Below are 144179 nucleotides of genomic sequence, written 5' to 3'. Positions count from 1 at the left end.
AGTGAGAGGCCCGCATACCGCAAAAAAAAAAAAAAAAGTAAGAGAGAGTAAAACCCTCCTGTGGCCATTCATAGAAGTCCTTATTTAGAGAACAAATGATTATGCTACCTTTGCACGGTCAGGATACCTCGGTTGTTTAACAGTCGTCACTGGGCTGGCATTGCCTCTAATACTAATGATGCTAGAGGTGATGTTTTTGGTAAACAGGCGGGGTTTGTGTTTGCCAAATTCCTTTTACTCTTTTTAATCTTTCCTTGGGTGCACACCTGTGTTGGATTAACAGTATGTTTAATAGATAGTCTAGTGTTGAGCTATATTTATTTACTGTTAATTATCAGTATATTATTAGTTGCTGATGTAAACTTGTGCAAAGAGAAATATTTCTTGCTACTCATATTAACAGTGTTGCATCTGTAATTTTATAGATTATTCCAGTAATAAGACTAGGAGTTAATTTAATATTGCTATTAAGATATATTTATTGTTGAGCTTGAACACTTTCTTAATTGGTGGCTGCTTTTAAGCCAACTATGGTGTTGTTTGTTTTTACTCTCTAGTTAAGGTTGTACCCATCTCTAAAAAGCTGTACCTTTTTAGACTAACATTTAAATATACATTGAAACTTATAAGCGGTTCTTAGTATTGTACAACGTTGAACTGAAATTCTTTTTCTGGGCAATTAGCTATCACCAGCCTTGTTAGGCTTGTCACCACTACTTATAAATCTTCTCACTATTTTGCCACATAGATGATTTCGTTCTAGTAACTGTTTATAAGTAGCTCGTCTGGTTTCGAGTGGTTTAACTTAAGTTCTCTTTGTTAAAATTTTGCTAGTTAAATCATCATGCAAATGGTACAGGGGTAAGCTTTGCTTTTTGTTACTTTTAATGTTTCATCATTCCCTTACAGTACTTTCTCTATAGCGCCATTAGTATTTAAATATCTATCCTCTATATTTTAAATGTTAGGTGAATGTTTTATTTGATTGGCTTGTGCTAGTATGATGGGAGGGGTGTGGGCTAGATTTAGTTCAAGGCATTCATAGGCTATGAAATCTAGGTGTAAACTAGGTGCTTTATTTAAGCTATGCTTTGGTTTATCCAAGCACACCTTCCAATATACTTACCTTGTTATGACTTATCTCCTCTTATACGATCGACTAGTATCTGTCAATAAGTTGTGGTTTTTGTCATAATACTCGAGGAGGGTGACAGGCAGTGTGTTCGATTTCTCTCACCGCCTACCCTTATTTCCTTCAATCCTTCTCTCATATGTTGCTCCCAAGAACCCTCCTTAATAAAATTCCTCCATGCAAATCTCCATTGCAGAGTTTATTCCTGAGGAATCCCAATGACAGCACTTTGTTCTCTCTGGTATTTTTTTTTAAAGCTTTTCTATAACACCTCACTCTTATTTCTACTTAATCATAGCTAATAATAGTTCATTATTTTACTTTACAATATGTATCCTCACTGCAAAGTAAGCATGGAGAATACGTGTTCTTCTATAATTTATATACTTTACTCCATTGTATATTTTTGATTCAGTACTTCCTCTTAGTTCACTGACTAATCCTATGGGAAATGTTTTATCTGATTTGTGCTTTTCTGAAGAACCCCAGTTTATTATAGTACCATTATATTATCTATTAAGATTATCTATCATTTTCTAATAAATGTAAGGTTCAAGTTTCTTCCATTTATCCTATGAAGCAAATTTTTAAAATTCATGCAGAGATATTACTCTTCTGCTTCAGTGCAGGTTTCATTAAAGACATAAATCAAAAATGTCTTTTTGCAGGATAGAGCAAATCAGGATTCAAGTAAGTAACTAAAATATTGCTTTTGGGAAAGCTGAAAAGTTTCCTATCCATTTTCTTGATCAATTTCAACATACCAGAATGATCTCTTCCAATTTCCAGTTTTACGCACTACCTTTTTTATGTGTCTTTCTATCTATGCAATTAAGATTCATTGAACATCTATCTTGTTGCACAAAATGCATGATTACCCAGGCCCCCCAAACACATGATGCTGGTAACAGCAAAGTTTGTTATAACATACAAAGAGAGAATAAAATATAGAATCTCTCATAGCTGTTCCCCAAGGGCATGTCTGTGCCAGCAGCCTCAAGAAAGCACCCTAAGAGGGAGAATATCACTCCCAATCTGAGCTCCATTTTTGTGCATTGATTTGAAAGGGGTGTATTAGTTTGCTGGGACTGTCCTAACAACCAAGTATCATGGAATGTGTAGCTTATCCAGGTAGCTTAAACAACAGAAATGTATTTTCTTACTATTCTGGAGGTTAGCAGTCCGAGATTATGGTGTCATCAGGGTTGGTTTCTTCTGAGGCCTCTCTCCCTGGTTTTCATATGACAGTCTTCCTCTGGTGTCTTCACATGGTCTTACCTCTGTTCATGTTTATGTCCTAGTCTCCTCTTCTTAGAATGACACCAGTCAACACAATACTGATGCAGAAGAACAAAATTGGAGGAATGACGCTACCCAAAGTCAAGACATACTATAAAACTACTGTACTCAAGACAGTGTGGTATTGTAAAAAGGATAGAAAAATAGATAAATGGAAGAGAAAAGAGACCCCAGAATAGACCCTTATAAATATAGTCAACTCATCTTTGACAAAGAAGCAATGCAATGCAATGGAACAAAAATAAAAATAGACTTTTCAACAAATTGTGCTATAACAATTGGATATCCACATGCAAAAAGAAAAATCTAGACAGAGACCTTACACCCATCACAAAAATTATTTAAAATAGATCATAGACCTAAATATAAAATGCAAAACTATAAAAATCCTAGAAGATGACATAGGAGAGAGCCTACATGACCTTGGGTATAACAATGACTTTTTAGATTTAATACCAAAGGCATTATCCTTGAAAGAAATAATTGATAAGCTGGATTCATTAAAATGAAAAACTTCTGCTCTGTAAAAGACATTTCAAGAGAGTAAGAAGACAAGCTACAGACAGAAAATATTTGCAAAAGACTCATTTGGTAAAGGACTGGTATGCAAAATATACAAGGAACACTTAAAATTCAACAATCAGAAAACACTCAACCTTGTTAAAAAATGGGCCAAAGACCTTAATGGACACCTCACCAAAAAAAAAAAAGATATACGGTTGGTAGAAAAGCATATGAAAAGATGCTTAACATCATAGGTCATTAGGGAAATGCAAATTAAAATTAGATGCCACTATACATTTATTAGAATGGCCAAAATCCAGAACACTGAAAATGCGAATTGCTGACGGGAATGTGGAGCAACAGGAACTCTCATTATTGCTGGTGGGAATGCAAAATGATACAGCCATGTTGAACTATGGAGACAGTAAATGTACCAGTGATCACCAGGGGTTGGGGGGAAGGAAGACATAAATAGGTGGCACACAGAAGAATCTTAGGGCAGTGAAAATGCTTTGTATGGTACCACAACAATGGATATATGCCATTATACATTGGTCCAACCAATAGATGTACCACACCAAGAGTGAACCCTAATGTAAACTATGGACTTTGGATGATTATGATGTGTCACTGTAGATTTAGTAATTGTACAAAAGTGCCCCTCCAGTGGGGGATGTTGACAATGGGGGAGGTTATTCATGTGTGGGAACAGGGGTAAATGGGAAACCTTCCTCTCAATTTTCCTGGGAATCTAAAAGTGCTCCAAAAAAAAAGTTCTCAAATATAAGCCCTCTCTTACTGTTCCTCCCTGCCCCCCTCCCCACCAGGTGAAAATAGAAAAAAATAAGTTAAATCCAGCAGAAAAGTTAGAATAAAATATATATAAAATGTATACCATACAAAATGTGTGTATTTCTTAGAGGTGTGCTGCGTGTTTATTTCTGAGTTTCATAACAACCAATGGAAACAGTACTAGGCCATCTATTGTATAATACATAATATTCACAATTATAACTATAATTTTGATATTCCTAATAAATATCTGAGTATAATTATTCTGCACTGAAAATTGAGGAGCAAAAGAAGTTAAATGCAACTCTTTGGATTTTAATCATCATTTTTTTTTTTTCCAATAGAGGTTTTGATAACTCTCTGGGAAAAAAATTCTACTTTACAAACTACCCTTTTATTCTTTCATCTTCTTTGCTCCACATTCCTTTTCTTGCCTTTCCTTATTTCCCTCCATTTCTACTCACTAGTAAAGGACCAAAAAGATTAGCGAGGCAAGGTCAGTATTGGAAAATATTTGGTCAGGATTAATTGGGGAGAATAATCTTAATTACAATTTTTGTCTTCTCCAAAATATATTTGGATACACGACATTTCATGCCATTCATCAGCTAAAAATGCCTCAGTAGCTAATGAACTTCCCTATCAGATATAATAATTAGGATTCACATATCATTTATTAATCAGTGCATGCAAACACCAAGAGAAGTTTTTGTATCATAAACAGCAATTATTTACTAGAAAATTTATAAATGTATCATTAGCATATTTTCAAAAAAATATTTGAATATGTACTAACATGTCTCACTCTGTTTTGTTGGCTTCCCAAAGGCTAAGCACCAAATTTTACCTCCAAAAACTTAATGGATTTTAGTTTCAATAGTCAGTTCTTTATTGCAAATCATTTATAAAAAAATGTATGTTTACCAAATGCCAATACCAGACAACCAGACAGGAGAAGGGTGGCCAGAGTGGTAGTTGCTAGAACATGAAGACAAATTAGCAGTTACAGTGTCAATAATATAAATTGCTCTTGGCCATGTTGAAGTTCCTCTTCTAGTCTATCAGTGTGGGACAGTGAGGTGCTAATGATACCCCGAGAAGCTGCGAGGAGGCAGCTGGTCACAAAAATTGGACATGTGCTAATTCAATATATATTTTAGTGACCTGGAAGATTCTCAGAGATCCACTGTGGAGTGATGAGTTAAATAGGAAATTGGATACTAAAGCACATAAATTAAACAGTACAAAAATGTCCCTTCTCTTTCTGAGACATATATTAAAGCAGGTAATTATTTTTAATGGTCTGTAAAAACAGTGAAAAGAAGTCTTTGGTTGAGCAGCTGAAAGGAGTTGCTTCACTCATTAACACTTTCTAGGTCTAGTTCTATTGATGACTCCTTCCCTCTTTTTCTCCCTCTTCCCCTTTCTTTCCTATTAAGGTTGCAGTTTTAGGGTAGGCACCCAGGGGACATGTTATGTTACAGAGTAGTTGATAAAGAGTTTCAGGAAGGGTTCACTCCATGCTCTCCTGTCACCAAGGATGCAGGGAAATGTTGAGATGTTACAATAAAAAGCTGGTGGTTTGAAGAGAGTCACCCTAAGAGAATGGACCTTGGCCAGATTTCCACACACACTCATTCACTATTAGGTGTGGATCAGTGGGCTAACTTGAATTCTTGATGTGTTAGTGAAAAAAATGGGTTCACTCGCCTGATGAGCAGCAAAGCCAATCTACTGACACTGGGTTGACACCGGGGAAAGTACAACGTTATTTTTCAGGGCCAAGCAGGGAGAATTGACAGCTGATGTTCAAAAGACCCGAACTCCCTGACGACTTGCAGGAAAGAATTTTTAAAGGCAAAGTGAGGGAGATGGTCGCGAGGTGTGTGATCACCTTTGGGACATCCTTCTTACTGGTTGGTGGTGAAGTAACAGGGTGGTGTTTCCGTAATCTCAATTATAAACCTCTGATTCCAGCCAGTTTGGGGTCTATGTGCTGGTGGGCAGCATGCACTTAACTTCTTCTACTTGGTTGGGGTTTTAGTATCTGCAAAACGATTCAAGGATATGTCTCAGGATATTATCTACACACCTTGAGGAGCAACTAAATGTCCTTGACTTTGTTTAATGGCTAAACTATTACAATTTTGTCCTACCTGGCTATTTTTGTTTGTTTGTTTGTTTCCTTGTTTCTGCATATTTTTACTTCTATGATTAAATTCGCTCTTTGGAACTTGGATAAGTCCTAGGAGACTAAAGATTTTCTACAAACAAGAGGCAGGTGACACAGAGTGGTCTGTCCCCAGGAAGGCCCCAAAGGGTCCTGCTTGGTTCTAGATGAAGGAAAAAAAGAGATGTGGAGAGAAGAGAGCAAAGGAGGGAGAAGAAAAAGGAGAATAGTGAGTAGGCTCTAAGATGGACCCCAGTGATCCCTTATTCCTGGTATTTATGACTTTATGTAATCCCCTCCTCTTGAGGGTGGTCTGCACTTATAGTCATGATTCTAATCAAGAGACTACAGCAAAAGTGTTTGAGAGTAGTTTCCAAGATTAGGTTATAAGAGAATGTGACTTCTGTCTTGCGTGTCCTTTCTTCCTCTCTCTCTCTCCCAGTGCCCTCGCTCTGGAAGAAGCAAGCTGCCATGTTGCAAGTAGTCCAATGGAGAGCCCCATATAGCAAGAAACTGATGTCTTTGGCCAATGGATAGTGAGTACCTAAGCCTTGCCAAAAGCCATGTGAGTGTTGCTTGGAAGAGAATCCTCCCCAGTCAGCCTGGAGATAACACCAGTCCCTGCTGACCCCTTGATGGCAGCCTTGTGGGAGACCTTGAGCCAGAGGCTTAACTCTGTATACACATGTACACATACACATATATAGATTTATTGTAGGAATAGGTTCCATGGTTATGGAGGCTGAGAAGTCCCAGGATTTGCAGTCTGCAAGCTAGAGATGTAAAGCCTGTGGTGCCATTCAGTCCAAGTATGAAGGCTTGAGAATCATGGGGGCTGATGGTGTTAAGTCCTGATCTGAGTCTGAAAGCTTTAGAAACAGGAGCTCCAGCATCCAAGGGAAGGAGGAGATAGATGCGTCAGCTCAAGTAGGAAGAGCAAATTTGCCCTTCCTCTGCGTTGTTGCCCTTTTCTTCTATTGTTTTATCTACAAAACTATGTATTATACTTTAAGGTTTTTAAAAACAACTGTCTTTGTAGTTCAGGGCTTGTTTGCATGCTGCTTCTTTGGAGCCCAGGTCTTCTAGCCATACCAAACATTCCTTACTTCTTTGTCATATATCACTCAAAAGTCTCCATTATGATTCAATCTTTTGAGGGCCCTTGATCTGGACTTATGAAATTTATAATACATTTCATTGTCACTCCTTAAGCTTGTCTGTGTGTGGATGTGTCTGTGTGTGGATGTGTCTGTGTGTGACTATTTTTAAATTTATTATTTATTTATATTTATTTTTGGCTGTGTTGGGTCTTCTTTGCTGCACGCAGGCTTTCTCTAGCTGCGGCGAGCGGGGGCTATTCTTCGTTGCGGTGCACAGACCTCTCATTGTGGTGACTTCTCTTTGTTGTGGAGCATGGGCTGTAGGCGCATGGGATTCGGTAGTTGTGGCATTTGGGCTCAGTAGTTGTGGCTCGCGGGATCAGTAGTTGTGGCACAGGGACTTAGTTGCTCCGTGGCATGTGGGATCTTCCTGGACCAGGGCTCGAACCCGTGTCCCCTGCATTGGCAGGTAGATTCTTAACCACTGCACCACCAGGGAAGTCCCTGTGTGTAATTTTAATATACTCTCACACATTGGCCACTGGCTCACTCAGTATTCATTTAAGTTTTTCTCCTCTCTATATTAAATATATTAAATGAATAATGCACTAGTTAATGTAATATGGAGCACTCTCTACGTTAGTTTTTATTATTATTCCATCTCTCACAACTGGCATTATAGTCATCCCTTGGGATCTGCAGATAGAGAAGGAAATTGCACTTTTAGGAGATGACGCCAAGCCTCTATTAAGTCACATCTTCCTTTGTCCTTTCCTTGTTCCATTAAGAAGATATCTGCAATGATTTACTTTTCTCTGTCAGTTCAAAACCTAGCCGTATATGGTAGGAAGGTTCTCAGTTTTAGAAAAGAAACAAGGACTTGGTATGTTTCTTACATTTTTTGGACCATACATTTTATCATTATGCTTCAGAATCCTGGGATAGGCTTCTTTCAGTGTGTTGGACCATGAAAAGAGGAAACAAGAATAGATTTTCACATACTTTTAAATGAAATAATAGTCAAATAACTATATGATTCACTGTTTTTGATTATTTTCTCAGATAAAAGTAGGCTTTTTATGACAAACCAATTCCTCTATTCTGCTCTTCATGGTGAGGTCACTGTTTCTGTAAGAGGAAGGATTTCTTAAAATGTTAAAAGTTATGGCATGCTGTGGATCTAGAGTCTTCTCAATCTTTTCAGTGCACCTGCAGCTTAAACAATCCATCTAGTTCTGAAATAATACAAGAAGAGATCTGGCAAATAATTAAGTGAAAGATAATTTAATTCTGACCATCAAAGTATCTGGGCATTAGATATGGAGTTATGTTGTGGCTGTAAATTACACAGTGCTAACACTGAGTTTAATGTCAACAACTGGGTAAAAATTGATTAATCAGAATTTAAATCAGAATTTAAATATTTCAATATTAGGATTTTCTCTTAGGTTTTTATTTTCCCCTGCCTGCTGTGGCAACTACATTTTCTTTCATGCAGTTTTAGAGTTTGTATGACACTGGTTTCGTAAGACAAGGTATGTCAATTAAAGGGAATAAATTGGTTGCTGTGTCTTTGATTTTTTTTTTTGATGTGGACCAGTTTTTTAAAAGTCTTTATTGAGTTTGTTACAATATTGCCTCTGTTTTATGTTTTGGTTTTTTGGCCGCAAGGCATGTAGTGTCTTAACCTCCCTGACCAGAGATCTAACCCGCACCCCCTGCATTGGAAGGCAAAGTCTTAACCACTGAATGGCCAGGGAAGTCCACGTTGTTGTTGTTGTTTTCCTGAAACAAAGTTTTTTGACAGCATTAAATGTAACATCTTCCAGCATCTTCAAGAAAGCATCTGGACTATGGTTATAGGTGAACATTTCTCATTTCATTGTCTGCGCACAAAGCCATTTATAGGGCAACTTATATAAACACCCCTTAGCATCTTATAACAGAAATCAATAATAGCAAAAAAGAAGACACAATTTAACCATATGCTACACCAAAAAGAAAATAAAAGATACCCTGTGAATTTCTTAAAAATTTAGGGTATGCTATAATCACCTTGCATTGATGTCTGATACATACATTTAATTTTCATTAGTTTTTGGCAAAAGGAGAGTGAAATGTTTGTTTTAATAGGAATATTAGAAAAAATAACCATTTTTGGATTCATGAAACATTTTCAGATTTCTTACTGTTTTTAAGTGCACTGTCACTCATAGATGTATGAAGAAATGCTCTTGAGACATGAAAGAAAGTGAGAAAGGGGACATTTATCAAGAAGTAGAAGTTAGGAAGAAGCAGGAAACTATTGTCTTTTCTGAAGTGTGGGCCAAGTAAGGAGATATATGGACAGGTGGGGCAAGCTGTCCCCAGAAAGAAAGATATGGAAGTAGGACAGAGGTCACAAGGAGCTGGGGATATTAATATAGCTGATACTCTGGACTAGATTAAGACCCCCAAACTGGAAAGAGAGTGGCCCTGCCCCAGCCCAGTCACAGCAGTGCCACATGCCTGCTGGTGGCTGAGGCAAAGATGGCAGCCGTGACCCCAGAACATCAACAGTGACCCCAAGAGGCAGCCATCATCTAGAAAAGAAGTGTCTAATTGGCAAGGAAAGTAACATGCTTGGCCTTGGTGGGAGGAATTCAGAGCAGCCGAATTTGGAGAAGACACAGAGAGACCTCATAGGACCTTATCCAAGGATGCCAGGACAGAGAGACAGGGTGGAGGGAGCTGGGATCCCCAGGATTGATTTATGGTAATGGGAGCACCACAGAGACTGGTGGTTTTCTGCTAATTATCCCTCAAGGAATCTGCAGGTCTTTATTTTGTCTAGGTACCGTGAGGGCAAGGTGATGCTGTCTAGTAGCCATGCTAAGCCCTCATAAATGACTCCAAAGTCACTGCTTTTGCAGAAGTTCCCAGTTTGAAGAAGGTAAGCACCTGATTTGTGTTTTACTGTGAAGACAAAGCCCACTCAAACATCTCACCATCTCTCGCAATAATAAGTGACCGATATTCTCATTTCTGTTTTACAGCTTTTTCTTTTACCCCAAATATCCCTTCCCTTACTTCCTTCAATTCCTTTTATTATGTAGTGTCAGAATCTCACATTCACAGGAAGTAAAGTTGTTTTTGTTTGTTTGTTTTCGTTTAGTACATTTTGGTACATTTAGTAATTCACACTTACCTTTGTGATTTTGTTAAAACAAAAAGAAGAAAACTTTTAACATATTATTTTAAATTTATAAAATAAAAAGTCATAATCTCATTAGTCTATTGTAATTTTGCACTACACTTCCAAATGTTAGAGCGGGTGATTTTTTCCTTTCCTTTAGCTCTTTTGAAATGACCATGTTCTTTCTGGTTAAAGTATTGAGAAGTAAGGACCTTTCTGCTTTACTTCTCCTTTTTTTATTTTGTAACTTTATTGATATATAATTCATAAACCTAAAATTGACCCTTTTAAAACGCACATGCTATTTCCGTGGATTTAGTATATCACAAAGTTGTGCAACTATCACCACTATCTAATTTTAGAGCATTTAATCAAAATAAACCTTATACCCATTAGGAGCTGCTCTCCATTCCTCTCTTCCCTAGCCCCTAACAACCACCAATCCACTTTCTGTTTCTCTAGATTTGCCCATTCTTGAGACTTCATGTAATGGGACCATATAGTATGTCATCTTCTGTTTGATGTCTGGCTTTTTTCATTTAACACAATTTTCCCATGTTTCAGCATATGTCAGTATCTCATTCATTTTTATATCTGAATAATATTCCATTGGATTGATATACAATATTGTTTATCCATTCTTCAGTTGATAGATAATTGTGCTGTTTCTGGATTTTTCGGTTGTTTCTGCCTTTTGGCTATTATGAATAATGATGCTTTGAAATTCATGAACACATTTTTGTGTGGACGTATGTTTTCATTTATCTTGGATATATACTCTATTAGTTTGCTAGGGATGCCATAACAAAATACCATAGACTGGGTGGCTTAAACACCAGAAATGTATTTTCTCACAGTTCTGGAGGCTAGAAGTTCAAGATCAAGGTGTGGGCAGCTTCAGTTTCTTCTGAGACCTCTCTCCTTGTCTTGCAGATTATACCTTCTTACTGTGTCCTCACATGGTCATCCCTCACTCTGTGTGTTATCTGTGTCCCAATCTCCTATTCTTATAAGGACACCAGTCATATTAGATTAGAGCCTGCCATAAAGACCTCATTTTGACTTAATTACCTCTATAAAGACCTTATCTCCAAAGTGATTACATCCTGAGATACTGAGAGTTAAGACATCAACATATGAATTTTGAGGGGACATAATTCAGCCCATAACATATATTTAGAAGGAAAATTGTTGGGTTACATAGTAACTGTTTAACTTTCTGAGGAACTCTCAAATAGCTTTCAAAGAAGCTGCCCATTTTACATTCCCACTGGCAATCTAGAAGGTTTCCAATTTTTCCACATTATCACCAACACTTGTTATTATCTGTCTTTTTGCTTATAGCCATTCACAGGAAGTAAAGTTTTGAAGTATATCTTCTTGCAAATTTTCCATTGCTCCATAGTTTTTTCTCCTCCCCCATTGTCCTTCTTGACTGTGGTACTAATATCATTTCTATGTGCACCCTTGGCTTATTCTAAGGGCTTAAGTTTGATCATAAGGCTGGTGACATTAATAATTAAAATAGGTGAGGGGTACTGTAATGTCTGATGAATTGTGTAGTTTATTATCAATAAAAAAGACTATACAGATACCATAAAAACATATTATTACTGAGAAAATAGACAATTTGGATGAGTGGTTTGAGTTTATTTACATATTATTCAGCCTAAAGTTGAAAACAGCCCATATTGTTGATATATATATATATATATATATATATATATATATATAAATATATATAGCTAGCTAGCTATAGATATATAGGTATAGATTTAGATACAGGTATACATTTAGATACATAAAACCAGTAAAGCATTTACCACTATGTCCTTTCAGTAACACCTCTGTTTATTGAAAAACATTGCACATACCATGAAGGTACTGCACCAGCTCAATGCATTTTGAGAAGTATATGCTCCATTGTAATCATTCCTCTTCCAGAAAGGAATTTATTGGGGAACAAATTGTTTACATGAATTGGAAGTCCCTAATGTATACCTATTTACATTCCAATGAAGAATTTCTGAATTTAGTTTTTAACTTAATTTATAGCTTTTCTGGAAGACTGTAATATATTGACCTAATTGCATTCAAGAATATTCATTTTTTGCAATAGTAAGTATCAAAACCATTACAGCTCAAACAGAAGTATTCTATGAAGAGCTATAAGTGGGAATGATCTTTTTTTTTTTTTGCCAGGTGTCTGGGAAAGGAGTTTACATTTTGCCTGAGGCCAATGCTTTAATGTCTTCTTAATATCTTTGAAAATTACATCAAGGTAAAAATAAACTGATAATGTTATTCTAAACACCAAGGTCTCATACCCAGATAGACTTTTTTTTTTTTTTCTTTAATGGTAAATTTATTCAGTCTGAACTTCTTGCTTGGGTGTATCTTGTTGCTGGTCACATCCGGAAATTCAGCCCAAATGTCATCTCTTTGAAGCTTTTGTGGATGCTCTCAGCGGAATCCCTTCTCTCCTCTGTGTTCTGCTTTATATTCTATTGTAGCATCGTCATTATCAGCTACAATAATTCTGCATGTGTCCAACTCTTCATTTGAGTCAGGTGTTCTCAAGGGTGACATACATCAGTATCACCTGAACAGCTTTTCAAATGTCTGCTTCATTCTGGGCCCCTGACACAGGTAGAACTAAGTTGTGTCCAAACTGAACAGACTCCTTCCATTTCTGAGGTGTTGGATCTTGGGGTAGTTTATCAGAATCTGGGAAGGGGCAGAAAGCCACTCTCTACCAGGTTTTTAAGATGGACCAACGTTTTTTCTCTCTTATCCCCTCCTTTGCCTTTGTTGTGGTCTGATTCTGCCAAAGCAGATAGTGGATGTTTGTAAATAGAGAACTTAATTGTGCATTTCATAGACACATCTAAGGAGGCGAGTCTAGGATAGGCTTTTCAAGAAGTCTTAGCTGAAAAGACACCTTACATGTAAAACTGAATAAAGAATGGAGGTGTTTTAACTATATATTTTTAAATTGAACATGTGTGTTATGTGCTAGTTTGTTAAATATTTTATAATAATATAATTCTCCCTGCAACTCCATGAAGCATGTATGATCATGCTGACTTGAAAGATGAAGAAATATCCTCAGAGAAGTTAAATAGATTGCTTGAGATCATACACTAGTAAGTAGTAGGGCTGGAATGAGGCAGACATCTTTTGCCTCACACAATCTTTTTTTTTTTAAGGTTATTTTTAAATGTTTATTTTTTATGTTATTTTTGTTATGTTGTTATTCATATTATTATGGTATAGTTATTATTTATATTATTTATTATTTATGTTAATATTAACAAATATTGTAGCTGCAGAAGCATTTGGGATTATTGCCCATAACTGTATAGAACCACAGTCAGTATTCTTAGCAATTTGAAGACATGAGAAGAATGGTGGGTTGCTTCTGAGGAGAAAAACTGTGGCTGGTGACAAGGAGCAGAGGAAATGGTGCTGCTCAGGCAGAAAATTGGGGGAAATAATACAAATGTTTAACAAGGATTCTATAAAATTTTGTTCTTTTCTCATTTTCCTACAATATCATCTTTCTCTTTAATGCTTTTTGGAGTTTGATTTATTTTTAGAATTTTTCAAGTGCCCATTTCTGGAAAGACTCTCTTCAAATTGGGGGATGAAAGGTATTGATAGAGAGCAGAGGCTATTCAAATAGAGAAAGTAAATGTGTATTTACTTGATCTGAGTATTTAATTTCATCAGCATAAAAATCAGCATCAGCAATTTGTGTTTTCTCTTTTGGATGACTGCGTTCTTTGACTTTCATTCAACATAAAATTCACCTCTTCGGTGTTTTGACACTTCGATCACTATGAGGAAAGGTGTTTCTAATACCTTCCTCCCTCTGATACTTTTCTGTTTGTGGAATGTGTATTGGAGAGATTGCTGCACTTCTACTTTTCAGGATTTTGTGTCAAAAGTAAATGTTTGCAGGATGAGTAGATTGAGTGCACTGAATGCGGATTAAGTTTTGGTGCAGAAAATATTCAGGTTGAGGCTGCAGGTCTAGTTATTAAGCTAAACATTTGATCTCCAGTGTGATGCTATGATAGCTCCAAAGCTTGCTCTACAGCCAAGCATTTGATTGCTAAGCAAATTCTCTCCCTTGATCCTCAGGCAGGGTGCACATAGAGTATGTAGGATTTTCCACCTCTCACTTCTTCCAGCCCAGTAATTTTAACATCTGTGTGTACTTTGTAAGACAAGCCTGGAAACAAGATAAGGAAAAATTAGAAACTGCAACACTTCTTTTTTTCAGGGGATAGGCATATTTCTTGGCAATCAGTGCCCATGAATTGCAACTTTTTGGTTGGTGCTGTGAAGCTACATGAAAGACTAAAATCCCCATGCTCTAAGTAAGTTTCATTTAATTAATCATGGAGGAAACGAAAGAGAAACCATAAAACTCTCTAAAATTTGGTGAATTGTCAAAATTTAGACTGTCAGTTGAAAATTAATCCTTTTTTGATGAAAAGTATCATGCAGTCACTTAAAAATATTTATTCCATTTTTATTGGAAGCACCCAGAGAATCCTGACCCTTGAACAGAGATGGCAGTTTTACATTTGCAAGTCAATATTTGGTAGCCCTGAGCACAACTAGGTGTAGCCTGTGACCTGGAAGGCAGGGTAAGTAGATTTCTGAATGCTCATAACTGGGACTCACAATAGATGCTCCAAAAAGGGCCAGCAAGAAATTAGAGAGAGCGGAGACAGAAGTAGGGAGAGGAAGCCTTTGTGGAGAATTCACTGTGCTGAATTTGAGACACTGTGGTGAATCCAGCATGCTGAATACTGCCCTGGAACACTTCTCATCCACCAAGAGTAATAGAAAAAGGGCTATTAGTCTTCAAATATCTCCTTAGCTGTTGGCTGTTACTGTATTTCATTCAATCTGAGCTGCCATGAATTGTAAGAGTGAGTTTGTTTTATTTTCACTTAGAAAAAAAAAAAAACTTCCAAATAAACTATGACACAATCATACCTTCTCATCAAGACATTTATGCTTTTTGTAAGAGTTTTTTAACACTTAATTGTTACCTGTTTACACCAGCCTCTCATTAGTTTGAAATCTCTTTTGATCCTTTCTAGGGATATAACCTGACATTTATCTTGCCTTCAGTTGCACTGCTTGGAGTGTGCTGGGCAGTCCTTATGTACAAAAACAAAGCTTTTTCTTTCTATGGATTCTGTCCTCCCTTAGATTCAATAAAGCTCTTTTTTTTTTCTTTTTTTGCAAGACAATATCTATAAGCATATATCCCAATGAAAAAACTCACTATCCTGAAAAGATATTTTTACCCCCATGTTCATTGAAGCATTATTTACAATAACCAAGACATGGGAACAACCTAAGGGTTCAATGATGGATGAATAGATAAAGAAGTTGTGATCTATATAGATATATTTGATGCAATACTATTCAGCTTTTTAAAATAAGAAAATCTTGCCAATTGTGACAATGTTGGTGGATCTTGAGGGCATTATGCTAACTGAAATAAGTCAGACAGAGAAAGATAAATACTGCATGATTTAAATTATATGTGTGATATCTAAGAAGACCGAATTCATAGAAACAGAGATGAGATCTCTGTTTACCAAAGGCAAGGGATGGAGGGGTGGGCGAAACAGGTGAAGGTGGTCAAAAGGCACAAACTTCATAAGATGAATAAGTCCTGGGGATGTAATGTACAGCATGATGACTATAGCTAATAATATTGTTTCATATATTTGAAAGTTGCTAAGAGAGTAGATCTTTTTTCCTTTTTAGGTTATATGTATTTTTATTGGAGTATAGTTGCTTTACCATGTTGTGTTAGTTTCTGCTGTACAACAAAGTGAATCAGCTATATGTATACATGTATCCCCTCCCTCATGGACCTCCCTCCCACCCCCCCATCCCACCAATCTAGGTCATCACAGAGCACCGAGCTGAGCTGCCAGTGCTGTACTGCAGGTTCCCACTAGCCATCTACTTTACACATGGCATATCTGTGGAATCTAGAAAAATGGTACTGATGAACCTATTTGCAGGGCAGGAATAGAGATGCAGATGTAGAGAACGGATGTGTGGACACGGGGAGACGGAGAGGGTGAGATGCATTGGGAGATTAGGTGTGAAATAAGAGAGTAAATCTTAAAAGTTCTCATCACAAGGAAAAAATATTATGTGAGTTGATGGAGGTTAACTAAGCTTATTGTAATAATTTTGTAATGTATACATATATGAAGTCATTGTGTTGTATATTTTAAGCTTATAGAATTTTATATTTTAATTATATCTCAATAAAACTGAAAAAATAAACTTACAAAAAGAAAATATGGAATTGTGGTCATTCCTCCAATGATCAGTTTCATTTTCACAGAATGTATGCCCTACTATTCTGCTTCTGTGCCTTTCAGCTTAAGTAGTAAACTCATGATTCAATGTTGAATCACAATGTAATTTTTTAGAGTGCATTTGAAATGAATGTAAAAATCATACAGGTATTACCAAAAATGAACAGTACTGAATTAAGTTGACAACTGAACCACTCTGACCAAGTTTAAGCATTTACAGACAACGTCAGCTGTTGCATAGCCAGTAGCAACTGGAAGAAACTGACCATAAGACACATCCAGCTGTCAAAGGAGTTAGAATATTAAAAAAGCATATTTTACAATTGATGAAAATAATTGAGTGACATCATTGAGACCATAATATGTCTATGGTGAATACCTAAAATAGGCATAACTAGCTCTAACTGTATTTTAAGGAACTATTCAAATATACACTATATAACTTAAGGATGTGAATATCAAACGATATGAGTTCAGGTGAGAACTGCATCAAGAGGATGGCCAACATAGTTCATTGTGCTATATCTTCTCAGATTTCCCAGTTCCTTATGAAAAATAAGCTTTATTCAAAATGGCATTTTTGCTTTGCTTCTGCTCACTTGTATGCAACTTTATTTATTTATTTATTTATTTATTTATTTATTTATTTATTTATTTATTGGCTGCGTTGGGTCTTTGTTGCCGTACGCGGGCTTTCTCTGTTTGCATCGAGCAGGGTCTACTCTTCGTTGCGGTGCACGGGCTCCTCATTGCAGTGGCTTCTCTTGTTGCGGAGCACAGGCTCTAGGCTCATGGGCTTCAGTAGTTGTGGCACACAGGTTCAGTAGTTGTGGCTTGTGGGCTCTAGAGTGCAGGCTCAGTAGTTGTGGCGCATGGGCTTAGTTGCTCTGCAGCATGTGGGATCTTCCCGGACCAGGACTCGAACCCGTGTCTCCTGCATTGGCAGGCAGATTCTTAACCACTGCACCACCAGGGAAGTCCTGTATGCAACTTTAAAGAGCAATTTTTGTTATTGCATTCTTATAATGAGAAAAAGTATATTTCTACAAAGTTTAGAAATTTAGGAAAGCAGAAAAAAATGAAATAAAAATAATCTTAATGCTACTATCCAATGATAAAGATAGCCTCTACCATCTAACACTTAAAGAGTGTTCAGCACGCAAGTTGCATGACACTTGTTTTTTGTCCCATGAATTTTGCAATGAATGATACTTTATTCTGCCTCCAGTGCAAGTAGTTTTGTTGGGAAAATAAAATTACTCAAATAACTAAAACATTAGATAATTTGTGCTGAGTGTTATGAGAGGTTCTGATTACCAAGGACTTTGCAGAAGGGAAGTTAACATAAGATTGGAGACAGTTCAACGAGAAATTCTGTGGGGGAGATAATACTTGACAGGTATCTTCATGGGTAGGTTTTGAGGTTTGTATGGAGAAAGCAGGCATTTCAAAGGAGGGAAATGTTTAATCAACAACCAAGCAAGAAATTCAATTAGGCTGATGGAAAAGTCATTAATTCTGATTATAAATGCTCCAGCTTTTCCTGCACATGTAGGATTCTGCACCCTGCAGAAGGTGGGTATGCTCATGTGATGGACAAGTGAAACTTTAAGGGCAATTGCATGATTCTCCACATTCTTTCTTAATGATGTTTGCCATGGTGACTGCTCTGTTGACCTGGTTTCCTGATTGATTATGATCAGCAGACTCTCTTAACAAATCCACAGGGGACATGAAGTGAGAAAAATAAATAAAGTTTATTTGATTTAATCCACTGAGATTTTGGGGGGAGGAGATATGTTTGTTACTGCAACATAACCTAACGTGGCCTGACCATTACAACAGGATATAGAACTGAATAGAGCTGGAGATAGATATGAGGACAAAGAAAAAGATAAGGTCAAAAGTTAGTTGGTGTTGCATCACTCAAATGCTTTAATATCATAAAGGAATGTGGACATCTACACTTTATATTATAAGCAATACAGAGCCATGAGTGTTTTTATCATTTTATTTTGCTTTTATTAGGAAAAAGGCATTACCGGGTTTAAATATTAAGAGGATTTGTGTTGCAGTATTTTGTAGAGTGAGTTGGAGGAAATACAATGATCAAGGAAGAACATTAAATAAGACACTACTGTAGTAACCAGTGTGAGAGCTTGAGTTTTCACTAAGATTGTAACAGTAGGAAGAGAGACTAGGAGACAACACTATGCTCTCATTGTGTAGAAACAATGCAAAGTGCAAGTTGAAGAGCTTTGTAGACAAAGTGCTTATCACATGCAACTATTATTAAGCATTGAATTGTGTACCTCCAAAATAGATATGTTTGAGTCCTAACCCTCAGTACCTCTGAATGTGACCTTATCTGGAAATAGAGTCTTTACAGAGGAGCTCAAGTTAAAATGATATCATTAGGGTGGATCTTCATTCTATATGATTGGTGCCCTTATAAAAAAGGGAAATTTCACACAGAGACAGGCATGCACAGAGGGAAGATGTGGTGAAGAGTAACAGATGGAAGATGGCTATCTACAAGCCAAAGAGTGAAGACTTGACAGATACCTCCCTCACAGTGCTCAGAAAGAAACAGCCCTAGAACACCTTGATCTCAGCCTTCTGGCCTCCAGAAATACAAGACAATATATTTCTGTTGTTTAAGCCACCTAGTTTGTGATGTTCTGTTAGCTGTAGTGAACTAATGTAACTATTGATATATAACTAATATAACTCACTTTCCCATTTCCTTTGCAGCTGGAGCTTAGCACATGACATTGGCTCCATCATTTAGAAGCATCTGACCAAAATTTTGTTTCAGCAGAAAGTGAGCTGAAGAAGGAGGAACCCATGTGATGGGGATATCTATCTTTTCAAGGCAGCAACTGGAGAGGTCCTGCTAGAGAAATCCCCTGCTCAGTATTAGCAATGCTAGTTCAAGTGCCTATTTTTAAATGTTAGACTCTTTGATCTTTAAAGATTCCAGGTCTTCTCCTTCCCCTTTATATGCTTCTATTTTTGTCTAAATTAAATCAGAAGCACAGGAATAACTTTCTGTTCCTCAGTGTATAAACTGAGCCAACTGACTTTTGTTCAGATTTGCATTTTATCCTTTACCTGTTGCTTCCCTTCTCATATTAGAAAAGTAGTAAAGCTTAACAAGGTTTGCAAACACAAGACTTACCTTGAAAGATGGAATAAGAGTACTCTTAAAAAAATCCAGCCAGTCTTGAATTCTGCTTAATTGTAAAAAGCCCTTTGGTGTGATGAATGCAGTCATTAATTTAATATCTAGCTCCATTGAAATCTCTTATAATCAGCTTTTGAGTTAAAGGCATCAAGGTGAAATCCTGCCAAGGCTTCAAAGATTTCCGTCTAATAGGAACGGGTTGCACTCTGAAGATGTTTACTTATTCTCTAAATTCTGCAGAAAGTAGAGGTGATGGCAGAAATTCATTATAGGAATACAGGGCTTCAGGACAGTGATGTTTCTAAACTTTTATACATCAAAGTTTAATACCCAACAGTTGATATATCATTGCTTTATGAAATAATGTTATTTAAACACATTTTGAGAGCCCTACATTAGGAACATATCAGTAATTTTCTTTACAATCTTAATTTGGTCCTGGGAAATTCAATCTCTTTTATTTTGCAATATGACTATTGAATCAGACTGGAATGGGAAAGTTGACCCAGTAAACTCTCCAATTAAGATTTATCCAAGCCTTGCATCTCTAACTCATTTTTTCTTTCATTCATGATATGGATACAAAACCGCAGTTTTCAAATGCCTATATGGTTTTCCACGATAAGAGTTTTGGATAGGTACTAGCTTTATTCAAAAAATGAACTGAAAGACAGTCTTAAGAGAATTAAAATTTACATAATCAACTATATTTTAATTTCTTAACCAATGCTATTGGCAAGGTTTAAAAATGAACCCCAAATTAAAGTACCCCTGAAAATTAGGTATACTGAAATCCTGTTCTAACACCTCTTGACATATGAGTTAGTAAAAATAAGATGTTTTCAAACTCACATTCACAAAATATTTAATATTTTAATATTTATGTAGTTATATGGCCAGAGTCTTATTTTGAAGGTGTTTCACATGTAAGATGGATGTAAGGATTGAATCATTCAGTCATCAAACATTTAATGAGGTTCTATGGATAAAACAAATTTGAATTATTTTGGAATTTAAAGATGAATAAGGCAATGCTGCTGAAACATTGTTGAAAGGGGCATATGTGTAAATAAATCATGGAGATGTAATGTAATACACACACATTTAGTAAACCATTGTTATGCCTAGGTCTGGCGTGTTGGAATATATTTAGGGTTATACTTGACTTACCTTTGAAGAACTAGTAGATTATTTTCAATCAGAAAATCTGGAAGGATATTCTAGAGAGTCATAAGCCAGGGTTCGCAAGCCTACAAGCGTGTGGACAATTTGGGGTCCACAAACCAAACTTGGTTAGAGAAAGAACTGGTTGCGCAAGAGGCAAATGGTGTAGCTAAAAACAAGTTGAGCAGGATTTCATCTAAGTAATAGGGAATTCAGGGATTATAGAGCTGATGAAAATGGAAATAGAATCCAGTTTAACTGAGCAGGAACCTATGGGGCCTTCCGAGGACAGGCCTTCCCCCATATCCTCTGCTTTAGCTCCTCTCTGAAGTACCTACATAACAGTACCTGATGCACATTTCCTGAGGTGTTTTACAGATGTGAAAATCCCCCACCAAATGGAAGACATGAACTATTTGATGACCATGAGCACACAGCCCCAGGCCTCCTGGATCCCAAGGATTGATAATGTTAACCCTTGTGACACCACCCTGTTACCTCACCAACAGCCAATCAGAGAATTGTGCATGAGCTGATCACATACCCTGAGACCATCTCCCTCCCTCACCTGGCTTTTAAAAATGCTTTGCTGAAACTCTTGGGGAGCTCAGAGGGTACTTTAGAGCATGAGCCACACGTCTCCTTGCGTGGCCCTGCAATAAACCTTTCTCTGCTCCAAACTCCAACATATCAGTTTGGCCTCACTATGTATCGGGCACACAAATTTGCACTAACACCAGTAGTCAGACTGATTCAGCAAGCACACGGGAAAAGCAAATGTGAAGGTCACGTTCAGCAGCATAATTGCATCATCCCAGTTCTAGTTTTGTAACTGATTATTTGGGTCATCTTTGCTAATGTATTCAGTCTCCACACATGTATCAAATGAAGTAACTGATTCAGAGGGTCTCTAAGTCTAGCTACAGTTTTAAAAGATAAGCTGGAGTTCTGAGATGACCATTTTGGTTGTCACTAGATGTTAGAAATTTTGCACACATTATCAAATATAGGCATAGGGCATCATCAGAGAAACCAACTAGAGAGCAACGATATACACAGATAGTTGATTCACATTTTAATATTTTGTGAAAGCGTTTATAGGGTCTTGCAGTATTTATTTAAGCCTTTCTTACTTTAGCGGACATTTAGCATATGTTTTTAGATGCGTAGCACTACTTGAATGTCTCTCCTATGTGAAAATTTTCCAGCTTATGGGTTCCATGTCTTCAAGATAGGAGCTAGGAACTCACTTTCCCATTTCCTTTGCAGTTGGGGCTTAGCACATGACATTGGCTCCATCATTTAGAAGCATCTGACCAAAATTTTATTTCAGCAGAAAGTGAGCTGAAGAAGGAGGAACCCATGTGGTGGAGATATCTACCTTTTCAAGGCAGCAACTGGAGAGGTCCTGCTAGAAGAATCCCCTGCTCAGTATTAGCAATGCTAGTTCAAGTACCTATGATATTGACGACAACCAGTCAGTCAGTGTGACTTGGGCATTTAAGTAGCTGTATAAGCCTCCAGATGTGTTTCTTGACCCTGCTGGAAAGTCTTGCGTGCTACCAACATTGTTCAGTAACTTTCTTTCTGCTTAAACTAATGTGAGGGGATCCTAGTATTTACATCGAAGAATCCTTTCTGATCCAGCAACCTGACCTCCTTTTCCTTTGATCTCTCATTTCGCCGAGCTCCGTGTGTGATAGATAGGTAGAGCTTTCCATCATGAGTCATTGCCAGAGTACTATTCCTCTTGGAATAAATCAAAATGTAACCTTTTCTGGCGATCTTTCAATGATGACAAAAGTGCCTACTCTCCAAATAAAGCATCTTAGGACTGAGCAGTGAGTCACTATGGTGTTATTAGGGGTTCTCTTCTCTCTGTCATTTAACTCCAAAATTTGATGTAGGAAATTGCTCTAAGGGAATATCTGCTAAAACTTAAGATTCCTTGAGAGAGATTGACTGATAGAAAAGGTAAGGAAGAGAGGAATCAGAAAGAATAGGGAGACAGTGGATCTGTGATGAGAACAAAAAACCAGAAACAGTTGAAAGAGAAGATAACAGAAAGTATAATGGGGGGTGGTAATTGTCTGCCTGGAACTTCGGAACTGGAAGGATTCTCTATGCTTAAATATGTCCCAGGTGCCCCTGCGCCTTAAATTGTAGCATTCAGTTACAATTTACTTTGATTAATTACTGCTCTCTCCCCTTGTCTCCTATACAATGGATGTGTCAAACATAGGTAACCCACTAAGTCATTAACAACTCCATGAGACAATGAGCCAGTTTTGAGATTCTCATTGCTTGGTTTGCATCCTTCCCCTGCAATCCTCACCTTTTTAATTGCACTCTACTTTCTTTCCCAGCCCTGCCACTCTCTTTTTCCTGAAAAATTGCTCTACCTATAATCTGTCATCCCGCTTACATAGGCTTTCACAAAGGTATTTCTAAAGATTCACTTTCTCCATGTAACTGTAACGGAGTTTTGCTTCCCCAAGGATGTAAAATCCCTGGATGAGGCAGACTTGATCTTTACTTTGATCTTTTCTTTCCCGTCTTCTGATTCTACCCCACCTCTGCAAGTTCTAAGGAGAGATATCTTCAGTTTTGCTTTAACCTAGTATCTCACAGTGCATGGCTTCATAGCATAATATAAGCTTAATGGAGCCTTACACAAATAGGCTCATGTGCTGTCTTTGTTGTTCATTCATTTCAGGCTGTTCAGCCTGACTTTGGCTCACCTTATGATCCCCTCTTTTTACTCTACATTTCTCTCTCCTTATATATCTTAATTCTCTCTTCCCATGGCCCCGTCCCCATACCCAAAACTGAATATAAAACATTTTGGTGGGTTATTGGGAGATGCATATGATTATCTGGATGCAATATATGTTTGTACAGAGGCTGACATAGCCAGGTAATGTGTGTAGAGGTCTACATACCTTCATTCTATGGGGTTATACAACAGAAAAACTAAGAAGTCTCTGGGGACCCCAGGGCATACGTCCTCCAAGATAGAAATTCTCAGTATTTTTCTCCATGGTGTGGCCATGACAGATGCACTTCCAAGGGAGAATCTCTTGCTGGCAATTCTGAGTAAGTTCACTATTTCTTCTCTTAAAGACAGTGATACCAAATGTACTTTCTATCAAAGATAATAGAGGGAGTCAGAGGAGTCTACTTTAAATGTAAACGTCAGTCATTCAAAATGTCACTCCTGGTGGTAACACATGCTTATGACAGACCTCACTGCTGATCAGAACACAGCAGAAGGAAGTGGCACCTCAGCCTAAGGTTCTGTGACTGTATTTCTTGTCTACTTCTCAGTTGCCTCCCATACTTGCTGTTCTAACTATGCCTGTCGACCTCCTTTGTCTTCTTGCTTTACCCTCTTGTAAATGCTTCCTCTTTCGGCATATATTTCACAATAGTGTAAAAGATACTCTTAGTAGTGATGCCTTTTCAAAATTATAAAACCCAGTCCGCTCTTCTCTGCTAGGAAGGAATGAGACATCCAAACTTTGTCTATTCACTCTTATCTAGATTCACTCACCCACCCAGGACTTAACCTGATAGCTTTTCTGGAAACATATGAATAAGACACTGGCTGAAATCTTTACCTGACTCTTCATTTCAGGAAAGCCAAAATGCTTTAGCAGGTAGTAAGCATCTTCACTTTGTAGGATCAAAAGAGGACTCAGCTAAGCACATCTCACTAGAGTAGCACAGGTGAGCTAGAATGCTCACTGCGACAAATCAATGTAACTATGTTTCCCTCCTCTGTTCTGTGAGTTCCTCAGCTGCACACCTTGAGGCCTGCTGATAATAATTAGAAACATGCGTAGGGTGAGGATTCTCCATTGCTTCTTCACCAAATCAGGGAAAATCAGATATATTCATGAGGAACACACCCGAGCTTTGTATTTTCAAAAAGACAGAGCCATACTGCATTTCAGTTTTTATGTAAAACTTACATTTAATGAAATGTACACACTTATAGTAGTGGGGACATGAAGACTCAGAGGGTTGTGGTGATCTTAAGTTTTGTTATAATTATTTTTGTAATTTATAGAAAGTATATTAACTGAAGACATAGTTTAACCTAAATGAATTCTTCTAGAATCCTCTCAACATGATACAAAGTCTTACACAGTGCTTGTAGGTAAATTTCAGTTTAGAATATATGTATATGTGTATATAAAATTACCTCCCTAGCATTTTAGTTTTTAATAAATTAAATTTTAATGAGAAGTGTAAAATAAATGTACTTGCTTTAAATGGTTGTTACATTACTTTTTAAGAACATATTTAAAAGTATTGATATTCTCATTCATTTTGAAAATATTTTCAGTGACATTAGCTTCAAATAGAATTTATTCATTTGTTTCTATAGTTTTAATATTGTGCAGTTTTTCTTTCTGAAATTGTCATAAATAAGAATGAGCTTTGGTTTCAGCTGCTGTCGTTTTATATGACTGAAAGAGGTTAGTTACTGCGGAGTCTAAGTGGAAAGATGGTAAATTGATACTCATCTGAAAGGCCCATTTAGTATTTCTGAGTCTAATTAAATATAATAAATCCACTTCAAGAGGCTTTGCTCAAGTGATGTGCAATGCTGTCCTCACTCCATAATTGAACCACATGCCCTTTATCACCATGTTTATGTAGAATGGAATAAAAAAGCTGTGCAGTCCCTTCTGAGGACATGGTCCAGGTTCTTTCTGGGGATAACAATGGATGGGGGGCTCTTCGGGGTGGTCTTTAGTATTGCTATATCGTGATACCTGGTCTGCACTAAGGTGCAGGTATCATGATTTGGGTCTCTTTTCACCGAGTATTAATCTTGGCGTATGAATTTGCCTGGAGTACAGTTTGAGTTTCACGAGCCTTTAACAACTGGTTTCTGTGCAAGCCTTTGGCTTCCCTCCATGGCTGAGGCTGTGGGTTGCTGCCACTCCCTCACTCAAGGGTGGCTCCTTCTGCATCTTCTTTGCTAGGACCAGACCTCTCATGTATATGTTTATGCTGAGGAGAACACAATTTGTACAGCTTCACAATGTTCACAAGGTGACATCATTACCATCAACAAGGTGACACTCATCTAGAAGCTACCATTAATCACTCTGGGCCCCATACGTGCTGATAACATGCACACATATATATGTGTATATATACCTATATATGTACATATATGTATATCTATATATACAACATTGCATAATACATAGTGAAAATGAATTTATTTTCTATAATTAGTAACACTTAAAGTGTTTACATGTAAAAAAGAGTTGTAAATTAGAAACCAATGTTTTCACATAATAATATCCCGAAGGCATGTCTCTATTGTTGTAGAAAAAAAAGACAAGCAACCAAAACAAAAAAAACAATTAAAAAAATGTGCGTGTGTGTGTTTGTGTATTTTGGAGGACGTCATCGAGCAGATGTGATTGCCCGTTGACCCAAGAGCTGAATTTGGGCAATCAAGGCTTCTCACCCCCTACCCCGTCCTTAGAATATATGTTCTGCCCATGGTTCTTACAGTGGGAGACATTTTCAAGGCTGCAGCCTTGAGAGACCATCTGGATAGTCTATGTGTCTGAACCCAGTGAAGGTCTCTATATAAACTTTTAAGATTCTGGTGGCAGGTGTGGAGATTGACTCTTCTTGCAGCAACCCAAGACAAACCTCCTATGTAAGTTACCTTTCTCGTTAAACCTGTCACTAACAGGCTGGAGCAACTTGCCTTTTTCTTCAGTCTCTCCTTGCCCTCCATGTATGGGCGCCAGTTTGTAAAGAGAGAGGGGCTTAAGATGTGATTGTGGTAGTAGATATGGCTCCTTAGAGCCACAGGTCTTCAGCTATAATGAAAAGATGATTCCCCACTAAAGACAAAGAAAAGCAAAACCCCAAACCTCCTTTGTTCTTAGGCTTCTACCCTGCCTTGAAAACATTACGCTAAGTGAAATTAGCCATACAAAGAAGGACAAATATTATAGGATTCCATTTATAGCCTTATATGAGGTACCTAGAATAGGCAAAATTTCCTTCCTTCTAATGGTTGAATAAGACTCGGAGAGGGGGAAGGGTAATCTGGGATGAAGTGAGAGAGTGGCATGGACTTATATATACTACAAAATGTAAAATAGATAGCTAGTGGGAAGCAGCCTCATTGCACAGGGAGATCAGCTCAGTGCTTTGTGACCACCTAGAGGGGTGGAATAGGGAAGGTGGGTGGGAGGGAAATGCAAAAGGGAGGAGATATGGGGATATATGTATGTGTATAGCTGATTCACCTTGTTTTAAAGCAGAAACTAACACACCATTGTAAAGCAATTATACTCCAATAAAGATGTTAAAAAAAAGACTCATATATATATAATTTCATTATACATATAATTAAATTTATCATAAATTTAAATAAATACATATATAATTAAATAATTAAATAAAATGTGGGATATATATATATATATATATATATATATATATATATATATATAGTCTATCCATATTTTGTTTATCAAATGGTCTGTTGATGGACACTTGGTTGTTTCCACCCTTTGACTTCTATGAATAATGTCACTATGAACATTGACCAAGACCCTGCTTTCAATTATTTTGGATATACCTAGGAGTGGAAATTTCTGGGTCATATAGTAGTTCTACATTTAACTTGCTGAGGAACCACCAAACTTTTTCCCACAGAAGCTGCACCATTTTATATTCCCACCAGCAAGGCACATGTTCTAATTTCTCCACGTCCTCACAGTTTTTAAAATAGTACAGCCATGCCAGGGGATGTGAAGTTGTAACTCATTATAATTTTGCTTTACATTTCTCTAATAAATAATGACATTGAGCATCTTTTTATGTGTTTATTGACTATTTGTCTATCTTTGGAGAAATGTCTTTGTAAGTCCCCTGTACATTATATAATCAGGTTTGTTTTTTGTTGTTGAATTTTAGGAGTTGTTTATATATTCTGGATATTAATCCCTTATGAGATATATGATTTGCAAATATTTTCTCCCATTCCATGGGTTGCTTTTGCACTCTGTTGATTGTGTTCCTTGATGTGCAAAAATTTTTAACTTTGATGTAATTCAATTTACCTAGTTTTGTTGCTGTTGTTGTTGCCTGTGCTTTTGGTGTCATATCCATGAAATTGCTGCAAATCTAAAGTCACAAGGATTTCCCCCTAAAGTCTTCTTCTAAGAGTTTTATAGTTTTAGCTTTTAAGTTAAGGTTTTTTGATTCATTTTAGTTAATTTTTTGTATATGGTGTAAGATAAAGGTTCAACTTCATTCTTTTGCATATGGATATCCAGTTTTCCCAGCACCATTTGTTTCCAAGGTAATATGTCATTTTACAGAGCCTCATTAAAATCTTATTTATTCTAATAACTTGTCTACAGACAAATTAATCTGTAGATTGGTTTGGGTTTGTTATGAAGACACATATCAGTGGCCAATAAGTGTTTTCCAATCCTTTTCCTCCTTCCTTCCTTCCTCTCTTCCTCTCTCTCTCTTTCCCTCCCTTCCTTCCTTCTTTCACTTCCTTTTCTTTCCCTATGTCCCTTCATAAACAATATTTAAGTCACTATAGATCACCATAAACCCTGTCATGAACAGTGAATACTTATGATCAATTACCTATGAATTTGTTCTGTATTGTTATTTCCAACCAGCTCATTAATATTTTAAAAATATATATTTATATTTTAAGTTTTACCCAGCATTTTCAGTTGTGCTCTCCCTAGGGTGGTTTCTATGAACATTGCTTTCCTACCTGAAACAATCAGATTGTGGGACTTCCCTGGTGGTCCAGTGGTTAAGACTCTACGCTTCCACTGCAGGGGGCACGGGGAACTAAGATCCCACATGCCTCTCGGGCCAAAGAGAACAAAACAAAACAAAAACCAGTCAGATTGATTTCTTTTGTTTGCAACCAAGAGCCTTAATGAAACCTGTCTCAGAGAAAATAGGGAAGATCTGAGGACAAGATTACTCTGTTAACACAGTGCCAGTTAAATGATAGTCATTCAGCAAATTTTAATTATTATTAATTTATTATTCTTATTTTCATTTATCTTATGATTGTGTCATACAACCTCAGGAATATTTTGTGTTACAAAGGGTACTCCCTAGAGGACTCTACTTGATCAAAGAGATAGATTAGTTTTGGGAGATATCAAGCATGGATGAAGTAGCTGCTGGGGAGGAAGTGAGAAGGGTCCTGTCACTTCATACATTATGAGTAGGAAGAGAGTACAAACATTTTTTTTTCTAGATATGCTACCTACCCTTCTGAAGGTTTTACTTTAAAGTAAAAAATATTCCAACTGATATCAGGACATTGGTTCCTGTGTGTGTTTTGAATTGTAGAACAAGATCATAATGAGAGAGAGGGTTTTACTTTCAGGATCTTGATAAATGTCAACACTGAGCACAAATTCATTAGCCAGCCTGTACGCCTTCAGGGTGGAAGTTGGTAAATGAGCAAGTATTTGTTTAATTTCAAATCTTCTCAACTTCTCTTCAAACCATGAAGCTTCTATGACAACATGTTATACATACGTACAAAGAATGATTAGCAGTGTCAAATTTAAATTTCGTGTGCTTATGGTCTGAATTAGACTTCCAGTCCTTGGTATTTTAATATCATTTGCAATTTCCTTTTTATTTTCAAAATTAAAGTTTCCCCGTAAATATAGACTTTCACATGTTATATACTTCATGCTTCTTTCTAGAAACCTCAGTCTTTGCCGATAGGTTTAATGCTGTAATATGTACTATCATTCAGTTGGACTATGCTAATTTTAGAGTACTTTAAAAGTTTTTCTTCTGTATTGGGAGACCCTCACTCAAACTCTACCTTTCAAAGTAGAGTCTTACTGTCTCCCTGAAAACTCAACACTCAGTAAAGTGTTTTAAATTTTTTCCTCAAAAAAGGATAGGAATAAGCTTTGACAAGCTATTGTTCTCAGAGAAGTCACACTCAAACTTACTGTTACTTTCTTAAGAAAAATGACTGTCACTTTAGTGCAACTTATAAAACTGCGATTATTAAAACTTTGCAAAGTTCCTTTGCAAAAACATTTTCAAAAAATTATGGTAACTTGATACTCCATATTCCTATAGGGAGAGAGCAATCAGCTGGTTGAATCCACTAGGAAATGAAATTATGACTTGACTTCATCTCTATAAATCACTTCTATCCAAAGATAATTATAAAGGGATCCAGGCTTCCTTGTACTGTTTTTTGAAACAGTTTATTCATTTTAGATAAAACTCTTTGTGTTTGCTTCTCCCTAGAACTGGGATATCAAAACTACTTAAACTTTTAAAATAATTAATCACACACATAAAAAGATACGGTGGGCAATGAACCCTCCCCCAAAGATGTTCACATTTGAATCCCCAGAACCTATGAATATATTAGATTACAATACATAGGGAAATTAAGATTGCAGATAGAATTGTTTGCTAATCAGCTGACCTTAAAATAGGGATATTATCCTGGATTATTTGTGTTAGTCCGATGTGATCACGGAGGTCCTTGAAAGGGGAAGAGAGAGGAAATGAACTAGAGACACATAGACTTGAGAGGGACTCAACCCACTATTACTGGCTTTGAAAATGGAGAGGGGTCATGAGCCAAGGGATGTGATAGAAAAGGCAAGGAAAAAGATTCCTCCAGAACTTCTAGAAAGGATACACCCTATCAATGCCTTGATGTTAGCCCAGTGAGACCTGTTTCAGACTTCTGATTTGCAGAACTGTAAAAAAAAAATTAAAAAATCTGTGTTGTTTTAAACCACAAAGTTTGTGATAATTTGTTAGAGCAGCAATGGAAATCTAAAACAAGAGGTAAGATCAGTGTGGTAATAAATGGACTTGCATATACTCTTTTGAGTAGAGAATAACAGAACTATAGACTACCATTCCAACTGGCTTCTAGCTATCTTAGTCTAATCTGGAGACATTGACAGTGTCTAATACGGCTCAGCAAAAATGAGTGGGTGCCTTGCAGTGGTCTAGATGAGTATATTGAAGGAAAACAATAGGTGTAATTTACTGTAAATCAAGCAAGACTTGCAGACTATTTCAGGCCACTGTGTTCAGGTCGGGTCAGGCTGAAAGGACAGTTATGGATAATCACTGTTTTAATTTCGTCATGGCAGGACAACACAGCTCACCTATCACTTACTTAATTCTTTGAAGGCACTGAATGGAAAATGGTACCTTGAATCTCACCATTAAACTTTAGAACAAAATTCTTATTTAAAGGAAAGCAGGCATAAACTACAGATTGACACAAAGAGATACATAATAATTGATGTGTAATTGGTCACAGAAAAGATACAGAATAAAACCCCTGCTTTGACTGCCGAAGGATAATCTTTAAACCAAGTCCCTGCTCCTAGTGAGAGAGGGTGACTCTGAAAGAGGTGGAACGCCATGAAGCAAAGGTTACATGAGTAATGTGCTAATACTTCCCAGGTTCAAAGTTATCCTTTTTCATGTCTAAAGCCAGCAAAAAAACGTAGTAGATATTTTTTTCTAGGAGTTTTTATAGTAGGCTTTGTTAACAACAAATCCACAGCCTGAATGCACATTGATGGAAAGTGATGCCCCACGCATCACTTTATGATGTCACAGTATGACAGTGCTGCCCATACACACGAAAGAGAAAACAGAGAATTATCTAGAGCCAGAGAAAGACTCCAAAGATGTGTGTGCAGGATAAGCTCAGGGGACCTCTGATTCCCTGCAGTTAGTGTGCAATTGCTCATTTTTGAAGTGACTGATTCTGCGTTAAGTAGGGTGACTCACATAGACGTTTTAATGTTGGCTATGGTAATGAGTCAGAGGACGATGCAGAAACCAACATCAGAGGGACAGAGCCTCTACCTCTCCTTTCATGATCAAGGACTTTCTAATAAAATAATTGGAAAGTATTGCTAATTAGTTTCAGAACCACTCTGCATCATCATGTGCCCATTAGCTATAGTTCCTGTGATCCTGTGTGTTGTATGTACATGTGTCTACCTACATGTCTCTGTTTAAATCAATTGCATAGATGGTTAGATCCTTATATATATTGAATTCTATAGAATGAGTTCATTTTAGACTAATACCTTCCTGTCTTTATAAGCCCTACAATAGAATAATTGCTCTGTGTCTTATTTATGAGACGATCTGAACTGGGTGAAATCATTGTCTTTTGAACCAGTAAGCTGAAACCAAGGGTAAACAAAATTCTTTATAAAATGGTGCCTAACAAGACCTAATTCCAATTGAGTGCCATCTTCACATCAATATTATTAAAAAAGGGGTATAACAAAAATAATAATACAATAATGATAATATTTAATATTATTGCACACATATTTACAAGGACTTAAGAGTATTATGTAATTTAATATTAAAAAGATATTTACTATGAAGCATGCATGGACTATTATCATCCTCATGATGAGGAACTTGCAGCTGAGAGATGCTGGTAACTTGTCCAAAATCAGTAACAGAATAACAGAGTCAGGATTTGAACACAGGTCTGCCTGATCCTAAGGGGCCTGGCTTTAACAAATATGCTATCATAGGCAATCCAGGTATTGGGTCATAATCAGAAAAGTATCTGAAATTTTTTTAAATAAAAAATTTATAAATTTTTAACAAAAATTTTATAAATTTATTTATTTTTGGCTGTGTTGAGTTGTCATTGCTGCGTGGTTTTCTCTAGTTGTGGCAAGTGGGGGCTAATCTTTGTTGAGGTGTGCAGGCTTCTCATTGTGGTGGCTTCTCTTGCTGTGGAGCACGGGCTCTAGGAACGCGGGCTTCAGTAGTTGCACCATGCTGGCTCAGTAGTGGTGGCTCATGGGCTTAGTTGTTCTGTGGCAGGTGGGATCTTCCCAGACCAGGGGTTGAACCCGTGTCCCCAGCATTGGCAGGTGGATTCTCAATCACTGTGCCACCAGGGAAGCCCAGTACATGCATTTTTTATTTTGACCCTCTCCCATTCTCTAAATGCTGAAAGCCTCCAACATTTGACTGGCTGGGATCTCAGTCCAACATCTCTACATCTCTAATTTTGTAGACATGTAGCTTGAGGCACAGAAAAGCAAAGATGTGTGTGTATGTTGCTATTGAACATCGGTGTATTCTCGTCCCAGCCTTTTACTCATTCTCCTTATTTCCTGAGCTTCAGCTTTCTGACCTTCCTTATGTGCCTCACTGTTGTTTATAGACTTAAATGGAGGAGTTTGCCTCAAGTCTGACATGTTCCTTCTCAGCCTTGATCTTGAGTATATCAATAAACACTGACTCATGCACCAAAGAATCAGATTGAGTTGGACACAAAGTTGTGTATTTCCAGTTATCAAGAAATTTGGTGAAATGCCTCAAACCTGGCAAATGCCTGGGCCACCGCATAATGATTGATTCAATGGCATTCAAGATATAATATTTGGGAGAGACCTTCAAGATGGCAGAGGTGTAAGAAGTGGAGATCACCTTCCTCCCCACAAATACATCAGAAATACATCTACACATGGAACAGCTCCTACAGAACACCTACTGAACGCTGGCAGACCTCAGACCTCCCAAAAGGCAAGAAACCTCCCACGTACCTGGCTAGGGTAAAAGAAAAAAGAGACAAAAGAATAGGGACAGGACCTGCACCTCTGGGAGGGAGCTGTGAGGGAGGAAAAGTTTCCACACACTAGGAAGCCCCTTACTGGCGGGGATGGTGGGTGGGCAGGGGGGAAGCCTCAGAGCCACGGAGGAGAGCACAGCAACAGGGGTGCAGAAGGCAAAGCTGGGAGATTCCTGCACAAAGGGTCCCTGCCGACCAGGACTCACCAGCCCGAGAGGCTTGTCTGCTCACCCGCCGGGGCAGCTGGGGGCTGGGGGCTGGTAGCTGAGGCTCAGGCTTCGGAGGTCAGACCCCAGGGAGAGGACTGGGATTGGCTGCGTGAACACAGCCTGAAGGGGCTAGTGTGCCACAGCTAGCCGGGAGGGAGGCCAGGAAAATGTCTGGACCTGCCTAAGAGGCAAGAGGCCATTGTTTCTGAGTGTGCGAGGAGAGAGGATTCAGAGCACTGCCTAAAAGAGCTCCAGAGATGGGCGCGAGCCGTGGCTATCAGCGCGGACCCCAGGACGGGCATGAGACGCTAAGGCTGCTGCTGCAGCCACCAAGAAGCCTGTGTGCTAGCACAGGTCACTGTCCACACCTCCCCTCCCGGGAGCCTGTACAGCCCGCCACTGCCAGGCTCCCATGATCCAGGGACAACTTCCCAGGGAGAACACATGGTGTGCCTCAGGCTGGTGCAACGTCATGCTGCCCTCTGCCACCTCAGGCTCGCCCCGCATTCCGTACCCCTCCCTCCCCAAGGCCTGAGTGAGCCAAACCCTTGAATCAGCCGCTCCTTTAACCCCATCCTGTCTGAGCAAAGAACAGATGGCTTCAGGCAACCTACACACAGAGGCAGGACCAAATCCAAAGCTGAGTCCCAGGAGCTGTGTGAACAAAAAAGAGAAAGGGAAATCTTTCCCAGCAGCCTCAGGAGCAGCAGATTAAATCTCCACAATCAACTTGATGTACCCTGCATCTGTGGAATACCTGAATAGACAATGAATCATCCCAAATTGAGGCAGTGGACTTTGGGAGCAACTGTAGACTTGGGGTTTGCTCTCTGCATCTAATTTGTTTCTGGTCTTAAGTTTATCTTAGTTTAGTATTTAGAGTTTATTATCATTGGAAGATTTGTTTAGTGATTTGGTTGCTGTCTTCCTTCTATATATATATATATATATATTTTTTCTCTTTATTTCTTTTTGTGAGTGTGCATGTGTAAGCTTCTTTGTGTGATTTTGACTATATAGCTTTGCTTTTACCATTTGTCCTAGGGTTCTGTTTGTCCTGTTTTTTGCTTTTGTACAGTTTTTAATGCTTGTTATCATTGGTAGATATGTTTTTTGGTTTGGTTGCTCTCTTCTTTCTTTCTTATTCTTATTACTTTTTAATTATTTTATTTTTAATAATTTATTTTTTTATTTTAGTAACTTTATTTATTTTACTTATTTTTATTTTTTCTTTCTTTCTTTCTTTTTTCCTCCCTTTTCTTCTGAGCTGTGTGGCTGACAGGGTCTTGGTGCTCTGGCCAGGTGTCAGGACTGTGCCTCTGAGGTGGGAGAGCTGAGTTCAGGATATTGGTCCACCAGAGACGTCTCAGCTCCATGTAGTATCAAACGGCAAAAGCTCTCCCAGAGATCTCCATCTCAATGCTAAGACCCAGCTACACTCAACAGCCAGCAAGCTACAGTGCTGTACAATCTATGCCAAACAACTAGCAAGACAGGAACACAACCCCACCTATTAGCAGAGAGGCTACCTAAAATCGTAATAAGGTCACAGACATCCCAAAACACACCACCAGACTGAGTCCAGATGACCAGAAACACAAGATCCAGCCTCATCCACCAGAACACAGGCACCAGACCCCTCCACCAGGAATCCTACACAACACACTGAAGCAACCATAGCCACTGGGGACAGACACCAAAAACAACAGGAACTACAAACCTGCAGCTTGCGAGAAGGAGACCCCAAACACAGTAAGTTTAGCAAAATGAGAAGACAGAGAAACACACAGCAGATGAAGGAGCAAGGTAAAAACCCACCAGACCAAACAAATGAGGAGAAAATAGGCAGTCTAACTGAAAAAAAATTCAGAGTAATTATAGTAAAGATGATCCAAACTCTTGGAAACAGAATGGAGAAAATACAAGAAACATTTAACAAGTATCTAGAAGAATTAAAGAGCAAACAATGATGAACAACACAATAAATGAAATTAAAAATTCTCTAGAAGGAATCAATAGCGGAATAACTGAGGCAGAAGAATGGATAAGTGACCTGGAAGGTAAAATAGTGGAAATAACTACTGCAGAGCAGAATAAAGAATAAAGAATGAAAAGAATTGAGGACTGTGTCAGAGACCACTGGGAAAACATTAAATGTACCAACATTCAAATTATAGGGGTCCCAGAAGAAAAAGAGAAAAAGAAAGGGACTGAGAAAATATTTGAAGGGATTATATTTGAAAACTTCCCTAATATGGGAAAGGAAATAGTCAACCATGTCCAGGAAGTGCAGAGAGTCCCATACAGAATAAATCTGAGGAGAAACATGCCAAGACACATAGTAATCAAACTATCAAAAATTAAATACAAAGAAAAAATATTAAAAGCAACAAGGGAAAAACAAGAAATAACATACAAGGGAATCCCCATAAGGTTAACAGGTGGTCTTTCAGCAGAAAACTGCAAGGCAGAAGGGAATGGCAAGACATACTTAAAGGGATGAAAGGGAAAAATCTACAATGAAGATTACTTTACCCAGGAAGGATCCCATTCAGATTCAATGGAGAAATTAAAATGTTTACAGAAAAGCAAAAGCTAAGAGAATTCAGCACTACCAAAACAGCTTTACTACAAATGCTGAAGGAACTTCTCTAGGCAGGAAACACAAGAGAAGGAAAAGACCTACAATAACAAACCAAAAACAATTAAGAAAATGGGAATAGGAACATACATATCGATAACTACCTAAAATGTAAGTGAATTAAATGCCCCAACCAAAAGACATAGACTGGCTGAATGTATACAAAAACAAGACGCGTATATATGCTGTCTACAAGAGACCCACTTCAGACCTAGGGACACATAAAGACTAAAAGTGAGGGGATGGAAAAAGATATTCCATGCAAATGGAAATCAAAAGAAAGCTGGAGTAGCAATTCTCATACCAGACAAAACAGGCTTTAAAATCAAGGCTATCACGAGACAAAGAAGGTGACGACATAATGATCAAGGGATCAATCCAAGAAAAAGATATAACATTTGTAAGTATTTATGCATCCAACATAGGAGCACTTCAATACAAAAGGCAAATGCTAACAGCCATAAAATGGGAAATTGACAATAACACAATCGTAGTAGGGGAGTTTAACACCCCACTTTCACCAAATGAAAGATCATCATGACAGAAAATTAAGAAGGAAACACAAGCTTTCAATGATATATTAAACAAGATGGACTTAATTGATGTTTATAGGATATTCCATCCAAAAACAACAGAATACACTTTCTTCTCAAGTGCTCATGGAACATTCTCCAGGATATATCATATCTTGGGTCACAAATCAAGCCTTGGTAAATTTAAGAAAATTCTAAATGTCAGATCAGAAATAAATGAAAAAGAAATGAAGGAAATGACAGCAAAGATCAATAAAACTAAAAGTGTTTCTTTGAGAAGATAAACAAAACTGATAAACCGTTAGTCAGACTCATCAAGAAAAAAAGGGAGAAGACTCAAATCAATTGAATTAGAAATGAAAAAGGAGAAGTAACAACTGACACTGCCAAAATACAAAGGATCATGAGAGATTACTACAAGCAACTATATGCCAATAACATGGACAACCTGGAAGAAATGGACAAATTCTTAGAAAAGCACAACCTTCTGAGACTGAACCAGGAAGAAATAGAAAATATAAACAGACCAATCACAAGCACTGAAATTGAAACTGTGATTAAAAATCTTCCAACAAACAAAGGCCAGGACCAGATGGCTTCACAGGCGATTTCTATCAAACATTTAGAGAAGAGCTAACACCTATCCTTCTCAAACTCTTCCAGTATATAGCAGAAGGAGAAACACTCCCAAACTCATTCTACAAGGCCACCATCACCCTGACACCAAAATCAGACAAAGATGTCACAAAGAAAGAAAACTACAGGCCAATAACACTGATGAACATAGATGCAAAAATCCTCAACAAAATACTAGCAAACAGAATTCAACAGCACATTAGAAAGATCATAACCATGATCAAGTGGGGTTTATCCCAGGAATGCAAGGATTCTTCAACATATGCAAATCAATCAATGTGATAAAACATATTAACAAACTGAAGAGGAAAAACCACATGATCATCTCAATAGATGCAGAAAAAGCTTTTGACAAAATTCAACACCCATATATGATAACCCTCCAGAAAGTAGGCAAGAGGGAACTTATGTCAACATAATAAAGGCCATATATGACAAACCCATAGCCAACATCATTCTCAATGGTGAAAAACTGAAATCATTTCCACTAAGGTCAGGAACAAGATGAGTTTGCCCACTCTCACCACTATTATTCAACATAGTTTTGGAAGTTTTAGCCACAGAAATTAAAGAAGAAAAATAAATAAAAGGAATCCAAATGGGAAAAGAAGAAGTAAAGCTGTCACTGTTTGCAGATGACATGATACTTTACATAGAGAATCCTAAACTTGCTGCCAGAAAACTACTAGAGCTAATCAATGAATTTGGTAGAGTAGCAGGATACAAAATTAATGCACAGAAATCTCTTGCATTCCTATACACTAAGGATGAAAAATCTGAAAGAGAAATTGAGGAAACACTCCCATTTACCATGTCAACAAAAAGAAAAAATACCTAGGAATAAACCTACCTGAGGAGACAAAAGACCTGTATGCAGAAAACTGTAAGACACTGATGAAAGAAATTAAAGATGATACACACAGATGGAGAGATATACCATGTTCTTGGCTTGGAAGAATCAACATTGTGAAAATGACTACACCACAGAAAGCAATCTACAGATTCAATGCAATCCCTATCAAACTACTGAAGGCATTTTTCACAGAACTAGAACAAAAAAATCTCACAATTGGTAGGGAAACACAAAGACCCTGAATAGCCAAAGCAATCTTGAGAAAGAAAAATGGAGCTGGAGGAATCAGGCTCCTGGACTTCAGACTATACTACAATGCTACAGTAATCAAGACAGTATGGTACTGGCACAAAAACAGAAACATGGATCAATGGAATAGGATAGAAAGCCCAGAGATAAACCCATGCACATATGGTCACCTTATTTTTGATAAAGGAGGCAAAAATATGCAATAGAGGAAAGGCAGCCTCTTCAATAAGTGGTGCTGCAAAAACTGGACAGCTACATGTGAAAGAATGAAATTAGAACTCTCCCTAACACCATACCCCAAAATAAACTCAAAATGAATTAGAGACCTAAATGTAAGGCCAGACACTATAAAACTCTTAGAGGAAAACATAGGAAGAACACACTATGACATAAATCACAGCAAGATCCTTTTTGACACACCTCCTAGAGAAATGTAAATAAAAACTGAAATAAACAAATGGGACCTAATGAAACTTAAAAGCTCTTGCCTAGCCAAGGAAAACATAAACAAGACAAAAGACAACCCTCAGAATGGTAGAAATTATTTGCAAATGAAGCAACTGACAAAGGATTAATCTCCAAAATTTACAAGCAGCTCATGCAGCTCAATATCAAAAAAAACAAACAGCCCAATAAAAAAATGGGCAGAAAACCTAAATAGACATTTCTCCAAAGAAGATATACAGATTTGCCAACAAACACATGAAAGAATTACTAATCATTAGAGAAATGCAAATGAAATCTACAATGAGGTATCACCTCACACCAGTCAGAATGGCCATCATCAAAAGATCTACAAACAAATGCTGGAGTGGGTGTGGAGAAAAGGGAACCCTCTTGTACTGTGGTGGGAATGTAAATTGATAGAGCCACTATGGAGAACAGTATGGAGGTTCCTTAAGAAACTAAAAATAGAACTACTGTATGACCCATCAATCCCACTACTGGCATATAACCTGAGAAAACCATGATTTAAAAAGAGTCATGTACCACAATCTTCATTGCAGCTCTATTTACAATAGCCAGGACATAGAAGCAACCTAAGTGTTCATTGACAGATGAATGGATAAAGAAGATGTAGCACATATATATAATGGAATATTACTCAGCAATAAAAAAACAAATTGAGTTATTCGTAGTGATGTGGATGGACCTAGAGTGTGTGATACATAGTGAAGCAAGTCAGAAAGAGAAAAACAAATACCGTATGCTAACACATATATATGGAATCAAAAAAAAATGGTTATGAAGAACTTAGGAGCAGGACAGGAATAAAGACTCAGATGTAGAGAATGGACTTGAGGACATGGCGAGGGGGAAGGGTAAGCTGGGACGAAGTGAGAGAGTGGCATGGACTTATATACACTACCAAATGTAAAATAGATAGCTAGTGGGAAGCAGCAGCATAGCACAGGGAGACCAGCTAGGTGCTCTGTGACCACCTAGAAGGGTGGGATAGGGAGGATGGGAGGGAGATGCAAGAGGGAGGAGATATGGGAATATATGTATATCTATATAGGGATATATGTATATCTATAGCTGATTCACTGTGTTATAAAGCCACCATTGTAAAGCAATTATACTCTAATAAATAAATTATACTCTAATAAAGATGTTAAAAAATATATATATATAATATTTGTACTATCAGTATTTCAAAGTGATGGCAAGACAAAAGCACAGTGTAGGCTGGCTGAAAGCGTGGATTATTTTTTAGTGAGCTAGCAGATGGCAAATCAGTTCAGTAAAGGAACACAAAGGGAACTGATCACAAATATTATATGCTAATTATATGACACTTGGATTGGAAAAAATATTTTTTATGGCTCTTGTGTAAAAATGATGAAAACCATTAGCTTAATGCATAACTAGTAAGCTCCATTTTTAATATTCACTGTAATATATGCATGCATATATTTAAATGGATAAAGCATTATTTTACATATCTAATGTAGTCTGTGAACTCTTATGCTAGGCCATATTCAGCAGAGTTGTTATATGGCTCTAAACATAAGAGATTGAAAATTTCTTTAGGAGAGTTTTACCATTCTGGCATATTCAAGTTGGAATATAAGAGACAACATTCTAAAGCAGAGCTCTTGGGAAGGATCACTTAGGCATTACCATTAGAATAGAAAGCTGTTTATGTTTTTTTTAGGTGAAAAATTCCCCAAATAAGACTAATATACACTTAAATTGAATCTGTATAGTTTGCTAGGGCTGCTTAAAACTGAATTCCATGGACCAGGTGGCTTAAACAGGCAGTTTGAATAACAGAAATTTGTTTCTTCCCAGTTCTGGAGACTAGAAGTCCGAGATTGAGGTGTCAGCTAGGTTGATTTCTTCCAAGACCTCTCTCTTCGGTTTGCAGACAATCACCTTCTCCTTCCGTGGTCACATGGTCTTCCTTCAGTGTGTATATATGTGTCCTAGTCTCCTCCTCTTTAGAGAACACAAGCCATTTTGGATTAGTGCCATGCTAATGACCTTATTTTTAACTCAGTGGCCCCTTAAAATTCCTGTCTCCAAATATAGTTACATTCTGAAGTCCTTAGGACTTTAAATAACATGAAATTTGAGGGGTATAAAATTTAACCCATAGCACTGTCTTATAAATAAAATAGTGGAAATAAACTTTTCCACTGTACTCCAGTCTTCTTACTATTGAATAAATATTGAGATGTATTATATGAGAGATATAGTTATGTTGAAGTTCACAATTACAATTGTCCAGAGTTTGGAGTCTAAATACATCATCAAATAATATTCTCATTTCCATAACCATAGGCTAGATTCTAGGTGCTTCATCCGTTTTCCTCCTCAGAGGAAGAAATTATTGCTTCTTGCAGGCTCAGACTCACTTTCCAGTTCCCAGATGCATTAATTAATTAACTAGTTCATCAAACATTTATTGGATATTCTAGAGTTTATCATTGCTTCATTGTCTGTCTGCTTCAACACTGATGATTGGATTGGATTACAAGCTACTAATGATGTGATTAAAAATAATATAAATAGTTGGGTGTTTACTATGGGCTCAGGATATCACAAAGTTGAAATCAAGGTGTCATCTTGGCTGAATTCTCATCCTAAGGCTCTGGCAAAAAATTTGCTTCTAAGCTCATTCAGGTTGTTGGCAGAGTCCAGTTCTTTGTGGTTCCAAGACTGAAGTTCCTGCTTCCTTGTTGGCTGTCAGCCAGGGGATGACTTTCATCTCCTAGAGACCACACTGCATTTCTTACCACCTGGCTCCCTCCATCTTCAAGCCAGCAACAGAGTATCAGATCCTTCTCATGTTTCAAATCTCTGACTTCTGCCATTCTCTTACTTCTAGATCCAGATTTAAAGGGCTCATATGATTAGGTTAATCCTACCCACATAACTCCCCTTTCTTAAAGACAACTGTACCATATAATATAATCTAACCGTAGAAATAAAATTAATCATATTCAGAGTCTGGAAGTAAGCAGTGCACGTATACGAGGGTGTGAGAAATCTTAGAAGCCATCTTAAAATTTTGCCGAGTACAATCGGTTAACTGTGACCCTGATGAAGCTGTACAACACACCTTACATGTGTTTGTCTCACTCTTCTGAGTCTTGGTGGAATGGGTGGTCAGTTGATCTAATGTATACCTTAGCTGGGGCAGCTTTGCTACATGTGTCTCTTGCCCTCTCCCTTGGATCAACAGGCTAGCTGGCTATGATGATGGCCAAACAAGAGGACAAAAAGAAAGATGCAAGGCTCTTATGCTCTAGGCTCAGAATGGACACTTCTGGTACCAGTCACTCACGCTTCATTTTATTGGCAAAAGCAAGTCACATGGCCAAAGTCAAGGGGCAAAGAAATATTCTCCTTACCTTTAGTGGTAAGAACTGCAAAGTCAGAAAACAAAGAATGTAGGTACAGGGAGGAATGATTCTTCTAGGTTTGGTTGACCAACATTTTCTGTAAAGAGCCAGACAGTAAATAGTTTAGGTTTTGTGGATTATACTCTCTGTCACAATTACTCTACTTTGCTACTGAAGCACAAAAGCAGCCATAGACAATACAAAAATAAGACTATTTATAAAATGTCGGGCTTCCCTGGTGGCGCAGTGGTTGAGAGTCCGCCTGCCGATGCAGGGGCACGGGTTCATGCCCCGGTCCGGGAAGATCCCACATACCGCGGAGCGGCTGGGCCCGTGAGCCATGGCAGCTGAGCCTGTGCGTCCGGAGCCTGTGCTCCGCAACGGGAGAGGTCACACACACACACACACACACACACACAAAACAAAACAAAACAAAAAAAACTGTCATCAGGCTGGATTTGACTTGCCAGCTGTAGTTTGCTGGTTTGGTCTATATCCAATTAAGTATGATTTGACTATACCTGGTATCTTGGTCAAATGCTGCCACAACAACATTCAGTAACAAATTATGCAAACACTCAAGTGTTTTGCCCAAACACTTATTATGCTGACAGCTCTGCAGAGGAACTGCAGTTTGGCTGATCTAGGATGGGTGGCTCAGCTTCAAGATGTGGGCTGGCTGGGTTTGGATCCAAGCAGCAGGTTGAGTCAGGCCTGCTACACAGGTGTTTGTTCTGGGCCCAGGTTGAAGGGGTAATGGTCATCTGGTGTAGGCTCTGCTTATGGGGTTCACGGGAGTGGCAAATGCAACCAGAGCTCTGTAAGGCCTCTGTTCATGCCATGTCTAGTAACATTCCATTGGCTAAAGTAGTCATAGTATCAGACTTAACATAAGTAATATGATAAAGCATACCTGATCCATGATGAGAAAAGGAGAGAAGTGAATATTTAGGGGAAGAAAAATCCAAATGATCATACCTGATCGAGTTACAAGATATGACAATTTCCCCTAACTATTGTCTTTTTTGGACCTAGGTACATTCTGCACAAGAGAACTCATTTATCACATCAATGTGACTTATAAATGGTGGAATAATTTTAAATAAACAGGAAGCACTCCACTCTATATATGTTCATTTAAGAGAAATGTTTATATTATCATTTATGGGATTTCCCCCCAATTAATTCACTTCGGATCTCCATCAACTACAAAACAATGGGAAGAAAATTGACTAGAAGAGGCCTGTCACTGCCCACAGAAATTATGCCAAGTACCAATCAAATTCTCAGCAGCTAAACTCACAGAAGCACTGCAAGGAGGTGCGTAGAATCTACTGTACAGCTCATCAGCTCAATTTCTCTCACTTCACGATGCATGGGAGACAGACTGGGCCATGTAAACCAAGAGGAAATCCCAGATTTAAATCTGAATCCAAGAATTGAGAGTTAGATATGAGAGCCAGCTTATGTAAGCAAGTGGTTCTCAAATCTGGCTGGAAATCAGTGTCACCTTAACAACTTAAAAATTCTCTGATGGGGATTCTGGGAAGAGAGCACCTGTGGTAGCATAGTCTTACAACTTTTCCAAATCTCCACATAAAACTAACAAAACTAGCTGGAGGAGTTCAATAGCAAATCCAAAAACCCATGGCCAATATTTGCAAAAAACCTAGGGGACAAGGTGTTTCAGTTATCTATTGCTCCATAACAAATTGCCCCAAAACTAAGTAGTGTAAAATAACAACAACATTTTATTATCCCCCATGATACCTGTAGCAGAAATTTAGAAACAGCTCAAGTGGGTAGTTCTGGCTCTGGATCTCTCAGAAGGTTGAAGTCATGTGGTGGCTGGGACTGGAACAGTGAGACAGATGCTGAAGCAGCTGAGGATGAGTCAGGCAACTTGCTCTCTTCATGTGGTGTCAGGGTCTTTCCAGGAACTCTCTCCAAGTAAGTTAGTTTGAGTTTCCTCAGAGCATGATATCCTTTAGGAAGTCAGACGATGTACCTACATTATGGCTAAAGGCTTCAAGAGTATTCTATCCAGCAAGGGGAATGTTGTACCGTCGTTTATGACCCAGCTTCAGAAGACAGTAGTGACAGTTCTGCCATATTCGACTTAAAAATTCAGTCAACAAAAGCCAGTCCAGTTTCAAGGAGAGAGGACACAGACCCAACTTCACGGTGGGAACAGTGTCAAAGCCATATTGTAGTGTGAGCATGTAGAATAATAGATATTGGTGCAGCCATATTTGGAAAGTATTATCTTCTATACAACATATAATTATGAACCTCAAAGATAAAAATGAGTGGAGACAAATTACCCTCAACCCCAAGACCTGTATAGTGTTGGCCTGTGCGTATGAGGAAGATGAAGCAGCAGGAGCATGTGATAAACCTGGGAACAGGAAAATCACAAAATAATCAACAGGTATGCACTGGCCGTATAGCAGGTGGATTTCACAACGGCAGCTGAAACTGGGAGGAGATTTGCATATTCCAATAGCTGGGAAATGTAAGAATTCAAAGGTAAGAAGAACCTAAGGGGCTGAAGTAGCTCTTCCGTATTCTTGAAACTTACCTGCCAGATCTTCCTTATAAACCAAGTCTTGCAAGGGGGGAGGAATTTCTGGAAATTGAATCAAAATTGAGGAGGAGGGGACATTAAAGATAAGGAAAAAGATGTTCAGGTAAAAGTCAGGAGGAGAGCAGAGTCGAAAGTGTCAGAAAGGAAGTTGCCATATTTTGGCGCTACACAAATGCAGTAGGACATTGACTATCAAGGACACAGACTAAGGCTAAACATCCCGGATTTCAATATTTAGAGGCTTCTTCCAGGACTCTGGCTGACAAAGTCTAAAAGAGAATCTAAAACCAGAGGCTGAAAAACAGGGTTCTGTCACAAAGAGACTCATGAAGAGTAATTCCAAAGGCAGTAGGGGATAACCTAGTGTTGTTGCTTTCACTTTTCCCAATTTTGTGTTTATATGACATGATCAGGTGAATAAAATACTGACTGGGAATAACCATCACATTTTTAGCCAGTTGAACTTCCATTGATTCACTTATGCATTAATTATTTTCCTTCATTCATCAAATATTTATTGGGCCCCCGTGATTTACCAGGAACTGTGACAAAGGCTGTGAATAGACCATCTTTGCTTCTTTGCTCACCTGAACCCTGCTCATCTGATTCCCAGTCTGGTCTTGTTTGCATGCTAAGTCAGTTCAATTCTAATCTCTTCAGTCTTCGTGTAGTCTCAAGGCTTGTGTTTATTTCTCCGAGTTTAACTTTCTGTTTTCCATAACATGCTGTGGATGGGCTAACCCCTTTGTCTTCTTGCTTTGCATTGTAAAAAGATCTGTCTACCTTAGACTTGGATTCTTGAGCTCTGGAAGTCATTATTGTTCTTCAATTGGATTAGTAAGAAGTTTTGGGTAGTCGCCATGGGGAGGAGATTTTGACATGATAAAAAGTGACTGAAGGTTTCCTAATGTGTTGGGAACAAAGGGACAATATTAGACCCATAGAAGAAATGTAAGATAATATATTTCTCATATTTTAATATAGTGATAGAACTTAGCTTAGAAAGACAGTTGTTATGTCCTTACTGTATATCTTAATATGTCTCAAAAAAGGTTGTTAAGTCTGATATTGGGACAACTCATATTTGATTTTTCACGGGCACTGGAACTGTTAATACTCTGTGATTTTCATTAAAGAGAGAAGTCACCATATGCTTTATTTATCAGATGTGTGAGTTACAGAATTGGTAATTGATTTTGAATATTAAGAAGCCTATTTAATATTCTTGCCTGAAAGTAACACCATTTTACTTTTATAGGAAGGTGGGATTATGGATTACCAGCAAATAGGACCTATATTTCTTTTAATCAAAAAAGTGATTATAATCTGTTTTAAGACATGGCATATGTATATGTTTCTGAGTCATATTGCACTTGAAACATTGATTTGGCATTAAAAATTCAAAAGAGTACGTTAGCAAACAAGAGCCTCCATGATGATAAATCTTAAAATGTCCCTCAAAGAACTGTTGATTTCAAATGCAACTTAGTGCAATTCTCCTGATGTGCTATGAGTTAATCACAATAAATTGACTCACTGCAGAACCATTTAACACTGCCCTTTTAAAATTTGAAGAATGGGACTTCCCTGGTGGTGCAGTGGGTAAGAATCCGCCTGCCAATGCAGGGGACATGGGTTCGATCCCTGGTCTGGTAAGATCCCACATGTCGCAGAGCAACTAAGCCCGTGCGCCACAACTACTGAGCCTGCGCTCTAGAGCCCGCAAACCACAACTACTGAAGCCCGTGCGCCTAGAGCCCGTGCTCCACAAGAGAAGCCACTGCAATGAGAAGCCCGCGCACCGCAACGAAGAGAAGCGCTCGCTCGCCGCAACTAGAGAAAGACCACGCGGAGATGAAGACCCAGCGCAGTCATAATTAAAAAAAATAAATTAATTAAAAAAATTGAAGAATGACAATATAGCTTAAGTAATTGACGCTAAGTTGTTCTTTCTGACAACTTTTAGCTAAAAGGTTTAATTGCTTCTTTAAGGTAGCTCCTTTTTTATGGTACTTTCAGTAGAGACAGTAATTGTCTCCTTACAAGTAATGACAATTAGTCACCCATTCAGCTCCTGGAGTGTACCGACTGTTATTCAAATGCACTTGTGAGAGAAGGGGAGGCAAGCTATAATTCAGCCCTGTTTTATGGCATTTTGAATGGGGATTCTATTTATCAAAACATTGATCTTACTCATCCTGAGTCTGGCTAAAGAATGATGTCACTGTACAGGATTTGAAGGATCATGAATAGCTTGGAATCTATACTGAACTTATAAAACTTGTCAAAGACATGATATTTGATCAATACTAAACAGTTCATCTTTTCTTCAGTGAGATGGAGGGGAGTAAAGCTTTGCATACCACTTGTATGGTACTTTGCAAAGCCTTGGGGGTATGACGTCTGCTTGATACTCACAACAACATTACAAGGTACTTCTTTTTCATTTATAAAATAAAGCCAAGACTTGCAACCTGCAACGTATCCAAGGCAATGGACAGAACTAAAAACCAACACTTCAGAATTCAACCCAAATAATCTTTCTATTAAAGGATATTATCTTAAGTGTTTGATGGTCAAGCACTTAAATCTGGTCTTACAAACTGATTTTCAAATAAGACAGTAGCATAATAGTGTTAGTGAATGAGTGAGACCCTCTTTATTGGAAACCGACCGTTGGACCCTGGCTGATGAGAAAAGATGCTAGCAATCCCACATACTGAGTTCTGAGAACTGCAAGTGATTGTGCCAGCATCTTTCCCAGGAAGCTTACAAACGTGTCACTTCAGAGAGAGACAGCTGTACCACCATCATCCCATCTTCACACACTTTTCCTCTTCTCCCTTGCCCCACCTCTCATTTTTTGGAGGAGTGTAGTGCCTGTGAATAATTATAGCTTATATTCACTGAGCACCTACTATGCCCCAAGCACAGCTCTGATTGCTTGAGAAGATAACTCTCTCCTCCCTTCCACTTTCCAAGGGAAGGAAGGCACCAAGAGAATGATTTGTAATATTTTCTGGTAATTATGAAAAGAGGGAAGAAGCATGCTATTCCCAAGCCTGGTTTTTGATATCAATGACAGATTGACTTGGCCTCTTCTACAAGACAGATTGTGTCAGGGATGTTTCAGAAAAAATGTATGGTAGATCATGGTGGAACACTACCAGGCAGAGATGGGCAGTACCACCCTTATACTCTTGAATTTTCAGTTCCTGAGAGGAAAATGTATATATAAATGTGTGTGTGTATATATATAAATCTTATATACATATATAAATATACCAGTATATCTGTATATATATATTTACCTATATATGTATATATAAAATATATATTATACACACACACACAAAGCAAGAAACAGAAAGAAAGAGAGTTTAAGGAATTGGCTCACATGATTTGGGGCTGACAAGTATGAAATCTGTACAGCAGGCCAGCAGACTGGAGACTTGGGTAAGCATTGATGTTTCAGTTTTTAGTCCAAATTCCTCATAGCAGAATGCTGGAAAATTCATCAGGGTTTTAATATTGCAGTCTTGAGGAATAATTTCTTCTTTTTGGGGGGAAGCCTCAGTTTTGTTTTGTTTTTTTCTCTTAATACCTTCAATTGATTGGATGGGGTCCAACAACATTATAAAGAGACATCTGTTTTGCTCAAAGTCTACTGATTTAAATGTGAATCACATCTAAAAAGTACTTTCACAGCAAGTGTTTGACAAGACAACTGGGAACCATAGCTTGGCCAAGTTGACACATAAAATTAGCCATCACACATGGGATTAAGCCTTTTAGTTTAATGGCAGCAACACAGCTTGGAGCAAAGTGGAAAGTGCAGCAAAGAAATGTAAAGTGGTGAACTCACCTGGGGATATTGGCTAGAGAGTATGAGCAAATCTTACATGGGTTGAACAATGTCTAGATGATCAGTTTGGATGAGTCTATCAGAGAGAGAGTCTACTGGAGCCAGTGGAACAGATCTTTCACACTAAATTCCTCCCTGACATATAGCTGGGTCAGCAGGTATGACAAAGTGGATTCACCATAGACAACAAGTTCCCTTCTGCTTTGGAGTCAAATACCATCCCCAGGAGGCTGGGGTATATATGAGAGAAATAGACCACTTCTCTGAGATATTAGAATCTCACCCACTGGGGCACAGATGGGTGGGAGGGTGGGGATTTGATGAAAAGAGAGGAATTTAGCATCACTGAAGATGCTGATGTGACTACTGCTTTAATAGCAAATGTTTTTGATAAAGTTAAAAAAAAACTTGAAATTACATTAATGGAGCTTGCTTTTTCCAAAGGCAAGAAGGTAGAAGGTAATAGAATACAGCTGGGAGGAAATATAAAATCCATACATATGTATACCACAACTAATAAGATTCCTCACTAAACTCATATTAGAGATCCTGCAAGATATTAGCTCATTAAATACTCATGACAACTGTATAATGCAAGGGCTTCTCTCTCCATGTACAGATGAGAAGTCTGAGTTAGAGAAATTATGTAACGCAACCAAGATCACAAAACTACTGTGAGGCAGATCTGGGACATTTACTCTGGCGCATTTGGATTTGAAATGTATCCTTTTTCTTTTTCGTCCCACGTTGCGTGCTGCATTTCCCTAAGACCTATTTCAATGTAGACGTATCTGATTGGTAGCTTTCTTATAAATGCAGCTTGAGTTGAGTGAGTCCTCATGCTGTTTTTGGAATTTTGTCACTTTTATCCAAAACTTTATCCATGTTTGACTAATTACTTCTTTAAATATTAAGAAGCAATTGGATTTGGCCACTATTCAATTGGAAAGGTGAATTTCTTTTCTTGTGAAGAGGTGTAGGAGTCATGTTTTGATTCTCAAAAGAGTTGATAGTATTTGCATATTTGAGTGTGCTCCAAGCAATTTTTTAATCTTTTGAGGAGAGCTGCTTCAGGGGAAAGATTTTCTTGTCAGAATGCTGTAGACTAATCCAGTTCTTTTTTTTTTTTTTTTTTTTTAGCGGTACACGGGCCTCACTGCTGTGGCCTCTCCTGTTGCGGAGCACAGGCTTCAGACGCGCAGGCTCAATGGCCATGGCTCACGGGCCCAGCCGCTCCACGGCATGTGGGATCCTCCTGGACCGGGACACGAACCCGTGTCCCCTGCATCGGCAGGCGGACTCTCAACCATTGCGCCACCAGGGAAGCCCTCATCCAGTTCTTTTGCTAAAGTTTCTTTTACCCCTTAACTTCTTAAACATTTTTTCTCTTCTTCGTCTCTTATGTCAGATTATCCTCGATTAACACTGTTCCTGAGGCTTCCTTCTCTTTTGTCATATTATATAAAAAGAACTCATCACATTCACCTTGGTTCCGCAGCTAAGGATTTGTAGTCCACCTACGTAATTGCTGTGTCCTGTAGCTAACAGTAAACCCTATGAGAAGTATTGGGTTTTTTTTGTTTATTTCCTCTGGCAAGTCCTTAATGTTTTTACTCAGTTGTCAAGTAGACTTTTATTCCAAACAAGCTTAATAAATGACATTCTAATTCAATTAACTTATTACTTAATATAATTGTAGGTTAATTATATATATATATATATATATATATTAGTCATTTAGTGCACACTGCTGTGTATCCTTAGCTTCAATGTTTTTAATTTCCTTGAAACACACTGAATACATTTATTAATTTTTTTAATTTAATGATTTTTCCACATATACTAAGCTATATATGCACATAAATAAGTATATATGTGTATAACTACAGGTTTTTATAGTTTCTTACAAATTAAAATAGCAAATATATCATCTTGTTTTGATAGTCTTTTCAGAGTCCTTATTAGTAGAATTATGTCTTTCTGGGAAATTGTAATATTCCATTTTTTTATGATAGAGCGAAACAATGTTTTGATAATTTTAACAACAAAAGACTGTTAATTTTCTTGTTCACCTGAAGGCATTTAAAGGTTTAAAATGCAAACCCAGAATCCAGCCATGTGAAAATGTGTTTGAATGTTGTGATTGTTTGTCTTCCCAACAACAAGTCCGTCTTGACCAATCCCAACAGCCCATTTCCGCTGGTGGGCGGTACAGCTCCAAAAGGTCTGCCTGCAGCCCTAGCTCCAGGAAAACACACTCACCAAGCCCATTGCCTTGGTCACAGTGATTAGTTCAGGAGTTGGCTTGAGATGAAGATGATTTTTTTCTGGGAATATTGGCACCCAGATACTCATCTCATCATCTCTGACCACTTGTTAAATTCCTTTTTGGCTCTCCCTAGTTTTTTGGAGAAAGTTCAAACACTTTACTTCAGTATACAAGGCCGTTTGTAAGCCAATTCTGACTTCATTCTCTAGATTTATTTATTGCCTTCTCCTCTCCAACCCTGTCACACACTACACACACACACACACACACGCACACACACTCTCCCTCTCTCTCTTTCTCTCTAACTGTTTTGGAAGCTCTTTTTCCTAAAACTGTCCTAAATGAAAACTTTTCAGGCTTGGTGGCTTTGCACATTGCAGTTCATTGCCTGAACTCCTGTGCTCTGCATTCCTCTCTCCCCACCTGCCCTGTACCTAGTTTTCTTTGGCCAAGTATCACTTCCACTTCCTTTGAGACTATTTTCTGAGAGAAACAGAGTTTGGTGTGATCATTTCCACTCCCACAACTTAAGCTTCATAGTCTGCCTTAGCATTCGTTACACTGCACTGTAATTATTGGTTTTATTATCTGTCCTTAGAAAACACTATAACTTTGTAGAGAGCATGGACCTTATCTTAGTTGCCAGAATAGGATAAGAGGAAGAGTATGAACTTTGTAGTCCAATGGAACTTTACTTTAGTCCCTGCTCAGATATTTCCCAGATGTATAAGCAAGTTCCTTTAGTTTCCTGAGCTTATCTCTATTACCTTTATTTTAAATAGGGCTACTAATGCCTACTCCTCAGGGAGTTTTTGTATGTATGAAACACCACACAAAAACCACTTAATATGTTGCCTGGCATCTATTTTCTGTTATTATAAAGCATTCAGTGTATTTGCTAAATAAATGAATGACTGCTTATAACTAAAATCAAAGAATCAAAGTTTGCAGGAAACTTACATTTGATTCCCATGGACATGTAGCTTCTGGAACACCATTCTAACACCTCTTAAAATGATGTCCTCGAAGTTACCAATGACTTCCTAATATTCCTTCTTTCTTTTAGGTTTCTTTGCATAAGATTAATTGCACCATTTTATTCCATCTGGTTCTTTCTGTATATAGGTTCTATGGTACATTAGATCTTTTTATGGAGTTTTGGGTCATCAACAAATTTGTACAGTATGCCATCTTTATCAAAATCATTAATAATTTTTAAGGAAAATGGAGAACTTAGGTTAGAGCAAGAAAATGACAGTAGCATAAATTGTGTATTTTCTTAAAACTCCTCCTGAAAACCAAGCAGACCAACCAGGGGATATATACCAAAGTTAAAAATCCTACAAAGAACCTCTTCTATACAAATAGGTGACAGAATCTATGGTGTTTTGATTATTTATAGCTGCTAAACAAACTACCGCCAAATCTTAGGCCATAAGATATGACCACTTGATTATATGTCATGATTTTGTGAGCCACAAATTTTGAGTCGTACTAATTTTTTGATACCAGGTGGCATCAGCAAAGTCTACTATGCAGTGTTCAGTTAGTCCATGGGCTCGTCAGGAGGGACCATCATGGCTTCATTCTTGCCAAGGATGGCTTAAAATTTGGCTTGGCTGGCACTTTTGATGGAACACTTACACATTGTCTCTCCAGCATGGAGCCCTCAGGACTCTGAGTCAAACACCTTACCTGGTAGTTCAGGTTTCCTAGAGAGAGTGTTTCAGCGAATAATACAGACACTTCCTGGTCTTTTACAAGTTAGCCTCAGATGTCATATAGTATTACTCTGCCATAATCTGTTGGTTGAAGTAGTCACAAACTCTCCAGTATTAAAGGGGAGGGAACCTAGACCCTACTCTTGCATGGGAACTATTGCAATAAATTTTCAGCCATGTTTTAAAGTCATCACAATCAAATTGTAGCCACAAATTATTTAAATTCTTCCAAATGCAAAATACAAATACTCTTTGTTAATATCCCCCCACTTCTCAAGTTATATCCCATTATGGCATTAGCTCAAACTTGATGTCAATGTTCTCGCCATACAGATTAAGTTCAGGTGCAGATGAGGTTCATCAGAGCCAGTTCCTCTCAATCTGAAAACCATGAACTAAGGAGATAAGTTATCTGACCCTATCTTCCTCTGGCCACACATATATACCTAGTATACAATGATAGAATAGACAGAATGTAACTGCTATAGAAACTCCTGAGAAAAGGGGGGCAGAACCAGGACACATAGAAGTCACTGTTCTATAACAATTCTGAAATCCAGCTGGACATGTTACCAGTTATTTGATTGGGGTTTAGTCCTGCTCCCTGGTAAAGATTTCTGTGGTTCTTAACTCTGTCCTCTGGACTCTTGGTTCTGCCCTGTAATTCTGTGACTTTGTTTACCTATTCCTTCCATTTTCATGTTTGAAACAGTAGTTTCCTTGGTCTGTTTGCTACAAGAAGAAATTTGCAGATCCAAAAGCTTGTTTTCATTTCCTTTACTTTACATTTCATTACATTTTAATCACTTTCAATCCAAGTTGGTACAATTACTTTAAAACACTATATTTCTGAAATATATCTATTTATAATCCACTCCATTAGACAAAAACCATATCAATGAATGTGTGCTATAAGTCCTTCTAGATCTTGAGTTCTCTGTGAAGATGCTATAAGACAATAAACTTAAGTCTTGGAAGAGTATTGCCTATACCAGAAGGACAAAGAGACATATCCTTAGGATTATTAGATGCTTTTTTGTTTTACTGAGGTTGTATGTGAGGCATTGCTTTACATTTTTTTGAGATCTTAACGAAGTGTCTTGCAGGCACACCCCTGTTTCCCTGAGGCCAGTTGTCCTCAACTGAGGAGAAGAGGAGGACATTTGGCATTGTCTGGAGGAATTTTTGGTTTTCACAAATGGGGATGTGCTACTAGCATCTAATAGGTAGAAATGAAAGATTCTGCCAAACATCCTGCAATGCACCCAGTTCCCATCAACAAATAATTATCCATCCCAAGATGTCAGTAGGACTGAGGTAGAGAAACACTAGTCTAAGCCCATTTATTTCTTTGAGAATATTTTGATGGAATGAAAGACTGTCTTAGAGCTTTTCCACTTCCCCCAAATGCTGATTAAAAAGTGAAAAGTTTGTCTTTTACTTCAATTCTCATACTGAGAGCACCCCATTCAGGTACAAACTCATGTTTTAAATATCCATTCCTATTCAACAGCCCAGACCAAAATTTAGTGGCATAAAACAAGTACATATTCACAAGATACAGCTAGGAATTTATTATATTGTCCCAGATAGGTCAACACTGAGAAATATTGAACATTATAGATTTAAAAAATCTTCAGGTCTTTTGGCAAAAAAAAATATCAAGTAACATAAAAAAATATCAAAAGCAAAATATTCTGCTGGAGCCTAATGGAGCAACATTTTTAGAAGATATGCAAAGGAAGAAAATGTGAACCAAAGATTTTATATCTAGTTACAATTTTAAGTTTGATTAGAAGGATCACAGGAAAACATGCAATTAAGAACTCAGGGAGTTTCATGTGAGACCATCCCAAGGGTTCTACTAGGAATGAGTTTCAACCAGTCACAAAATAACTGCAGAAACTTTTGGATAAATTCTCTAGGTAATCACTGAAAGTATCTAATTGTAGAACTAAAAGATGGGATAAGTATGTCAGATTAGTATAGGAGTTATAGGCAAAGAAAAAAAATGGAACAACAAATAAATTAATTGAGAGGCAAGGAGAACAACTCTTTACTTAGAAATTTGGCAATTAAAGTTGCAGAGAAAGACTTAAGCATTTGCCTTAGCTTTTCTATTAGAATTGCGTGTAAGAGTGGCTAAATAGTCTAACTGATTAGGAAAAGTACTTCTTTACAGAACAATTTCATCTAATAAATGTGAAAGAAATGTTCAAATTGGAAAATCATTTTGACTTTGGCCTTGATCACGGATGGATAAAGCACTTGTGAAATGTGAATGGGAATTTTATAATGAAGGGGTAAGGCTTTGCTCACATGAAGCTACTGATTTATCTTAATTTTAGTAGGCTAACTTAACATAATTCTCTTGATATTATGTAATATGAAGTATATAGCAACTCCTATGCTAAAAAATGGTAACACCAGAACCTAATCAATCTTTCAGAACTCACTTCCCATTTATAGGAAATACTAGAACTGAAGAACAAGTAAAAAACATACCATAAGGAAACAGACAAATTCACAATATGAAATATTCTAAGAACAAGTGTCCCTGTTCCTTTAACTAGTCAGTGGAGTGCATAAAAAAGACCGGGAGGGGGAACTGCTTTGTCTTAATATTGTGGACCCAAACAAATTTTATATACTGGGTTTGGTTGTTATGTTATTTTTTCAAGTACATGTTATTTGTTTCTTACATAGTTATTATCATTCTCATTTACTTTTTTTTTTTTACATTTTTTAATTAACGTATTCTTGATTTACAATAGTGTGTTAGTTTCAGGTATATAACACAGTGATTCAGATATATATGTATATATACATATATTTTTTTCTCTTGTTATTTATAGCTTTGTTGGTACAAGTTCCTTTGTGTGTTTACAGGAGAATTCACGTTCTCTAGATACATTGGTAATGGTCTCATTCATTAGATATTCACCGGGAGACTATTGTGCCAGGCACTGTGCTGGGTACTGGAAAAAACTTGTAAATATAACCAGGAGCAGGTCTGTCTTTAAAGGATTGACTGTTGTTTGCTTTCCGTCTGCTTTATTGCTGGCCATTCTGAGCTTCCTGTGCAAATCTGTAGTCATTTAACATTCAGGGAGAAGTCAGGGGTCTGGTGGGTGGGGAGGGTCAGGGAGCTGGGGTTCGGGGCTGTTGCATTCAAATTTTTGACCTCAGCTTTTCTAAGGTTTCCTGGCTTATAGAAAATATTCCTTTCATATTCTGCTCTGGTGCCCTGAGTTTTATCATCTACCACTTCAAAGTATAAGACTGCAGTTTTCTGCTGTCACAGCTGGGCAAAATGGGGAGTGCTTCCAGGCTAAAAAGCCATAAATCCACAATTCTTAATGAAATTGGTGTCTTTTAGGTATAAACTCTTTTCAAGTTTCTTCTCACTGTGGTCATTTTTTCATTGCTTTCAAACTACCTCTTTGAATATGGTTCAAGTTTTATAATTATTACCTGATGGTTGAATTGCCAGACCTCTTTATGTCATCGTTATTGTGGACCCTGTCCATTTTTATCCTGAGCCACTTCTTCTAAAGAAAAGATAATCAAGTATTTTATGAGATCTTGGATTTTCATTTGAAGAATGGCTACAAGATCTTTACAATTTGCTTAGGGTACACATTTATTTCTAATCGAGGAAACGTCTCATAGTTATTTTTTTCTTTGTCCGTTATATATTAATGACAAAAATAATTCCAATGACTAGATTTAAATATATCCTAGAGGGACAAATATTTTAATAACATTTAAATTAAAAAAATTTTTCTATATTAGATAAGACTTTCCACGAATTGCTCAGACTAGCATTAATATCCCAGAGGAATAAAAATGTAAAAAGAATCAGGTATAATAATATCCAATTATGTAAAATTATATATCTGATCATATATCACTTCATGATCCCTTATCTGAAATAACTGGGAACAGATGTGTTTCAAAATTCTGTAAGTTTTAGATTTTAGAAAGGTAATACCGTGTTATTTCACCCTTCAAGAAGTGCTTGGGGCAACCCACCATAATCAAACACGTTAATATTTTTGCTGTGAATTGTATAAATATTATAATGGAAGGAAAGATGAGCCTGTACTAGTTTATGTCAGGACTTATCAGGATTTGTCACAAATGTTTATAGAAAAATTTTGCTTTTAATTTTTCTTTTTATTTCAGAATTGCAGATTATTCACTTCTATATGCAAGGACATATTTATGATTGGATTATAACTAAAGCCACAGGGTTGTGTAGTTTCAGATTTTTTCACCCTTCTTGTTATATTTTTAATTCTTTAAAATGTTTATACAGTTAGATGTATTATTTAGGTGATACTAAAAACGTATTCATGGTCTTACAAAAAATTTTATGTTATTAGGACCTCTACTGAAAAGAGTTTATATTTAGGTTTCACCATTTTAAAAGTTAGTTGCATACTATTTAGACAAGAGGTCAGGATTATATGGCAACAAATTGTTACCTTGTTGAGGTCTTGATTTAATGAATGAATTAATAGTGGTTGATTCATGATTTACACATCAAAGCAGCAGGTAAGCAAAGTTGTTCACTGGTATGATGCTTTACTTATTGGTACAGAGCATTTATTGTAGGAAAAGGTGAATGTTATTGATGTGCTTGAAAAAGATTTTTCTCTTGAATGTCTTCCAGTCTTGTTCATTCTATCCTTTTCCTAGCTGAGTTGATTTTCCCAAGCATAATGCAAAGGTAAACCTTCCTTCAGTCTTTACTCAACTATAAAATAACAAATTAATTTTTTCTAAATGAGATTTCACAGTGCCTAATAATACAGATTTCCTCATTTCCGTATGCTAAGAAATGATAAGTTTTAACTCTCTCTTCCTTGTTCGACTTATTATTCCAGTAAATTCTTCAGTGCTGTTGGACTTGATTCTCATTCTTCTCTATTTCTCTGAATGATTCATCTACAGTTTTCTGAAGTTGGTAGAGGCCTTATACATAAAATAAATAGGCAGCATTAGGAAAGGGACAGAAGAATCAGAGCTCAGATTTTTACACCAGGAATTTCCAGTGCAGGCAAGAAAGGGTATGGATTTCTTCACACAAGTTGTTTTCAAATGATATTTTATTTAGACATGTAAAAAAAGTAAACCTATATGTAAGCTTGGTATTCTGTTTATGTATAACTGAATCACTTTGCTGTACATCTGAAACTAACACATTATTGTTAATCAACTATATCCAGTATAAAATAAAAATGTTTTAAAAAGTATGTTCTTCAAGAAAAGAAAAAAAACAAAAGAATTCATAGTAAATATATTATGTATTTGAGCTTAGAATCAAAAAAAGTTATTTGCCAACATTTTTTAATTTTGCTTGTATAGAAATTTAGTTGAAGTGGAGTCTGTCATTTCCAGCTAGCTTAATATTTGTTAATAAATAATCTTAAAGAAATAGGAGATTGTTGACACATTGCTTTGAGAAATAAAGCCGTTAATTAGTCATTTTATTATATCAAATAGACTCAGTAATTCTCCAACATTTTATGTCTTATAAAATTCAAATTATATGTATATATCTACTTGTTGCATATCTTGTCATCATAATTTTGAGTTCTTTTCCTGACTGTTTACCAAGCAAGACAAAGAAGTTTCTTTATAGTAGCAAAAGATCTGTTTTAATTATTACAAAGATTATTATTATAATAATAATTAATAATAAAAATTATTAAACTTGAGGCTAAAATACATTTGTTATTAAAAACCCCCTACATTTTAAAAAGGTTTATTGGAGCCAAGAATATAGAACTGAAATAAATGGTTTTGGGAAAACTGGACAGCCACATGCAAAAGAATGAAACTAGACCCCTATCTTATACCATATACAAAAATCAACTCAAAATTAATTAAAGAGTTGAACCATAAACCTGAAACCATAAAACTCTGAGAAGAAAACGTAGCGGGTAAGCTCCTTGTCATAGATCTCGGTAAAGACTTTTTCGATTTGACACCAAAAGGTAAGGCAACAAATGAAAAAATAACCAAGTGGGACTACATTAAACTAAAAAGCCTCTGCACAGCAAAGTAAAACAACAACAAAATGGAAAGGAAACCTACAGGAAAAGGGGGGAGAATATTTGCAAGTCATATATCTGATAAGGGACTACTATCCCAAATATATGAATAACTCATACATCTCAAAAGCAAAGAAACTCAAACAATCTCATTTAAAAAAAATGGGCAGAGGACATGATAGTTCTAATTGCATTCTCTTACATGTAGTTGCCCAGTTTCCCAAGGACCACTTATGAGGAGATTGTCTTTTCCTTGTATAGTTTTGTCTCTTTTGTCGTAGATTAATTGGTCATATGTGTGTGGGTTTATTTCTGGGCTCTCTATTCCGATATTTGCAAATGTATGTCTTATAAGGGGCTCATATTCAAAATATATAAAGAGATCATACAACTCAATAAAAAAATCCAACAACAACAACAAAAACCAGATTGAAAAGTGGGCAGAAGACCTGAATAGACATTTTTCCAAAGAAGACATGCAAATGAAAAACAAGTACATGGAAAGGTGCTTAACATCACTAATTGTCAGAGAAATGTAAATCAAAACTATGAGATACCTCACACCTATTAGAATGGCTGTCATCAAAAAAGACAACAAATGACAAGTGTTAGTGAGGATGTGGAGAAAAGGAGGCTTTGTGCACTGCTGGAGGGAATGTAAATTGGTATAATCACTATGGAAAACAGTATGGTGGGTTCTCAAAAAATTAAAAATAGAACTACTATACGATCCAGCAATCTTACTTCTGAGTATTTACCCGAAGAAAATAAAAGCACTAATTTGAATTGATATATGCACTCCAATGTTCACTGCAGCATTATTTACAATAGCCAAGATATAGAAGCAATCTAAGTGTCCATCAACAGATGAATGGTTAAAGAAAATGTAGTATGTATGTACAATGAAGTATTATTCAGCCATAAGAAAGAAGGAAAGCCTGTCATTTTCGACCACACAAATGGAACTTGAGGGTATTATACTAAGTTAAATAAACCAGATGGAGAAAGACAAATACTGCACAATATCACTTATATGTGGAACCAAAGGGAAAAAAAGTCAAAGTCATAGAAACAGGGTGTAGAAAAGTGACTACCAGGGTCTTTGGGGTGGGAGAAATAGAGAGAGGTTGGTAAAAGCCTACAAACTTTCAGCTATAAGATGAAAAAGGTTGAGGATCTAATGTAAAACATGGTGACTATAGTTGATGACACTGTGTTATATATAACTGAAACTTTCAAAGAGAGTAGAACTTAAATGTTCCCTACCCCACACAAAAAGATAAATATGTGAGCTGATGGATATGTTAATTAATTAGATGGCGGGAATCTTTTCACAATGTAGATGTAAATGATCATGAGGTACACTGAAAATATCTTACAATTTTATATGTTAATTTTATGTCAGTTAAAATGGAAAAGAAAAGAAAGTGGAAGAGGAAAAGAAACAAAGGAAATAATCACAAAACAAAGACAAAAAGGCTTATCGTAAAAAACTATGTTCACTCAAATTTACAAACTTTTCCAATCATCAGTTTTCATTTATCCATTAAGTGTGGGTTGTGATTAGTGCCATCACTAATGTAGTTCTAATTATCGTAACTAGTTAACAAAAACTATGCATATCTTTATAGAGTTAAAATGTCACTTTAACAGATTATAACTTTAAAACCAGCGCAGAATCTCTCATTTGTCTCTCCAGAGCTTAAATACATATCTTAGAAGATCCCAGGTACTGCCTGGATCATCTCATAAACTACCATGGTTCTCCTTCCTATCACCTGATAACAGTGTGTCTGTTGGATGGAATATTCACACTTTCTACTCATTTCATATAAAATTCACTGATTCTTATATTTATTTAGGAGAAGAAACAACTTAGCTACAAAGATAATACAATCTGTTCCTACAAAAGCATGCCTAGTTGATGTGAATCTCTTTAGAGTCCTATAATTATTTTCATTTTAGGCTAATAATGGCAGAAGTGTGTACAAGGAGTATGTGATCAGGTGGACTCAGTGCTCCAATGTGACTTGCTTGCCTCATTGGAATTGTCTAAATTTTAGAGAACTTTTTGTAGTAACTGTATTAAAGTATAAATTTCAAAAACTATCAATATAATTTACATACCAATATGTAGAAAACATGTGTTAGACTGTTATTTAATTTATTAATGAAGAAACCAGCAGGATGGGAAAGTCAATTTAGAGGAAAATTTGATAGACAGATTCTGTATAGTCACTAGAATAAATAATGCTGGAATAAGATTGCTAGATAAGATCTGAAACTGTCAATGCCCTGAAGAGCGACACAATTATAACCTTTATTGTTATCTTTTCTATCAGATGGCAATAATTTGCATCTCTAGCAGCCAAAACCATTTATAACTTATTAATCTTCTACAAGTCTAACTTTATGTAGTCTTGACCTGATTGATGGTAGTCAGTAAGTCAACCAGTGTTACACTAGATAATTAGATAGTACATGGGCCTTTTCGACAAGGTATCAGTATAATATTGAAGAAACATCAATTTTAGCCATATTTTAAAGTTTCAGATAATATTTTATTAACAATTATGGGTTTTTTTAATAAATTATAAGCCTCTTTTTTTTCCCTTTCAAAATTTTCTGGAAGTATAACCACATTCTCCAGAGAACCACCAAACCCTGAGTTTTTGTAGTATAGTCATGAATGAATATGTAAGATTATCTATAGGGTCTTTAAGATAATCTTTAAAAAAGATTGGCACATTCTATAATTTTGGACTTATTTATTTTATATTAGCAATATGTGGAGTTATAGATAACCGCTTAACATTTAGTTCAATTTTGTACTTTGCAATTTGAGTAGTTTTAGGATTCTGGGATATTTTGCTGAATTTCAATGTCAGAGATGGTAAAGTTCAAGAAAGTTCTATCTGTCTGAAAATAGACCAAATTCTGGGAGTCCCACTAGAAAGATATAACGCCTAGGTTGAAAGCAACGTAGGTAAAGAAAAGATGTTATACTTCCACCATAGGTATCTGTTTCTAGATATTCCTTCAGCTTGTAAGCTTGGGGAAAGATGTTGAAATTCAGGCAAGTCCATGTGTTAGTGTTATAGTCAAGAACTTTTAGAGTTTGAAAAAGATATATTACATTAAAATATATGTACATACAATTATGGGTTATATTTTGCTAGGTAATTTTACACTGAGTTTACTATGGTTGTGGTTTGATGTTGTAAAATCATAATAAATTGGGTTTGGCACTTACCCATACTTTGGGAGACTGGTAAACCATGAGAAACAGAGCATTGTAATCTGTATATCAGGGCAGCTGTGTAGCACTGATTCATCAGAGACTATCAGAAGAGACCAAACCAAGGAAAAGGAGATTTGGCCAACAGCTCTAAGATTATAGTTTTTTACAAGGTCAAGCATTTACCTTGAAGAGAGCCAAGCAAACTTAGTAAATCTTGAACAAATCATTCTTGCAGGTATTTACAGTATGATTTTCTAGAGCTGAGTCTTCTCTGATGTGTGAGGTGAAGATATATACTCACTTAGAAAATCCCTTGGTCTAGGAGAATATAAAAATTATCCAACAGAGAAGAAATGATTTGGATATTTTACTTATTTGACTCATTAATCAAAGACAACTGAGGTCAGTATCTTTAGAATTTACTGATAACTTTGTCTCTGTTAATGGTTGTGAGTCATTAGTACTTATTGAACGTGGTTGACAGGTGTTCAAAGAAATTTCACTATGAACTGGATTTTAAAGATTATTTAATTGATTTAATTTACTTTGACTTCTCCAAGATTACTTAACTAATTCAAAAGAAAATTTGGGGTTGCTTAGTCCAAAAATTTTTTAATAAGAATTAGAACCTTCTCTTCTTACACATAGTCACATTTATTTATCATTCATGTATTTTATCAGTCACTGCCTATTGACTGTCTACTATGTGATTGATCTACTGTGTGATTTCTCAGCCAGGGGTTTCAAAAATATTCAGACATGCAGTTCTTGCTCATGAGAGCACAGAATTTAGTGTCAAATGTTAGGTATTAACAAGGATATATTATACATACATGAAATAGGTATTCGAGAGTTAAACAAAATTTTCTAGAGGAGGTAGAGATGAATTTTTGATTGATTGAAAGGATTTACCAAGGAAAGTTTCAAAGAGGTCAAATTAAAGCACGTCCTTAAACCATAGAGCTACATGAACAAGTGGATAGAGAATGGCTTTCTAGAAAGAGGTATGATTATGACAAAACCATCATAGTGGAGAAGAGAGCTTGTGTTCAACAAATGATTCTGAACAAATTAGCTAAAATATATGATACATACATATAAGAGGAAAAAGATAAGACCAGAAAGATAGATTGAAACCACATTTTGGCTGATTTGGAATACCATGCTGTGGTGTTGGTAAAGTTGGCAAGAAATTTGAAGCAGGTAAAATGTTTTGAGCATATATTCACAAGTTTTTTCTTCTTTTATTTTTTTTAAAGGTTAAACAGGCTGTCATTGAAAGTTGAGAGTGTGCATACTGGAAGTAAGAAGAAAAATTAGGAGGCTGCTGCAGTAATAGAAATCAGGTCAAAGGACAGCCTCAGATTTAGTTGTGGTAGGAAATGGAGAACAGCATTCCTAGTGAGAGTAAATGGAAATTAAGTGACAGTCATTTTAAGAAGGAATCCATGTTAGATATGTTGAATTTGAGATATGGTTTTAGAGGAGAAAGACATCATGGACCTAATCCAGTCCAAATGCATCACAGTACAAATAAATAAACCAAAACTCAGTTTAGGCTAGGAGGTTCAACTGCAGATAAATATTAATCATCAGCAAAAGGAGATAGTTGAAGCTCTAGACATGAATGATATCACAGAAAGGAACTGGGTAGACAGACAGTAAAATAAAGGGTAAGGCAGATCTTCGGCAAATATCTACTTTCAGATAGAAAGAGTAAGCAAACAAGAAATGTCGAGATGTAGGATGAGAAATGGGTTTGAATTGTGATTTATGAGAACATTAAATATTGATGAGCATTAAGTATCTTCATATCATAAAGTCTGAGTAAAGGCCATTGACTTTTATTCAGTAATTCATTCAGTTGCTTTCTCACTCAAAAAGTACTATTGAATTCTTATTATGTGTCCAGCCCTCTGGTAGGTATTTAAGATATGCTAATAAACAAAAAGATGTGATCTATGTTCTTAAATGGCTTTTAACCCTGCAGACAAGGAGAACAAATATTTCAAATAATCATCAAATAATAATAATAATTTGAACAAATATTTCAAATAATCAACGAATCAAATAATCATCACACATAAATTTTTTGAAGTTTTAGTAAGTACCAGGAATAAATGATTCAGGGTACTGTGAGGATGGAGGCTCTAGGCACATGCGTGAGGAAATGGATGGTGGAGGACAGAGAATCAAGTGAGAAGAATCAGTCATAGGGACCTTCACTTCACTTGTAAGGGCCTTTGAGCTCTCAAATTCTACATTTTCCCCAGAAGAGACCATTAGGCACCCCTTCTTGGAGACCACGGTCTCACATACAGTCATGTGATTATTATGTGGTGATAACTAGCCAAAGAGTCCCACGTGGCATTCGGTACAAGGGACAGAAAATTATTGCTCAAGTATGCAACATGCCCAAAACCATATAACCAACAGCTGGTGGAGCTGGGCTTTGCATAGGGCTTTTATTTTTCCAAGGCTTCAGGTGTCTCAATGGCCTAAATTAGTCATTTACTGAAAGATATTGTTTGTTGACCAAAGTCAATTTAATAGTTTAGTTCCTTGTTGATCATTAGTCTTTTCATTAGCATAACTCTCAATACATGCTTGATTTGGAATAGGTAAGTAGAAAAATTACTATCCTTTATTTAGGTAACTTGCTTCTGACCACACTTAATGTGCAAAATTCACATGCATACTTCTGCCTGTACAAAATAGAACTAATATGGATCTTTCAGGAAAAGTTCACCTCATTTGTAGTAACAGACTTTCAACATCTCCACACTCAAACCATAATTGTCATTTGGTAATTAAAAGGATTCTATTAAAAAAAGCTGTTGACAAGCAAGAAGATAAATGACACAGAAACACCAAGATAAAAGAGCATCGGTAGGTAACAAATCCTTCCCTTTCTTTGAGTTACTAAGGCAAAGGCTCATTTTTCAAACATGACAGGATTGCTTAAATAGCTAGCATTTCTCTCTGGGATATTTGGGATGTCACACTATGGGAGAAGCCAATGAAAAAGCCATTTCATTTTTTGAGTTCTTTCCAGGAAAAGAAAATATCCTTTCTAATTGGGTAGATGGAGGAATTTGTCATTCATTAAGGAAATGAAACCAGTACAATATTACAACATTTTTTTATGGGCTAAAGGACCTCTAGAAAAGATGCTGCCAAAGAATAAATCTCTCTTTATTTGAGCAAGGTCACTGCAAAACTAAGCATATTTCAAATGCACAAAGGAAATTTTTTATTCTAAATAAAACATATGAAATTCTTTCTTTTTTAAAAAAAATTCAATAATAACGCTATCATTTTGTACACTGAATTTTTCATGAATAAGTAGTATTCTCTAACATCTAAAATTTAGAGTCTGTACAGCTATTAAATAAAACTGCAGTTATTTTGTGTTCTTTTTATCTTATTGAATTAAATAAGGAAGTTACAACACACTAACCCAGGCTACTGTGTCTGTAATGCCTTTTATTTGACAATAATTCCCTGAGAGAGGCAATTTGAAAAACATTAACCGAAGAATCTTACATACTCACACATCTGGATTCCTGATTCCTAAAATGAAGTGGAGTGACATTACTCCCAAATTGTGTGAAGTTGAATAAAGCCCGAAATTCACTATTAGGCAGATGAAGATGATAATATTTTGTCCAACAATCTCAGAGTCACTGATTATTGCTTTTGTTTTTTTATACATCAATCGATCCTTTATAATTTTACATCCCAGAATATTTTCCCTTCCCTAACATTTTTTAATTGGAAGAATTTCTCACAGAAAAAGTACATGAAAAATAGAAAAACAAGACATCTATTTAATGCCCATCCTCATGTATCCAATGAATGGTTTAATGAAATGGTGGCTATTGAATGCTGTAAATAGAGAGAGCCCTAAGAATTAGTTTAAAAATCATTGTAGGCAAGTGGGAAGCAGAAAGTCATGAAAAGTCTCGATTCCCAAATCCACCCCATCTCATATGGATTTAAGATATCCCAATAACCTTGTAATAATACATGTGATTTATTTTAGAATAAAATTGATAAGGAAATGATTATTTGGCAGCCTCAGTACAAAAAAAGTTTATTAGCAGTCAAGCATGAAGGACCATAATTAAATTTTTATAAATATGGAATTAGGTACAGACCTCAACTTAAATCTCAAAATCACCTTCTAGGGAAAAGCAGGTTGGAATGGGATAAAAGATGAGAAATAGGGTACATAGGCAGAGTGTGTGATTATCAACTTTGTAAATACCTGAACTTCTGAAACTTTCACAGATGACTTATTTACTCCCAACTGCATTTAATGAGAAAAACAAACATTTCATTTCAACACATTAAGCAAGTTTTAAAAATGGTCCGGAGAACTAACAAAATACTGATTTAAATCAATATGATACTCAGATGAGGCCCTGTTTGTTTTTACAAAAGTTGTTTTGGCGTAGATTGACTGAGAGCCCGAGTATGTGTGTGGCTGGTCCCATCAAAGGGAAGATCTAATAATATACATAGCAGAGGTGACTTATGTGTGACACAATGTCCACCAGCTCCATGGTATTACCTATCTCAGATTATTATCTTCTTTAGTTTATTACCTACCACTATTACCTGTCTGATTCTGCCATGGCCTAGATTGATATATGGGATCTATTTGTGAGGCTAAAATTCTTTCAGAAAATTTGCTAAAGGAAAAGAAGCATAAGAGGTCTCTATTATAAAATACTGGCATTATGTTCTGAAAGTTAAATCTCTCTAGCACAGGCAGCTAAATGAAATTATTTGTCAAATACCAAGAATTCATCGAAAAATATATTTTTATGGTTATAGAAATGATGGAACTTAGCCCCGTACATTAGATAATACCCAGCCTTGGACTATTACATTTAAATTCTAGAAATTATGGATGGCCTTTTGAGATTTTATGACCACCTTGGAATATTAAACACTCTCTCTTTGAAAAAGCTAGTTTCAAATCACTTTCTCTGGCTGGTGGCTAAGGAATTAGTTTTTTTTCTCTAAAATTATTTTTTGTTTTTCAAATGATGAGTCAAAGTTTAATTTTCGAAAGTTAAAAAGTGAACGTGACTCTTATAGAAGTAGAAAATGAATGTGTCCAAAATTATTTTATTCATAAATGAGAAAGTTAACAGGAATGTTCAAAGCTGGTTCAAAGAATACTTGAGGAGCTGTGTATGCACAGGCATTTAAAAAGGAAAAGGAGTGTTAATGTTGTTATTCTATAGGACATTCCTACAATTTATAGGTTAACATCCCCAAAGACAATAAAAACATAACCTTAGTAGTTTTCTTTTTTGTTCAGAGATAACATTCATTTTTAATGAAAAAATCTACAAGTTAATAACTAACTTCATATATATAGGACTTTATTAATCACTAGTAGATAACAAGTCACACAAAGAAATAGTCCCTTAGCAAGTCAATTATCTTTGGGTGAATCTTAAAATACTTCATGGTGGCTACCTTTTCTTTACAAGTTGTGGATACTTTTTAAAAAATATGTTTTGATGTAAAAGAAAGTGAAAATAAATAAAAAAGAATCTACCAAAATGTTATTGTACACTCTGGAATATTTACTGGCTTAAGATATGTAGGACATGAAGTGTAAACTCATTACTACTGGCCAAATAATATCTACTATATGTAAGCCTCCTGGGTTGTCAGTATCCAAGACACAATGGGAAATTTCAAATTGATGGCACTATTTATTTGAAGATTGTATATTATGTTAATGTGAATTAAAACATGTAAATTATAGGATTTATGGAATTACTGAAAAATAGCTCAAATGCAAATTTATTATCTTTAATAATAATGCACTTCAATGTACTGATTTTTTTCCAAAGATTTTGTTTGTCAACTGACATCAAAGTGGTTAGAATGAATACAACTATTATAATAGTGTATTAATTTATTTTTTAATTTTTAAAAAATTTTCCAAGTTTTTATTATAAAAATTTCCAAATATACAGAATATGTGAAAGAATATTACAGTATTCACTCTAATTCAACAATTCACATTTTGCCATATATGCTTTATCTGTATATATATGTTTGTAAAACACTTTTTTTTGACAGAATCATCCCAAAGTTGTAGACAAGACACACCACCCAAACATGTTGCAGTATGCACCTCTAAAAATAAGAACATTCTCTTTCATAATCATAATACTATTATCAGGTTGAGAGAATTAACAATCTTGCTAATATCTATTACCCATACCATATTCAAATTTGCTCAGCTTTCCTCAAAAATCATCTTTTATAGCAGATACGTTCTTTTGAGCCAGGATCCAATCAAGGCTCACTTATTGCATTTGATTATTATGTTTTTTCCCTCATTTGTCAAACTAGAATAGTCCCTTCCACGTTTTAGTTTTTCTTAATGTTGGCTTTTTGAATAGACAGTCAGTTGTTTTGAAAAATGTACCACATTCTGGATTTGTCTGTTTCCTCATGGTGTTATCTTGTTCCTCTAGTTCCACAAGGTATTTCAGATTTGAAGCAGTTCACAAATACATTAGAATACAGTGAAACAACTCAAATTTTTATAAAGCAAGGCCAGTGAAAATACAGATGAAATAGGAAGATAAGGAGTTCTAAAAGGAGGAAACGTTTCAATTAGAATAGGATGGACGTAAACTCTTACGCAATTCCTCAAGTTGAGCTAACAATAGACTAAACTAAGCTTCCTGGTAACCCAAACAAATAAACAAACTTTATTTGCTTATGAGTAAAGTATATATGAATTCCTCAACTACTTTTCCAGTTCTCATGTCTTAAAGAAACTTCTCTATGGGATACTGAATAAAGTAGCAGATAGCCTCACCAATAGCTATGTTTATATGGCTGTTTCTTAGAAGGATAGAAAGCAAGTTCCAGGAAAGCTGGACACTGATAGGTCCCAATTTTCCAGAACAGTACCTGGCACAGGAGAGGTTTCAATAAATATTTGTTGAATGAATGAATGAAAAAGGTCTCCAACTTTTAGCTGAAGGCATTACACTAAATCTCAACCAAATGAAAACAATTCTTCAAGGGGCACAAAAAAGCATTACATATGGTATCTAGAAGAAGAAGTAAGTGGCCTCTATGTCCATCTTAACCTTCCCATTAGGAAAGGTTTTGCTAAAGTAGAACATCAACAGTTGAGATAATAAATATTCTGGCATATTTTGATTTACAGGTGTTTTGTGTGGCTGGTAATCCCATCGAACTGCATTTTCTCTTTAGGCAAAATCAATATCATGAGTTGATTTATCATTTTTCCCTTAAATCACAAGATTTTGGTTTAAATATACATGGTTTAACAGCCTCTCCAGTTGGATTACGAGGAAAGTAGAAAACTGAAGGAGAAGAATGCTTTTACAACATAGTCTCAGAAGACAAAAAAAGCAACTGAAGCAAGGGTAAAACTCCCAGAAAATGGCTTTCCCTCCCTTTCACAATTCCTCCCTTTTCTTCTCCTCATTCTTCTCATTCTCTCCTTCTTCACAGTTGTTTTTTCTTTTTTCTGGTTATAATGATCATTGCAAAAGATTCAGATAATGCAGAACTGTAAAAATAAGTAGAAGGATATTACCCATAATCTACCTGAAAATAACTGTTATTAAAATTTTGGTGTATAATAGAGTTTTTCTATGTACAGACATAAAACAACATATTGTTTATTTTATTTCTTTGAACTCTACTCTTTTGGTATGAATATTTTGTGGACATCTTTCATACAGCTAAATATAGGTCCACATGCTTATTTTTGATGACTGCCTACAATTCCATTTCATGAACTTTCCAACTTTTATTCAACCAGTTACTCACTGATAGCACTTAAGTTGTATTGGATTTTTCACTATTATAAACCACGCAATAATATTGTGCAAACATCTTTGTTCACTTATCCTATGATTTGCTTAGGATAAAGTATTTGAAGTAGAATTTCTGGCTATAATTTTTATACATAGACGCTTATTACCTATGGGAAAGTATCTCTCCCTAGTGGTGTTCACAGTATGTAGTTCCTATGCACTCATGGGAGTGGATTTGTTCTTTTTAGAATCTGCCTATCCAAAAATTAAAAGTGGCATCCTTTTTTTGTAAATGTGCATGTCTTTGATTATTAGAAGGTTGAATGTTTTTCAGATGACTAACTGATTTCTAATGTGAATAGTCTTTTTATCTCCTTAGACCATTTTTCCCTGAGATGAGAGAAAATGTTTGTCAGGGAAAATATCTGTCTTTTTCCTTCTTGATTTATGAACTCTTTGCATTATAAAGAAAACATACCTCTGTCTCATATATTTTCCAATTTTTCCCACAGTTGATCAGTTATTGGGGGAAGAGAGGGGTAACGATTTCTTGTTTTGCTATAATTTTTAAATGGACAATCTATCAAAATTTTCTTCATGATTTCTGCCTTTGATGTTAAGCCTAAAATGGCTTGATTAGCCTAAATAATACTAATATTTAACTATAAGTTTTAGAACTTCTTTAATTACTTGTATTTATAATTTACTAAGAGTTCTTAACAATACAAGTGATTATTTCATTTAGCTCCAAATGGAATTTATTGTAGCCTAAAATGTGACATAGGATTATAATGTTTTCAAAAAGTTACCTGCCACAATACAATTTATTGAACAATTCATACTTGCCACACTGGTTTCCCAACATGTATATCATATATTAAATTCTTATATAAAGTTGGATCCATTTCTGATCTTTTGCTTCTATTTCATTGATCAGTCTAATCATTCTGGAAGCAAAATCACTACATTTTTATGCAATTTTATAATATATTTTAATATGTCATAGGACAAGTCCTTTTTTGTTAGTCTTACTTTCTCAGAATTTTTAATCTCTATTTGAATATTTATTCTTCCAGATAACTTTATAAAATTTTCCAATTTCAAAAAACCTCTGGAATTTTCATGAAAATTGCTTTAAATTTAAGCATTTATTTTTCCAGCTACTTTAACATTTTTTTGCTACTGTACTAAATTATTTCCTCTTTTATATTTTCTAAACTATTATTGTTGCTACATAAGAAAGCTATTGATTTTTTTGTTAAATTTTTAACTGACTCATCCACTCAACTTAATAATTTTTTTTAACATCTTTATTGGCCTGTATAATTGCTTTACAATGGTGTTTTATTTTCTGCTTTATAACAAAATGAATCAGCTATACATATACATATATTTCTATATGCCCTCCCTCTTGTGTCTCCCTCTCACCCTCCCTATCCCAGCCCTCTAGGAGGACACAGAGCACCGAGCTGATCTCCCTGTGCTATGCAGCTGCTTCCCACTAGCTATCTGTTTTACATTTGGTAGTGTATATATGTCCGTGCCACTCTCTTACTTTGTCTCAGCTTAACCTTCCCCCTCCTCATGTCCTTAAGTCCATTCTCTACATCTGCCTCTTCATTCCTGTCCTTCTCCTAGGTTCTTCAGAACCATTTTTTTTTAAGATTCCATATATATGTGTTAGCATACAGTATTTGTTTTTTTCTTTCTGACTTACTTCACTCTGTATGACAGTCTCTATGTCCACCCACCTCACTACAAATAACTCAATTTGGTTTCTTTTTATGGCTGAGTAATATTCCATTGTATATATATGCCACATCTTCTTTATCCATTCATCTGTTGATGGACACTTAGGTTGCTTCCATGTCCTGGTTATTGTAAATAGAGCTGCAATGAACATTGAGGTTTTCTGAATTATAGTTTTCTCAGGGTATATGCCCAGTAGTGGGATTGCTGGGTCATATGGTAGTTCTATTTTAGATTTTTAAGGAACCTCCATACAGTTGTCCATAGTGGTGGTAGCAATTTACACTCCCACCAACAGTGCAAGAGGGTTCACTTTTCTCCACACCTTCTCCAACATTTACTGTTTGTAGATTTTTTGATGATGGCCATTCTGACCAGTGTGAGGTGATACCTCATTGTGGTTTTGACTTGCATTTCTCTAATGAATAGTGATGTTGAGCATCCTTTCATGTGCTTGTTGGCAATCTGTATATCTTTGGAAAAATCTCTATTTAGGTCTTCTTCCCATTTTTGGATTGGGTTGTTTGTTTTTTTGATATTGAGCTGCATGGGCTGCTGGTAAATATTGGAGATTAATCCATTGTAAGTTGCTTCGTTTACAAATATTATCTCCCATTTTGAGGGCTGTCTTTTCAACTTGTTTATGGTTTCCATTGCTGTGCAAAAGCATTTAAGTTTCATTAGGTCCTATTGTTTACTTTTGTTTTTATTACCATTTCTCTGGGAGGTGGGTCAAAAAGCATCTTGCTGTGATGTATGTCAGAGTGTTCAACCTATGTTTTCCTCTAAGAGTTTTATAGTGTCTGCCCTTACATTTAGGTCTTTAATCCATTTTGAGCTTATTTTTGTGTATGGTGTTAGGGAGTGTTCTAATTTCATTCTTTTACATGTAACTGTCCAGTTTTCCCAGCACCACTTATTGAAGAGGTTGTATTTTCTCCATTGTATATTCTTGCCTCCCATATCAAAGATAAGGTGACCATATGTGTATGGGTTTATCTCTGGAATTTCTTTTTGGTTCCATTGATCTATATTTCTGTTTTTGTGCCAGTACCACACTTTCTTGATTGTTATAGGTTTGTAGTATAGTCTGAAGTCAGGGAGTCTGATTCCTCCAGCTCCATTTTTCTTTCTCAAGGTTGCTTTTTCTATTTGGGGTCTTTTGTGTTTCTACACAAATTGTAAAATTCTTTGTTCTAGTCCTGTGAAAAATGCCATTGGTAATTTGATAGGGATTGTATTGAATCTGTAGATTGCTTTGGGTAGTATAGTCGTTTTCACAATGTTGATTCTTCCATTCCAAGAACATTGTATATCTCTCCATCTGTTTTTATCATCTTTAATTTCTTTCATCAGTGTCTTATAGTTTTCTGCATACAGTTCTTTTGTCTCCTTAGGTAGGTTTGTACTTAGGTATTTTATTCTTTGTTTTGCAGTGGTGAAGGGGAGTGTTTCCTTAATTTCTCTTTCAGATTTTTCATCATTAGTTTATAGGAATGCAAGAGATTCTTGTGCATTAATTTTGTATATTGCTACTTTACCAAATTCATTGATTAGCTCTAGCAGTTTTCTGGTAGCATCGTTAGGATTCTCTATGTATAGTATCATGTCATCTGCAAACAGTGACAACTTTACTTCTTTTCTGATTTGTATTCCTTTTATTTCTTTTTCTTCTCTGATTGCTGTGGGTAAAACTTCTAAAACTATGTTGAATAACTGTGGTAAGAGTGGACAACCTTGTCTTGTTCCTGATCTTAGTGGAAACGGTTTCAGTTTTTTACCATTGTGAACAATGGTTAGGCTATGGGTTTGTCATATGTTGCCTTTATTATGTTGAAGTAAGTTCCCTCTAGGCCAATTTTCTAGAGGGTTTTTATCATAAATGGGCATTGAATTTTTTCAAAGTTTTTTCTGCATCTTTTGAAATGATTATATTGTTTTTCTCCTTCAATTTTGTTAATATGGTATATCACATTGATTGATTAGTGTATACTAAAGAATCCTTACATTCCTGGGACAAACCCCACTTGATCACAGTGTATGATCCTTTTAATGTGCTGCTGGATTCTGTTTGCTAGTATTTTATTGAGGATTTTGTGACATCTTTGTCTGGTTTTGTTATCAGAGTTATGGTTACCTTGTACAATGAGCTTGGGAGTGTTCTTCCTTCTGCTATATTTTGGAAGAGTTTGAGAAGGATAGGTGTTAGCTCTTCTCTAAATGTTTGATAGAATTCGCCTGTGAAGCCATGTGGTCCTGGGCTTTTGTTTGTTGGAAGATTTTTAATCACAGTTCCAATTCCAGTGCTTGTGATTGATCTCTTTATATTTTCTATTTCTTCCTGATTAAGTCTGGGAAGGTTGTGCTTTTCTAAGAATTTGCCCATTTCTTCCAGGTTGTCCATGTTATTGACATATAGTTGCTGGTAGTAATCTCCCATGATCCTTTGTGTTTCTGCAGTGTCAGTTGTTACTTCTCATCTTTCATTTCTAATTTTATTGATCTGAGTCTTCTCTCTTCTTCTTTTGATGAGTCTGGCTAAAGGTTTACCAATTTTGTTTATCTTCTCAAAGAACCAGCTTTTAGTTTTATTGATCTTTGCTATCATTTCCTTCATTTCTTTTTCATTTATTTCTAATCTGATCTTTATGATTTCTTTCTTTCTGTGAATTTTGGGGTTTTTTTGTTCTTCTTTCTCTAATTGCTTTAGTTGTAAGGTTAGATTGTTTACTTGAGATGTTTCTTGTTTCTTGAGGTAGGATTGTATTGCTATAAACTTTCCTCTTAGAACTGCTTTTGCTGCATCCCATAGGTTTTGGGTTGTTGTGTTTTCATTGTCATTTGGTTCTAGGTATTTTTTAAATTTCCTCTTTGATTTCTTCAGTGATCTCTTGGTGATTTACTAGTGTATCATTTAGCCTCCATGTGTTTGGTTTTTCTTTACAGATTTTTTTCCTGTAATTGATATATATTCTCTTAGCATTGTGGTGGGAAAAGATACTTGATACGATTTCAATTTTCTTAAATTTATGAAGGCTTGATTTGTGACCCAAGATATGCTCTGTCCTGGAGAATGTTCCATGAGCACTTTAGAAAAAAGTGTATTCTGTTGTTTTTGCATGGAATGTCCTATAAATATCAATTAAGTCCATCTTGTTTAATGTATCATTTAAAGCTTGTGTTTCCTTATTTATTTTCATTTTGGATGTTCTGTCCATTGGTGAAAGTGGAGTGTTAAAGTCCCCTACTATGATTGTGTTATTGTCAATTTCCCATTTTATGGCTGTTACCATTTGCCTTATGTATTAAGGTGCTCCTATGCTGGGTGCATAAATATTTACAATTGTTATATCTTCTTCTTGGATTGATCCCTTGATCATTATGTAGTGACCTTCTTTATCTCTTGTATAGTCTTGATTTTGAAGCCTATTTTGTCTCATATGAGAATTGCTACTCCAGCTTTCTTTTGATTTCCGTTTGCATGGAATATCTTTTTCCATCCTCTCACTTTCAGTCTGTATGTGTCCCTAGGTCTGAAGTGGGTCTCTTGTAGACAACATGTATATGGGTCTTGCTTTTGTGTATATTCATCCAGTCTATGTCTTTTGGTTGGAGCATTTACATTTACATTTTAGGTAGTTATTGATATGTATGTTCCTATTACCATTTTCTTAATTGTTTTTGGTTTGTTATTGTAGGTCTTTTCCTTCTCTTGTGTTTCCTGCCTAGAGAAGTTCCTTTATCATTTGTTGTAAAGCTCATTTGGTGGGGCTGAATTCTCTTAGTTTTTGCTTGTCTGTAAAGTTTTTAATTTCTCCATCAAATCTGAGTGAGATCCTTGTTGGGTAGAATAATCTTGGTTGTAGGTTTTTCCCTTTCATCACTTTATATATGTCCTGCCATCCCCTTCTGGATTGCAGAGTTCTGCTGAAAGATCAGCTCTTAACCTCATGGGGACTCCCTTGTATGTTATTTATTGGTTTTCCCTTGCTTCTTTATAATTTTTTCTTTGTATTTAATTTTTGATAGTTTGATTACTATGTGTCTTGGAGTGTTTCTCCTTGGATTTATCCTGTATGGGACTTCCTGAGCTTTCTGGACTTGATTAACTCTTTCCTTTCTCATATTAGGGAAGTTTTCAACTATAATCTCTTCAAATATTTTCTCAGTCCCTTTCTTTTTCTCTTTTTCCTCTGGGACCCCTATAATTTGAATGTTGGTGTGTTCAATGTTGTCCCAGAGGTCTCTGAGACTCTCCTCAATTCTTTTCTTTCTTTTTTCTTTATTCTACTCTGCAGTAGTTATATCCACTCTTTTATCTTCCAGGTCACTTAACTGTTCTTCTGCTTCAGTTATTCTGCTATTGCTTCTTTCTACAGATTTTTAAATTTCATTTATTGGATTGTTCATCATTGTTTGTTTGCTCTTTAGTTCTTTTAGGTCCTTGTTAAACATTTTATTTTATTTTATCCATTCTATTTCCTAGAGTTCGGATCATCTTTACTATCATTACTCTGAATTCCTTTTCAGATAGACTGCCTATTTCCTGTTCGTGTGTTTGGTCTGGTGGGTTTTTACCTTGCTCCTTCATCTGCTGCATGTTTCTCTTTCTTCCCATTTTGCTTATCTTACTGTGTTTGGGGTCTCCATTTTGCTGGTTGCAGGTTCATAATTCCTGTTGTTTTTGGTGTCTGTCCCCATTGGGTAATGTTGGTTCAGTGTGTTGTGTAGGCTTCCTGGTGGAGGTGACTGGTGCCTGTGTTCTGGTGGATGAGACTGGATCTTGTCTTTCTGACAGGCAGGATCACCTCCAGTTGTGTGTTTTGTGGTGTCTGTGAGCTTATTATGATTTTAGGCAGTCTCTCTGCTAATGGATGGGGTTGTGTTCCTGTCTTGCTAGTTGTTTTTCATAGGGTGATGAGCACTGTAGCTTGCTGGTCATTGAGTGGAGCTGGATCTTGGCATTGAGATGGACATCTCTGAGAAAGCTTTCACCATTTGATAATACATGGAGCCGGGAGATCTCTAGTGGACCAATGTCCTGAACTTTGCTCTCCCACCTCAGATGCTCAGGACTGACACAGGGCCAGAGCAACCAGACCCTGTCAGATACATGGCTCAGAAGAAAAGGGAGGAAAAAAAGAAAGAAAGAAGGAAAAAAAATAAATATAGTTATTAAAATGAAAAATTAAAGAATTATTAAATATAAAAAAATTCAAAAGTAATAAAGAAAAAAGAAAGAAAGAAAGAAGAGAGCATCCAAACCAAAAAACAAATCCACCAATGATAACAAGTGCTAAAAACTATACTAAAAAAAAACCCAAAAATAATAACCAAAAAAAATGGACAGAACCCTAGGACAAATGACAAATGCAAAGCTATACAGACAAAATCACACAAAGAAGCATACACATACACATTCACAAACAGAGAGAAAGGAAAAAAATATATATATATTAAAAAGAAAAGGAAGAGAGCAACTAAGTCAATAAACAAATCTACCAATGATATTAAGCTCTAAATATTAAGTTAAGATAAACATCAAACCAGAAACCAATTAGATGCAGAAAGCAAACCCCAAGTCTACAGTTGCTTACAAAGTCCACCATCTCAATTTTGGAATGATTCATTGTCTATTCAGGTATTCCACAGATGCAGGGTACATCAAGTTGATTGTGGAGATTTAATGCGCTGCTCCCGAGGCTGCTGGGAGAGATTTCCCTTTCTCTTCTTTGTTTGCACAGCTCCTGGCGTTCATCTTTGGATTTGGCCCCACCTCCTTGTAGGTCGCCTAAGGGCGTCTGTTCTTCGCTCAGACAGGACGGGGTTAAAGGAGCAGCTGATTCGGGGGCCCTGGCTCACTCAGGCTGGGGGGTGGAAGGGTATGGATGCAGGGCGAGCCTGCAGCGGCAGAGGCCAGAATGATGTTACACCAGCCTGAGGCATGCCGTGTGTTCTCCTGGGGAAGTTGCCCCTGGATCACAGAACCCTGGCAGTGGCAGGCTTCATAGGCTCCTGGGAAGGGAAGTGTGAATAGTGACCTGTGCTTGCACACAGGCTTCTTGGTGACAGCAGCAGTAGCCTTATTGTCTCATGCCCGCCTGTGGTGCCTGTGCTGAGAGGCGCGGTTTGTGCCTGTCTCTGGAGCTCGTTTAGGTGGTTTTCTGAATTCACTCTCCTCACTCACCCCAAAACAATGGTCTCTTGGTTCTTAGGCAGTTCCAGACTTTTTCCTGGACTCCCTCCCATCTAGCTATGGCACACTAGACCCTTCAGGATGTGTTCATGCAGCCAACCCTAGTCCTCTCCCTGGCATCTGAACTTCAAAGCTTGAGCCTCAGCTCACAGCCCCCAACCATCCCGGTCAGCGGGTGAACAGACAAGCCTCTTGGGCTGATGAGCGTTGGTCAGCACCCATCCTCTGTGTGGGGATCTCTCTGCTTTGCTCTCTGCAGTCCTATTGCTGCGCTGTCCTCCGTGGCTCCGATCCTTCCCCCTTGCCACCCCCACAGTCTCCACAAGTGGAGGGGCTTCCTAGTTTGTGGAAACTTTTCCTCCTTCACAACTCCTTCCCCGAGGTGCTGGTCCTGTCCCTATTCTTTTGTCTCTTTTTCCTTTTGCCCTACCCAGGTATATGGGGAGTTTTTTGCCTTTTGGGAAGTCTGAGGTTTTCTGCCAGCATTCAGTAGGTGTTCTGTTGGAGTTGTTCCACATGTAGATGTATTTCTGATATATTTGTGGGGAAGTAGGTGATCTCCACGTCTTACTCTCCATTTATTTTCCCCTATGTTTTAGTATATACATTCAAGAGTAATCAGGCAGCTTTTTCTATACTTTGCCTAGAAATTTCCTAAGCAAAGTGTCCAAATATACATTGCTTGTAATTATTACCTTCCAAAAACACTAGGACAGAAACACAATTCAGCCAAATTCTTTGCCACTTTACAAGAATCACCTTTTCTTCAGTTTCCAATAATATGTTTCTCACTTCCACCTGAGACCTCATCAGAATGGCCTTTATTGTTCATATCTCTACCAATTTTCTACTCATGACTACCTAGAGAATCTACTTCTGTAAAGGGTTTCACTACAACTCTCCTTTTCTCCTTCTGAACCCTCACTAGAATTACTATTACTGGTCTGTTCATGGCAATGTAGGCTTTTTCTAACATGCACCTCAAAACCTGTCCAATTTCTATGCGTTACCCAATTCCAAAGCCACTTCCACATTTTTTTTGTACATGCTAGAACAGCATTCTTATTTCTCAGTGTCAAATTTCTATCTTAGTCCATTTCAACTGCTATTTAAAAATACCACAAACCAGGTAAGTTTGTAAGAAACAGAAATTTATTTCTTAGAGTTCTGGAGGGCTGGGACTCCAAGATCAAGATACCACTATGGTCGAGTTCTGGTGAAGGCCCTCTTCCAGGTTGCAGACTGCCAATTTCTCACTGTGTCCTCACATGGTGGAAAGGACTAAGGATCCCTATGGGGTCTTTTTTATAAGAGCACTAGTTCCATTCATGAGGGCTCTACCCTCATTACCTAATCACCTCCCAAAGACCTCACTCTCAAATACTATCACACTGGGCATTGGGTTTCAATATATGAATTTTTTGGGGGAGGTGATGAACACAAACATTCAGATCATAACAGAAGATCAGTAAGGAAACAGAGAACTTGAACAACACCATAGACCCACTGGACCTAAAAGATATTTACAGAACATGCCACTCTACTGTAGCAGAATAAGCATTTTTCTCAAGGGCACAAAATAGATTAGATATTAGACTACACAACAAGTCTCAACCTATTTATGAAGATTAAAGTCATATCAAATATCTCTCCTGATCACAATGGAATGAAACTAGAAATTAATTGGTATTGTAAAAGGAAAACTGGAAAATTTGCAAGTATGTGGAAATTGAACAACACACTCTTGAACAAGCAATGGGTGAAAGAAGAACACATAGGGAAATTAGAAAATATGTTGAGGTGAATGAAGCTAATATAGTGTGTACCAAATCTTATGGAATGCAGCAAAAAAGATAAAAAAGCTAACCAAAGAGACAAAAGTTTACACTGAAAATTTTAAAAATACTGCTGATAAAAGCTAAAGAAGGCAGAAGTAAATGGAAAGACATCCTGTGGTCATGAATTGGAAGATCATATTGTTAAAATATCCATTCCATCCCGAGTGATCTACAGATTGAATGTAATCCTTATCAAAATCTCAATGGCATTTTTTTTTTACCTTACACATCTTGATTTCAAAGCTGTAGTAATTAAATATCACAAAGTTATCCTGATTAATGTTACAAAGCTATAGTAATCAACATTAAAGTATAGTACCAATATTACAATGCTATGGTAATCAAAATACAATATTAATGGCATACATAATGTATATTGTAATCAAAATACAATACTAGTGGAACAGAATATTAACCCACACATATATGGTCAACTGATTTTCAACTAAGGTGTCAAGACTACACAATGGAGAAAGAATAGTCTCTTCAACAAATGGTACTGGAAAACTTGACATCCAAACGCAAAAGAATAAAGTTGGACTCATACTTTACATCCTATACAAAAATTAACTCAGAATGGATTAAAGCTGTAAATGTAAGACTTGAAAGTATAAAACTTCCAGAAGAAACCATAGGGGAAAACTTTATGACATTGTATTTGGCAATTATTTCTTGAATATGAAACCAAAAGCACAAGCAATAAAAACAAAAAGAAACAACTGAGACTGCATCAAACTTAACTATTTCTGTGTAGCAAATGAAACACTCAGCAAGGTGAAAAGGCAACCGAACGAATGGAAGAAAATATTTCAATCCATATATCTGATAAAAAGTTAATATCCAGAGTATAAAAAGAATTCCTACAAATTATTAACAAAAAACAATTAATTAAAAAAATGGGAAAATGACTCTGCATTTCTCCAAAGGAGATATGCAAATGATCAACAAGCATGAAAAAAGATGTGCAACATCACTAATTTTCAGGGAAATGAAAATTAAAGCCACAATGAGATATCACCTCATACCGTTAGGATAGCCACTCTCAAAAAAGGAGAAAATAACAAGTTTTGGAAAAGATGAATCATATTCTTTTCGGGAAATGTAAAATGGTGCAACCACTATGGAAACCAGTATGGGAGTTCACCAAAAAACTAAAAATAGAACTCTGATCCAGTAATCCCACTTCTGGGTATATATCAAAAAGAATGAAAACAGGATATTGAAGAGGTATTTGCACATTCGTGTTCATTGCTACTTTATTCACAATAGCCAAGAGATGGAAGAAACCTAAATAATCCTCAACAGATTAATGGATAAGGCAAATTATATATATATATATATATATATATATATATATATATATATATATAAAATGAAATATTATTCAGTCTTAAAAAAGAAGGAAATCCTTTCATATGCTACAACATGGATGAACCTTGAGGACATTATAAAGTAATGAAGACAAGACAGATATTGCATGACTCTACTTACATAAGGTTTCTAAAATAGTCAAACTCTCAGAAACAAAAGCAGAATTGTGGTTACCTGGGACTGAGGGAAAAAGGAATAGGGAGTCATTTATTGGGTATAAAGTTTCAGTTTTGCATGATGAAAAAGTTCTAGAGATCTGTTGCACTACAGTTAACAAAATTGTGCTGAACACTTGAAAATGATTAAGATGGCAAATTTTATGCTGTTTTTGTCACAATATAAAAAGCATAAAAATTGGTATAGTGTGGTTTTTTAAGGAAGATTTTTATTTATTTATTTATTTTTCTTTCTTTCTTGGGAGAATTATTCCTCTTGACTGAATATAAAGTTAGTTTATTCTTCTGAAATAAAGGACCTAGTACAATATCTCACTAGTCAATTATTATAAGTTTGATTTGAATTGATTGAATTGAACTGAAGAAAGTAAAAGTTTAGAATGTATTATGATTAGTTTGGTTTAATTGTGAATAATTTTGAAACACAGTCTTTTAATCTTTCTCTCTCCCATTTCTATTTATCCACTAAAAAACAAAACAAAACAAAAACAAAAAAAACCATAAGCACTAACTAAATCTTAAAACTAGTATATGGTTGCTTACAGGGAATGGGTATGTACTCATAACTTTGGGGCACAAAAGATGAGATTCACATCTGTGTATACAAACTCAGACTCCTAATGATGAGTCAGCCTTGTTATGGGGTGCCATTACTATTTCATGGAAGGACGAGTAATAGATTTTGCCTATGTTTGCAGAAAATCGCTCAGATAAAGAGTATGTCTCTTTCCAGCCTTATTTTAGATGTTCTTCAAAACTACAAAGTCAACACATTTTGACTTCAATTTAGTAGTCCTACAATGTCCTTATGAAAATTAATATTGTCCTTACAACTTGTAGTGGTAATTTTGAAAAATTAGAGCATTTCCCATAAAATGGGCTATCCTCCTGGCTATTTTAATGACATTCTCTTGTAACAGATGCTCCAACATTTATGAATCATTTGTGACACAAAGTGCATATCTCTACCAACTTTGTGAACTGAATATGGTAACAATTGTAAAATAAATAGCTGAGATAAAGATTTGAAAGCTAAGAGATTATCTTTAGCATCCAAGTCTTATTACTGCAGATGCCATTAAAACAGAAATCTTTCTGTTAGAACAAAAACTGCAATAACAAGTCTGAGATATTGCTTTAAACATATGTCAGCTAATTAAATTACATTTGAGGTATATCTTTTATCATTCTAATGAAAAATGTATTTTAATAGATGCATTAAAATACTATCCTAGATCAAATTCATTTTCCACTTATTCCCAAATTTTACCTTTGGTAGAAATATGAAGATCACAGTTTGACAAAATATGGCCTTGTTTGTATCAAAATTTAAGACCATAACTCTGGAGCTCACTTTTTTTTTCTGTTTAAAATAATATTTATCTATAAAGCATAAATTTACTTCAACATTACTAGGTCCTGTCTTTACATTCAGCCCATACCTCCATAAGACACAATAAATTTTAAAAGTGTCAGTGATTTTATAAATAAAATAGAACTTTTGTCTTGATCTTCCACTGCATTTGTTAAGCACTGGGGGTACTTGCTTCTTCTTCACTTCTTCCATGTTCTGCACAGTTTTTAGTCTTTAATTGTATCCTTCTCAGTCTTCAAATTTATTGGATGAAACATCTTACTACAAAATATAAACAGAACACTAACAATCTTAGAACTTTTAATGTAGAAATCCTAGGAAATGATTGTAGCCAATTACTTTTCCATTTATTATTTATAGTCAATTTATTATTTTTCTCTGCTATGTACTTTGAAAATAAGAGCACTTAAACCACACACTTCAGCCATCTGACCCACCTGAAGGATATTTCTATGCCCTGGAGATATAATTTTTACATTGTTACCTACTGGCACTTGAAATCACTGAATAACTTTTAAGACTCAAAAATTACTTCCAAAAGAGAATCAAACTGTGGTAGATTAGAGTTGGTGATCTCAGCATAGTTCCTCTGTGGTCTGCTCTAGTTTGACTTAGAGACAATGAGAGGAAACACCCATGCATGACTTTCCAGTTGCCTCAAATGCTATTATGCTTTTCACTGTTTTAAACATATGATGACAATTACTTTTATATAATGATTTAATCTGATGGGGGTAATGATGGTGTCCAAGTGGCAAAAATACCAGGGGTCTCCTATTGATACAGAGTCATCATAGACTCAGTTTAGACAGACACAGGACATAAATGTAATTGTTTGCATGATTTTTAATATATGTTGGGTTAGGAATTTTCACCAAATAATTTCTACCTTTCCTCCAACCTGAGACGTTTTTGGTCTTATGAACAGGGGGTATGGGATAAAGTCAGATTGCAGTATACTCTAATTCTACTTTATAACTGACAACATTTGTCTTTGGAAGTACCATGAAATTGTTTTTCAGATTCCACATCAATTTACAAAGCCTGATCCATGTATGAGCTCCTTTTTCTATTTTTTTTCTTTCTTTCTTTTTTTTTTTTTTTTTTTTTGGTGGAAAGCTGATTCATTTTGTAGTCAATCAGACCTTAAATTGAATCCTAGGTGCGATACTTACTACCCTTATAATTTTGGGCAATGTTAATTTAACATAGTCTAATTTTCCCTAGTAATAAACAAAATTGGAATATACATAACTTACAGGATGGTGTAATTATTTTATGATGTAAAGTATGTGAATGAATGTAGTGTAATATCTGCATGCAGTAAGTGCTTACTGACTCCTTTTCTCCTTCACTTTTGCATCTAAATCATGGTTGAGAGGCAGCAGAGGTGATTGAAAGGGAAGCTCATAAGTTAGTCATTGTTTCAAATTTATTGGAGAACAGAGATTTAAAGAGAAGGCAAGACAGAAAAAAAAATAGGACTAGAAGAGTTAGTTATAGATCTGTGATCTAGGTCTGCCTCAGCTCTTACATAGAAATTTAGCTATCATACCTCCTGAATATCCTTATCTGTATGACAGTGCTCAAATTAATATTCACAAAGTTATCATCCAACCTGAATATCTTTTGTCTTTCACCAAGTTATTTGCAAAATAAAAGCATACGTTTAACTTGACCTGCATTTTTCATTTTTAGTTAACTAGTGAATTACCCTGTTATTAATTGTTTTACTGGACCATTTGGTGTAATTTAAAAAGATATTTGTAAAATAATGAGTCAGTGGATAAAATTTCTTATTATTTATAATATATATAATTTATTTAAAAATATATAATTTTTATTGAACTATAATTGGCATATAATATTATATTAGTTTCAGGTGTAAAATATAATGATTCAACATTTATATATATTATGCATTGATCACCACAATAAATCTAGTAACCATGTGTCAGCATGCAAAGTTATTGTAATATTATTGACTATATTCTTTATGCTGTACATTACATCCCTGTGATTTATTTATTTTACAAATGGAAGTTTATACCTCTTAATCCCCTTCACTTATTTTTGCCCAAGTCCTCTCCTCTTTGGTGACCACCAGTTTGTTCTCTGTATCTGAGTCTGTCTCTGTTTTGTTTTGTTGGTTTATTTGTTTTGTTTTTTATATTCCACATATAAATGAAATCATTAGATATTTTTCTTTCTCTGACTTATTTCAGTTACAGTAATATCTTCGAGATCCATCCATGTTTTCACAAATGGCAAGATTTCATTCTTTTTTTATGGTGGAGTAATATTCCATTGTATATATATCTCACATCTTCTTTATCTATTAATCATCTATTGGTAGACACTAAGGTTGCTTCCTTATCATGACTATTGTAAATAATGTTGCTATGAACATAAGGGTGCATGCATCTTTTTCAATTAGTGTTTTTGTTTGCTTTGGGTAAATACCTGGAAGTGAAATCACTGGATCATAAGGTAGTTCTATTTTTAATTTTTTGAGGAAACGCCATACTGTTTTCCATAGTGGCTGTGCCAGTTTACCTTCCCAACAAAAATATGTAAGAGCTCCCTTTTCTCCACATCCTTTCCAACTCTTGTTTTTTTATCTTTTTCCTAATAACCTTTCTAACAGGTGTGAGTTGATATTGTGGTTTTGATTGCCATTTCCCTGATGATTAGTGATGTTGAGCAACTTTTCATGTGTCTTTTGGTCATCTGTATGTCTTCTTTGGAAAAATGACTATTCAGGCCTTCTGCCCATTTTTTAATTAGACTGTATTTTTTTTTGATATTGAGTTGTGTGAGTGCTTTATATATTTTGGATATTAACCCCCTATCAAATATATCATTTGCAACTATATTCTCCCATTCAGTAGCTTGCCTTTTCATTTTGTTGTTGGTTTTCTTTATCATGCAAAAACTTTTATTTTGGTGTAGTCCCATTTATTTATTTTTGCTTTTGTTGCCTTTGCCTTGAGTCAGATCCAAAAATAAAATAAAATAAAATACTAAGTCTGATTTCAGAGTGTAATGCCTATGTTTTCTTCCAGGAGTTCTATGATTTCAAGTGTTACATTTAAGCCTTTAATCCATTTTGAGTTTATTTTTGTATATCCTGTAAGAAAGTAGTACAGTTTCATTCCTTTGCACATATCTGTTATAACTGTTAATTCTACTTGTTTTATTTCATGGAGGAGTTGATGTCTGGTACATAAGCTTACTGGAATCCTCTTCTGATGAATTTCCCTTTATCACATGTTATTACATCTTACCAAGTTTTGTACATGTTTCTACATGCAGGATTCCCTTACTCACCTTGGCCACAGTACATTTTTGGCTTCATAATTATGAGGGAAGAAGGATAAAATTTCTATTTTAAAGTTCCCATTTTTTTCTCCCATTAACATTGATTAAACTTCCCTAGGGCTAATGGTTACTAGGGATTGACTGAAGAAAGTTAAAGAATCATAGTGATAAAATAATTTTAATTGAAGTCCCAAAGTATATATTTGTAGCTCGGGGGGATTTAATATTGAACATCCATGAATTTTCCTGTTTACTTCTTTTGACCTACTCTAATGAGAGCCATTCTTTCATTTTAACACTCATTTTCTTATACTAGGAAGGTGGCTTTACTTTCTATATGGCTCAGTATTTTAGAGGTGGGAAATTCTGGATAAATGGAGAACTTAATATGAGCATTGGATTAGTAGGTTTGCTGATACATAAAAGAGAAATACTTGTCCTTTGAATGCTTCATTTACTTTTATAATTTAGTAGCTATATACTTGCCCTCTAATATCTGACACTGATAGCCTTTCATGAAGTAAACCTGTTATGATTAAAACAAAATAATATAAATAATATGCAGAAATTAGTACTTACTTGATATAGTTATCAACTGTTCTTATGAAGATTAAAATTATATACACAATAAATATAGAAAGATTAAACTATAATACCTTTGTATTTTCATTCAATGCTCTGTGTGAAATAATAATATGTAAAATAAGTACAATTTGTTTGCTTCCAGAGAAGGATTCTAAGAAACTTTTGAAGCCAGGAGTCCCATCTGTACTTCACAGATATGCAGTTATTTATTCCAGGATTGTGTTTTTGAAAATAAATGCAAATATCTACTTCACAGTGCATTTTTAACCTTGGAACAAAAGAAATAAAACACTCTGGTTCCTCATGAGCCATAGAATTTGCTAGCTTTAGCAATGTTTGTTCTGTCAAATAATGAGACTAACTTTTAAACACTATGAGAACACTTTTGCAACACAGAAAATGAGGAAAAAAAAAAGGTTGGGCTTACAGAGCTGCTGCAGAATGTAAGGAATCTGAAAGGAATAATTATGAGAGACTATAAACCTGGCCTACCTTCCTTTCCAATGGGATTAATTTCTGAAGCCAAGGCTAATTAGGATTAATTATATCATCTTCAGCCCATACCACTTGACATAAAACAATAGTCAGACAAAAGATTACAAAGGGTTAAACTCTATGTTTGTCAGTGTGAGGTCATGGAGACACCAAATCTTTGCCAGAGTATTTGGCTTTGTCTCAATGTTGTACATGACAATATGGCTTTTTCAATTTGCCAGGACCCTCAACATTGTACTCCAGCACTACAATGGTTGAATATTTATTTCAAAGAGTTAAATATACAACAAAATAAAACTTGTACCAAAATCAAGGAGTTGTACATCTATTTGCCTTGAGTTAAGCTATGAGTAGCTCAGAGTTACTGTTAGTAGTTAAAAGAGCAAGACATGGGTTTTATAAACCTTGTGGTGATGTGGGCCATTTTATTCCATTACTGTGAAGGTAAAGAAATAAAAAAAGAACCTACTCATTTTGCACAGCCAGTTTAGTGGAGCTTTCAGCGAATTCAATTAGCCAGCTTGTATTAAAGGTCATGGATGTAAAGGTCTCAAATTCTGCAATAGGTAGTTGTCTCACATCTCACCTAGAGCATTTAGAAGGACAACGTTAATGGAAGGGAGAATAATAGACCAAGAAAAAGAAACAACAATGAAAAAGTAGTTTCCTTATCTTGCACCTAGAAAACTAAATCTTCTACAGGGTGACTGTAAAGGGACCATTCCCCGGCAGCAACCATCAAAGCGAAGATGGCTTTACACAGTTGGAAAGAATGGCTGGTCTTCATCATGCCTATCTTGTCTGCTGCCACCTCATGGTCTGTAAATAAGAGTTACTTCTTTAGATCTAATCTCCCATTCTCCTGCTGAAATGCATGGTCCCTTATTAAAAGTTTAGATTTTAAGATACTAGTACAAATAAAATAGATGGTTTAAATTGGGGTAAGACAGAGATAAGGTGGAACTGAAGTAAGAAGAAAGGAGAGACATTTCTCATGGAAAAATGAGGTGCTGATTGCAGAAAATACAGACTATTGTTGCTGTATGTAATAGCCTAAATATTATGCACTTCTGTGAAATGTCAGTTCTGGCTAGACCATTGCATCTCTCTAGATCAGTGCTTCTCAGTGTGGATGTGGAGCTGGCAGTGGTCTCCTGAAAATATAAATAGAAGCCTTAACAAAAGAGTTTAGAAACTTTTATAGGAATTTGATATTGCTAACTAACATATGATCAGTGGATTCGTTCCTTGAACAAACATAGACAATTGCAGGTGTTGTAGCTCTTTCCTTGTAGGATGCTTATAGCACAAACTCTGTAGTGGTTGCATACAGTAGGAGCTCATTACTGTGTGTGATATTTTCAGATGAGTTTATCAACTATAGCTAACAAGTATATGAAAACCAGAATCCATTTTTTTTCATTAAAAGATAATTTAAGTTTAACCCTAACTTTACAGAATAAATTACTGGAAATGGCTGCTGATACAGAAATAAAAACAAGTTTTTAAAACACAGAATCACTTGCTTTATGTTCTATGAGAGTTAAATATGAATATCTTGAGCTTACTGAAATTGCTTTAAAAATCTTTTCCTAGCTCCCATCAATATGCTGCTGTGAGACTGAATTCTCTAGAATGAGTGTTTTTTTTTAAATTGAAACAAAAAATGGAGCTTATAAACATTATCACAAAAATAGCTTTGTTGTCAATCTAACTTAGAATATTTAGGCTAAAGGCAATAAGCAAGTTTATTTGTCACATGAAATATTGATATATATAGTGTTCATTCAAAGTGTATATGTATATATATATGTGTGTGTGTATTTAATTGAGGGAAATTAGTACTTCATTCATGACTTCTGATTAATTATGGTTGTAGAACAAAAAAAAGTTATGTGTAACAGCATTTTTTATCTATTAATTTTCTTTATGCACACTTTAAATAAACAAGGCTAATGGTATTTAAATTATTTTTTTCTCTATGGTATATTTGTTCTACATTTATTATTTGTCTACTAACACTAGTATTAAAAATTTGGGATGTACAGTCTTATTTTTTAAAATTTTAATTTGTTAGTACATCATATTTATTGCATTTTATAAAACCATTGGTTCTTAATGGAAATTAAAAACAAAACAAAACAAACAAGTATCAAGGGTCCTTAAAACAAACACTGTTCTAGTTGAACGTGCCAGACACAACTGATTCATGGCATTTGGCTGGATAACCAGGACAGCCATCAGGTAACATCACTGGTATCTGACTCTGTTACTCATTTGTGTCCCCTCAATCATCATATATTTCAGCAAACTAAGATATTCCCAGCATCCACCTCATCTTCTGCTCTATTGGTTTAACCATTGTATAACTTGGGGGGATTAATTCTCTTGTTTCACTGACATTCTGTTATGTTGAGAAATATTTGAAATCTATGAGCCATTGGCCCAGTGGGATTTGGAAAGTTTTCATACAATATAAAGATTAGGTGCTTATTGTAATAAGATTTTTTTCCTGTAGGAAATCAAATTATTTAGAGACAAGTTGACCCTTTTGGTTATTCAATGCTCCACTCAGTGCATAAGAACCAATAGATTTCTCTGTGCAAAGTCAAAGAATGACCGCCTGTGTCCTGTGAATTTAGATGCACCCAAAGCATCTATCCACCACAGCCTGATATTCCAACCAATGGTAAACTCCTCTGGGTTATGGCATTACCTCAAGGTGACCATATTTTTTGTACATATTATCTGGAGGTGATAAATATTCAAAAGGGCTAAGTGAATCAAAGTAACTAAAATGCTACTCAGAAGAGAAGAAGTGAGTGTAGAGGCAATACCAAAGAGAAAGGTATTTTTTAAGAGTGAGGGGTGTTATGACAAAGCCTGGAGAATGGGTTGCTGCTTGAGAAGGATGCACTCACATCTTTTGTAAATTATGACAGAGGCAGGAGATGCTTGCATATAGTAGAGTGGGTAAAAACACGGACTTCACATCTTTACATGTTTTCTCTTCCTCCAAGTCCCCTTACCTACTCTTGCTAAGTTGAAATTGCCTCAGTTGTGAAACCAGGGAAATTATATACCTCCAAGGGTTATAAGGATTGAATGACAGAATTCATGTGAATCACAAGTGTTCCATAAATGTACTATAGTCAGAATTTCCTTATGCTTTACTATAGGTTTACTCAGGGTAAAGGAGGTGGTTGTTCATTCATGAATCTCTTCACAAGCTGCACATTATTTAGAAGTGCATGCAGCTGCAAGTAACAGGAAACTCAAATTATCAATAACATATACCTTAAACAAATAAGAGTTTGTTTTACTCATGTAACATTAAATGCAGAGGCAGACGGTACCTCACATTAATTCAACTGCTTAGCAATGCAGTGAAGTGTTCAAACTGTTTTTATATTTCTCTTCTGTCATTCCTAGTGTGTTGACTTTTGCCAACATGCTTGTTGCTTCATGGTCACCAAATGGTGTTTGAATATCCAGGGATTATGTGCAATTGCTACACAGAAAAAAGATAGAAAGAAGAGACCTTCATTTTGGAAGGCTTTGTTTTTTTATGCAAGATGGGAAGGTGTTGAGAGATAAATCTCCATAAATATTTCCTGTTTGCAATGTCTGGACCTTCTAAACAAAGGGCATGTTTGACTAGCAAAGGCCTTGAACACTAGAGACTCACAGAAGCCATCTTCCTTCTCCCTCTCATCTGGACACATTTGTTTGTATTCCAAGATATTAACCTAGAGACCTTCCCCTATCTTCCCAGACAGAATCTGTTCACATTCCAGAGTAAAGATAAGGCTTCTCTCTCTCTATTTCCTGATTGGATCATGGGCACATTGCCTACCTTATGTAAATTTCAAGTTTCAAATTGTAGAGTTCCTCTCTTGTGGTGCAACCAGTCACATATACATGTAAGCATCTGGTCCTCATGGTATTGCCCTGTGGGACCTGGGATGTGGGGAACTGGTGCAAGGTATTTTTCTGGCTGCTTCATTTTGACATGAGTATTAAATGAATTATTTCTCTGACCCAGAGGTCTTGCATTTTTCTGTCAGAAAATGTATATCAAAATGGGGCAAGATAAGTTTTTAGCTTGAAAGTAGGCAAAATCTCAGACTCTCCATAGTTTCTGACTTAACAGGAACATGTTTCCTCAGCAAATATTCTCTTATATTTTATTAGAACAGAAGCAGCGGTTAACTTAGACAAACGAATGGCAAACAAGAATGAGATTATACAACTAGTTTATCACAATCATAGAATCTCTTGGTCTTGGGGTAGCACTCTCTCTTCTACCCCACTCTAGAGAGATATTTTTTAAGAAGTATTTGTGTACATGAGCATGGACAACGCGTGGGCAATGGATGGTGAATCTGCCATATAATGTAAACCTAAAAATCCATTAACAGTGTATATGTTCATCAATAAGGATACAAAATTCCTTCAGGTCAAGGAATTGTGTCTAATTTATATTAGAATATACTTAGAGCTTAGTATAGACTCTTTTACATATAGAGGCTTAATACAGGTTGATTTAAAGAATGAATATATGTTAGCCAATAGCATCCTGTTTCTAAAATTAATAAGTTGTGTTCAATTAATTCAAATGCCTAAACAACGTAACACAAAGGAAGGGAAAAATATATCTAAGTCACTGAGAGAGAACATGTTCTGTTTCTCTCCTGATTGATTCTGGAAGTTTCCTATACACTGGAAAAAAGTTCCAATAAGTAAAAATAATGCTATTTCATATAACTATTACCTTTCTTTAGTTTCAAGTTTGGTTTGGATGGTCCATTTCTATGTGCTACACAGACACTTCAGTATTGTAACTGTCAAATTCCTATATGATTTATAAACTAGTAGCTAAAATGTCAAGGATGTTGTCAAGGAAAATGTTCTATATTCTTTAAAAACATACTTATAGTCAGAATAGAATAAATATGGGGGAATGTATTTATTCTTAATAAGTTTCTTGTCAAAATTTATTGGGCTTACTTGTCAGTTGATCACTAATCTTATTGACTGTGCTCTAAAATCAACCTGGCATCGGTACACCATGCTGTGTTCTTCTACTACTGTCATTATTGATAGGATGCATTTTTGAAATTGAAAATCGTTAGACAATGTTAGTAGCAAGGTAAATAATGCAGCATAAGACAATTTGACTATAATACCTCTGATTGAGTAAATTTCTGCTTAGAGTATGAAATAAATTAATTTTAAGTCAACCACAGCAAAAGAAATATGATAGAGCAAGTTACAAAATTGTAATTAATTGTATATTTCCCATCAATAACAGCAAATATCCAGATAGATTTATAGCTAGAAAGGATTTAGAATATTCTTTATTTAATCTAACGTGTTAGTCACAGATAATTTAAATGGTTCACTAAGGCCACGCGACAGGGTACCATGGTACCATGTACCAGCATGGTATCTACAAGATACCCACAACCCTGAGGTATTTATTCCTGACTCTGTCTAGAGAATTAACTGATCATTATTTGAATTTGTTCCTTTTATGTACTTGATTATTGAGAAAATGACCAATATGGCACATGTATATACTGTGAAATATAAGAGCTTGTTATAATTTTGCCTATCATTCACAAAATGTCAGTCTTGACTAACCCAGAAAACTGCTTTCCCATGTTTTCTAACCGTGCTTCACTCAAACTCTGTATTCTGTGGTTCTCCAACGAGAAGACAGTTTCCTTCACCTGATAGAAACTGCTCTTTTGGGACAGGCTTGCAATCCCTACAAAGAAGGAAACCTCAGAGTCGCTGGTGCAATGTCTTACACATTTAAATGAATCCCTACATGATAAAGCTGCAAAAATATTTTTGTAATTCTACATTTATCAATACTAATGGAAGAAAAGAAACTGACATTTACTGGGTATCTTTTATGAAATATGTCTTTTAAGATACTACAAATTCTTACAATGGCCCTGTAGGATTATGACCATTTGACAAGTGAAGAAAGTACAGGTATGGAAAAGTTGAGTAGCTTGCATAAGTTTCTACATATATTAGACACAATAGTGAGTAGAGATTCAAATCCAGGCCTGTGGGTCTGTAATGTCTTTTCCATGAAATAATAACCACTTATTAACACTAAAATAACACTAAAATATTAATACTAAAATATTTAATATTAAAATATTTCCAATTGGAGAAGAGCTCTATCTGATATATTGTCATCAAGGGTATTGTTGTCTAAGATCAATAATCACAGGAACTGATGAACATAGATGCAAAAATCCTCAACAAAATACTAGCAAACAGAATCCAACAGCACATTAAAAGGATCCTACACCATGATCAAGTGGGGTTTATTCCAGGAATGCAAGGATTCTTCAATATACACAAATCTATCAATGTGATAAACCATACTAAAAAATTGAAGGAGAAAAACCATATGATCATCTCAATAGATGCAGAGAAAGCTTTTGACAAAATTCAACACCCATTTATGATAAAAACCCTGCAGAAAGTAGGCATAGAGGGAACTTTCCTCAACATAATAAAGGCCATATATGAGAAGCCCACAGCAAACATCATCCTCAATGGTGAAAAACTGAAAGCATTTTCACTAAGATCAGGAAAAAGACAAGGTTGCCCACTCTCACCACTCTTATTCAACATAGTTTTGGAAGTTTTAGCCACAGCAATCAGAGAAGAAAAGGAAATAAAAGGAATCCAAATCGGAAAAGAAGAAGTAAAGCTGTCACTGTTTGCAGATGACATGATCCTATACATAGAGAATCCTAAAGATGCTACCAGGAAACTACTAGAGCTAATCAATGAATTTGGTAAAGTGGCAGGATACAAAATTAATGCACAGAAATCTCTTGCATTCCTATAAACTAATGATGAAAAATCTGAAAGTGAAATCAAGAAAACACTCCCATTTACCATTGCAACAAAAAGAATAAAATATCTAGGAATAAACCTACCTAAGGAGACAAAAGACCTGTATGCAGAAAATTATAAGACACTGATGAAAGAAATTAAAGATGATACAAATAGATGGAGAGATATACCATGTTCTTGGATTGGAAGAATCAACGTGTGAAAATGACTCTACTACCCAAAGCAATCTATAGATTCAATGCAATCCCTATCAAACTACCACTGGCATTTTTCACAGAACTAGAACAAAAATTTTGCAATTTGTATGGAAACACAAAAGACCCTGAATAGCCAAAGCAATCTTGAGAACAAAAGAAGGAACTGGAGGAATCAGGCTCCCTGACTTCAGGCTATACTACAAAGCTACAGTTATCAAGACGGTATGGTACTGGCACAAAAACAGAAAGATAGATCAATGGAACAGGATAGAAAGCCCAGAGATAAACCCATGCACATATGGACACCTTATCTTTGATAAAGGTGGCAGTAATGTACAGTGGAGAAAGGACAGCCTCTTCAATAAGTGGTGCTGGGAAAACTGGACAGGTACATGTAAAGGTATGAGATTAGATCACTCCCTAACACCATACACAAAAATAAGCTCAAAATGGATTAAAGACCTAAATGTAAGGCCAGAAACTATGAAACTCTTAGAGGAAAACATAGGCAGAACACTCTATGACATAAATCACAGCAAGATTCTTTCTGACCCACCCCCTAGAGTAATGGAAATAAAAACAAAAATAAACAAATGGGACCTAATGAAACTTCAAAGCTTTTGCACAGCAAAGGAAACCATAAACAAGACCAAAAGACAACCCTCAGAATGGGAGAAAATATTTGCAAATGAAGCAACCGACAAAGGATTAATCTCCAAAATTTACAAGCAGCACATGCAGCTCAATAACAAAAAAACAAACAACCCAATCCAAAAATGGGCAGAAGACCTAAATAGACATTTCTCCAAAGAAGATATACAGACTGCCAACAAACACATGAAAGAATGCTCAACATCATTAATCATTAGAGAAATGCAAATCAAAACTACAATGAGATATCATCTCACACCAGTCAGAATGGCCATCATCAAAAAATCTAGAAACAATAAGTGCTGGAGAGGGTGTGGAGAAAAGGGAACACTCTTGCACTGCTGGTGGGAATGTGAATTGGTTCAGCCACTATGGAGAACAGTATGGAGGTTCCTTAAAAAACTACAAATAGAACTACCATATGACCCAGCAATCCCACTACTGGGCATATACCCTGAGAAAACCAAAATTCAAAAAGAGTCATGTACCAAAATGTTCATTGCAGCTCTATTTACAATAGCCCGGAGATGGAAACAACCTAAGTGCCCATCATCGGATGAATGGATAAAGACGATGTGGCACATATATACAATGGAATATTACTCAGCCATAAAAAGAAACGAAATTGAGCTATTTGTAATGAGGTGGATAGACCTAGAGTCTGTCATACAGAGTGAAGTAAGTCAGAAAGAAAAAGACAAATACCATATGCTAACACATATATATGGAATTTCAGAAAAAAAAATGTCATGAAGAAACTAGGGGTAAGGCAGGAATAAAGACGCAGACCTCCTAGAGAACGGACTTGAGGTTATGGGGAGGGGGAAGGGTGAGCTGTGACAGGGCGAGAGAGAGTCATGGGCATATACACACTAACAAACGTAGTAAGGTAGATAGCTAGTGGGAAGCAGCCGCATGGCACAGGGATATTGGCTCAGTGCTTTGTGACAGCCTGGAGGGGTGGGATAGGGAGGGTGGGAGGGAGGGAGACGCAAGAGGGAAGACATATGGGAACATATGTTTATGTATGACTGATTCACTTTGTTATAAAGCAGAAACTAACACACCATTGTAAAGCAATTATACCCCTATAAAGATGTTAAAAAAAAATAATCACAGGAATGCCAAAATTACACAAGTCCTCCAAATTTGTGGGGAGAACATTATAAGAGAAATTAGATAGCAATTTTCTTTTCTTAGAAAATTAGGTAGCAAAGACTAGAAAAGTGCCTAACAGTGGTGGGCATGGAGGGAAGAAGAAATTGTACCTAAGTATCTTCAAATCCTGGACAGCTGTTGACCCACGGTTGGATGATTTAACATTAAGTGTTAATTATCTAAGCGATGTCTTCGTTAAGTAGACAGTCTTCACTGTCCACTTGCTGGATCACACACACTTGCTCCCTTTTATCAAGTGCCACTCTGGTCATTCCATGGTATGTGTCCCTGGGAAGGCAGAGAGATTTGTATGGAATTGTCTTCCCCCTGATTGTGGCTGGCAGCCTATAATGATGAAGTGATGGCTGTTCTTCCATGTCAATTAAATTGTGTCTTCTGTGCTGAGGCTGTCATTTCTGGAGATGCTTTTCTGACATAAACCCTCCATCTAGCAGAAACCAGAAAAGAATGTATAAAGTCTCTCACATCTTTGATCACCGCTGACCTTGTGTATGTTAGAATTCGTGAGCTGGAGCTGAAAGGCTTGCTTTTCGCACACCAATTATCCCCTTGAGCCAAACACTATCCTATATAACCACGATTATTAGCCTTCCTTCACCCGTCAGGGGCCTGACTCCAAAGAAAATTTAAATAGTTTATTTTCCAACAACACCCTGAAAGCAGAATATAACTCTGTAAAATGTTTCATCCATGAAGGGAAATCACAGTTCCACTCATTGGGAAAAAAACAGAGCACCGATACCTCATCACATAAAGAATTCTTGTTGCATTTTAAAAGAAGAGTTATAGTCAACCTTTGGGGTTAGAAAACTCAACACATAACTGTGAGCAATTTATGCACTATTGAGTCTGGCTGCTAATTGACTGGACAGTCAACATTGCATGCAGCAAGGAAAAATGCCAATTTTAATCTTTCCAGAACTGCTTCAGAAGAGAATTAAGTGGAAAGCAAGTTTTATCAGAATTAAGCCAACACTGTAGGTTTAAAATGGAAAGCCTTAAAGTAACAAGAGAAATGGGCAGGCATTTAAATAAACTTTAAAAATGCCTACCATGGGCTGGCACTGTTATTGTCTCTCTGACTCTTTAATTATTACAACAAATCTACAAGATAGTTTTGTTTTGTTTGGCTTTTTAAAAAATTTATTTTATAAATGAGGAAACTGTCTCAGAAGGTGAAATAAAATCGCCTAAATTCCCACCTTAAGAATGTGGCTGAGCTGGGTTTTACATTCAGATCTCTTTGACACCCAATTATATGGTTTTCATTCTCCCAATGCATCGAGGCTATTTATCCTATTTCACATATTATAGATCCTCCAGGATGCCAAAATAACAACAGAGAGAAATATGACGTCCTATAACTCCCAGATCCATTCTTCCTCAAAGAAAAGGGATAATCACCAAATTTCTTGTCTGCACACCAGCCCTCTGAATCCAAGTTTTTGTACCTTTGGGCTTGACTCTGCATGTTGAACAAGATTCCCAAGTAATACTTATGAAGATAAGTTTAAGAACCACTTTTGTATGGAATGTGAGAATGTGGTTGAGTGGGTGAGGCAGACTCTCCTTGTCTCTGGAATAAATATCACTAACACTAGTACAAATACTGATACTCATATAACACTTGTGTATGGTTGGTGCAGTCTCACAGAGGGCTAGGTGAGCACCTTCTAGGTGATATTTAAAAGACCACAAAATATTTTCAAAATATATTTAAATATATTTAAACATACCAAAATATCTTCTTCTCTGGCCAGCAGAGTAGTAAAATCTCCACACTTGAGAGTTATTTTCTCCTTCTTCTTCTCCTTCTTCTTTCTTCTTCTTCTCCCCCTCTCCTTCCCACCCCCCTTCTTCTTCTTCTTCTTCTCATTGTTGCTGCTACTCTTGAAGGTTTTATTCCAAATCTGTCTATTCTTACATAAGATTTGCTTGTGGAGTGTTTGAAAGTGCAGAACTCTGTGATTCAGTATTTTAAAAAAATATGTCCACTCCTGCAGTGCCGTGAGTGATCTGCCAGTCTGGAGCATCACAGCAAATATATCACAGGACAAGTGGGCTATGACTTGGTTGGACAGCATGCAGCCTGAAAGTAAATGCGGGGAGGGGAAAAGGGATGCTTCATAGAGGTAGGAAACCAAACCAGGCAGTGGGCACACATCAAAGCCAAGTTTTGTGTTTTGCCCCAGCACAGACCCTGTTGTCTGCAAGACACTCACTCACATCTGCTGTCTGAGCTAGGTGATAAATTCTCTTCCTGCTTCTAAGGAAAAGCATGCAGGCACCACAGGATATTTTTCTTGTAGGCAATTTTATAAGAAATTCATGGATTCTTCCATACAAAGGAAGAGGAGTTTAAATGCAGAAAGTAAAAGTGGACTCTTAGTTTACTGACAGCTATTCACATGAACCTAAGTGGTTTCTGGAATGAATTATACTTTTTAATTTATTTTTTTAAAGTAATTTTTATTGGAGTATAGTTGTTTTACAATGTTGTGTTAGTTTCTACTGTACAGCAAAATGAGTCAGCTATACATATACATATATCCCCTCTTTTTTGGATTTCCTTCCCATTTAGGTCACCACAGTGCATTAAGTAGAGTCCCCTGTGCTACAGAGTATGTTCTCATTAGTTGTGTATTTTATACATAATTTCTTGATAATTATAATGGCAACAATGATGCATATTCTGTGTAATGGATAAATACCAATATATGTAGCTATATAATTAATATAATATATATTTATATAATTTATATATGTAGAATGTGTACTTCTGAACTCAAGTAACTAGAAATAATTGTACAATATTGCTCAAATACATGAACTAATAAATTAGGCATTTTCAGTGTTTTCATTGGGATTCACAACTAATATTAAATACCATTTTCTCACCATGATACTCTTTTTTTTGTAACTGAGAAATGGAAAATATTATAAAGTATTTTAAATAAACAAATTACGCTATAGTTTTAGAATGAGCCAGTAGATTTTATTAGCTGTTTGGTTTTCTTTCTGGATGACTTAGTATTACTAAGCAAAACTACAGTTATGCAAAGATCAAACACAGTTATCTCATGAACTGCTTTACAAAGTCTATTGGGTTTGACAGATATTTTCAAAACTAATTCAGTTTGCCTCTGTACTAAATATAGGCTGTGATGTGTTTCTATATGGAATATATTTGACAGAAAAAGAGATAACGTTTTAGGTTGGAAGATATGGGGAAAACTGGGGTAAGTAGGAATATATCCTGGGTATTAACATAAAGGAAGCAGAAAGTGAGGACAGGTATTAGATCCTATCTAACCCATTTTGTAGGTGTACTTTTGTAATGATGAGAGAATACATGTGTCTCATAGTTCTGCTTTAAAGGAGATACCCATACAGAATTTTTATCAGTCACAGCATCTGTATTAGTATGGCTGGGCTACATTGTGTTGTAACATACGACCCCAAAATCTCAGTGACCTGAAAGAACCACGTTGTGTTCCTCTTGTTTTACATGTCCACTATGATGTTCTGCATCATCCACGTTCTCACTTCAGGATCAAGGTGATGGACCCTTCACCGTCCAGACCATGACCAGATTCTGCAGCACAAGGAAAGTAAGGCCTGAGCATAATGCAACAAAATGCTTGACTCAAAAGTTATATGTGTTTTCCCTCACGACTTCTTGAACAAAATTGGTCACATGGCTCTGGTCAACGAATAAGAGAGGAACCAGGAATTGAAATGCCCCCATGTGCCTGAAAGGAGAGAGATGAAATATTTGCAATACTAATGACGACCATAGTATTTTACTCACTGTTACTGCCTTCTAAGATCTAGGGCCACTGACTCATCTTGAAACCTGGAAAAGGTTTCAACCAGGTCAGGAAAATATTCTTTGATTAAACTTCTTTACAAAATTACATTCCCAGAGTTGTAGCTTTAAAATTCTATTCCCATGCTGAAAACTTTTGGAAAAGGAAAAAAAGTGTACTGTGCAGAATGAGAAGGTAACAAGTATACAGAGGAAAATGGATGAATTTGAGAAGCATTGAAATGAAATTATAATACCGAAGAATTCTGTAGACAGCAAATGTATATGTATATGTATATATATGTACCCATAGTGGAGTGATGTGCCAGGTATCTGAAAAAAGAATTAGATTTTGGAATGTCATTTTCCTTTTTCATGAGAGAGCAAAACTGCATGGCTTGAACTTCACTGCCAAAAAGTTATTAATTTAAAAAATTTTAAGTAGGAGTCATGATTATTGCTACAGTAGGGGTTTAGAATTTTGTTAAAGTTATCTCCTACAATAATTACTATATATTTTACAGAAAAACCATCATGCTTATGTGTCCAAATTCAAAAGTAGAGTATGAAAGTGGGATTTTATCTGTATGACACTATACAAAAATTTTCCTTTTAAAAATTCATCTAATACTAAAAAAAAATTCATATATTCTTTCCTTAAAACAGCAACTTTACTTATCTATTGTAATTGAAAAATTACCCTAGCAAAGAACACGTGCATATATCGATTCTTCATCTCTATCTCTGTCTGTCTCTATCTAGTTATTTATATATAGAAAGAGAGTAAGAGAGGAGGAGAAGAGAAAAAGAGCGTGGATGAGAGGAACAGACTAAACAATAGACTGAAATAGTGAATATAATGACATGTAATTCCTCATTAGTATGCTTTTTGACCTTGCACAACACATTTTTTTTTTTTTTCGGTACGCAGGCCTCTCACTGTTGTGGCCTCTCCCGTTGCGGAGCACAGGTTCCGGACGCGCAGGCTCAGTGGCCATGGCTCACGGGCCTAGCCGCTCCGTGGCATGTGGGATCTTCCCGGACCGGGGCACGGACCCGTGTCCCCTGCGTCAGCAGGCGGACTCTCAACCACTGCGCCACCAAAGCCCCACAACACATTTTTAAGTCACATTTTCTTCTCTGTAAAATGTACCTGAGTTGTGGGACTCATGTAAGATGTGATTTATGGAAGTATGTTAATACTAAAACACTATGCAAAAATTAGCTTGTAACAACTGTACAATTCTCTAGGAATTAATGAAAAAGCTCAAATTGGGTAATTGGACAAGGATCAATTAGCCGTATTTACTTTTGACGTAAAATAGAAATGTCACTTATGAGTATAAGATATCAGAAATTATACCCAATCAACAAAATGTCTTATTTTCTGACTATGTAGGGAGAAAAGGCATGTTGTCATTTCTCCTAGACTCTCCACTTTGTCAGGACTTACTTTCTGAATGGGAAGTAGAAAGACTGTGTTGGAGAATCAAGTTTATTATCCATTAGTTTTCACTTTCCTACTTTAACATATATGACATATAGATCAACTTAGTAAATTGGTCGTTTTTTAAAAAAAAATCACAGCTCTCTGTTGTGAAACTACAGAACTTAAACAACTGACCATCATTTTTTTTTTTTGTTCATCTCTGTCAGTTTGATTTTAAAAATGACTTGCTCTTAGAATTATGTTCTGAATTTTCTATATCAATTCCAAATTAGGACAAAACTAGTTCAGGACTATCATGGATCCAAGTTGAGAATGAAAATCTACATCTATATGATGTATAAGCACTACAGAGGCTAATCCTAACTTATTATTAAGTAAATAAGACATTTGTCCCTGAAAAAGGTAACTTTTTATAAGAACTGTGAAAGGTAGAATATGAAGACTATTTCAAGGGTCAAATATTAGAAAATGTCTCAGTAGTGAAGAAGGTGGGAAAATTTATGAAATTACTTATTATTCAGTCTGGCTGAGAAGTATAAAAATAGAAAAGAACCATATTAAAGTTGAGTTCTGTGTTCAGATCTGGTTTTCATGGGATTGAGAATCACAGGTCATTCTGGAGAAGGGAGTCTTTTGATTAAAACAGCTCACAGTGCTTTGTGCATTCCTTAACCAGTGGGGTTTTAGTTGAATGAGTACAGGGACTACGCTACTTTTGCTTATAGATCTATGCCTATTGTATATCGTGAGACCTGTTACATAATAGCCTCTCAATTAAAATTTGTTGAATGCTGAACAAATGAAGAATATTCTAATGATTATGTAGGAGACAGATTAAGGTGGTGGACATAGAAATTGAGAACAATTCATACAACACTCAAGACATGTTTTGAAGAGGAAAGACATAGTGAAATACAGAAAATGTCTTTGTCTAAAATTGTGTTAAATATGGTAGCTACTGACTGCACAAGGCGTTTTAAAATTTTAATTTAATTTAATTTAATTTAATTTTAAATTCTACTCCACAGTCACACTAGACAACTTCAAACTCTCATAGTCTTATGTGGCTAATGTCTATCATATTGGACATGACAGATATAGAAATTTTCATCATCACACTAAGTTCTATTGGACAGTGCTAGTCTACAGAACACTTTTGAATGAATCAGCCCTCTTGTAACATAGTCCATAACATGATACATTCTTTCTTTCTTTTTTTTTAACAAAACTACTTGTTAAATTTATTAACTTTTCCTTCATCCAAGATAGTGAAATCCTATGAGGTAGGGCACTAGTTCATTTTATGCCACGCTAACTCTAATTGATATCTGTAGGTGAAAATTTCCCCTTCAATCTAATTTAAATTTCCTCATTGAAGTTTACGGGCTAGCAGTATCTGATTTTTACCTGTGTTACTGGGTTTGATGTATTTCTTTTTTAAAAAAAATTATTGGAGTATAGTTGCTTCACAATGTTGTGCTAGTTTCTTCTGTACAGAGAAGTGAATCAGCCATATGCATACATGTATCTCCCTGCTTCTGGATTTCCCTTCCATCTAGGTCACCACAGAGCATGAAGTAGAGTTCCCCGTGCTATACAACAGGCTCTCACTAGTTATCTATTCCATACATAGCAGTCTATACACGTCAGTCCCAATCTTTCAATTCATCCCACCATCCCCATTCCCCCTTTGGCATCTGTATGTTTGTTCTTTATGTCTGCGTCTCTATTTCTGCTTTGCAAATAGGTTCATCTGTACCATTTTTCTAGATTCCACATATATGCGTTAATATACAATATTTGTTTTCCTCTTTCTGACTTACTTCACTCTTTATGACAGTCTCTAGGTCCACCCATGTCTCTACAAATGACCCAATTTTGTTCCTTTTTATGGTTGAGTAATAGTCCATTGTGTACATGCACCACATCTTCTTTATCCATTCATCCACTGATGGACATTTAGGTTGCTTCCATGTCCTGGCTATTGTAAATAGTGCTGCAATGAACATTGGGGTGTATGAGTCCTTTTGAATTATGGTTTTCTCAGGGTATAGGCCCAGTGGGATTGCTGGTCATACAGTAGTTCTATTTTTAGTTTCTAAAGAACCTCCATATTGTTCTCTATAGTGGCTGTATCAACTTACATTCCCACCAACAGTACAAGAGGGTTCCCTTTTCTCCATATCCTCTTCAGCATTTATTGTTTGTAAATTTTTTAATCATGACCATTCTGACCGGTGTGAGGTGATATTTTATTGTAATTTTGATTTGCATTTCTCTAATAATTAGTGATGCTGAGCATCTTTTCATGTGCCTCTTGGCCATCTGTATGTCTTCTTTGGAAAATGTCTATTTAAGTCTTCTGCCCATTTTTTGATTGGGTTTTCTGTTTTTTGATATTGAGCTGCATGAGCTGTTTACATATTTTGGAGATTAATCCTTTGTCATTTGATTAGTTTGCAAGTATTTTCTGCCATTCTGAGGGTTGTCTTTTCATCTTGTTTATGGTTTCCTTTGCAGTGCAAAAACTTTTAAGTTTCATTAGGTCCCATTTGTTCATTTTTGTTTTTATTATCATTACTCTAGGAGGCTGATCAAGAAAGATATTGCTGCAATTTATGTCAAAGGGTGTTCTGCCTATATTTTCTCTAAGAGTTTTATAGTGTCTGGCCTTATATTTAGGTCTTTAATCCATTTTGAGTTTATTTTTGTGTATGATGTTAGGAAGTCTTCTAATTTCTTTCTTTTACATGTAGCTGTCCAGTTTTCCCAGCACCACTTATTGGAGAGGCTATCTTTTCTCCACTGCATATTCTTGTGTCCTTTGTCATAGATTAGGTGACCATAGATTCGTGGGTTTATCTTGGGCTTTGTATCCTGTACCATTGATCTATATTTCTGTTTTTGTGCCAGTACCATACTGTCTTGATTACTGTAGCTTTGTAGTATAGTCTGAAGTCAGGGAGCCTGATTCCTGCAGCTCCGTTTTTCTTTTCAAGATTGTTTTGTCTATTTGGGGTCTTTTGTGTTTCCATGCAAATTGTGATATTTTTTGTTCTAGTTCTGTGAAAAATGCCATTGGTAATTTGACAGGGATTGCATTGAATCTGTAGATTACTTTGGGTAGTATAGGCATTTTCACAATATTGATTCTTCCAGTCCAAGAACATGGTATATCTCTGCATCTGTTTGTGTTGTCTTTGATTTCTTTCATCAGTATCTTATAGTTTTCTTAGTATAGGTCTTTTGCCTCCTTAGGTAGGTTTATTCCTAGGTAATTTTTTTTATTTTTTTGCAGCAATCATAAAATTCAACATCCATTTATGATAAAAACTCTCCATAAAGTGGGCATAGAGGGAAACTACCTCAACACAATAAAGGCCATATATGACAAATCCACAGCAAACATCATTCTCAATGGTAAAAACCTGAAAGCATTTCCTCTGAGATCAGGAACGAGACAAGGATGTCCACTCTCACCATTATTATTCAACATAGTTTTGGAAGTCCTAGCCACAGCAATCAGAGAAGAAAAAGAGATAAAATGAATCCAATTTGTAAAAGAAGAAAAACTGTCACTGTTTGCAGATGACATGATACTGATACTACACACAGAAAATCCTAAAGATGCCACCCGAAAACTACTAGTTAGTCAACGAATTTGGTAAAGTTACAGGATACAAAATTAATGCACAGAAATCTCTTGCATTCTTATACACTAACAATGAATGATCAGAAAGAGAAATTAAGGATAAGTTATTTCTTATTTAATGTATTATGTCTTTTAAAAACTATTGCTAGAATATGCTCTCTCAAGAAAAGTGAAAGCATTTTAGATACCTATAAAAGACAGGAAAAAGTAAAAATACTCCCTGTTTGAAATGATAAAACAAAGAAGTCAACCAAATGATGCTGGTTCAATTTGGATTAAGGATGAACTCTTAGAATGAAAATATTATATACAGATAATTCATGAAATTTCACCTATTTATATATTGATGATTGCTAAGAAGATAACAGTTATCCTTTACATTGTTCCAAAAATTTGTCAATTCAGAGGAAACATCAGTTATATTGATACATATTGAGAGAAACAAACAAAAAAAATGAGTAAGAACAGTAGTTTGGTAAGACTTTCTGCTTTTCATAGTTTTCTTTTTCTTTTAGTAAAGCAGGTAAACAGAGAAGGAGAATAATAGACACATGGGTACTAGATACATGTGTACATTGTAATACCTGTTTGTCTTGTCAGTAATTTGGCCAGAGATAGGTTGAGAGTGATAATTACACACTCCTCAGTGATTTGGATACTGAAGTAAAGTCACTACAAGGCTATGTCTACATTTCAACAAGATTACATTTTGGCAGAAATAAGGTGGAAGACTGCAATTTGATAGCAGGTCTGTAAGATGTGTATGGGAAATAAAGAGGTATAAGAAGACGAGTTCAGGTGTGTTAATTCTTATTCAAGTTCATCCCATTTTTTATGACCATTTTTAACCCACGTAAAGAGAAGCAAAATTATAGCACTAGTTCCAATTGGTTTTTTTCCCCATGCTTTCTGCTTCCAGGCCAAATTCTCGACATGCCAGAATCATCCTCCTCCTAATTTGTAAACAAATATCTTCCTTCTCTCTCATTTAATAGAACAATGACAAAAAAGAAAGAGCATATTTGTCTTGCCAAAAGATATAATTGGAGAAGCAATTTGAAATAAAAAAATAAACAGATTATAAGTGGTATATTCACTCTGAAAGGATAATCAGAGAGTTTTGAAATTTGCTAGCTATTTTGATTAAGATTCCATTTTACTTATCACCTTTAGAGATAGACACCTAACTCTTTTATGTTCACTCTTATTTGGATTTTGGAAGCTATAATTCAATTTCTAAGCATGTGTCAACATAGCAAATCATAATATACAAAATCATTCCTTTATTAAATAAACATTTCTGTGGTTATTCTGTGCAGTGTGGTGGGCTACTCCAAAAATCATGCAGCCAGTAACTTGTATAAAACAAATTCTGGCCCACTTGATGTCCAAGCATGAAATCTCAGTCCCTAAGCCATACCACCTGGTTTGGTTAATCATGATGCTGAAGGGCCAGAGAAATCTGAGTTTCATGCAACTCCTGCTATTTCTTAGACTTGAAGCCTTAGACAATTTACTCTATTTTACAAAGACAAAGATTCATCATCTGAAAAGTGGTAATAATTATAGCTCCTACCTTACAGAGTTATTGTTTGTATAAGTTAACTCATAATCTGTATTGTAACTGTACATAGGAAGGACTCTATAAGTGTACTCTTTTATTATTTACTTTAATATGTGAAAATTCAAGTAAAGAATAAGAGTTAATATCTCTTCTTTTAGAAACTATTGCTTTCCTTTCTTTTATATGGCTCTAAACATCTAGGGTCTTGACATCATAGCTGGATACCCCTCATCTAGTTCACAAGAAAGGGAATATGATTCCAACCTTGTTAGTCAGAAGCCCCCAAACTTCTGAGAACAGTAATCAATGAAAGAGTAGGCACATGACTCAGGTAATGTGAATCTAAGTCATTCTTTGATAAGAAAATAAGGAGATATTCTATCTCTCCTTCATCTGAGACTGCTAAGATGAGAGAATGTGAATGAGAGCCTCTGAAGCATCTCTATTACTCCCTGAAGATAGTGTACATTCAGAAGTAATTTTAGAAGAGCTAAGAAACAGAAGAAGAGAGAGCGAGTCCCAATGGTGTTGAATTCTACTTCCAGTTCCTGAAGCCATGTTTACTTTAGTTCCTCAAGTATTCATCTCAAAGGTGTGAACTAATCTTTTAACTTAAGCTATATAGGTTCTTATACCTAAAAATAAAATAGTCTTAACGAATTTAAACACTGGAACTGGAAGTGATGTGTTATAAGTGTAATACACTAATGCAAAGCTCTTTAAATATTGCTGCCATGGAGAATCTCTATGCGGTGGGGGTTATTGGCTATCTTTGCAAAATGTTAGGAAAGTTAAACAGTTACTCAAATCTTGCAACTCAGAAAATATAATCTCCAAAGTTGAAGCTTTACTGGATTTGCCTTAAAATTACCCAGGGTGTTGGAGTGCTTAGGTAGTATTTATCATCATTAGCAAGAACTTTAATAAAAGGATATGCTTCAGGAGATTTCTGTCCATTTGAAGGCATACAAGGAATGACATAAAACTGTGACATGAGAAGATCTTTCAAGGCTACCATCCAAGATGACTGGGTGTCAGATTATTCATACAGGCATTTGTTGGCAGTGACTCCCCATTTCAGTTCCTACGATGTGGTTCCTGCAAAACTTTCTTCGATCATGTGGTTTATCTGAATATTGCTTTTAAGAAAACAGTTTCTCCTATTTTCTTATAATTATCTTTATTTATATAAATGTAAGTAATCTCCAATGAGTTGCTATCATATTCTACCTTAAATTGTTAAGAAATATGGATGGTGAGGTATTCACATGTGAAAAATTAACCAACACGACACAGAAGTGTATAGAAATAGATTAAGGTGTAAGATTGTATTAAAGGCTTTGGGATCCTCGTGGACTAGAAAGATGCAGGAAGCATCAAGGAGGATGAGAAACTTAAGCTTGGCTTGGGAACATTAGGAAAAGAGAGAGGAGTATGAAGACATCTATTAAGGCTTCAGAGAGAGAAGAGACTGTGAGATTCTCTTACGTTGAAGGAGCTGCCACTGACAAGGCCATGGTGACTCCAACTCTCCCCAATTAAGAGTAAATTAATGTTCAATTTCAAAGTCTCTGAGGGACAACTAAGAGGAGAGAAACCATCCATCTCTAACTAGCTAACCTCCAGTGATACCACGTTTTGTATCCACAAACAGCAGGACCATTTTCACTAGTTAACACTATTATTAGTGTACCTACCTCATTCTCAGTTAGAAGATGAGTGTTTGAGAGGAGTTCAGGACACATTCACTCCTTCATCTCAGTTCAGTGACTTGGTGAAATGTCACATTCCCTTTAATGAATGAATGAGGCCCCAAGAGCATCAAGCTTACCAGAGTGACACCAAAGACCTTAGGAGTTAACCTGCTCTGGAATAAGTCAATGTCATGAACCTCAAAGCAATAGGCTGACTCCATTAAAAATAGTGGTATCTGACATTTCATCAGGATTTATAGTTTATAAAGTATTTTCCAAAGAGTTTTATTTTTTAATACCTCTATCTACACAATTCCACAGTTAGAAATTGATGTCTTTGGGTTTATGTTATTAACTTCACACACTTTCTCTTTTACGAAAACACTTATCAACTAAAATCCCTAAATAAGAAGTTGTCCCTGAGATCAGAATCCTGAAAAGTTTGGCAGGTAGGAAAAAAAAAAAAGAGAGAAGGATGATAATTGAGCATGATATCCCTTGAGGAATTGCTGATATAGATGATCTGTGCTTTTTCACAACCTGCATTTACTCATACGTTGTATATGTATTCTATACAAGGAAGTTCCAGAAGGAGACAGTTGAGCAAAATATTAGATGCAGTAGAGATTATAACCTTTAGTTTGGCAGAAGATAAGTTCTATGGTTGTGGTCATTTGTGAAGTCTACTGCTGCATATGTATTTAAATTTGGCAGTTGCCTTGTCTCAGTAAAAATGAATAATCTGTCAACTTCAGGAAGGCAGTGGTAAGAGTAGGAATTGTTGGAATGTCCTACGATAAACGCAATTTATGCTCAAGCATTTTAAGTTCTGATTATACTTAACTGCTGACCAAGATTTCCTGTGGGAAATAGGGAGGAAAAAAAGAAAGAGATGAAGCTATTGTATTATTGGTAAAATTGAGACTCTGTCCCAACTGGAAGAAACTTCTTAAAGTACACAGTGTGATTACGCTTGCCATTTATTGATTAAGCAATTACTACATGCTGAGCACTCTTTGTGCTAACACAACAAATATCTGTGAGGTAGATATTTTAAAAATCTATTTTAGATAAGATGAAATTGAGGCATAATGGTTAATGCAATTACCCAAATTCACACAATTAGTAAACACAGAACCAGAACCAAACCCCTTCTCCTTTGGATTCAGGTAAGATTTAAGGTATATTTTGAAAGTGGAGTTGAAAGAATTGGCAGAAGAATTGGTTTGGGAATATGAAAGAATGAGGAAGGTGAAAAATGACACGAAGACTTTTTACCTTGAGCAACTGAACAGTGGAGTTATTTCCTGAGATAGAGAAAACTCGAGAAGTGTTACCTTAAAATAAGGGTGGGGCTCTAATCGAATAGGATTGGTGTCCAAATGAGAAAAGGAAAAGGCTCCAGGCATGCATACGCAGAGAAAAGTCCATATAAGGACACAGTGAAGAAGGCAGCCATCTACAAGCCAGGAAGAGAGGGCTCAGGGGAAACCAAATCTGGCAACACCTTGAACTTGCACTTCCAATCTCTATGACTATGAGAGATGCATTTCTGTTGTTTAAGTCAACCAGTATGTGGTATTTTGTTATGGCAACCCTAGCAAACTAGTAAATTAAGAGAGTCCTCCGTCCCAGACGAGTGACACAGAAACAACCTCCGATGAGGTAGAGGGAAAACTGGCCATGGTGGTGTCCCTTAAGCCAAGTGAAAACAGTATTTGGAGGAGGGGATGATCAACTGTGCCAAACACTGCTGAGAGAACTGACCAGGAGGGGCTTAGAGTTGCTCTCAGCTTGACTGCAGTTCAGACAGGCTTGACCTCCCTTTTCTTAAAGCATTTACTTTGGAAAACTTATAATTGTAAATTCTTTCTGTGTCCCTTTGAGATGTAAATCTTTTAAAAAGCTTCTAGCCAGTTTTATATCCTAGATTTATAGTTCCTCAGAAACCTGGGAACCATCCTTTTTAAATGTCATCATCAAGGAATATAGTGCTCTATTCCCCAGGGTTTTTTTGGGGGGGGCGGGGAGGGAGGACAGGAACTTAACTTCCGTGGGTGCCAGTTAGCAAGCACAGATGGTTTAAGCACAGAGAGAAAGCATTTGCAACCTCAAGAAAGTGAAAGGGAAAATTTTTCGGAAGTAAAAATTGCTAATTATATGGAAATATTTCAACCTAATGAAGTAAGAAAATGTAGTTGGCTTCTTTATCTTAATATCCTTTTTTTCCCCTGCTGGCTTTATGTCCTAATATACTTGAGAATTTTCTCTTGTTTCTAGACTGAAGTAGTCCAACGAATATTTATTAGAAAAATCACCAGGATGTGTATAGATTAAACATTTACAAACTACCTTCCCATTCCAGATCTTAAATCCATTTTTTCTTTTCTCTTGCCAAAGAAGTATGATGATTGAAGAAAAGTATGGAAATACATAAAAGTAAAAAGAAAGCCACAACAACACTGAAAATGCCCTGAGCCATAAACTGCTAAGAATGTGCTACTGCATTCAAGCCAAAATGGCAATGATGCTACACATTTCGGATATCTTCTTACTCCAAATGCATAATGATGATGGTTGAAATTTAAAAGAGAACATTAAAGAAAACATATGTATACTATAAAATTAATACAAACATCTTTGTGTAACATAATTTAAAAAATAAATGGAAAACTTTGTGCAAAGCTAATGCTCTGAGGCTACTGGGATTAGAATTACAACAACAATTGAGCAGCTGAAAATTTGGTCCTGTTGGGAAAATGAGAATAAGAGCTCCATTTGATCAAGTCTCATTGCTTGGAACCAGTAGCTGGAGTACGGCTTTCTCAATACTGAGGTTACATAATCTATGACATGAGGGAGAAGGGAATTAACCAAATAGCAAAGCTTTGAGTAAAGCTACTCTCTGGCTTAGTGGCTTGATGCCTATATGCTCAGTATCACCAGAGTACAAGAGTCCTCAGCTATCCAAAATAGATTTAATTCTGAACCAGGGCCATGGGAAGTGGAGAAAAAAGGAAGGGAGAGAAAGAGAGAGAGAGAGAGGAGACTGAGAGAGGGAGAGATCTCCTCTCATTCAACATGAATCTTAAATCTACAAAAAAAAATCTGTAAAATATAAGGCAAAATACAGCAGAGGCAAACAAGACAGTAGGTCAAAATAAAAAGATTAACATGAAATACTAGAATGGGAAAATATATTCATTCAAATAAAATTTAACAGGTTGATAAACTCCAAGCAGGATAAAACCAATGATAGAATAAATGAATAAAATCATATTTAGGAATTAATTAAGCATATAGTAAGAAAAACACACAATACACATCATACACATAAATACACACACACAAGTACATGCATACATTAGAAAAGCTAATATTAAGCAACAGAGAAAACAGAAATAGAAACATTTCAATATTTACATAATTCAAATTCCTAAAGAAGAGGAGAAATGGCATAGAATCAATAATTGTTCAAATTTAACAATTGTTTATAATTTTAAAAGAAATGAGAGGTTAGCTAGGAATGCATTTCAAATATCACATGGTTATAAAAAGAAATCTGCCCTGGACAAATTATATTAAAATTTCAAAACATCCAAGTGAAGATTTACCTTAGGAAAAAAGATTATTTCCTAATTACACTGAGGACAAAATTTTCATCAACAAAAAGGATGTTAACAGGTGGTAGCATAATATCTCCAAAGTATTCAAAAGATATCAGACATTTATACCAGCTAAACTAGCATTCAACAGAAGGGCACACCAGGCATTTCAGAATCGAAAAGACCAAGACAGTCTGTCATTCACAAACCCTTGAAATTATTACTCTTTCTAAAACAGAAGCCTTGCCCATTTCTCTACTGTCACATTGATTTATATTTCTTTACAACATTTATCACTGTAATATATTAGAATATATTTATTATATTAGCATATTATACTATACTATTTGTTTTGTTTGTTTTCATTTTCACCTACTTTTCCCAATAGAATGCCAAGCAGGGCATTTCTATATTTATAAATATAAATATAAAATATAAATATTTATTAATTCATATAATATGAAATATATAGTTATATTTATATTGAATATAGAATGTCCAGGGACTTTATAAATTTATTTTTTTGCTGGACTTCTAGTACCTTGAACAGTAGGCACTCAAAAATTTGTTTGACATTGTTAAAATGGGACTACCTTATGAGATAGCTCTGCTTAAACCAACAACGTAAAGAAATGGTATTTCAACTACGTAAGCTGTTCCTTTATTACTTGTATTTCTGTAATTTTACTTTATCTAATATACTTATTTTCCACCTGTTTAATTAATACAGTAAGATTTCATATCTCTCTCTAGAGCCAATGCCTTGCATTCTAGTCTATTATTGACTTTGTATTAGGATAAGTGATAACCTAGACTCAATGACGCTGTGATTGTTAAATTTCTGTGTGATCAATTATTTTAACTATAATTTATTATAATCAGTTGAATTCATGTCTAGATAAGTATAACTTGTACCCTAGGGGTGGCTATCGTTTCAAACACCTTAATCTTGAAGATACAGCTCAGGAATTAGCATTAAGGGTTCAAAAATCAGGATTATTAGTAAAATCTAGCAATATGGATTATTGAAAATACTTTCTAGCTAGAGAGTTGAGTGATGTTCAACTGGTGAGGGTGGCTAGAGAGATGGGGTGTGTACCTCACCCTTTTATGAGTAAACTGATAGGATCTGGCAGGAACCAATGAGTAGCATTACTTTAGGTCTATAGCCTCTGGCTTCCTGAGGACACTGTCACCTGACCTCCCAGGAAGCCTGAATGATTCTGCCTTCAAAATATTGTTTCATCCATCTTAGAATGAACATTTCAATCCTGGAAGTTGTTGGAGTGTCTGAGATGAACAGTGCAGTCTTTGGTAATTTTTAAAGAATAGATTGTAACACAGTTTTCTGTGCCTTCTTGCTAAAAAATAATTGTTTATTTTGTCTAAAACATATTTGCATTGTAGCAAATCACCTGCTAACCTGATAACCAGGTAGTAGAAGATGAGGTTTAAAGCCTTCATTTAACTGTAATTGCTGAAGACAATTGGTATTTATCAAAAGAATCTGACCTTGTCTTAGAGCTAGATCCAAGGTCAGGTAGAAAAGTTGCAGAACAGCAGGCTGTATCAGTCAGTATTTTCCAGAGAAACAGAACCAATATAATTTATATATATATATATATATATATATATATATATATATGTATATACACACACACACACACATATATATACACACATATATAAATTATATATATATATCATGTGTATTTGTGTATATATGTGTGTATATATATATAATCTGATTTTTTATGTGTGTGTATGTGTATATATACACATTTACATACAGACAGAGATTTTAAGGAATTGGTTCACGTGATTGTGAGGGCTGGCAAGCACAAAATTTGTAGGGCAGGTCGGCCGGCAGGAAACACATGCAGGATTTCTGTATTACAATCTAGAAGCAGAATTCCTTTCCAGCGAACCTCGGTTTTTGCTCTTAATGCCTTTCACTGATTGAAAGAGCCCCACCCACATTATCCAGGGCAATCTCTTTTACTTAAAGGCAATTGACTGTAGATGTTAATCATGTCTACAAAATACCTTCGTAGCAACATCTAGACTAGTGTCTGACCAAACACCTGGGCCCATAGCCCAACCAAGTTGACACAAAAATTTAACCATGACACAGTCCTTCTGCAAACAAAGAGGGCTCACTCAAAAGAAATTACTGCATAGAGAGAGGAAGCTCCAAATCTGCTGCCTGAGATCATAGGCAGACATTCAAGAGGAAGCAAGAGGTGAAAAACATACCATGTATCATGGGGAATTTTTAACCACACAATTTTCTGTCAATGCTGGGACACTTTTATCAGTGAAAGGATATGCTATTAATAACTAATGTCAGGATACAGGTTAAAACCATGATGCTCTCGATTAAACTGTGTTGCTTATACCTTAATAAAGTCAATCCCTCTCGTCTAGTTAGTCACTTTACCACTTCTCTGTAGGTGCACATAAAGGGGAGAAAGGGACAGAAACTGCCCTCTCAATATTCCCACACTGGATGACACTATCAGCAGAAGTTTCCTTCTCTGTAGTTTAAGGAGGAATTTTGGAGAAGTGGAGCAAAAATCTTCCCCAACATATAAAGACATATAGTCAGAGAATGGGTTAGTAAACAGCTGACTGGCAAAACCTATATTTAAAGTGTACCTTAAATGTTATTCTTCCTTACATGTCCAAAAGTTTACATTATCCCAAATAGGATGACGGACTCATTAATGGAAACGTTTCTTTCTTGATTGGTATTTTCTCAGTTTTCTGTCACTGGCCACACTCCTAAACCACAGACACCCAGAAGATCATACCCTGTGCTGTCTTTGCACAGACTCTTCAGACTCTTCAGAGTCACTAGTAGTGATACTATCGTATCTTGGAAATCTGGTTTAATCATCCTCAGGTCATTAGTTCCATTTATATTAATGGCAAAAGAAATTTGAGTGGATAAAAAGAGCAAAATTTTGTGCACCTGGTACTGATGCATCTATATTTTTTATAAACCATTATGAAAGTCCTTATTCTTATTCTTTTCCTCAGGTACCTATCGGGAATGAACTTTCTGACTCCTTGTGGTTTGTTGGAGACATGTAAATAGTTCTGATCTATGATGTGTCCTTCTAGGACAAGTATCTAATTGCCAATGCATGATTATTCAGAAAAAAAATCATCATTGTTATGTAGTGGCAAATTATTTGGTGAAACTGTTGCCTGAATAAACTTGGAAAGCACATGATGTACCTAATGAACACGAAGCATTAATGAAAGAGTCTGGAATGCAGATTGATATTAGGTATGTTTGCCACTCCTCTTGAAAAGGCAGTAAAAGAAAGAGAACTGGTTGGCAAGCAGGAATATAGAAAATAGAGAGTATAGATACTCAGCTACTTGTAAGTTTGGAAAAAATAAAAGCTTTTCAACCCCAAACAGTAAAATACAACAAGAGAAATCCTTTGAGCAACAAAATCAGACTAAACGCTGTCTAAATGCAAGAATCAAATTAAGGGTACTGCTTTCAAGTCCATTGTTCAAACTTTGAATGGCTTAGGTACAGCCCATTAGGCCTTTTAGTTGGACAATTGACTTAGGGGAAAGAGACAGGAGTGTGGCTTTCTCCTGGGAACTTGATAGGCTCCAGGTAGCAGGAATTATATCCAGAGAGGGAATAAAATATTGGGAAAAACTATAGGTGTCGCTCTTGAGACATGCCACATACTAGAATAAGACAAAGTTATTGAGAAAGCTATCCTGGCGAAACAACGAACAAAACAAAATAAAACAAGACTCTGGTTTAAGTTGCACTGTTTTGAACACTGAATAACCTTAAACTCTCACATTTATATGGGAGGAAAAAAATCTAAGATGTTCAATTCCAAAAGAGAGCGTGGTGGCTGTGAGGATGTGTTACTCAGATCATCAACAGCAGAGATCATGACCAATGACTCCAGTGACTCCTCTGAAACCCTCCCCACATGTGTGCTGGGGCTACACTTCCCGCAGGCTGCTGCCAGATAATGAGCGAACATGGGCAGGCTCGTTCCTGGGAGATGCAGGACCCCTCTGATGAGTGACTTTGGCTCAAGGACTCACTAACGCCCTTGCCAAAATTTCCTTAGACTTGCCCTGCATTTTAACATGCGCAGTCAGTCCTTCCTTTTGTCTTTCCTCACTTCCTTCCTTTCCTCACTTCCTTCCTTTTCTCCTCTCCTTGCATTATGAACGGAAGTTTCTCCAGCCTCCCTGGCACCTTCTCCCACAGATATGTCTCCTAATAAATTTCTTGCATATTTAATATTTTCTTGGCATCTGCTTCTCACAGGACTCAGACTGTCACTGAAGTCATGTTCTCAAATACCTTCTTTAGAGGTGGCCTAAGAGGATAATGGAAAATGAAGGACTTCACTTTGGCCCTTGGAAACAAAAGGCCAAAGAAAACAATGGACTGAGGACCCCCTTCCCATGACGAGGGAGCAAAACCAGGACAGAATCATGAATATTTCCCTTCCCTTAGAAATTTCTACCCAGCCTCAGAAAATTGAATCTTAGTATCCCATATTCTTTCCACTTTCTAAGTAGGAGTGTTTATTGCAGATACCTGTCCCTGATCCCCAATTTTTTTATAGAGTAGGGTGCTGATAAATACCTTGTCTTTTGAGTATACAGTTCTCTGGATTAAGCGGAGCTGGTTCCAACCTGAAACAGACACTACATCAGTCAGGGGATAAAAACCACACCAGCTATTTTAACAGAGAATTCAATACAAAATATTCTTACTTGAAAAGGCAGGAAGGGAACACTAAAAGTATCACATGGAGAGTGTCTAATGGAAGCAACTAGTACTCCCAGGGGTTGGAAATTGAAAGGAAAAGTTAGAACTATTATAGAGCTGGGTTCTGAGCTGGGATTCAGCCCTGTGACTGGTGAACTTGGAGGGGGAGCTCTCTAGAGATGGCATGCAGACCTCGGTGGAGTGGCACTTACCTCCAGTTAGCTGGTTCTGCTGTGTCCGATGGGGCAAAGGGAGGCTCTTTGAGAGTGTTGAAAAATTACAAGCTATTATCAGCTGCTGTGACTGGAATAACTGTCACTTAAGCAATATTACTGGAGTGATTTTACAGAATCATAAAGCAAGCATCATGGTTTTTTTTTTTTCCTTCCTCTAGTTTTCCATTCTTCTTCCAGAACTCTGACTGCAAAGCCTAACCAGGAGTCAGCTGGTAAAAGAGAAAATATGGTCTGCAGAATCTCCGTATCATCCAGGGGAATATAGAAAGGTGGAATTCAAGGTGAGAGATTGTAGTTTAATGATGGGCACATCCCCTGATACAGATCTTACTGTCCATCTCTCAGATCCAAGCCTTGGGGCTTCATGCCATGACTGGCTGGACAGCTTTTAGGTTTTCTTACTCAGGGAGGCTGTAAGTATATTTTGCTGGTGAAACGAAGATTGGAACGAATATTTGTTGAACAGAAGGGTAGACTGTACTGGTCTTTAGGTTTACTTACTATGCACATCTTTTTCTCCTCCAGTTTTTGACCACAAGGTCGGTTCATTCTCTGACTTCTTTTGGTTGACAGAGCTATAAGTACATTTCTGAGCAATGAGTTGAGAGTGGGAATGCTGTGAATCATTTTTGGGCTCTGCATTTTAATTTTGAGCCAAGGCTCTCAAGAGCAACTTCTTTGCCTCTGCAGAATGACCCCCAGAGTTCAGGATAGTGGCTGCCTCATTAGCCTGGATCCTGAGGCACTAAGGTGAGTAGAGTCTCTAATTAACCTGACAGCCATGAAACATGAAGCAGAAAGGAACCACGGTTGTGCTTAAGCTGCTGAAATTTGGGGTTGTTTATTACTGCACATACCTAGCCTATTCCGACTAGTAAATATCTCATATTTACTTCAAAACAGCATCTTACTGATATACTTTCTCTCTAGTGATATAGCAGATTAACTTAATCTTTTTAATTTTATTCCGATCCCACTTCTTCTTCAAAGAGGATTTGCAATAGCTTACATGGATGCACTGTTAAAAAATGCTAAATGATTCAGTTTTTTGGATTCAGTTTGCTAATATTTTGTTGAGAATTTTTGCATCAACATTCATCAAAGACATTGGCCTGTAGTTTTTTTGTAGTATCTTTGAGTCACTATGCTGTACACCTGAAATGAATGCAATATTGTAAATCAACTATACTTCAATAAATTTTTTAAATAAAGGAAAAAAATGCTAAATGATTGTTGGATGAGGTCATCAAGAGGATGTGAATGCTGGTTGACCTGTGAATTGGATCTGGGCACTGGAGGTTCCTCACCCCTTCCCTGGTCCTTGGAATGTACACTCAGCCCATCGTACCCACAGCCAAAGCTGTTCCAAGGATGTAGCCTTGAGAGAGTAAAGTGCTGCTGAGACCATCTGAATGATATATGTAACTGAACCCAGTCTAAGGTCTCTATACATACAAAACTTTTAAGATTCTGGTCGTGGATGCAGAGATCTACTCTTGTGATGCCCAAGACAATCCTCATTTGTAAGTTTCCTTGTTAAATCTGCCACCTATCAACTTAGGGTGGTCTACCTCTTTCTTTGTTCTTTCCTTGCCCTCCCTGTTTCAGATTTCACCCAGGAAACTCTCAAGGCTTCAAACCAACAATGGTGCTTTTTTACATGGAAAAAATTGATTTGAATTGCAGAGCTGTAGGAATGTCAGAGGTCTTCCCCACTTCAAATTTTTAAGAAAATTTAAAAAATTATTTGGCCCAAAAGACACCTTTTAAATAAAAACATAAAGAAAATACCTATGCATTTAGTATTTATATTCAGAGTCCAAACACAATGTAACTGTTAGTGGTTGATTGGTAATGTTGTCTTAAAACCTTGTCAAAATCCAAAAGATTTAACAGTGTTAAGCATAAACAACTGATAATTCATCAATGAAACTAAAAGTTTTCTCTTAAGAAATTGTATATGCATTTGAAAGGAATGACTATAGCTATAATTCCAAATCATGTCTTTAAAAGAGTGGAGAGAATAGAGTAAAAGCTTTATTGTGAGTGATCCTGCAAGCTACCAAATGATGGTCTGAGTCTTTATTTTCATGAAGTTATGGTGTGTGTGTGTGTGTGTGTGTGTGTGTGTGTGTTTTGCAGTAAATATCATTGTAACTTTTTTAAAAGCCAGATTTTAAATTAGTATTAGCATAAATTTGTAGATCTTGTTTCTTTACATTGCTTTCTATTTCTCAGGTCTCATAATCCATTTTAATTGGTACAGAGGTCAGGTAACAATGAAAATCAGATTTGTTTTTTATTTATGTTTTTTCCAACTTTATCAAGATATAATTAACATATGACATTGTGTAAGTTTAAGGTGTAAAATGTGTTGATTTGATACACTTATATATTGCAAAATTACTACCACCATAGGTTTAGCCAACACCTCCATCATGTCACATAATTACTATTTTTTATTTATGTTTCAATTACAGTGTCTAAATACTCAACCTCCATATTGACAAAATTAAATAATCGTAAATATTCTTTCCCCTTAAGTTCTGCCTGATTGCATGCCCCAGCTGTGAAGTTTCCGAGGTCATTCTATTTAAATGTCAGGGTTTACAGAACAAACTCAGCGCACCAAGCACAATTCCTTTAGTCCAGTCTCAAATTCTCAAATGTAACTTGGATTACACCTAGCAAAAGCTGAGAAGCCAGCCTCGATCAACTAGACGCAGGGATCTGACTGACTCTGGTTTTCTGCTTTTCAAAAGAATGTGCAGCAATTATGTTTGCCTAAGTCCTGGTTCGATAAAGGGACTGTTCTAGGGAATTTAGTGAGAGGTCATTCTCAGTCCTGGTATGTTAAGGTCTGGGATAGGAAAGAGAATTATTCCCAGGGAGACTATCAGCAAAATGATGACAAGCAAAATTTATTCTCTACTGCTCAACCTCCATAGGCTGAAAGAATTAGAGCTAAAGTTACATGGTTCCCAGTTTGAAATATACTGAGCTATAGATGAAATGAAGATAAATTATTGATGGCAATTAGATGGAGGGCAGCTTGTAGCATGAGTCAGTCTGCTGAAGGCTAGGATTAATTTCCTAATGATACTGATATTACTGTAAGTTGGTAGAGGTCTGTTAGATTAAAAAAAACATTTTGAATAAGTTATTACTTGTTTTATTTTCCCAGAACACAGGAAAGAGATTATTCTCAGCATTTCATATATGGGTTGTGCAAACTCACAGAATTTATAAGTGGAAAGGAAAACAAAAACAAACAAACAAACAAGACATCTCAGTCTCCTAACGTAGAGGCCAGTGCCTGTCCAACTATACTTTGCTTCCTAGTTTCTAAACATCACCTTTCTTAGGTCCATAGTGTATTTTGGCCATGTGGATACAATCCGTTATAATAAAAGAAAGTCATTATTAGTTAATCTTACATACACTAAAATTCCCACAATGGTACCAAATATTTCTGTATTTGTCTCAATCAGAGTCATTTTCTATCCTGATTTTCTTTTTTTTTTTAGGTGGGTGTTTTATCTCCTCATATTGGATTTGCTAGATATTTTTCTTCTTCTTTACCTTACCTTCAGCAACCTGTTTAGGCTTAATTTTTGTGAGAAAGCATGCAAGCCTGTCCTCTCCCTGATTCCACTGGGGAGGCTGGGACTAGAAGCTCTTTATCTCCTTAAAGCTTTTAGTCATTCATATTTTTTCACTGTGGAGCATAGGCAATGACAGTGATATCCACTCCAGGAGCATAAAGCTGATATACTTTTAAGCTACCAAAGACACTCTCTTTTTTACTCTGTCATCATCAAACACGCTTTCTGTATAAGGAGTGAAAGAGAAAGAAAATTTTGCCCTCCTATAAGCACCTTCCAACTTTTGTCTTATATCCTCTTCCTATGCCCCCCACCTCCTCACCCCTCCAAAAAAGAGGCTTGCAACTGTTTAGAACTTGTAGCACATGGAGCTAATAAAAGGAATGTTGAATACCATGGCTTCATACTCACACGCCTCTAAAGGCAAAGGGAATAAGTCAGAGAGGAGACGAGATAGGTGAATAAAAATTCAAAGAAACCAAAACTTTCCCGTATATCTAAAAGCCCTAGAGGTAAGGAATTAGCAGCCTCATCTCCACAGAGAAAGCAGAATGCATGCGTTATAATATCTAATCTCAATGCCAATATGTTTAAGCAAGAAGAGGCATTATGGGTAATCCCATTCTGGCTGCATAATACACATCAGTCAGTAAAATGGCCCTAAAGGAGATTGAGTGGCTATCAGATCAGAACAAAGGCTCAGTACTTTGTCCAACAATCTGAATATTAGGTCTGGGAACAATGCAAAGGACAGGGTACATAAAGCCCACGGAGAATTGGAATACAATTTGAGCACTAACAGTACAGTATTAGCATTTTAGTAACAAATGATATGCAGAGAAGGCTGGTTTCAAAAGAGACCTTCAAGGGCTTCAGAGAACTCCTACTGTGAACCCCATAGGTATGATCTTCTTTTCAAATGCCATCCTAGCCTTTGATTGTCAACTTTGCTTTGACTCTGAGCTGGATCAGTCTATAAAAGCATAAAAACTCGCTTTCCATTGGAGGAATGTGTAAAGGAAATGCAAGAGCAAAGCTGAAATCATAAAAGAAAAGCACTCCAATATGTCATGGGATTGCTGAAACTTGAAGGTACACAATTAAGCAAAACCTTTTCCCTGTTCTTCTCCTAAAAGGCTGTAACAAATACAGACAAAGGAAGGACTGCCCTTCACTTCCCCTAGTGTTTGCCCTTTATTAGAGTCACAGCCAGAGATCTTCAAATGCCAGACAGAAGGTTAAGGAGGCTGCTAGTTAAAATGCAAAATAGCTATTACCCCGGAGGTATTCCATGGTAAAGAGATTGAAACCAAGTCATGAAGAGGTTAATCTTAAAAATCTTTCATCAGAAGGTAAGAGAGAATCCTTGATTTTCCTCTTTATAATAGAGAGTAGCAGAATTAATTTTTTTCAGGATTTATGACTTGGTCTTTGAGGAGTCTATAGCATGAAGGAGGGTCTGGCGATGGTAGCATGATGGAAGTATCATACTTTCCACTCAGGTAAAAGATAGATGAAAAAAAGGCAATAACAATAAAAATACGGTCTTAAGCCAATTTACCATATACTAGTACTGTATTTTTTTTGCCAACCTTAATTAAGCCAAGTAATAGGTAAATTTAATTTTAAGAAACCTTAAAATATCCCGTTGAGTAATAATGAATAGAGATTGTAATTATACAATGACAATAATAGCTTGTATTTCCTTTGCATTTACTGTATGTTAGCTCTATAGGTTTTGCTTATCTGAATTCCCTTCATCTATATAGGTATCCTATGAGGTTGGTCACATTATTGCCCTCCTTTATAGATAAGAAGACAGAAGCAGAGAAATTAACATGCCCAAAGTGGCAGAGGTAAGACATGAACCCAGGTAAAGGACCACCAAGCCCAACTCCCCAACCACTACATTCAGGCCGTTTTTATAAGTGAGATGATGTTTGTCAAAGTACCTCCCATAGACTAGATGTCAAGTGGATGTTCAGTTCCTTTCCTTTCTGAAAAACTTCATGAGGTAAGCATTTCTACTAAATTCGAGTTTGTAGATTCCACCCCCAAAGTTTCTGAAGAGAAATAATAAGCTGAAAGAAAGGTGTATTAAACTTTATAGTTAAATGTGAGATAATGATTTATATTTTACTAGATTATCTTGTTTCATTTGTAAAACAAAATTTAGTGTGCTTTGAGAAACAAGTAACAGAGGTCAATTTTTGTTTCAGAAGTTTTTTTTGCATTAAAATTTTTTAAATTGAAATATAGTTGATTTACAATGTTGTGTTAGTTTCAGGTATACAGCAAAGTGATTCAGTTATACATATATATGTAAATATACATGTTCTTTTTTTTACATTCTCTTCCATTATATGCTATTACAAGATACTGAGTATAGTTCCCTTTGCTTTACAGTGGATCTTTGTTGGTTATCTATTTTATATGTAGTAGTGCATATATTTTAATCCCAAACCCCTAATTTGATGTACTTACTAAGACCTATATTAGTAGTGAATATACTTTGTGGCTAGTTACACCATCAAGTATGTAGTGGTCTGGAAAAAAACTTTGCCTTTATTTGCTGTACACAGATCTAATCACTGAGTCAAATAGAATAGGAATAGTCATCAGAATCACCTGGGAAACTGTCTAAATTTCAGATTTCCTGGCCTTCACACTCAGACTTGAGAGGAGGTGCTGATATATTAATTTTTAACAAATACCCTACTCATTTTAATAAACAATAACATTTGAGGTTCATAATGAATACAAAAATAAAATATTCTCTGCCTCAACCTCAAGCCTCCCTAAATCTACCCTGGGGCTCTCTCCTTTTGAGATGGAGGACATAGGCCTGATTGCCACTGGGGCCCTCCAGACTGGAGTTGCTCTGACCGGTATGTGGCCCATGGCTGGGAGCTGGGCCCAGAGAAGGGCAGAAAGTTGCCCAGGTTTACACAGACGGGCAATAGAGGGCTATGGCTAGAAACAGTGATGAAAAATAAGACAAATATGGGGCAATGTTCTAAAAAATTGTAAATCACTGAGGAAATGAAATTGTTATCATAACAGCTGCTATTGTTATTGTAAGTAACAATTTAGTAAAGGGAGGACATTTCCTCATGTGTACAGATGCATCAGGAATTTATATTTCCTCTTTGGCTCATTTCATGCACAGTTTTTGAGTCATAAAAAGGGAAAAGCAGTCTTTATGATAATGATAGTAGTAATGGGGAAAGCACCTGTTCTATAACCGGAGATTGTTTTAGGACTCCTGCCAGACCTGACTGCTGGCAGTCTCACAGGGGCCCACTCTTTCCACCCTGCTCAGGAGAGCTCCTCCCAGCTGGTCTCTGCTCCATCAAGTCTACTGAGTAGTGCAGGGAGGTGGGGACTTGTTGGACCCGTGGGAAGCATATTTAATTGACTGCAAAGAGGAGCAGGTTAATCATGGATCTGAGCAGGAAGCAAAGAGATGGAGATTGATCAGGCAATCAGCTCCCTGAATCCAAAGCTCATAGTCCTAATGTCTGCCTGCCATCAGTGCCTGGTATACGGGCCTTGCTTTTCCTGAGGCTAATTACTCATTTTTTCCCACTCCCTGGTTAGTGTAAACTTCCATTCCTTACATCTCTGTTCCTTGCAATCCAAAGAAACTATAGTCTCAATTGTCTAAAATGGGAATGACTAGTTTGAAGACATGAGTACTGGATAATGGAAAGAGCTGCGCAGCTGGTCCTCATAGTCAGGGTTAGGTGTGAAAAAAGGCATACAGGGTAGATCAAGTGAATTAAGGTCCCCAATACTTTTCCCTCTCCACATTCAGTTCATTTACCAGGTGATCTTGCTCTTTCTCTCACTACAGTGGTGAAGACCATTTCCCCATCTCTTGAATCTGGGCTGGTCCTATACATTGTTGTGCTAAGTAGAATATGATTGAAGGGATTGTAAGATTCCACATCAGAGTCTCAAGAGTCCTCTTGTATTTCCAATTTTGCCCTTGCAGTTCTTCCACTGCCATGAGAAGTTGCCATGACTGGCTTACTGGAGGAGAGACCATGTGGGGCAGAGCTAAGTCACCCAAGAGCCAGCCAGCCATCACGTGTGCAAACCCAGCCAAGATCAGCAGAGCTACTTGGGCTAGTCACAGCTGACTCCATACATATGAGCAATGAACAGTTACTGTTTAAACTAGTGATGTTTTGTATTGTTGGTTATCTATTACTATTGTAGTAATACATAACAAATAAACCATAAGATGAATGGGGATTACAATAGGACAACAGTGAAAATATTTGCCTATTTGAGGTCGAGTAGAGGAAAGTATGGATTTATACTTAAAAATTAATTGTATCACTCCTCTGGTATGAATATACACAATTAGCTAGTTTAGTAACAACATCAGGGAAAATAGATTCCATCTAACTTTAACTTAGTGTTCCTGGAGTTTCAAATCTTAAAGTCTTTCTTACAAGAAATTGCATATTATCACTTAATTACTTCTGTTGGGATTTACCCTTTGCCCAGGTTCTCACTTCAGTACCAATAAAACACTTTTACCAGAAACCATTTATCCGTTTTCTTGTTAATTGAAAAGAATCTCTTGGTTTCCATTTTTTCACTTTCATTAAAGTTCCCTACCCCCGTTTTTTTCACACACTGCATCAGAGTCCCAACAGGAAAAAGATGACACACACAAGTTAGTATACTTTGGAGAGGGTTTAATAAACGGACCCGCTACATAGGTTTGGTAATGTACAGAACTTAATGCTAGAAATACCTTGCTCCTCTAAGCTGAAGGAGTGAGATAGTTCTTCCTGAAAACTGAAAGGACACAAAGCTTGCGGGTAGGGATCTGTGAGGATAAAAATCCCAAGCTCACTCCCCTTCTCCAGTCTTCTTCCAGGAATCTCTATTAGCCAAAGCCAATGTGGCCAAAGAAGTCCGTTAAGGCATTTGATAGAGGCAAGCTTCAGAAACCAAGGTGGAGAAGGATGCAAGTTAATCTGGAGGGGCTACTACGAGCATCACAGCACATATGCCTCACGGGCTTTATCAATAAACCTCTTTTCTGCATAGCAAAGCAGGATTTCTGGAAACCCTGGATACCCATCTTCAGTACATTGACTTACTAGGTTCTGAATCATTAGTGCCTAGATGTAAGATAATTAACATTATATGTTAAATTCATAGTATGCCTTTTGTTGTCAAAACATTTCTTATCTCCCTAAGAATCCCAGGCCCAACTACTGCTTCCTAACCTAGGTAACCTACTAGCAACAGAGGCCAATGCTGAAACGTGACATTGCACTACCAGCTGCTTGCTGGTAAATTGATTACACCGTGTTGCTGTGCTTCTTCTATCTTGGAAGCAGCAGCCGTTGATCTTTGCCAGAAATAACACATTTCCAGCTACCAGTTTGCTTTTTCTGCCTGTAAGGCCTCTACCTGCACCACTATACAAGGCTTACAAAGGGACTGATTCACTGGTACAGAATTCATTATACTTCCTTCCTTCCCTTCTTTCTTTCTTTTCTTCCTTCCTTACAGTATAAAGGAAATAGATGCCAGCCTAGCGAGAATTTGTCATCCTCCCCCTGTCCTGGCACCAAGCTTAAATGTGTAGCATTCTTTTAAGGCAACTTTCAGGGAAGTTGTTTTTTTCGTGCTTCCAAACCATACAATTTATTTATTACTATTCAAGTATTTAATTTATTATAAATTGAAATATGAGAAGCGTTAGTATTTTTCCTTGAAGCAAGGAAAAACTAGGATATACATCATGCCCTAAAATTGTTAATAGGGTCACAGAAAACTGAGGCATCCTGTTTGGGACTCTGACATGCACATGGAAAACATGCAAATGTTTTAAAAGGATCCTTTCCAAACTCTACTCCATTATCTCTCTCTAGAAGGAGGTTCTGTTCGTAATAACTTATGTCTTTCAAAATATTTTGTAGAATTTTTAATCAAATAACTAATTAGTATTTATTTTGGGATCATGTCAGTGTTCAATGTAGACGGAAGGGTATGCTATGATTTTATTTACTTTCTTTTTCAATATTTTCTTTTTTTGACATAAAATTTCTTTTTCTAACTTACATCATTTTTTATGTACCTATTCTTATCTATCTTATATATCTATCTTATATCTATCTTATATCTATCTTATATAAAATCTGTCATGTTCCAGTTTATACTTTTTCCTCCAGATAGTCAAACATAGCAGATAAAATTTTAAAGCCTTTTCCCCCTTGGAGAACTTCTCCTGGAACACTCTAGTCTCCTAATTACATCTAGACTGGTTTCTCTTGAGGAATGCTGTCAAGTTGTTATCCTAGATCTCTTTTTTGCCACTTTGCTTTGTTAAATCTTTTGTTGCTAGATTATCAATCTTCCATTTCCTTTTCTGCTTCTCTTCAATTGATTTGTAATATGACATGCATGGAAAGTAAATAGTTTGCATTTTTGAATTGTTAAGTCTTTATTATTTTCTCAACTTTCAAGGCAGCAATTTCCAGAAGGGACTGGGCAGTCCAATATATCTATATGAGAATTTTCTATCACTTCCTCTATTTTTAGGTGCATAGCTCATCTACACATTCCTTGGAACTGACCGCTTCCAAAGGCCTCTAGTACTGGCCTCAAATGTACTTTAAGTAAGTTATCTCTGAAAAGTTCACCATTTTATCAGCTTTCTGCCTTTCAAATATTTGCCAACATATTTTGTTCACTGATGTTTTTGCTCCATTCTTTTCACTTTTGAGGACTTATATATTGTAGTTTTTAAACTATCATTTTAGAAGTTTTTAGAGTCAGAAGATACGTGTGTCCACTATCTGCTGTGTTTAACTAGAAATTTTTCTTTAATTTTTATAGATTTTCTTCTATACATTTATCAAGGTATACATTTTCCCATCTCTAAAGAGGCATGCATTACACAGAATCAAAAACATAAATAATGATCACAAGCTCATAGACTGTTAGTGGTCAAAGAGGTCTTACAGATTTCTGTAAGATTGCACATGGTACAATCCGTGTATTTTTCAAAGGGTAAACAGGACAATTTCATGCAGATAATGAATAGCAAAGCTGGGAGTAAAACACGTGTATTCTGACCTGTTCTTTCTATTCTTTGTGCTTTTTTTCTCTGATCAAACTTTTTTGAGGACCAGGTATTATAACACTATATGCTGAGGATAAAAGTTTGGGTAAGAAATTGTATCTAGGAAATGCAACCTTTATTGAGCCGTGGTAAAGAGGGATATTTGAAATTTCTAAAAGCATTTTAATATTATAATTTTCTGTATGGAAAACTTAAATTGTTTTCCTAATACAAATAACAGAAAGTAAAGCTTGATAGACATTCTTGTCTGGTTGGGAGACACAAAGCAATAATTTGTAACTGGCATCTTCATTATAATTGTCAGAATATCAAGGCATTGTTAGAGGGGAGCTGAGATGTTTAATTTATCACAAAGAAGGTAGATGAAAGTGTTGAGAAACAATCCTAGATATAATGTTCAGGTTTTTAAAAATCATTCTCCTGTTCTTCTCTTTAACTAGCTAGGCAAAGCGTTCTTGTCTGAAATAAAAGTTGGTTTTCTAGTCTCTAAAATACTCTCGGGTGTCCTACATTATTTTGCCTCAAGATTTCTGTAATAGGATGCCAGATTCTAGCCACAGGACTCTCTTTACTAATCACAGATTGTTTTACTTTCTGGTTAACTCCAGAACAACTTCCAGACCCAGTCACTCTTTGTTTCAGTGATATTGGTGAGCTATGTTTTCATTCTCTTTGGCAGCTGTGTTCCTTCCACTGAATTAGTGTTTTCTGTGGACTGTGGAAATAAGAAGGGTATTTTAAAATGCCTTCATAAGAAAAACCCCCTTTTACTAGAGGGCATAATTGGGTGAGCCTGCAGTGTAAAGTCTATGCCCCTTTCTCCTCAGTATCACTGAATAATATTTCCCAGAGAAAAGTCTCTCAGGCTAATGCTACCTAGTTGTTTCATGCTGAATGGCAGGTGAGGTACATTAGGCACTTTGTATTAAATTTAGGATCCAGAATATGATTTTGTTAAGGAGGGAGCAAAGAAGATGTATGAGATAGAGGCAATTTTTATTATGACTGAACAGAAACTAGGTGTTTACTTCTTTATTATTTGTTTTCTTAATTTTTTATTGGAGTATAGTTGCTTTACAATGTTGTATTAGGTTCTTGTTGTACAGCAAAGTGAATCAGTCATAGGTATACATATATCCACCCTTTTTTAGATTTCCTTCCCATTTAGGTCACCATAGAGCTTTGAGTAGAGTTCCCTGTCCCTGTGCTATACAGTAGGTCCTCATTAGTTATCTATTTTACACTTAGTAGTGTATATATGTCAGTCCCAATCTCCCAATTCACCCTACCCGCTCTTTCCCCCTTGGTAACGATAAGTTTTTTCTCTACATCTGTGACTCTATTTCTGCTTTTCAAATAAGTTCATCTCTACCATTTTTCTAGATTCCACATATAAATGATATCATACAATATTTGTTTTTCTCTTTCTGACTTACTTCACTCTGTATGATAATCTCTAGGTCCATCCACATCTCTGCAAATTACACTATTTTATTCCTTTTTATGAGTATTACTTGTATTGGAAAAGAAAAAATAATGAATGATTTGGCAGTTATTGAACTGATTTGTGCTTTTATTTGTGATTTCTATACTTAGGTTTAAACAATCGGATTATCCTGGTGTCTCAGTAAATCAAACTATATATATAAATAAATTTGCTTTCATAACCCAAACACTTTATGCTCTTCTTCAAGTGCAGTAGCAGGATACTTGTTATGCCTTACTTCTTCTCAATTCTGGGGAAAAAAGTGACTGCCTTGCAAGTTGGCTTCCTGAGAGTGTCTGCCAATGGAAAGCGAAACAAAGGAAAGAGAGGAAGCAGGAGGACATTTGATCTTGCTTCTGGCGGTGCCATTAGCATTGTCAGAAGCAGTGCTCCCACATTGTGACCTGCAGGGTCGCCAGTGGTGCCTCTAGTGGCAAAGGTGGCAACAGTAGTGGCTGTAGCTTCCCAGCCTGAAAAATACAACTTTTTTTTTTTTAACATCTTTATTGGAGTATAATTGCTTTACAACGTTGTGTTAGATTCTGCTGTATAACAAAGTGAATCAGCTATACATATACATATATCCCCATATCCCCTCCCTCTTGCATCTCCCTCCCACCCTCCCTATCCCACCCCAAAGAAGACATTGTATTCAAACATTTTAAAAAAGTGGTCCAATGCATCACTCCTTGCAGGAATTGAAATTTGTCTCTGTCAGGGGCCATTTTTAAAAAAACAGCAGTGCTTAAAAATAATAATCAAATATCAAAACTCACAAGAAGAGCTCATTCCTTTTTAGTTTATGCTTTTCTTATAAAGATGGAGAACGTGGTATAAAATAAAGGATGGTTGTGAGTGGAATATCTTTTGCTATATCAAATTATCTTAATCCCCCTTGAAAGTATAACCTCGTATTTCTCCACCAACCCCTTGTTTTCTGCTTTGAATGGGAAAATTATGAACTCTATGTATGTAGGACAGGGTGATATTAGCAGAGATCCAGTTCTTCTTCCTATCGTAATGTATGTGGAATTTAGATTACCCTAAAACTAATGTTTGCATATTACACAATGCATTGTCAGTTGAAGGATTTTAAAATGAAAATTCCTAAAACATTTTAAGCCCACGGAGCAAACTGAAATGCCAGATTTCTGAGAAGGTGAGGGTAGGCAACAATTTAGAACTTCCTAAGACAGAAATCGATGTAGGTAAAAAAGAAATTAGATAAAAGTCGTATTGGTTCCCTTATTGCTACTCTCAAAAATGCCCACAAATTTAGAGGCTTAAAACAATACACTTTTATTATCTTCGGTTTTGGAGGTCAGAAATCCAAAATGAGTTTCACTGAACTAAAATCAAGACGTTGGTAGACTTCCCAGAAGCTCTAGTAAAGAAAGACATTTTCTTGCCTTTTCCAATTTCTAGAAACCATAGCCATTCCTTGGCCCCTTCATCCATCTTCAGAGCCAGCACCATAGGTAGCATCTTCTCTCCTCTTGGACCTCCTGTACCCACCTCATGAGCATTGTTGAGATTACATTGGGCCCAGCCAGATAATCCAGGATAATCTCCTCATCTCAGGATTCTTAATCACATCTGCAAAGTCCCTTTTTCCACATAAAGTAACATATTCACAGGTTCCAGGGATTAGAATGTTGAAATACTCATGTTTTCTCTAAAACATTATATGTTAACCAAAAACTAAATCAGATAATAAAAATATTTTTAAGAAATAGAAAATTTCCAGGGTCCAGATAGTATCCAATTATTTGCTATTATTTAAATGTTTCCGTATTTTATGTTTCTACATGTTACACATTATGCATTAATTAGTAATATGTGGTTTTTTGAAAATTTGTGTGTATAATGGGCCAAATCCTATGATAATGCACATTCACTCAGTTGCTTTACACCCAATGGAATTTTAATCTATGAAATCACACAGTTGTAACCCAGGAAATTTATCTGACAGCATTATCCCTTGGATGATAAGCAGAATTCTTACTAAAATATAATACTTTCTTAATTCTAGCTTTATAAATGTTCTTAGAGTAATCTAGTTTATACCATGGTAATAAACATCACGGTACTCTGTATAGTTTAACACAGTAGAAATGTATTCCTTGTTTTTGTCAAGTCCATTATGGTCTGGAAATTCTCTAGGACATCTATCTGCTGTGTTGATCTAGAGGCACCTCCATTCCAATATTTGCTTCCTTGATGTTATAGGCTGAATGTGTGTGTCCACCCCGATTCATGTGGAAGCCCTACCCCGCAATGTGATAGTATTTGGAGGTAAAGCCTTTGGGAGGTAATTAGGTTTAGATGAGGTCATGAGGGTGGGGTCCCGTAATGGGGTTTGTGCCCTTATAGCAAGAGGGAGAGAGAGCAGAGCTCCTTCACTCTGCCATGTGAAGACACAGGAAGAAGGTGACCATCTTCAAGCTAGGAAGAGCACCCTAACCAAGAATGTGACCATGATAGTTCCCTGATCTTGGACTCACAGCTTCCAGAACTGCGAGCAGTAAATATTTGTTTAAGCCACCCAGTCTGTGATATTCTCTTTTAGTCAAGCCAGCTAAGACTCTTGGTCATTGGAGTGGTGAAAAAGAGCACGAGGAATCATATATTGGTACTTCCTTTCTGTTTTGTATTTCTTTGAGTAGAACTAGCCAAATAGTCATGCCTTGCCGAAAGTGGACACATTCCATGTGCTGAGAATTCAAGGAAAACAGATATACAGGGAACACGGGTCATGTTGCCATATTTGCTCAAACTGAAAATGTCGAAGCTAGGATCACAATAACAACCTTTTGTAGTTTTCAGGTGGTATGAAAATGGAAACTACTGTCAAAAGGTCACTTGTAAGACTGAAAATAGCTTTTGTTGAAAAGATAATGCCTGTATGGTATTAGTTTCTTGGGACTGCTGTAACAAATAACCATAAACTCGGTGGCTCAACACAACAGGCATTTATTCTCTCAGAGTTCTGGAGGCCAGATGTCTGAAATCCAGCAATTGGAGGGTCATATTTCTTCCAAACACTTTGGGGGAGAATCTTTCCTCGTCCCTCGTAGCTCTGGGAGCTCCAGCGTTCCTTGGCTTGTGGCTGCGTAACTCTACCTCTATCTTCACATGGCCCCTCCTCAGTGTGTATCTCTTCTCTCTTCTGTCTCGTAGAAGAGCACGTATTGGAATAAGGACCTACCCAGATAATCCTGAATGATCTCATCTGGAGATCCTTAATTTAATTATATCCACAAAGAACCTTGTCCCCAATAAGGTCACATTCACAGATTTTGAGTGGACAAATCTTTTTGGGGAGGTGGGGGTGGCACCATTTAATCCACTGTAGTTACAGAACTAAGGTCTTTTAAACAATGTTTCAAGGACATTGGTCATCTATAGGACATGTCATCAATTACAGTCATCTCATACACTGGACAGATGTGTTAGCTTGCCAGTCCTTGTCTTAAATAAGACTTATATAGCAAATTTGCCCATCCTCAATTATACTTGGACAAATGATTATTGACCTCCCAGAGCTGAATTGTCACTGCCTATCATATGTTTGTATAAGACACTATACAGACATAAGCCTTTAAAAGTCCAAACTGAGAAAGAAATTGAGAGTATTAATAATGTTATTTTAATAAACCTTTTGAGTGTCATTCAGAAAGCACTAGGCTAAGCACCTAGGACATAGATAAAAGTGAGAATTTATCCCTTCCTTACATATTTGAAAGAATTCTTAGAGAGATGCCCTGTCATGTACCTATATTTTTTTAAAAAAGAAAAAAAATATAGCAGGAAAGTTCAAAATGAAATATGCCTATCATTTATTTCCTATTTCTGAAAAATGACCAAGTATAATTTATCCTGAGAAGACTCTAAGAGATCAGAGGAAATAAATTAGAAAATTTTTACTCTATCTTGAATATACAAGGAAAAGTTTTTACTAATTACAGTAAAATTACTAAAGAACTTGGACTTGTTACCTTTTTCTTTTTGATAGACCAGCAAGAATTTTATTTAAAAACTCTTAATGACTAAATTAACGTCACTATTTTGGGAAGTAAAAGTGACATTTCTAATTATTGTGTCAGGTTTCTCTTCTAAAACTAGGTTTATAAATTAGGTAAATTTGAAATAAATGTATTTATATCAATAAGTTCCCAGGAAATAAAACGCATAGCTGATGAAATATCCATAAAATTTTTGAGTCATTCAAAAAAGTCTTATTTTCTTTTTTAGATATTGGTCATAATAATTCTTTCTTACCTCAATGATTATTCAGATCTCTACATTCCTATTTATATGAGATAAAGGTAAATGCCCGGAAAGATATGTAACTCACAAGACTATGCAATGGCTCTGAAAAGTCTTGGGAACATCTTAGCCAGTCCTAGTGTCTTCAATTTACAGGAACCAACCTGCAGTTTATTCAGGGCATGGGGTTCTTGAGGTTCTGGGCTAGTGAAGATTTTGTTTTAGACTTTTTCTGCTGAGGGAGTAGAGCAGACAACAACTGGGCCTTAACTGTATCCCCTCACCCTATGAGTCTGCTGCCGCCTGACTTCCAGCACCTGCTCTTTCTGTCTGAATAGTGACTATGGCTGTAGAAGAGCCCTTTGGCTTGCGTGCATCTGGCTGGATGTGCCATAGTCACAGCCCAGGAGCAGTGACTGACAGAAGGTAGTGTAACTCCCCCGGCTCTCTCACCCTGCCCCAAGTTTTCTCAGTGGGATTAAGTTCCCGTAACCCCCTGTGGGAGCTGGCTTTAAAACATACCCTTTATTGGCTCTTTCCTTGCTTCTCTGATTTGCTTCTCCCCCCACTGGCGTTTTTCTTACTTTTCAAAAAGCTGACATGTGGTCAAAACTTTGTCTCAGGTACTGCTTTTGGGTGAATTTAAAAAGATCCATGGGCGCTTCCCTGGTGGCACAGTGGTTGAGAGTCCGCTTGCCGATGCAGGGGACGCGGATTCGTGCCCCCGTCCGGGAAGATCCCACATGCCGCGGAGCAGCTGGGCCCGTGAGCCATGGCCGCTGAGCCTGCGCGTCCAGAGCCTATGCTCCGCACGGGAGAGGCCACAACAGTGAGAAGCCCGCATACCGCAAAAAAAAAAAAAAAAAAAAAAAAAAGATCCATGAAGGTGAATTCAATCTCTTCTCTGCCTAAGAAGAAAGACCCAGTTTTGCCCGGAATTTTAAATCAAAGGATTGCCAGATGATTCATGTTGAGGAGCTCAGACATTACTTGAATTAAATACAGGATTTTTTCTCCAGGATTAAAAATTGGTCTAAGAATCAGACACTTAGAATTTTAGAACTGGAAAGTGATAGAGATCTTATAATTCTGTATTGAAATCCGATTATTTTATACTCAAGGATATTGTATTGCAGGGAAGCCAGTGGTAGGAAGTAGTTAGCAACAAGTCAGAATAAGAATTGAGAAAAATTGATTTCAGACCTCATAGACCAAAGATTTCAAACTTCCTACCAGTTTATTTCTTGGATAACTATGTCTAATAATTGTACCTGAAAGTTCATCAGACCCCCAAATTCAACAGGTTGAGCCAATCATCTGATCCAGCCACACCTTCTCTTGTGCTTCTTGTCACTCTCTCTGTATCCATCTAATGTCTCTCCCCACTGTCACTGTCTAGATGAGGCACTAGCAAGCCTCCTGATAGGTCTTCTTATTTCCTGCCTTGCCCCCTCCAATAGATACTACAAAAAAGCCAGGGGTCAACCTTTATGATATTTCCTCTTAATACCCTTCACTGGTTGTCCAATAGCTTCAGATAAAACACCAAAATCCTTAGCATGGGGGTCAAGAAATGTTTTTTCCTCATTTTTTTGATTGTTAATACATGTACGTGTAAAGGGTTAAATGATACCCATGAGAGGGACAGAAGAAAACAGAAGGAGAAGGGCTAACTGCAAGAGAGAAATCCTTGAAAAAGCTAGAAGATAAAGGATACAGACAATATCAATGGATGAAGCTTGGGGAAGTGGTGTGTTTTAAAAGGAGTGAAGGTAGAGAGAATAGACAGAGTTATTTGGGTAAAAGCTTTACCGTGGGAAGTCCTGGAACATGACAATTCTTGCTCACCTTCGGCATTTTGCCCACGCTGTTCCAAATGCTTGAGAAAAGATCCACCTTTGCTTCACCCAGATAATTCCAACTAATTTCTTTCTGATCTCAGAGTTGGTTGTATTTCTCCCCGACAACCGTTTCTGACCTTCAAAATGTGTGAGCCCTTATCCCTGTATGCACCATGACACATCTGTACCAAATGTATGATATTGTAATTTTTTGCTGACTTCTCTGTCTCTCTCACTGGGAGTACTCAGTTCTATCTGTAAGGATCATGCCCTTCTTACCATTTGTATTACTAGTGTGTGACATGTGGTGAATACAACAGAAGTGTAGCTGTTGATTGATTTACTACATTAGGTAACAAAAGAGATGTGGGTGCTTGGTGGAAATAAGGGTGGTAACGAATGCTTGTCCTAAATTTTACTTACAAAATAAAGATTGGCAGTAAATGAGAGGAGAGAGAGGAAGGAAGATATGTAAAAGAGAAATCAACAAAAGATTTTCCAATGTAACTTCCTTTCCAATATGGCTTCCAGGTCATACGCTGATACTCTGTCTCCATTCCAAGAACATACCATTAGAAGAAATTTTGACTGTATCAGAATGGGCCTTAGGAGGTGGGAGTGGTTCCTCTTCTAATTACACCCTTGAAAGTTTAATTATGCAAAGCAATTTTCCTCTAGAAAGGCAGCTGAGCTAGTTCAGCTGTCCTAACATGGTCTTTTGACCTCAGCCTCTGTGCAACTGCTTGGAACGTTTTGGTTTTTAATTACTAGGCATAGAAACATGTACTAGATTGTGATGAGGTTTGCCAAGAATTGCAGTAGACAACAGGAACCCAGATCTTTCCCCAGTGGTCTGTAAAAAGCAGCTGGGCTCAATTTTTCTATTTCAAGTTAGTCATGCCTGCAATTGCTCTATGATTCTACATGTGATTCTTCTTCCTTGTCAGAATTTCCCTTTAGAGCTCCCATCAGAATGCTCAAACTAGTAAATTTGTGGCGATTGTTCTTTGGTTTGTTTTGAAATGGCAGGAATTATGAAAGCCATTCAAACTCTCTGGTTATTTTTCCTTCCTAGTACTTAGTCTTCCTAACTTGTACAACAATTGAACTTGAGGGTTCAAGTCATGGAACCTCTGTCATGCTCAAATATTCTTGGAGTGGATGATATCTATTATCAGAATCTCATACTGCTTTCATATTTTACTCTATATATTGAGTTGTCAGTTATCACCTCTTTTTATACCCAAATGGCTGCATGTCTACCTTTTAAAATGCCCGATAATCCTGAAAAAGCAAACACAACCCATTCTCAATGTTTTAGCATAAAAGCAAGACATAGAAATGACCTTTCAAGTCACTCTCTCTACCCCATTGCCAACTCACAATACAGTCCCCAGGGAAATGATGCACTAAATGTGTCATAGTTTCTTGCACGGTGATAAATTAGAATGTCTCAAACATTAGACTGTGAAAGCTTCCCAAGCCCTCTGACAGGTGAAGTACATTTTATACACAGTAGGTTATAATGCATATGCTGCAAAGATAAAGAAGGCAAAGCAGAAAAAGAAAATGGGGACTTGAAGGAATTTTAATAAAATATTTATGGTGTTGCATTAGTTTCTTAAACTAAACTTTTATTTTTAAGTACAATATAATTCCTTAGCCTTCTTTTGCTTAAATCCATTTTTTTTCATAAAATATATTTAAACTATGAGCTAGTGACAGAATTCTCTATGGTTCAGTTCTTTGAAAAATAATTCTGACAGTGCCACAAAAGGACTATTGAATGATTCTTCTCTCAGGGTATTTCACCATAAAGACTACAGATTCATCTACTTGCCTGTTTGTTTGTTTCTAGTCCTTTCTGTTTAGAAAACATAAACCAAATAATCAGTAATAATAGTTATAACAAAAATAAATGAATAATGATATTATGAAATAGAGGTTTGCATAGGCAAAATGAAGACTATGACATGAGGTTAATTCTTATATAGAACTAAGATATGGGGTAAGACAGAACAGCTTCTATTAGCAGGAGAATCAGAGAATGTGTGCCATTTTCAGGCATTTTAAAGAAAAATATCACTTTTGACTCAGTTATTTAAATATTTTAGTGAAAAGTATTATGCTTTGGGACCCACACGATTTGAATGATCAAAGTAGTTCTCTGTTTCATCATACTAGTAGAGACTTGGTTTTGGTAAAGTAGTACAGCCTGTAGAAAGCTTTCTCTTTTTAAAAGTATGATTGATGATGTGTTGCTCATGGCTAAAGGTAGCAGTTGTGGTCACAAGGTCAATTTTTGAGTTGAATTGGAAGGGAAAGGAGAAAATGAAGACAGTAACCACAGCTCTCTGAATCTCTAGTCCTGACAGATTTGAGGTGTCCAGTCTACTCAGAAAGTATAAGAATAGAATTCTGAAGTATAGCATAATATATTATTTATTTTTTAATTGAGAAGAATTCATCTTATGCTGACTTAAAATAACTGGATAAACTGGAATCAGAAAGACTTAGAGGACAGAAGAATAAAAGCTTCTAGTTATCACAGAGGGGATTACTTTAAAAAGCACATTAATGACTATATAGATACTTCAAGTTTTAAGTAAAATGTGGGCATTTTCATTTTTATTTGTTAGATGAGAAGTGTCATATGCTTTAAAAATGTGTTGAGTAATAATTGGAAATTTACTTTCATTGTATTTTGTAGTCTTCATTTGAAATTGCAAAATTATGAAAGTAAAAAATGAGAAGTTTTTCCTTCTCCTACAATCCAGAATTTATTGCATATCTTTAAAAAGTTATTTCTGGCATATGAAATATATATTCAATATTGTCTCTATAAGTGAATTATATAATCCATATTGTTTTCCATTATACACACACCCCTTCCAACACACACACTTTGTAGAAAACTGCTACAAACATATGATTTTCTGCTTTAAAAAGAACAAATTATCATGCTTTTAATAGAACACCAATTTGGTCTGCTTTTCCCTCCCTATTCTAGAAACATTTTTTCAGGTTATTCTAGTTGTTAACTTTTAAGCCTTAAATTATATAAACTTAAAAAAATTAAATATTATATTTAAAGAATATCTATTGAATATCCACTATAAAATAGGATGATACTAATGTATGTATTCTTGATTTCATTTCTTCTTGTTCCCTCTACCTATCTGTGTGATTTAGTTGCCATAAAACTTATACAGCATTCTGATTCATAACATATTTAATTTCCTCTGTTTTTTAACTATCAGGTGACTTTAAAAATTGAAAACCATTTAACATTTGTTGAGTAATTTATAACAGGAAAGAACTAAACTAGACCTCTCTGCAGATATTATTTCATTTAATCCTCAGAAAAAATTTCATCGAATATCCCAAAGCTGGAATATGTTGAAACTATGACTATTTATGGGCATCTCAAAATTAGCATGTATAAAACAACTCGATCCTGATTTGATAATCTATTGCTGTGTAGTGAACTACTCCTAAACTTAATGTCTTAAAACAGCCATTTTATCTTGCTCAGGATCTTGTGGTTTAGGAATTTGGGAAGGGATCAGATAGATGGTTCTCAAAAGTGATTATCTTAAACATTCTAATGGAAAAATATCACACAGTGAACTGACTTTGTAGGGATGGCAAGGTTTTCTCTCACCTACAAAATCATAAAGAAACCAATAAAAATAGAAACTGTTTTTCAAGGTTAAGAATCCCTGTTTTAGACATCATTGCTGAGAAAATCGGAGGGGCTGAGGGTGGAGAGATGCTCCAATCCCCAGAAAGAGAAAAATGCGCCATATTCCTCACCAAACACCTCCAAAGGGGAAGTGAAAAAAAAAATACCTGTGTACTTTTCTTTCCCTCTCAACCCCTTCCCTCAAGCCTTGTTACTTACTTCTACTCTTAGTATCTTGGAAGTAAAAAACAGGGAGAGAAATAAGGGAAAAGGAACTGAAAAGATGATAAAAAAGGGAAAAATAGGAATGGAGAAAGGATGAACAGGAGAAAAAAGTCAGAGAGAGGCAAGTACCATCAACTGGGGTGTCTGGGTTGAATGATCTATTCCCAAGATGGCTTCTGCTCTTTCATACATGGTTTTCTTTCTGTGTCTCTCTGTGTCACCTCTCTCTCTCTATCTCCATTACAGTTCATATGGCTTCATCCTTCATGATCCCTCCACATGGCTTGGGTTTTCTTACAGTGCAGTAGTAGACCAGAGTAGTCATACTTCTTACATGGAGCTTCAGATTCCAAGAGAAAGTGTTCCAAGAAACAAAGTAAAGTTGCCAATCTCTTGGGCATGGGCTCAGAAACTGGCACAGTGTCACATGCACAATAATTCATGAGTTAAAACAGTCACAGAGCCCACTCAGTTTTAAGGGCAAAGGCATGGACCTGCCTCTCAATGGTATAAGTGCTAAAGAATTTTTGGTTGCCTTTAATTTGCTGTGATTTCCTATCCTATAAGTCTTCTCCTTCTATAGTCTTTTCTTCCACAGGAAATCATTCTTCCAGTCATCATGGTCAAAAATATTGGAGGCATCCTTCACTATTCTCATTGCCATAGTCCATCTCAGAAAATCCTGTCAGCTATACCTTCAAAATATATTCATAATACATTTACTAACCACTACCCCACTGCCACTATCCTGGTATAAGATGTCAAAACTTATGTCTTTGACAATTAAAGAAATCTTATATTCCTTAACTGTAGCTATTGGTATTTATGCATAAGAAAATAATAATTTGTGCTAACACTATTAATCAGTGCATATGACCAGAAAAGCCAGAAATCTTGGGACAGAAATCTTAAGAAGAGTAACTTAGTACATTTATAATTATTTTTTAATTTATAATATTGGAAGTAATAAATGCACATGGCTATACATTTTTAAGTGTTCAAATGGGTTTAAATGTCCTTTCAGGGCTTCCTTGGTGGTGCAGTGGTTGGGAATCTGCCTGCCAACACAGGGGACACGGGTTCGAGCCCTGCTCTGGGAGGATCCCGCATTCTGCGGAGCAACTAAGCCCGTGGGCCACAACTACTGAGCCTGGACTCTAGAGCCCACGGACCACAACTACGGAGCCTGCGTGCTGCAACTACTGAAGCCTGAGTGCCTAGAGCCTGTGCTGTGCAAAAGAGAAGCCACTAAATGAGAAGCCCATGCACCGCAATGGAAAGTAGCCCCCGCTCACTGCAACCAGAGAAAGCCTGCGTGCAGTAATGAAGACACAATGCAGCCAAAAATAAATAAATAAAAATAAATGAATTAAAAAAAATGTCCTTTCAGTTTCATTTTTCCACACTCATCCTATTCCCAGACTGAAACGTTTAAATTTAAAATTTTTTAAATTTTAATTATTTTGCTGGTTATGTCCACATCACTAAATAATATGTTTATCCAGAAACTTATCAACTCATCTTCTGTGGAGGATAATTGTGCTAGATAATTCCATTTTCTAGTCTCTTAACTATCTGGAATTTTTTAAGCATTAAACTTTTATTTGCAGAAATTTTTAGGTCTAGAAATTAGCTGTGAAAAATGCAGGCCTAATATTTTTATTTCTAATATGCCTCAAATTTATTAAATATAGTTGTACACAGAAAATTATAACAAATCATATATAAAATATATACCCTTTCCTTTGTATTTTAACTTGCATTGTTTTATATACAGATAATAGATTAATAATACAAAAGAAACAAAAGTCAGTATTTTACAGGATATATAGAGTTTACATATTTTTGATTCTGTTATTTTTTCCTAGAAAAGCTACAGGTCTCTGAATATAAAATGGATATTCTACATGGTTTCAAAAATCACAAATTCTGCATACCCTTCTGGGGCACATTTTAATTTAATGTGAGTTGCAGTCAGGATAATTAAAAACATCATTATTTTTGTTTGGTCTTTGGAGATTCAATAATGAGAGAGCTGTAAACAAGCTCAGGTGTTTTAACTAGAGAGGTATATCATTTGTATGCTGTTAAGATTGGTGTACTGTCTGTTTTCACAATAATTATAGTTAAATTATTCTTGCTTTTCCCTAACAAATAATATTGCCTTACATTTACAGCTTAAGTGATGGTTACAAAGAAATTATTTTTTAGATTACTGCTCAATTAGGAAATCTGCCAAGTGACACCACCAAAGTTTAATTTATTGAACATCTTTTGCAGGTGGTGAAATGTGAAAGACCTCTAGCACATACCTAACTATCTAGCACCTTGGTAATAAATATCATTAAACACGTAAATAATAGACAGGTAGGAAAAACCTAGGAAGGGTCTTACATATTTATCTTATTTTGATAAATACCATTATGTGAAACTGAACACAAAAAAGCTTTCATCCGAAGCTTGCGACGTTGATCTGAAGTTTTCAGGGCAGCTCATTAGCACTGTGCTACCATGTGACAGGGAAATGCAGTCTCTTATTTTCATAATGATTGAACCTATGTTCTTCATCTAGGAAAGGAGTGACCCACAGTTAAGTGTGGAAAATGTTAGCCTTGCTGTTAGAGCATCTGGGTACTTCTCTTACCCACTTTTAGGGTCAACTGGTATTTAGTTGTTGTCCTTATCCCACAACGCTTATCTATACTCCTGACTCAAGAACCAACTTTCTCCCTCTTTTGTTCAATTGCTTAATTCTCCTGTGTCTTCATATAATATCTGATTCCTTACTCTGAGGTCTCCAGCTAAACTTTTCTACAGTTTATCTAATCATCCAGTATAGCCTGAGTGTGAGATTCTATTGCAAGACACACAAGTACACGCCACACACACAGACGCCTAACATCTGTATGTTTGTATAGTCTTTCACATTTTCATCATCATGCAAAGTATTGATACTGACATTGATATTAAATGTAAGGTTCAGTTTTGGCTCTGACTTCCACTAAATTTATGTGTAATTTAAGCTAAGTTGTTCCACGTAAATTTCACTTTCTTCAATGTGAAATGAAAGTAACGCCTATATGTATCTCATAATGCTAGTGGATTAATAAACAAATGTAATATACTCAAATGTTTTCTATTACTGTTGTGGTTAGTAGTATTATTACATGTGTAAGTTCTATTAAAACCCTGGGGTACAATATTATCTGGGTCAAGACACAGTGATTCTTAACCTTGGTCCATGGTCTGCGAAGGGGTTAAGGGCAAAATTTAGGATATTTGTAAATTGTAAGGAAAAATAGCCAGTCTTTATTTTCACTAATCTGCAAGGCTAATTTTCTTATGAGAAATTTAGCATTTTCTTTCACTGAAAATATAGGCAAAAACTCAATACTATTAAACATTACCTGTAGTACTGGTATCAACAGAAATCATGTATATTTTTCTATATATTATACCTGTTGTAGATATCACAAAATATCACTTATGCTTATAACTATTACCAACTCTCAGTTACTTCATATGAGCTCAGTCTTGTAGTTTCCAACTGGCCAACTTTTGCAGCACTGTTCCCAGTGGTCATTTAGCCAACCAAATGATGATGTCACATGTTCTCACAATGGAGTTTAATTCAAAATGTCTTGCAGAATTCTGATGTTTTTTGAGAGTAGTCATATGTCATTTTATGAAAATAGCCATGGAAGATTTAATTACATATGCAACAATAATCTCTTGGAATGTGTATTTTCAAGTCTTGCTTATGGAACCATTCTTGCATTCCTGACATATACTCTAATAATAGAACATTGGTTTCAAAATTCATTTATTGATTGTCTTACCTAATATTTTATTTGCATACTTGCATCTATGTTTATAAATGATTTTTTGGTATTGCCTTTATTTAGTTTTGAAATTGTTATTTTAGCCTATGACATGAGCTGGGTAGCAAGTTTTATGAGACAACTTGCATAAGATTAGCTTTTTCTTTAAAATTTGGTAAAACAACTATAAAATAATTGAAGTTCAACATTTTCCAATTATTTCACATTCAAAAAACATTGGTGTCTTTAACAAATGGAGTTGAAAATTCTCAGTTTATTCGAAGCTTTGAAATCATATTTTAATTCAGAACAAAAGATAGCAAAAATTTTGTTGACTTTTTAAATAATTTAAGGGAAACCTATTTATCTCTTGCTCATAATGTTCAGCATCTCGTTAGCTACAGAATTATGCAAATTGAAAGAAATGCAAACAGTGTTATATTGAACTTCATTGCTTCAGGGAACTTGTTGAATGTGTTAAAGAGAAAAATGACAAAACTTTATCCCTTTCAGTGTCAAGGCTGTTCTTAAAATGTACATTATAATGAACAAGACATTCTGAGTTGAAGACAACTGTCATGACCATAATTTGAAATAGATTTCATTCCTTGAAGAATCTAATTCTTTTTTTAAAATTAATTAATTAATTAATTAAAATTTTTGGCTGTGTTGGGTCTTTGCTGCTCACGTGTTTTTCTTTCTAGTTGCAGCTAGTGGGAGCTACTCTTCATTGTGGTGCAGAGGCTTCTCATCGTGGTGGCTTCTCTTGTTGTGGAGCACAGGCTCTAGGTACGTGGGCTTCAGTGGTTGCAGTTGCGGGCTCAGTAGTTGTGGCTCGCGGGCTCCAGAGAGCAGGCTCAGTAGTTGTGGCACACGGACTTAGTTGCTCCGCAGCATGTAAGATCTTCCTGGACCAGGGATCGAACCCGAGTCCCCTGCATTGGCAGGTGGATTCTTAAAAGCTGCATCACCAGGGAAGTCCTGAAGAATCTAATTCTTTTATATTGATATTACTAAACACTCTACCAGCATGGGGACCAGTGGTATCCTCATGTGTAGCACTGAGGAAAAAGGGATTAAAAAATTGATACTAATGCTTGTTTGTTTGTTTGTTTTGTTGTCAATGGATAGCATTTTTTAAAATCGTTGGTCAAGAGATTCAATGCAGTTTTAAAAAATAAAAAAGCAAGTTATGTCATGAAAGATGGAATTACGTGTTTCA

This window comes from Tursiops truncatus, chromosome 3, assembly GCF_011762595.2.
Source record: "Tursiops truncatus isolate mTurTru1 chromosome 3, mTurTru1.mat.Y, whole genome shotgun sequence".
NCBI classification, from domain to species: Eukaryota; Metazoa; Chordata; class Mammalia; order Artiodactyla; family Delphinidae; genus Tursiops; species Tursiops truncatus.
Note: the sequence above shows the minus strand (reverse complement) of the source record.